We start from the raw sequence: 128,243 nt of genomic DNA, 5'->3' as shown, positions 1-128,243 counted from the left end.
TCCTTATAGTACAATTTTGGGCACACACTTTTATTGATTTTATGGATTTATAAACCTGTTCCCCTGATCTGAGGAGCCCGAGGGGACACTTTGTAGTGGAAATCTCTTTTTCATAAGGACGTTAAGTGCTTTTGTGATATTCATCACCTGCCCAGCATAATTACACTGTATTCTGAGTCAGATGAAAACCAGTGAATCACGGCTGCCTGGGAGCCCAAGGGAAACATTTCCTCCTCCTTTGCTGAAACATACACAGCTTCTCCTCCCAGAAAATATGAATCAAGAGGCTCCAGAAACAAAGCGGCACCACCGGAGTGACATCAACATTGACGTCACTGCTCATGTGTGTCCAGGCGTGTCTTTTGGGTCTCCTGGGAGCCCTGGGACTCATGTGCTGGGGGCAAAGGCTGTGTATGTCTGCCTGACACGGGACACCTGGCCACTTTCCTCTGATAACACCTTCTGACAATCACTTGACTTTTCCCTGGGACACCGGCCCTGCCGGAATGGCCATCCAAGGTAGAGCGGACCCCTGTCGCTGGGGTACCTCAGGTTCGACCGACCGGAGAGAAAATAACTTACAGGTGAGCTTTGCTGGCCAGTGAGCGTTAGCTCTGGGGGCTTGGCTGCAGGCATAGGGTAAGAGGCACCGTCTGTCCGCGATGATCGTTAAACGGGTAAGAAACACACTGTGCGCCGCTGCTGGCAACGCGTCTTCAGATCTTGCCCAAGAATGGAGAGAAAACTGAACCCAGCGTTGGGAAGGCTGGAGGAGGAGAGAGAGTGAGAGCGAGAGCGAGAACGTGGCGTTGCTCTGGCCAAGTGGTTCCTACTCCTCTATCCTGAAGTCCTCTTCCAAACTCCCCAGTTCCCTGACTCAGTGAGGGCCTTTTACCCTGCGGGCGCGAGCGTACTTCCCCTGTGTTCCAACGGCCCTGACTCAGCAAGCACTGCGGTCTCCATCCAGCAGGGGAAGGGCCCGGAGCCCGGGCAATGATGCCTATGGTCTAAGTTCTCCCCTGCTGGAGAGTGGCGGGGCAGGGGTGGTGCATGTGACCTCATTCTCCCCGTGAGCCTGGCCTACCCATGTGTGTCCTGCAGGGAAATGCCGGCCGCCTACTCCCCCCGCGTACCGGTGCAAGGCGATTTTTGGTTTGGAACAGAGGCGGTGCACGGAAGCCGAGGGCCCAGTTACGTACTGCGGCCTGAGCGGGCGCTCCCAGGGGCGGTGGCTGGAGACGGCGGTTACCCAGCTGGCACCTGTCCGTTCTGGGCGGGGCTCGGTGGGACGGGCCCAGCTCTGCCCGCCGACAGGGCACGGCCGGAGCACCCGCCTCCCAGGGGCCGCACAAGGCCGGGGAGCTTCTCGGCTGGGCCTCTCGGAGCCGCGGGTCGGCGTTCGCTCCCTCAGCGCGGCGAGGCCCGTCACGCAGGGCGCCGGACGGCGTCTTCCACAACGTCAGGCGAGCGGGGCGCGGGGGACGCCGCCGCCCCGACCCGGTGCGCGCCGCAGGGGCACGAAGCGCGGAGACGCCCGCGCGCGACGGCCGCAGAGTAAAATCACCACGTGTTCACCCGCGGAGGAGCGGGTCAGAAGGACGACGGCGTCTCCGCACGCAAGTACCGGGTCCCAAGAGCGGACGCGGTGGCAGCACTCGGGCCGGGTGGCATCCGCCGGGAGACAGCCCGGGCCGTCCGTGGGGCCGAGCAGAGCCCGGGGCAGACGCGGGCGCGCAGCCGGCGCGTCGGGGACAGCGGCAGCGGACGTCCACGAGCGCGGCCGACTCGTGGGCACCGCGGGGCGGTCCCGGACGCACCTCACGCCCGGACCACGTTCCGCCGAGTGAAAGGGGCGGGCCGAGGGGCGTGGCGGGTAAGGGGTGCCCTGCCTTTGGGGAGGATGCGACGGCTCTGGAAAGAGTTAATGGGTGAGGCAAACAGCGGGGTGTGCCCGATGCCGCTGCGCGGTACGTTTGGTGGTTGACGCGGCCGGTCTACGAGACGTGTACTGAAGCACGGTGCAAAAAAGGAGGGGTGGGGAAAGCGGTCAGGCAGGTTGGGCCACGTGTAGACACAGCAGTGGGTCATTCCGTGACTTAGGCAAAGGCACAGCACTGGCACCTACGGGCCAGGCGGTAGCGGTGCTGTTAACGCTTTCTCAGTGGCACCCAAGTCCCCGGCATACATGCGACACAACCTGCAAAGTACAGTCTACTGTCCCACTTTCCGGATGACACTGGGGGCCCGCAGGTCAGCTTACCGGTCCGGAGCCACACAGAGGAGCGGGAGTGGGATGCACATCGGGCAGAGCTCAAAAGCGCGAGAACGCACAGGTGACTTTGGTGAGGTCTTACTGTCCCATTTCCCAGGGGGCAGGGGGAAAACTGAGGCACAGGACGTTCTGGTGGCTTTCCCAGATGCACAGGACGTCACAGCCGTGCAGCAGCAATGAACCAGAGCCCTCATCTCTCAAAACCTTCTTAAAAAAATACTCATTTTCCAGCTTTATTGAGGTACGATGGACAAACCCCAGGACGATTTTATACACGTCTACACCGTGGAAGCGTTATCACGGGTACATCAGCAACTCCAGCTGCGGACCCAGTTAGCGTGGTTGTGGTGCCGAGTACCCGAGGTCTTAGAAACTCTCCAAGACACAATGCAGCCCCGTCAGCTGTGGTCCCCACGCTGGACCTCAGGTCCCCGAACGCATTCACCTTCAAACTGGAAGTCTCCACGCTGTGACCCAAAGATCCCCATTCCCCCACCCGCCGGGCCCCGCTAACCACCGCTCTACTCTCTGCTTCTCTGAGTTTGACTTTTCTAGATTCTACGTATAAGGGATACCATGCAGTCTGCCTGGCATACTTCATTCAGCGTGAGGCCCTCCGGGTTTGTCCACGTTGTCACAAACGGCAGGACGTCCTTCCTTCTCGTGGCTGAATGATATTCCATTTTTTATCTACGTCACAGCTTCATCCATCCATCCATCGGTCGGGGGAGACTTAGCCCATTTCCATGTCTTTCTGCTGAGAGGGACATGGCAGCATTCAGACATCTGTTTTTGTCTCATTTGGACATTTACCCAGAAGGGGCTGCGAGCTCAGAGTGTCGTTCTTAGTTTCCTGAGGGCCCTGCGGACCCTACATTCCCACCAACAGTGCATGAGGCTTCTTCTCTCCCACCTTCAATGACGCTTGTCATCAACTGGCTTTCGATGCCAGCCATTTTAAGAGGCGGGACATGATAACTTACTGGAGGTTTGATTTGAATTTTCCTGATGACCAGTGATGTTTCACGTACCCGTATGTCTTCTTTGGAAAAACGTCCACTCAGGTCCTCTGTCCATTTTAAAATCTCTATTTGCTCTTGAGTTGTACGAGCTTCTTCTCTACACCGAGTATTAACTGATTATCAAATGTGTGGCAGGTAAACATTTTCTCCCCTTCCTTAGAACGTCTCTTCGGTGTGCCATGCAAAAGCTTTTTGGTCGGTTGTAGCTTGTTTTGGATAGTATGGACCATTTAACAATATTCATTCTTCTGACCCACAAACGCGGGATATCTTCCCATTTCTGTGTGTGTCCTCTTCAGTTTCTCCCACCGGCGTCCTGTCGTTTTCAGTGTACAGATCTTTCACGTCCTTGGTTAAACTTTCTTAACTACTTTGCCATCTTGATGCTATTGTAAACGGGACTGTTTTCTTCTTCTTCAGGTCATTCTTTGTTAGCACATAGATTCTTGCATGCTGTTTGTAAGGGGACAGTTTTTTTGGCGGGGTCTTCAGGGTTGTCTATGTGTAAGATCATGTTATTTGCAGAGACAATTAACTTCTTCCTTTCTGATTTGGAGGACTCATACTTCTTTTCCTTCCTAACTTCCCAGGCTAGGACTTCTAGGACTCTGTGGAATGGGCCCCCTGGTCTTGTTTTCAGCCTCAGAGTTCAAGCTTTCAACCTCTCACCGTGGGGTCTGATGTCAGCTCTGGGCTTGTCATACAGGACCCTCATCGCGTTGAGTTTTTATCAAAAAGTATGTTGAATTTTGTCAAATGGTGTTTCTGCCCCTATTGAGATGATATGGTTTTCACTTTATTAACGTGGCGGATCACATTATGGGCGGGTGTATTTCCCTCTGTGTTCCTGGGTGGACTGTTTCTGTACCAGTTACAAGTGGCTGGAGCTGGGTCTCAGGGCTGTTTCAGGAGGCTTCAGCCACGGATGGCTCATCAATGTTTGCCGCTGAGGGGGTGCGATGGGGAACCTCCTATTCTACCACATTGCTGACGGGCTTCCTGGTCCTTAAATCTCCTGGTGGACCGGAATATGTGGCTGTGGGGCGATCCATGCTGGTAGGAGATGAAGCTATGATGGGAGCCGAGTGCTGCTTCTTTCCATTTCCCCTGAATTGTCTACAGGCTCTATTACCAGGACTCCATTTCATCCCCTAACCTGATGTCTTGCCAGCAGATGCTTGTGTGTGAAGCAGAAAACGGTGTCCTGGAGCAGGAATTACAGAACGTAAAGAAACACTGTTCAGGGCTGTCACCACAGCCACGGGTGGTAGCCAGTGGCTGGTGGTGCCGAGTTCCCCATCTCAGGGAATGGTACTTCCATCATCTGATTTTCCATATTTGCAGGCCCAGGTGGTGTCCCAGATGCCCCTCTCCCTTACCCGTGCCCCCAGGACTGGGTTTATGGTCAAGTCCTGTTGACGTCATCCCATGAGACCTCTTGGCGCTGTCCACTTCTCCACATCGGTCTCCACTATGAGCGCCCTAGTTCAGGCCTTCATCATCTCTTGCCAGGACCCCTCCCAGAGCCTCCTCCAAATCCACTTAGCAATCTTCCTCCCCACCCCCAGTTCATTTGTCAACACTGTAGCTAGAGTGACTTTGGAAAATGCAAACTGGACCAGGGCTGCCCTTGTCCCAAACCTTATAAAGACATTCCGTTATTTCAGGATCAAAACAAAACCCGTACCTCGGCCAACAAGGACCTGCACGGCCCACATCTCAACTACCTCTCCTACCACATCTGCAGTCTTTCTCTTGCAGGCCTTGGCGCCGCTCCTGCGCGACCCTGGATGTGCTTAACCTTTGTGAACTTCACGTTCTTCCGCAAGAGCAGGCACGATTCTATGTGCCGAGCTCATGGCATGGCAACGTAACATACGGTCATAGGGTCATTTCTGGAGTCGGACCCTCTGCTAAACCCTTTACGAAGTCTGCTTCAGTGAATCCTCCTAGGCTCCCCACGTGCCGTGAGGTTAAAAGGCCGGTTTCCAGAGGGGGTGGTCCAGGCTCACGAGGCCTCAACAGTGTAATTTGCACACGGGAGAGCTTGGATTCCAAGCCCAGGTCAGGCCAGCTCCGTGTCCCTGCTCTTGTAGATGGCAGAACTGCTTTCTAGGCTCTTCTCAGGTGACTGGGAGTTTCATGAAGGATGGACTTCCCTCCACCCCAGCGACATCTTCAGGAACAGGGCCCTTCTGCAGAATCCCAGGATTTGCTTGAAGTGGGCAATACACGGTTTTGGAGAAGGGGCCTTTGAGATTTTTGCAAATGCCCAGGGCATACAGATGGAAGGGGTCCCCCATTTCTGGTGCCATTCAGGCCAGAGTGCAGCTCCCTGTCTTCTCATCAAGCCCCCACTGACATGGCGCCAGCCTCCTTAACTCCAGAACCTGAACTGGAAGAGGATGATGATGATTTCATATATATATGAAATTATTATTATTTTTTGTGAGAGAGACAGAGACAGAGAAAGAGACAGACAGAAGGGGCAGAGGCAGAGAGAGAATCTTACGCAGGCTCCACGCCCACATGGAGCCTGATGCGGGGCTGTTACGCAACCCTGAGGTCATGACCCAGCAATAGACTGAAATCAATAGTCAGACGCTTAACCCACCGAGCCGCCCAGAGCCCCCACACCCGACTCTTGCAGGAAGTGCCTGGCAAGGAGCGTCCCCCGCAGTAGGGAAGCAGCTCCCCCTCCGTGCACGGCTGTCCTCGCCGACGTCCAGCTGCTCCACTGTTCTCAGAACCACGGTGCATCAGCCGGTGTCGGTCCGGGCAGCACCGGCCTCTCCCTGACCCTCCTGGGCAGCGCGGTGAAGAGTTAACGCGCCAAGTCATCCACACAGAAGCCAGAACCGCGACTGTGGCACCAGCGCCGCGACCGTCTTCCCGGCGCGATCCGGGTGAAGACTCGGCTGGAGCCCGCGGGGCGCAGGGGCAGGGCCGGGAGGGAGCCGGGACCCGCGCCGCGCCGGCCGCCGAGAGGACAGGGCGGCGTCCGGGAATGCGACGGGGTCCGCTGCGGTCACACGTCCGCGCGTCCGCGTCGAGGGCCCTGGGGTCAGCGCGGGGACTGGCCGCGGCCGAGGCGGAGCCGGACGTAGGCGGCGCGGTGGGCGGCCCGGCCCTGCCCCCCTCCGGGGTTTGTGCGGCTCCGCCCCGCCCCCAGCTCGGCAGCCACCCGACCGCGTCCCGCACCGCGAACCCGTCTCGTCTTTTTCCGGCGGCGCGACCTTGCCGAGCTGCGACCCTCCCGGGGCGGCGTCGCCTCGGAGCCACGTGTCCTCCCCCGCCCCGGACTCCCGCCCGGGTCTCCCGCGGCCGCCGTCCGGAGCGTCCTCGGGACACCCTTCCCGCACAGCTAACCCGGGGACGACCCGGCCCGCCGGCTCCCCGAGGTCACTTCTGAAAGGAAGCGTCCCCGGCAAGGTCGCCCGAGGTCACACGGCCCGTCACCGGCCGGAGTACGGTCTCACCGCGGCGACGGGGGCCGGGGGCGGGGAAGCCCGAGGAGCAGGACCGCGTGTCCCGCCCGCACGAGGCGGCCGGCAGGTGTCCGCGCGACCGGCCGAGGCAGCTCGGGGACACAGCGGCCCGAACCATAAAACCAGACGGCGGGGCGGGCGGCGCGGGGCCAGGACGCAGGAGCAGGGCCTCCGGGGACCGCGCGCCGCTGTGAGCGCCGTCGGACGGCCACCGCGACCGCAGGGGACGGCCGGGCACACACGCCTGCGCGCGGCAGCGCCGGGCCGTGCGGACGGCCGCCGGGGACCCCGCGCGCCAGCCATGCCCCCCCCCACCCCCCCGCACCCCGACCCCGACCCCGGAACTGCGGCCCTTCCCTCCCAACTACAAGTCCCAGGAGCTGCGCGCGCGGGCGCCGACGGGAGCACGGAGTATGGAGAGACTACAAGTACCGGCAGGCTCGGCGACCGCTCAGGGACTACGATTCCCAGAAAGCCCCGCTCGCAGCTCGCGCAGGGCCCTCCGGGATATGTAGTCGTCGCGGGGAGGTAATTCCCTAGTCATCCAGCCTCAGAAGAAATGGTACATTCCTCTCCCGCTGCGCCGACGCGACTTCTGACTGGGTAACGAGAAGACGGAGCTCACGCCGGGGAAGGGACGATCCTGAGAGGTCCCGACCGTGGCGCGGCGGGAGGTCGCGTGCGCATGCTCGGCATTCGCCGGCGCGGGCGAAGGCGCGCGCTGGAGGCCCGCGGCGGCAGGCCCCGCCCCCTCGCCGCGTCCCGGAGCCCGGCGCGCCCTGCTCGGAGAGCCTGCGCAGACGAGGCGGGGCGGCGGGCCGCGGGGAGGGACTCCCGGCGCCTGCGCAGAGCGGCGGCTTCTCTCGCGAGGACGGACGCCATTATCGCATCTCCCCGACAAACACCACGAGAATTCCGCAGCCCACACGGTAATTGCAGCTCCCGCAGCCGGTCGCGTCTCCACCTCCCCCTTCCCGCGGGGCGAGAGCGAGAGCGAGAGCGAGATCTCCCCTCCTCCCTCCTCCCTGCGCCCTCCTCCGGCCGCCGCGCCCGCGCCCGCCGCCCCCGCCCGGACGCCCTGCGCGGCCGGCCAACGGCCCGCCGCCCTCGGCCTCGGTCCCGCCGGCGCGCCCGGCCCCCGCGCCCCCTCCCCGCTCCCTGCGGCTCCCCGCGCCCCCGCCCGGCCCCCTTCCCCGCGGCCCGGCCCTCCCTCCGCCCCCGGCGGCCCCCAACTCCGCTCCGGGCCGTGGGCCGCGCGCCAGCCTCACTCCCCGGGGGCCGGGCGGGGGCCGGGCCAGGCGGCTGCGCGCGGCGGCGGGCGCCCCTGTCACCTGTCGGGGCGCGGGGACAGCGCCCTGCGAGCGAGGCCCGCGCCGGGGGTTCCCGCTGGGCCGCCCTCCGCCGCGCGTGTGCCCGGGGAGCCGGCGGGCAGGAGCGCACCCCGTGGGCCGAGCGCTGCGGGGGAAGCAGGGCCTGGTGCCGGCTGGGGAGGGCCCCGGGCCGCCGGGGACGAGGTCGGGCGCAGGCTGCGGAAGTGCGGCCTCGGGGTTTGCCGCGGGCGCCGCCCTGGCCCGGTGCAGGCCCGTGTCGCCTGCACCGTCCTAGCGCTTGCGAGGCTGCCCGCGTGGGGCGCGGCGCTGCCCGGAGACCGGGCGCTCCCGAGCTGCTGCCGCGTGCGGGCGTGCGGGGCCGGTGCACGTGGGCGGGCTGGGGGCTCGCGGTCCGCCCTGCGCCGCCCCGCCCGGAGCGCACCCCGCGGCCGCCGGAGGTGTCGTGGAGGAGCCCGGGGAGTCCGCCGGCGGGGGGTGCAGTGGTCCTCCCCGAGCGAGGGGCGGGCAGCGCAGCCGACGGCCCCAGCGCTTCAGCTTTCCGCTGTAGGGTCCGGGGGTGCCGGTGTTGGCGGGGAGCCGCCGGACAGCCCGCCGGGTTAGCCCTCCTGCCGGCCCCCGGGCCTGTGCCTGCAGTGGAAGCAAGTGTCCGCCGGGGACGTGGGGTTGTGTCCACGTCACTCGGCTGTGGGTTTCTAACCGGTTCAGTGCAGCGGCCGGGACGGCTGGTCACCCCAGTGTTGTCATCCCAGGGACCCCGGGTCGCGCAGACTGCCCCGCGTCATAGATGAGGTCAGTGGGACCCGCGCAGGTGAGGACACTCGTCCAGGACACACACGGCGGAGGGCTGGAGCTCAGCCGGTGTGCGGTCTGTTTTCTGAGAAACACAGGCACGCGAGGGGAGCTTACCCGGAGCGGCCGTGCGGGCAGCGCCAGGGAGAGCCTGGGCAGGGCAGCAGCTCGGCCGCAAGGACGGTCTTTCTGCGTGGCGAGCCCGGACCAGGGCAGGGGCACTGTCAGATTGCCGGGGCGGTGACGCCGCTGCTGCAGGACGACTTCCTTCTTCCCGTCCCCGCTCCCTGACCCACCCTGTCCGGGACTGCCATTGTTCCAAGACCCGGCAAGTGCCGCTTGCTTCACCGCGGGGGAAGGTCTTTTCTGCCCCGTCCGGGCCTGGGCTGTCTCTGCGTGGTGCTCCCCGGGACTCGACACCTGGTTTTACGTTCTCAGGGGTACTGTCCCGGCTCTCCCGCCTCCGCTCTTCTCCCCAGTCCTCTTTGTCTAGTCGGCATTGATGGCTCCGTCGGCCAGCCCAGGTTTGCGCGCACTTTCCTTTCCTGTGCGTCCGAGTCCGTTCAGGACTCCGTGTCCCAGTCCTGGCTTTGTCCGTCGTTTCCAGTTTCAGTGCTTCAGTCCTTTGCAGTGACCTCAGGACCCCGCTTGCTGTGAGGGCGTTCTCAGAGTGCCCTGGGTGTGGGGTCCCACTGCACGTGCTCTGAGGGCTCACCCCGAAGCCCCACGACATTCTCTTGCATCCGTTGAGGAATTTCTTCTGGATTTATTCTTTCTGTCATTCTGATGTTGGACGTCTCGGACTGACCCAGTGAATCTTTTGTTTTTATCCTCTTCGGTCACATCATTCTCATTTTGGGGAGAGGGCTTCGTTTATCTCCAGTGCTGTTCTAAGCTTTTCCTTTCCACAGTTGAAGACCACCGGGAGCTTATTTTGTCTGTTTTGTTGTCCTCGGTATCTGCTTGTGTCATGAATGCGCGATCTTCTTGACTTTGAGGATACCAAAAGGGTTTTTTCATTTCTTTTGTTCCTTGAATTCTTATATCTCTAGTGTCATTGTCGCCATCTTCTTAAAAGTGTTGGCTTCGTACTTCATATGGCAAAGATTCCTTAAAAATTGGTAATTATTGTTTAAGGCAAGAGGAAGTAGGCAGAGAGCTCCGAGTCTGTGGGGCTGGTTGCGAAAACGTGTGGGTCTCCCCTCTGGTGACCAGGAGCTTGTTACTGTGGGATGTCAGGACCCGGGTTGCAGAGCCTTTTCCTCTGGGTCTTACGGCTTAAGAAAGACCCCTCTGATTTGGGGCTGGTCTGCCTGGTCCAGGGAGGCTTCTCGCACAGCTCTTCTGTGCCCGCGTCCAACTTGTGGGAGCAGGCGCAGCCCACGCTCTGCGGAGTGCCCTGGCCTGTGTCAGGCTTTGAGCCCACCTTCGGCTGCACCACTCCTGTGTGCTCCACACTGTGGTTTCCTTGGCCCTCATGAGCGCCTTCGAGTCTCCCAGAAATTTGCAAAGTATCTTGTGTCTTATTTTCTTTCTTGTGGGTTTGTTATTATGCAGTTATCTTAGTGGAATGAGTAGAGGTCAACTTGGTGCCCATTCGCTCTTGGGAGCAGGAATTCCTGAGCCCATTCTCGGCATTCTTCTCGTCATTCTGCTCTCCTGCCGCCCTGCGGCCTTGGTAATGGATGCCTTCCGCCGGGGAATGGGTGGCCTGACCACTGTCCCCGTGGCCGCCTCTGCGTTGCAGTGTGGGTGGATGTCCTGCGTTCCTGCTGGCGGTTCTGGCTCCGCAGCCTTGGAGCAGGGCCAGCTCAGCCCCAGAAGGCCAGCCGTGGGCACAAGTCACAAAGGTAGATTCAGACTCCAGGTCGCCTTGGCACACCAGCTTCTCGTACCATGTCATGTGGGGATAGCACTTCAGTGTGCCAGACTTAGGGGTCGCTTCTAGTTAAGCAGGAATTACACTTGAAGTGTAGTCTTGGTGCATTTTAGTCAATTATCCTTTGAAAATTGTGCACAGTGAAGTACGTGCCCGCATCTGTCAGGGCCTAGCAAGGCCCACACAGTGACCTCGCCATCGCTGGGTGTTTCAAGGAAAAGGCAAGCTCTCAGGCCCCCACCAGACATACGGAATCAGAATCTGCAGCTTCGTAAACTTTTCCTTTTGCAGTAATTTTAGATTCACAGAAAAGTTGCAGAAATAGTTTAGAAAACTTCCCTGTTCCCGTCACCCACTTCCGGTAGTGCTGAGTTCTTACATAACCAGACAGCCTAAAAATCAGAAAGTTAACGTCGGCACAGTACTGTTAACTGAACTGCAGACAAACTGAATTTCGTAAGTTTTCCATTAATACCCTTTTTGTGTTTCAGGATTTAATCCAGGATCCCACTCCGCACTTAATTGTCATGTCTCCTGAAGTCTCCTCCAATCTCTCATACTTACATAGCCCCAGAGTATCTCTCCCAGATATTTGTAAATTACAAAGGGAAAAATGGTAACTTCACAGTGGAAAAATCACCTCCTTAACATCACCAGTAATAGCACCTATGATGTCACGTACCCCAGCTGATGACCCGAGACACAAGTGCAAGCCCATAGTCCAGTCCCGAGAGAACCCGAATGGAGGGTTGTTCACCAAAATGTTAATGGGTGTCCCTTAAAAGTATCCCTGTCTTGCAAGACTGAGAAACACCCAGAATTTGCGTTTAGAAAGATGGCCCGGTGTGGTGTATGCACTTTGATGCTGAAGAAGTACTTCCTGTGCGAGACCGTCGCCAAGGAGGTGGGCTAGACAACCACAGTCTGGCGGACTGGAAGATGGGTGCTTCAGGTACGGGGTCTGGGCGAGCTTGGGATGGCGTAGCTGGATAGCCGGCATCTCTCCTTAAGGATCTGGTACACCGCGTGGGTCCCCACAGCTGAGCTGGTAAATACGTGACCCACAAGACGGACCTGGAAAGGTGCACTTTAGAACTTGACCGGTTCGGCCGTTTAGATCTGGGAAAGGAAACGTTTTTCTTTTTTTGAAGAAGCTCCTGGAGGAAAATACACGTTAAGGTTTTCAATAAGATTGACTCAGATAAAAGCTTTAGAAAGTCCTCGTATGACCGGTAAACGAACACCGTTGTGTTCTCTGACGTCACGTATAGGACGGTCAGAAAAACAAGGTCACACGATGGCGTGTTCACGCGAGTACTCTGAACTGCTCTGAAACGTTCATTTTTCTGGGGTGTGGGGGAGGGCTAGGGAGCTGGAGAGCAGGCAGTGAGTGGGATCACGTGAAACACCACTTGTTTCCTGGTCCAGTGCCTAGAGCTCGCTTAGCCGGTCCCTGAGTTAGAGTCTGGAGCGACCCCTGCTTTGCAGGGTGGTGCTGAAATACCTCACCCTTAGGTTGCCCAGTTTCTCCTCGTGCAGGCTGTGACACCAGTAAAAATCAGAGCTTTAGCTAATAGCTCATGCTGTCCTCGCTCTTGCTTTCTGGCTCTGGTCATTCCTTGTCCGGGACTGTGGCTGGACGGTCCCCCCTGCCCCCCTGCCCAGAGGAAGTTCTTGACTCCGCATCCCCCAGTGCAGCGGCGAGGGCCGCAGCCCCTCGTTCATCTCTTTCAGGGGAAGCGGAGCGCAGGTCAGGCCCTGGAGCCCCCCGTGGCTTGAGACGTGTGGCCGTTCTTGATTTAACGTGAGATGGGAACGTTAACTTCTCCAGCCACAAGCAGATCGTAGGCCCCAAATTCTGTAACATCACATGAGATGAAATTCTGAATTAATTTTTCTGCACTTTTTCTTTTTTTTTTTTTTTTTAAGATTTTATTTATTTGACAGAGACAGAGATCACAAGCAGGCAAAGAAGCAGGCAGAGAGAGAGAGGAGGAAGCAGGTTCCCTGTTGAGCAGAGAGCCCAATGTGGGGCTCAGTCCCAGGACCCTGGGATCATGACCTGAGCCGAAGGCAGAGGCTTAACCCACTGAGCCACCCAGGTGCCCCTGCACCTTTTACTTCTGCCCATGGCCAAGAACTGCACGATTTGGTTAAATGTTTCGACCCTCTATATCTGTACTGGGGCGGCCAGTCAGAGTCGCTTTATGACTAAGCGTCACAGTGGAAGGGAGAGGCGGTGGTGGTCAGTAGTAACCTGCGGGGTCAGATTGCTTACGGCGTGGGAGCGATGGACGAAGGACGTCGGGCAAGCAGAAGGCAGAGCTGAGCGCGCTTTAATTCAGCCACGTGCAAAGTAGGTAGGTGGAGGGGGTGTTCGTGGGGAAACGGACGCCGTTGCCTTGCCCAGGTGATTCCGTACGAGCGCTTAGGAGAGGAGCATCTGAGGAGCACGGCGAGCGACGGCAGGTTGGACAGGAGGGCCCCGGGGGGACGGCGGCCCGGCGAGCAGCTGGGCGTGCTGTTGGGAACGCGGGCCTGCGGCGAGCCCGTCGGGCTGGGGCCTGAGCACCTTGGGCAGAACCTGTACTGACCAACTGTTCAGTAATAAAGACTGACTTTCTCTGCTTCAAAACATGCTGCTTGTGGTCTGTACTGATTTTTCCTCGTTTCACAAGGTAGAAAATCATGAAATAACCAGAAGGGGGTTTGAGTGAAACTGCCCGTGAAAACTTGGTGATGTGCGCTGCTGCACTCCCGGGGGTCCGCAGTGCGTCCCTGGGTGTGGCCAGAGCCCTGGGCGTCTTCGCTTCACAGAGCAGGGACACACAGACACGGGGTGCTGTCACCTGTGGTGCCGCCGGCAGGTGGATGGCGGGGAAGCACCTGTCTGCCGCCGCCCCATGCTGTATGGGGTGAGCTCTCGTCGCAGGAGCCTAGCGCTGCGCCAGGCTGCCCCGAAGATGCCCACCGTGATTCATTCCCCACGGTTCCTCAGACTGAATTGGTCAGAGAAGGCCGAGTGTCCTGTTTCCAGCTAAAAGTTGCCGCAGCTGTTGGTAGTGACTTGGCCTTCTCCTTTTGCAATTCAACATTTTATGGATTTTTACGATTTGTGACATTCAACTGATTTTCACATTTTTTGCCAAGTGAGGGTTTAATGTGTTATTTTAGATTTGTGTCATTCAAATTGATGTAAAATGCAATCACGCTGTGTTAGGAAGGAGAAAGGGAGACAGAAGGGGCGACCGGCGTACGATGACAGCAGGCACAGGCTCCTTGTATGGAGTGCTGGGAGGCGGGCTTCTGGAGTCCTCCTGGGGATTGTTTGGGAACTCCGCAAGCGTGCGTTACCTGGTTGGGATTTCCGAGGACCCGCCATGGTAGGAATCCGAAGTCTGTCCATCCAGTGAGCAAGGCGGAAGAGGAGCCGGCGGAGGCCCGGAGGCATGTCCCAGTCCTGTCACAGTGCAGGCACGTCTTTTGGGAGCCCAGTATGACCCTTCCACAGAAATGGGTCCAAGTTTCTTGATCCCTCGGCCTCGGGGCAGTTTCAAGGTCTGAAGATGCCACAAAGGTCACTCAACGCTTGGGAGTTCTAGGGCAGAAGTGCATAAACCTTTTCTGTAAAGGGCAGGATAAGGGAATATTTTTGGCGTTGGCGTCTCTGTCCCAGCTGCCCAGCTCTGCCCTCGGAGGGCGGGAACCAGGATGCGTGCATCCGTCCTGCAGCACGGTGACTCCAGAAGGCGCGAGGTTGGGCTCCTGGGCTGTGGTTGGTGCACCCCACGCCCAGACCCTGAATGCTCGTGCAGGTTGGAGAACTCCGAGATGGGGGCTCGGTGACCGCGACATGGGGGGGGCACTAGAGCTGGTGCCAGGCTGCTCACGGGGCTGTCCTCTGTCCCCGGCACCGCCGTGCTCCTGACCTGCACTGAGACTGGGCTGTCCTGGGGGAGGTCCGCGGGGACCGCCTCGCCAGCTGCAGAAGGCACGAGGTGCGTGGGGCAGAAACCTCGAGTCCGTTTTCGGGAAATCTGCTCGGAAAGGAAGTGTCCCGTGGCGGCGTCTCAGAAGTGGAAGTGGGCGTGTTGGAGGCCCCTTCGGATGAGAAAGCTTCCCTCCGTCCCCAGCGCCGTTCTGTGGAGAAAACCCTCTTCTCTCCGCAGGACCTGGGTGTTTTCAGGCTTTGAATTTGCAGGCACGGTACAGAGTTGTGATAGCCCTCTCCGTTCTCACATGTTATGTTTTATACTTGATTTATTTCCTCTCGTCTCTGTAACTGTTGATGTGTGTATTTTTTTCCCCCCTGAACAGTGTAATATGTGATGCCCCTTTACTCCTAAGTCCTTAAGTAGTGGTTTCCTATAAACAGGGATATTCTTTTGTGTAACCACAACACAATTACTGAAATTGGAAATTTATCATTCATAGAGCTCTGTCATCTGAGCAGCGGAGCTAACTCGGATTTTACTTCTTGTCCCGACAACGTCCTTACGGTAAAAGAAAAATGGACTCTTCTACACTTGGATGAATCTGTTTTTTCCCCCAGAATATTTGCCCTGGCCCATATAATCAGAAATTAGGCCTATACTCATTATAAATGACACGTTTTAGTAAAATCAAATGTGCGAATTTATTGTTGACAAAAACCACGTTGAATAACCATTTCCTTCTGCGCTTCTGTTTAGAAATGGGAAGACGGTCAGTGGGGACAATGCTCGCTCTTTCCAGAGTCTCAGACCATCAGTCGCAAGTGTGCGTGTGGTGTGTGGAGAGTGTGCTAGAATTGGGGTCAGAAGTGAATATGACCTCATGTAGCGTCATCTGCTAGATTTATTTTTTAAAAGGTATTTTTTTAAACCTTTTTTAATTTAAAATTTACGAAGGTTGTCCTCAAGTGTACATAACCCTGTTGGGCTAGGTAAGTTATTTTCCAAGGGTACCTACTCAGTGCTGGACCTGGACCTGTTTTTGTTGTTGTTTTGTTTGTTTTTCATCAGAGTCTAAAGGTTTAGGGTTTCTGAATTGAAAACACTCTTGAAAGGTTGTTATGGGGCTAAGGTGAAAACATCTCTGAGACCCAAGTAAGTTATGTCGTGTGTTTTTTTGTTTGTTTTGTTTTGTTTTTAGATTTTATTTGAGAGAGACAGAGAGAGAGCAGGGGGAGGGGCAGAGGGGGAGGGAGGAGTGGGGGGCTCCTTCCCAGGACCCTGCTATCATGACCTGAGCCAAAGGCAAACGCTTAACAGACTGAGCCACCCAGGCGCCCCATGTCCTGTGTCTTTTTTTTTTTTTTTTTTTTAAGATTTTGTTTATTTGACAGACAGATCACACGTAGGCAGAGAGGCAGGCAGAGAGAGAGGGGGAAGCTGGCTCCCCGCTGAGCAGAGCGTCCGATGTGGGGCTCGATCCCAGGACCCTGGCACCATGACCTGGGCCGAAGGCAGAGGCTTTAACCCACTGAGCCACCCAGGCGCCCCTGTCCTGTGTCTTTAACCAAAGTAAATTTTTTTGGTTAGCAAATAGATTTTCTTAAAATTTAACAGTACGTTTCATCTGGAAATTACCTTCGCTCCCCTAGCAAACCATTTCAGGCCCCTGCGTTGCCTTCCTTGTCTGAATTCGCGCCTGGAGTCTGGCTTGCTCAGTGTGTGGCTCCGACTCGAGCGTGGGCTCCGGGCTCCTGTTCCGCGCTCCGGCCGTGGGTCCTCACACTTCTCTGTTCAGGTGGACTCATCCTCTCTCAGACGCGCCACAGCTCTGTCGCCGATAGGACTGTCTTACATGGCGCGGCGCGGGCTGGTTTCGAGGAGGGGAGTGTTGGGGTCTGAGACCCAGAGCACCTTGTTCTGGCTCTTTGGCTCAGGGCAGACCCTTCAGCGTCCCCTCCAGGGTAGGGCAGCCCGAGCCCCACTGGTGGGGCTGTAGGGGGGCGTGCAGAGGGGCAATTTGGGAGGCCGGTAGCTCAGCGTTCACTGGGCTTCTCTCCTTCGTGCCCTCTGCAGCCTGGACCCCTGAGTCCCCATACCAGTTCACACAGGCTTCCTGGTGTTCTGGAGCTAAGAGGAAGGCCAGCTAGTTGGATGAGGACGTTGGATGGCCACGTGGCTGTACAGAATCACACTAGATGCTGTACATGGACGTGTGGGCTGCGTGGACCCTCTTTCAGTCTTAGACCTGATCCAGCTAATTTGGGGTCCCACGTGCAGCTTATTTCTTTGTGTTGTTTTCCATGACTAAGTTCTGACTATATATCGAGAACCATGACCTTGAGTAAAGCAGGGCCAGGATGCTGTATCTAGTTCTGAGACCGTAAACTGAGATCCCCGGGCCCCCACCGTGATAGGGGCATGGGCTGCGTCTGCCACCAGCGAGCCCGTGTGAGGGCTGTGCCCGGGTCAGCCAGTGTCCCTGACATGACCTTTGCCAGTCTTCCTGGACTTTGTTTTCTGTTCTGGATCATATTAACGAGTTCTCGTTGGTTGTCAGCCCTGCCTCTGAGAGGTTGCACTTGCTTGACACGTGGTGGGGATCAGAAACTTCTAGAATTGTCCCAGCATCTGCCACCTGTCACTGTCACTTAATTTAATGACTGCTCAAGTTGGGAGTTAATCTTCTTTTGTTTTTATGTTGCCTGGTTAGGATCCCAAACTGCCTTAACATCTTGGCACCCGCTAGTGGTTTGTTTGGTTTCTGTGAAGTTGCAAGGTGGGAGAAGGAGGTTAGTACACTGTGGCGTCCTTATCCTTAGACCAATGACTGTTCTCCTCCCCAGGCTTCACAGTACGTGGCATTATGCAGGAGAAGCAGATGGGCGATGAAAGGATTTCAGTTTCTGGAGGGAGCCAAAAAAGATGGACAGTTGCGCAGGCGCAGACACCAGGGAGGAAGATGGACACCGTGTCGGCGCAGTTAGCAGGACAGGGTCGTGGGGAGCGAGCTCTGCTAACTCCCCGTCCCCACCCCGTGTCTTCAGGGCACTCTGGTCATATTTCCACATCCCGGAGTCTTGGATTTTAGAACTGGCCGGGAACTTGGAGGCATTTTAAATTCGTAATCTCGCTAGGAAGAAGCTTGCCCATATTTGGGAGGGACACATTTATTTGAAGTGCAGGGATCCACGATGACGTCTGTGTCTCTGCTGGGGGGAACTGGCCAGCGTGCGCTCCACAGGCCACTGTCCCTGCAGCTGTCCTGGACAGGCGTTAGCTCTCAGACACTCTTGCTCTCTCCAGGGAAGGGCCCTCTCTTGCATTTTCATTGTACCTTGTGAGTGTGCTGTTGCTCCGCGGTGCTGTCACTTGTGTGTGTCACGAAAGAGGGGTGTGCAAGGGCAGTCGGGGGTTGCTGCCGGGCTCTTCTCTGTGCCCCCGGAGAGCAGCTCCAGTCTGACAGTGGGTTTGGAGACCATACTGTGTGTCTGGGATTCGGAGGGAGAGGGAAGACATGCCATTTCTGAACGGTTTGGGGGAGAGTTCCAGAACGCGCTTGAGGAGTCAGGCGCAGGAGGGATGTGGTGGTAGCGGGGAGGGGGACAACCCAGTGGATTGGCGGGTTTTATTATTTTTGTTTTTTTCTAAACATTTCCTTATTTTAGGGCCTTTTACCGGCGGTGCTGCAGAGTAGAGTGCGTTGTTCTTCTGTGCCTGGTTCCCCCACTGTCAGCAGCGCATGCCACCATGGTGTGGGGCACCGGCCGCCGGCAGGGAGCCCTCCAGCTGCTGCTTGGCCCCTCGGGACAAGTGGCTTCTGTGGGGTCCGTGGTTCTGTGCCGCCTCTCCTCCCCTTAGTCTAGAGGAGAGTTGCTGGCGGAGAGCAGTGAGTTCACGGGTGTGGGGCCTCCATCTCCGCCCGCAGAGGGCTGGTGTCACGGGGCGCTGCCGCCTCGGCGTGTCCGGGCACACCTCGGAGATGCTGGGGTCTGGTCGCAGACCTCTTCAGCGAAGCGAGGGCTGCAGTAACGTGCGTCCTGCGAGTCCCCGGGTGTCCCAGCGGGCCCGGCACGTGCAGGGGTTTGCACAGCACTGCTGACCGGCCGCCGGAGCAGTGCGCGGACGAGACCCCGCACGTGCCTGATCCCAGAGCTGCTTCATCGCTGACACGTGCTGCTCATCTCGCTGCCTTCAGTGAATCGTAATCACTGATCACAGGTTGGCACAATAGTAATAATGAAAAAGCTGAAATACTGTGAGAACTACACATTTTGGTAGTTTTTGGTAAACTGTGTTTTTTTTCAGCTTTTCAAAGTAAGTTGCAGAGCTCGCCGTATTTCACCGCTAAGTGCTTGAGTGCTCATGTCCTGAGAGCAGGAGCGTCCTTTCACATAACCATGCCTAAAAAAAGAGTAATAGTGCCACCGAGGATACTGCCCATGTTTAAGTGTCCCCGAAATCATTTATGGCTGATGGTCCTGCCACCCTCCCCACCGCCCCCTGCTGGGACCTTGTGGCATCAGGCAGGGCTCCTTAGGCTTGGATCACTGAGAGCAGACCTGCTAGTTGGTTTGTTTTTTTTTTTTTTTAAGATTTTATTTATTTATTTGACAGAGACACAGGGAGAGAGGGAAAGTCAGCAGGGGGAGAGGGAGAAGCAGGCTCCCTGCTGAGCAGGGACCCTGATGCAGGGCTCGATCCCAGGACCCTGGGATCATGGCCTGAGTCGAAGGCAGAGGCTTAACCGACTGAGCCCCCCAGGCGCCCCAAGCTTCTGCTAGCTTTATGCCATGGGCTTTTCAAGGGCCCTGCCTGGGAGACCTGAACCTCTAACACCTTCGTTCTTGCCTCTGTCCTCTGCCGACTCCCCCAGATCTCCAGCAGCCTCGGTCAGTGGTCCCCAAGCTAGGCCTCTTCTCCACTCCGGCCAAGCGGTAGATCCCGCTCGTCCCTCGCACGCGCCATGCTAGGAAGCACCTTCAGGGCGGGTGACGCTCTCCTCCCTCATGGTGATGGTTGACCGCAGCACCCAGCAGCTACTTTGGAAGGGCGCAAGAAGGTCACTTAATGTGTGAAAGTTCACAGAGGCTTCTAGAAACTCCTCCCAGAGCTAAGACGTCAGGCTGAGGCCTTGAAGCCTGCAGTCGGGTGCACAGTACTGTGCTCCTGCCTCTTGGGGGCAGGTGGTGGTTTCTGTTGTCGGGGGAGATGCTTACCATGTGAGCAACAACGCACCGCTGACTCGGGGCCTTGCGGTCGGGGCTGTGGCGGTGAGCACCCGGGCTCCTCCCCGCAGGCTTCTCGGGCACATTCACGTTTGTCTTTGGCAGTTGGTAAATCAAGTGAGAGTTGCTTGTAATTGCATTGATGGTTTGCATTTCGTAGCAGAAGTTACCCGAAATTCACTTCCAGTCACGCAGGAGATGGGACACCGAGAGCAGCGACTGTCAGTGGGGTCTGAGGAGCCCGCGCATGGTCTTGAGAACTTGCCTGGGGGCCTCTGAGGCTGGTTTTCCTAACGATCAGTAGAGGCCACTTGCCTCTTTCGTGTGCCGGTACTTGCACTGATGGTGTGGGGTTGATGTGGAGAAGCTGTGGCCGTCGGGCCACACCTGAGGCCAAGGCTCCAGACTGCAGTTGGGTCCTTATAAAAAAAGCCATTTTCATTTAAGAATGTCCCTGACGCAGCAGTAAAAATCTATTTCATTGAGTCTCAACCTGCGAGTACACGTCCTTTTAACACTCAGTGTGACCAGCGGGAAGTTCGTGGAAAGCAGGCGTCTGGCTTTCTGAGTGGTGCGTGGCCTCAAGGACAAGCCCTCCTGCCCCTCTGGTGCTCGCTCAGCAAAGCGTCTCTTTTCACGGGCCCGCGGGAGAGAGTAATCGACAAACTGCGGATGTTTCTTGCTCAGTGAACAGAGTTAGCCACCAGCGCTCTCGCCAGTGATCAGATTGGGGCCTCCAAGTGGGATTGGAATTTCGGAAAGTGTGTCTCTGCCGTGGGGACCCCGACAGCTTCTCGGTACTTACAGATGTTTCTGCTACTAGCGTTACTGTAAATGAACGTCATGCTTTGATGAGACCTAATAAACTGCGTTTGGAAAACCCTCATCACTCAGTGACCCAGTGTTTTCCAGATGAGCAGTGCACGACGTTATGCACTGGCCCTCTCGGAGATCCGTGGACAGCGCCAGACGGACCGGTGGATTTCAGAGTCAGAAAGTGAAACGGTCACTGATGAGGTTTCACATTCCGCACCGCAGCGAGACTTTGGGGGAGAATAAGACACCTGTGGAGTTCTGGCGCACAGCGCCAGGGAACAGCCACAGCCACCTAAAGCGGTGCTGAAGCAGTGTCCCAGTCGCGCTTCTGTGGGACGGTGGCTTGCCTTCGTGTGTGTCAGCCAGCATGGTTCCGAGCGCAAGACTGAAAGTTGCCGCAGATCTGGAAATCCGGTTATTTTCCTGTGAAGTCTGACCTCGAGATTCTGCTGCTGCTGTTGCTTCGGGATCTGTGGTTATTTTTCATAAAAGATGTTTGGTACGTTAACATGTGATGCGTTGATTTTTTTATAATTTGATTTCTCTAATTTTTTTAAATGAATAAAGAGATGGTCAAGCATTTTCTGCTCTAATTTCAGATCTGGTAACTGCTAGGTACACCCCTACAAGCACGAGCTTTTTGGGGGTCTCACTGGCTTTAGGGTGGTCTGGGGGGTCCTGAGCTCGGCACGTGTGTGACGAGGGCAGTGGGGGCTATGGGACCAGCTTCAGTCCAGCTCTTTCCTCCGTCATGGGTCGTGTTTGAGGAGGTGTGTAGTTTTTGGAAAAGATGAAGAAATGTGGCAAATTTAATCAAATATATTAGCCGGCTCTCTGAAGACCAGCTCTCTCGTTAGGCCGTTCTCTGATTTTAAATGTAAACACGTTTAAGGGGGCTGTCTTAACCAAGGCATGGTGTGACTAGGTTTTCCTAGGAAGAAGTGGAAACCACAGGAAGATGGATTTCCTGCTTCCCAGTTTTCTGCCCTCCCCCTGACCCCCACTGATTTGGGAGAAAAAAATCAAGCAAGCTGAGTTTTTTTTCACATGCCTTAGTTTAAATAATATCGATGTCTTTGCTTACTGCATACTGGCTTTTAATTATGTCATTACTATACTTATATCCCAAAGGATTTGACTAAATGGAATGATTTTTTAGTTTCTTGGAGGTTTCCCCCACATTCCGAGCGTCTGTCCCTGGTAGTAGTGCTCCGAGACTCTTGGATGCATGCTGGGCCACTCCTGACCAGCAAGGTCGTACCTTCAGTTCCCGTCTTCGTCACGTGTGACGTGAAGTTAGACTAGCACTAGACTTAAGGCCCTTTCGAGGTGGGGCGTGCCCAGCCTTTCTGGCTCTGTCTCGCTGGCTGTCCACTCTGGGTCTTGTCTGACGGCGAGGAAGTCGTTGCAGTAGCGTGGAGTCGGTCGCTGTCCTCGGGCTGATGCTGAGGTAGCCTCTTCCCAGCCAGGGTCAGTTCAAGGGTTGTTGTAAGAGCTCTGTGCAGAATTTCTGCCCTAAAAAAACTGATGGGAAAGAAAATCCTATACGTGTGACATCCCTAATGAGACAAACGACGTGGTGGTGTTCTTGCAGGGACAGAAAATCCCAGTGTCAACACAGGGAGGCTTTGTTCGCTTGTTTTTTTCTTGCCGCCTTTTTTGTAACGAGGGCTGACAGTCCAGAGCATTTCCTTTTTTTAAGCCTTTACTGCTAAGGCAAAGTCGTATGCTCAATTACAGTAGCTTTTCTTTATTCCTATTTTAATGGCCTTGCGGTTTTATTTTATGGGTGTTCAAAATATTTAAAAATTAGCAAAATTAAAAATAAATTTGCAGTTCTGTATTTCCGCTGATGAGCAGTGGCGGGGGTCTGCGGCTGACAAGTGAGGAGCCGCTTGTTACATTGTTAACTCCATTCACAGGAGTCCAAGGTCATAAACGAAACTGACTCGGGACTTAGTTTCAGGTTGGTCCTTACTGAAATGGAAACACAGACCCAGTATGTTGCAGACTTTCTGCACGTTCTTAACTAGGAGTGCTGACCGTCCTGGTTCTGCACTGGTGTGGAAGCCCGCAGTGGGTTCTTGCACAAGACATACCATGCGTGTCGTTCCTGTGTCCCAGCCGGTGCCAGGCCCGGTGCTGGGCAAGAGAGCAAAGTGACGGAAGTCCCTGCCCGAAGGAGTTTATCTCCTGGTAGGAGAGACAGGTGCTAAAGGAGTGTATGCAGTGAGTGAGGCTGTCAGTGCTTTGTGCTAAAGCAGGAGGGGAGCAGGGAGGCAGGCAGGCGCGGCTGGTGGGTTTCAGATGGATGTGATTCGGTGTCTCTGGGAAGAGGGCTGGAGCGCCAGGGCTCTGAGCTGAACGTGTCCCTGCCGAGTGGAGAGGCCACCTTGGCTGGGTCCAGGGAGCGCGGGGAGAGCCTGAGGGGCACGGGAGGGTGTCGGTAGGTACACAGCTGGCTTCAGAGTGCCAGGAAGCCCATAAGTTGGCAAGAAGCCTTTGGTGGCTTTGAACAGAGGAGTGACGCAGTCTGACACGATCCAAGTGGCTTTTGAACTCGGTATTGGGAATAATGCAAAGACGGAGCAGGGAGACTACGGGGAGGCAGATCCAGACGTGAGAAGATGAGGCCAGAGCGTGTCAAGTGAGAGCTTGGCTCACGGATGGATGTAAGAGGGACAAGGGCCAAGGACTGAAGGTTTTGACATGGCAAGTCTGCGGGGAGCAGGGTGGTGGTGGGGTGGGTGCTGAGTGCGCTGTGGGCATGTGGAGATTGGGACGACCCTGGGAGGTGACCAGGATCTGGCTGCCGCGTGGATGTGCAGTTCACCCGAGAGGTCTGAGTCGAGGGGGAGCCCGTGTCATCGGCTCGTAGCTGGTTGTCCCACGTGACTGAGAAGAGGTCCTGCCCCCAGCCCAGACATTCGGCCACGTCCGGGAGGTGAGGACCCCCACAGAGGGAAGGGAAGGCGAGAGAGGCAGGTGCATGAGGCGGGAGTGAGCCTGCCTGGGACCCACCTGGGCGGTCTGATGTGTGGAAGGATGTCTGATTGGGCAAGCAAGGTCCTAGAGGGAAGCGAGGCAGCAAGTCTGGGCAGTAGTTTGGGGAGTTTTGCTCTGAAGGGCAGCAGAGCAACAGAGATGGAGGGCCGCTGGGGACATAATGTGACTTCCGTTGGGAATGACCCCAGAGCCCAAGGGAGCGCCCACAACAGCCACAGGGGCCAGGGGAGTTCTTGGGAAGCACTGGTGGGGGATGGGGAGAGCCAGCTGGCCAGCTGATTCCTGGAGGGAGGGGCTGGGATGCGGAAGGTGGAGGAGAAAGGGTGCGCCCCAGACATGGGGGCGGGTGCAGGGGTGCCGGGGGTGCAGGGCAGCGGCCTCCCTGAGCAGGGCTGTGTGGATTTGCGCACAGGCAGGGCTGAGGCCGTTGCCTGGTGTTTGTCGGGGTTTGACACGGTTGGCCTAGTCTGAATTCCCGCCGGTCTTAGGGAAGCAGTTTCCCAGGGACGGTTACAGCTGCTGCTAGGAGACCCCACACCCTGGGAAGGATACGGGATGAGCGTTGTCTGCGTTGTCTGTGTTCTTCCTCCCTCCCGGGTACCAGGAAGTTCACCGTGGTCACTCCAGACCCTCTTGTGAGCGTTTACACACGCACACGGACGTGTGACTGCACATAAGTGCGTTATTAGCCAACAGGACTGGGGTCAAGCACATACAGTCCTACAGGTTTCCTGTTACGTCCCTCTCTGCTCGTGTGAGATTCCGGACATCTTCCCATCTTGTTCGATCGTTAAACCCGCCTCACTCACAGTGACGAGGGCGCTGTTTCAGGGCGTGCTGTGCCGTCGCTCGTCCGTCATCCCCCCAATATCAAACACTTGGGCCGTTGATGTTGCTTGGTGGGTTCTGGACTTCCTGTGTGCCGGGGAGGACGCCCCCTTCGCAGGCGTGCTAGGGGCCAGCTCCTCGTTGCTGTCAGAGACGTTACTGAGCGTTAATCTCAGCCCAGCTGCTTCATTGTGTTAGGACTGGATTGTCTCCAGGACTTCTGAGAAATGGTAGATCTAATTTGCCAAAATGGCAACCGCATGTTCCGCTCTGCTCCAGTTTTCTTGGGCTTGTTGCCCTAGTTTTTTCTGTTCAAACCTTCACTGTTAGCAGAATTTTAAATGACTCTATCCTGGCAACAGAACCGTCTTGAGTAAACAACTTGGATAGCGTGTGGCGTCCTCATTTGGAAGAGCTCAGGGCTGGGGATTTTATGGTGCACTTGGAGTATTTTCTCAAGCTGCTTGCAGAATTTGGAAGACCGGGAAGAGGCTTGAACTGGGCGTCTGAAAACTTTTCATTAGCCCTTGGTGAGCGAGCTGTTTGGCCTGGGACCTGTGGCCCCGGGGCCGTCATGAACAGGCGTCCCGGCGCCACACCTGGGTTAAGCCTGGCAGCATGCGGCAGCTTCTGGAACTCGCTGTTGTAGAGCAGGTGGCTTGTGAGTTTCCCTTCCGGTGGGGGAAGTCTGAGGCTACCAGTGCAGGGACATGTGGCAGCTCCTGTCCTGCTCTCTGCTCCAGCCTTCTAGTCCTCTCCGTCCCATCCTCATGCCTGGAGTCTGGCAGCCGGAGGGCAGGGAGGAGGGCTGTGGCCCCATGCCAGCTGCCCTTTCACGAGGTGTCCCGGAATCTGCCCTGTGCCACGTCTGCGCTTACACCCCGTCAGAGGGACCCGGATCCTCGGCCGAGGTGTGCTGCTGGAGTGGCTGCGGGGGAGGGCAGTCGGCCTGAGGCCACGTGTCCTTGTAAACTGTGGCTCTTACACTGAGCACCAGTGGAGCAGCTACTGAGATAGGCCGTTGCCGTTGGTGTTTGTGAAGCTCTGAAATTTGGCAGAATTTTGTCTCTGTGTTTTTTTCCTGGAAAACGGTTCATAGGATTTTTTTGTTTTGTTTTTTTGTTTTTTTAGATTTTGAAAACGGTCAGTGACCTGAAAACGTTTTAAACCCACCAATTCAAAGGCTGGTTGTTGAGTGGTACTCTCTCCCTGAGGTCTGCCGCCTTCGTCAACCCGTTCACCGTATCCTTCACTAATCTTTGCTTGGGTTCTCGATTTGGGCAAAAGAAGACCGAGTTTATGGCATGACTAGCTCTGACCTTCGTTCTAACCGCCAGTTAATCTGTACTTAGAGGTCGTCTTCAGAGGACACAGAGGTGGCACGACACCTGTTTCCAGACCCGTCCAGTCTGATAGGCCCTCGTGCTTCCGCCGGTGTCTGCCCGGACAACCAGGTCTCGGAGGGGTGAGCACCAGTGCTGGGAGAGCCTATGCTCCAGCAGGGGCTGGGATGGTGGAGTTCCCCGGCCAGTTATGCCTGTGTGTTTAGGTGACTGACTTTTCTTCTTTTTCTTCTTCTTTTTCTTAAGTAGGCCTGGTACCCCACGTAGGGCTTGAACTCACGACCCTGAGATCAAGACCTGAGCAGAGGTCAAGAGTCAGACACGTAACTGACCAAGCCGCCCAGCTGCCCCTAGTTGACCATTTTTAAAAAGTGCTTTTTCTTTTTGAAAAGATGATAGATGCACAGGGTAAAAATGCACATATTGTAAAAGGATAAACAGGGGAAAATAATTTCCTTTCCTTCTTACGTCCCAGAGGTAGTCGGTGTGTGTCTAGCATAGCTCTTGAAGACAAGAACACACGCTATACACTTTGCTCCGTCTACACTCGTGTAATTCAGCATCTTGGGAGCTGGTTCTTAGAGCGATCCGGCCTGTGTTTTCATGTGGCTGTTTCGGTGTGTCCCGTTGTGTGGCTGTGAGTGTCCCGTAGGAACTCCTGTCACTGTACGTGTCGGCTGCGTCCCTTCCTTTGCTTCCCGAGCAGCACCTTAGTTGGTCTGGGTTTTTGTGGCTGTAGATCTTCGCACATACATGTGAATATGGGCGCTGGACGGATTCCCGAAGGGTGTGCGCAGGGTCCGGGCCGTGGCCAGCCGCGTTCTGACCGCTCTCGCCTGCTGCTCTTGACGGAGTCCTGCTGGCCTCCGCTCCCACCGACGCCCCGCGGAGCCCGCCGCGGACGCCTGGAGCACACCGAGTGACTGAGGGTTGCCGGTCTGGCGGGTGCAAGGTGGTGTCTCATTTGGAATTTGCAGTGTAAAAATTACGTGAAAGGTTGAAGTCTTCTCAGGTTTAAAGGCCTTGTGACTTCTTTTTTTTTTTTTTCTGTGAATTCACCCTCATTTTGTATGCTCATTTTTTATCGGGGTTATTGGTCTTAGGCCTGTCGCTGTGCACGAAGGAAGTTAGCTGTTTGGCGTACGTGTAGCTAATACTGTTTTCAAGTTGCTTTGACTTTTACCTTTAGAAATCCTTATTAAATATGCTGCAAATTTAGAAAACTGTAGTTCTGTCCACTCTGTTGTTCTCTCCTTTAATTTATAGGGACCCTCTTTGTCGCCCCCCCGACCTGGGGTTCCCTCATATGCCTTTTGGTTTGCTGTGTGCGTTTCGGTGGCGCCCGTGGCATGTTCCGCGACATCTCTGTGTGCCAGGCGTCGGGAGCAGTAGGGTTCTGGAGATGGCTTTGTGTGTCTGGCGGCGGGCCTGCCTCGGGGGTGGCGTGCTCGTCATTAAAGCGGGAGAGTCGTGTTTGGTGTTCTTGGCGTTGGCGGCTCAAGCGCCACATTCTCGATTCATCAGGGTCGCAAAGTTGCATCTTCGCAGTATCACTTCTGCACTCTTTGTGCCGTGGAACGTCTCCAGTGGGCCATTTCAGGTGGAGAGGCAGGATGAGTGTTTGATTTCTTTTTATCACCATTTTTAAAAAATTAAAGACTTCATTCCCTGGCACCTTCTGAGGGTGACTTTTGTTGTTGGTATCATGATGTCATGAACTTAAAAGTACTTTCTTAAGTCCATTGACGTAGTTATCCTTGTTGATGTTCGGTCTTTTGTCCATCTTTGCCCGAGGAGGAGCTCTTCGTGTTGGCTGTGAGTCCACTGATAGAGCCCTAATGTCCGTCGTACCTTCCTTCCCTCTGGCCTGGCTCGCTGTCCTGGGCTCATTCTGCGTATCCCCTGTCTCAGTTCTGGAGTCCACGGTTCCTCTGGGAGGCCCCGCTCTCCTCGGGTGGGACGTGTCACTGCAGCATCACAGCGCGGGCTCTAGGGACGCCCGTCGCCACCGGTCTGACCACGGTCTCTTCACCTTTCTTCGCGGGAGAGAGTTAGAGTGTGCACACAGACACATGGCACACTCGAGTTCACACTTGCCGCCCACTCGCAGCCCCAGGGGTCTGCCTGACCTCGGTTCCTCGTCCTGGTCCTCAAGGACACGGAGAGTGATGGGGTTGGAATGTCCCGGAAGTGCTCATCTGAACACAGAACATTCTGGAAGGGAATTCCGACGCTGCCGGTCGACGTGACCACGGACGATTCTTGGCCCTTGTTCTCCGCACCTTCCTCCAGTTCTCCTCCCCATCGGAAGGCCGGTTACTTGTCCCTCCGAGCCCCGAGCGTGCAGCCGTCGTGGGGTGCTGCTCCGTTGTGTTCCTCACTGGCTTCTGCTTGCGAATACAGCGTGCTCGCCGCTCGCCGGTGCTCACCGGTCTCTTCAGCTGCTTTTGCTTTTCCGGTTTGTTTTCTAGCGGTTTCTCAGGGAGGGCTCATGGGAGCGCACTCCTCTAGCGCTAGGTGGCGGGAAATGTTTGCCGCCCTTACACTTGGAAGTCCCTTTGTCTGCATATAAAATGCTCGGCCCATGTTCCTTTCTTTGAGCATCTTAGACCTGCTCGTCAGTTTTTTCTCTGTTGGAGTTGGGTAATCTCTTTTCCATTTTAAGTCACCTGGTCTTTTTGCCTGGATGTGTAAAGGAATTCCTCTTTTTCTTTCACTAATATTTTTACTCGAATGTGTCTTGGGGTTGGGGGTCTGTTTTCCGCCCCCTCTCTCTGGGTTTGTGGTGTGTCTTTTTGGTAAGTTGTTTCAGACGACTCCTTTCCGGAGAGTCGTCTTGACTCACACTTCTGGGCACTCCCTTTCCCCGGGTTTGGCCTTGGTTTTCCTCTTGAGAGTGCCTCTCCCCGTGCCGGCGGGCCTCGGCTGCCGCCTGGGCTCCTCCTTCTCGAACTCTTCTCCTTCATCTCTTTCTCTTTCTTAAAAATCTCCTTCTTTTCTCCTTTTGTTTCTTAGGCGCGGTTTCCCAGTGTTTACGGCTCCCGGGCGTCTCGCTTGTTCCTGTCTGAGCTCTCCGGACCCCCGTCCCTGCCCGTCTGCACCTTCTGATGCCGCCCTGGGGCTCCCCGTAAGCCCTGTCCTTGGAGCACTTCAGGGGGGAGGGTTTTGCCTCTCTTCAGCGCTTGTCTTCAAGTGGGCTGTCGTGGTCTGTGGCGTGGCGTTGCTTTTTCCTTATTCTCTTAGATCACGTTATCTTTGCATGAGATGGGACTTCAGTATCTGCCGTTGTTCCTTTTCACGTAGAATTAATTTTCCTGAATGTTTAGAAGGGAGGCATGGTTTAGAATAGATTTTCTAATTTCGGTGTCTAGGGTCCTTTATGCCATCGGCGTTAGAAAGTGTTAAAAGGCACAGCAGCTTATTTTGTGAGCTCTCCTGGCTCTGCTTTTCTCCCCCACCTTTTTTTTTTTTTTTTTTAAGTACGCTCTGTGCCCTGAGTGGGGCTTGAACTCACAACCCCGTGATCGAGTCTCCTGTCCCGCCAACGGAGCCAGCCAGGCTCCCTCTCTCTCCCACCTTCAGTCAGACTCCATTTCCCTGTCTCTCTCTCTTCCTGTCCTGACTGGATATTCTGTCCCCAGTCATTTCGTTTTAGTGGACGTGGCCTGAGGGGAGCTTTGGATAGTTAGATAATTAGCTCTGAGAGTTCCTGGGGTCTGGACTGTGCTAGGCCTTCTGGACACTTCTGCAAGCCCGTCGCCATCCTCTGCCCTTGGGTGGTGCTTGGTCCTGGCTCCGGCGCCGCGGCTCTCTGCTTCCTGCTTCTGTCTGCTTCCCCCCCGCCACCGGCGACCTGTAGCTTCCCTCCCGGTGACCTTGTCGCTGTCAGGCCTTTGTCCCCCTGTGCTGGTATTTTGGGGCTCGTAAGGAAAGCCTCATCACACCATCTCGTTACGGGTGTTGACCTGGACGCGGGTCTTGCTAGTCTAGCTGCTCACGTAGTTTTATGGGGGGAGGCGGGGGTTCAAAACCTCTGTCATCACCATCTTTCCGCTGTGGGTCCTACCAGGTTCTGTGCTGCCTGCAAGGCCTCCTCCCGCCTCGCCCCCACAGTGTGTCATCAGTCTCCTTTGCTGTGGACAGTTGGTGCTTGGGCCTCTCGTTCAGCATCCTGTCAGGTGTGTCTGTGGAGAGTAAAAGTGCCTTTGCGATTTCGAGAACGCGTTCATGTAAAACTGTTGCCCATACTCTCTAAAGGACGAGGTGAGGCAGGAGCTTGGTTCCTTCTTTTACAAATTTGCCTCTAAAGTTCTGTAGAGTTAGAATCTGGATGAGAGAGAAGAGGAAGCACATTTTCTCCGAGGATGTAAGCACACGTGGGACACCTGCAGGTTTGCTCTTGCGCCTGCTGGAACCGACTCATTAAAAGGAGGTGTCCTTAGACACCTAGGTGAAGCCAGGTGATCTGAAATTTTGACTGGACTCCTCCTGCCCCACGGGAGCAGGGACTCGGGACTGTGAGACGTCCTGGTGACGAGGGCCAGGCCAGAGAGTTCAGGGTGTGCTTCCTGTCCCCGGAGAGCATGTACTCTAGTTGGCAGAGTACATGCCAGAGCAAGAAATAATGTGTATTAAAAACTTGTAGACACAAATAACTGAAGATAAATATGCAAAAACATTATGGCGGCATTGACCCCGGAGGTCTCCAGGACATCCCATTCTTAAGTAGTATGGTTCGGTCCGGCTGTCGACAGGCCACGTCTGACATCCTATGACCTCGTTTTTGTTTTGGAAGAGAAGGTCCTTCTTGGCCTAATCAAAGTGTTTCAAGAGCAAGAAGAAAGGAACTGACTATTCCGGAGATGGTTTTTGGCTCGGGGGTGGCAGCTCAAACCCCTGCTCCTGAGGGCACGTGGGGGATGGGATGCTCCCGGGGCCATGGTCCTGGGGTGGTGCCATGGTTTGGGTCTGCCCTGGAAGCCAGAGGGCAGCGAGCAGAGGTGCTTAGTGGGAGGGCGGTCTGGGTAGCAGAAAGGGAACGTGGGCACTGCCTTGAGGGTGGCAGGGTCCATGGAGGGACGATCCAGGAGGTGGGCAGCGTGTTATTGGAGACCGGCAGTGGGCATGTGACAGTTCTCCAGTAATTCTCCAGGTTGTGGTGTGTGTAGCAGGAAGGGCAGAACAGTACTGTGGGGGAGGTAGGAGACCCCTGAGACTCTTGGCTTGGGGACGGCACAGTCAGGCCATCACAGGCAGCTGACTTGGGAGGTGGTGTGAGGAGGAGTGGGCTGGGGAAGCGGGAGGCTGTCAGGTAAGGGCTGATCTAGTGGTTAAGGATGGAGGCCCTGAGCCGTGTTTGTGAACTGCTTCTCGCCTCTCAGAGAATACTGCCGTTCGGGGGTCTGAAGCGAGGAGAACCCCATATCCAATGGTGCCTAGCACCTGACGTGCTCTGGGACACACACAGTTGGCAGTTGGCCTCATGTCACAGGTCACACTTATGATCTCCCTTTCCCTGTCTGTCTCGGTTTCTTAGGTGGCAGAAACCCGGTCTTGCGTGAGTTTGGTTCCTGCCCACTGCCCGGCCACTCTACTCTCCCTCTGGATGATGTCAGAACAGGACCTGGCGGACGTGGTGCAGATTGCCGTGGAAGACCTGAGTCCCGGTCACCCAGGTACGGCGCTGAGGGCCTCTGGGTGGTGTCTTCATCTCTCCTCCCCAGAAGTCCAGGAGCACTGACAGGAGTGGTCTTTCCTTTAAAAACAGAGCAAGAAAGTGATGTGTGTGCGGTTGGTGGAAAATGGAGGCCTCGGCCCCACATCCGTCCTTCCTAAGGGGCAGCCCCCAGTCCCCACAGTCTCTTCCCCCCATCCCTCCCCCACCTGTGGCCGTCCCCTGACACTTGGGGTTCCACCACTGTCCTCCTCATGACCTCCGCTTCTTAGAATTCGTTAGTGCAGGTGCTTTGTTGGGTGTACCAGTCTGCCTCAGGCACCCAACTGACGGACCTCTTCCCTGTCGGTGTCATCTGCGGTAAAGGGCCTTGTTTCCGTCTCTTAGCAAATAGTTTTGCAGGGTAAGTTCCCGGAAGTAGAGTTTCCGTGTGTGTTCAGAGTTTCGATAAGAAGTGACAGATTTTCCAGAAATGTTTATTAAGTCATTCTTTCATTGACTGGGAGAACTTTTTATTCTATACTTTCATTAAGACGGGTAGTTTTTCTTAATGATGCTAAAAGCACATATCTCCTTTGAAAGTTTTTAAATATTTGTTTTGAGAAGATTCTTTATAAAAGAAACCCTAAGTTTCAGGGATTTCACCTATGAAAAAACTTTGTCCGCACATTTATTTTAGAATATTTCTTTGTAAATTTCTTTTCCTTTCTTTTCTTTTTTATGGTTTGAAGTGAGAAGTGCACATAACAGAACCACTGAGTGTATTAGTTGCCTGGTTATGGTTTTTGGAATCATAGAATTGAAATGCTGACCTTTTTTTTTCCCCACAGAAAAGAGAATTTTCGGAAATCTCCTAAGAGAGTACCATAATGTCTGTCTTTTATGAGCTATTTGATATGTTAATTGAAAAAACCTTCACTGGGGGAAAAAGAAAAAAAACCTATGTGGAGCTTAGTTGTGCCCTGGGAGGGAGAGCTGTGTAAATGATGTTACAAGGGGAGGACCAGTCACGAAGAAGTAGAGGCGCTCTTCATGGGGTGCTGTGCTTTTCCTCTGATTTTGCCTCTAATTTGTTTGTAAGAACCACTGTCACCTGGTGGCTGGTCAGATCAAGAGTCTGTCAGGTCACGAACAGGGTCAGCGCGTGGAATGGAGCCGTGTGGGCGCGGCTTCCCTGTGGCAGCCGGCCGGGCTGTGTAGAGCCAGAGCTTGTAGCCGGGCCGCCTCAGCACCACGCCTCCGGTGCCACCGAGCACAAAAGACAAAAAAAGCAAAAAAGTAAAAAGGTGGAAACACTATCACTGTCCATAAAAATTTGAAAAATAACTTCATATTTTGGTAGGTGAATGACTGTGTTTTTACAAAACACACACTGTGATGTTATGCGAGAAACTTGTTCCAGTTACGTAGATTTTAAACTTTGTTAGAATTCTTAAAGGTCTGTGTAGTTTACTACCCGAGTAAATTCTTTCTTTGTAGATTATGGTTCAAAGAAGGCTTAGAGAAACCGTGTCTGACCTTGGTTTTGTCCAGTCTCCGTTCCCAGAGTGACCAGGATCATAGTTGGCTGTTTGGTGAGACCGCTGTGCGCCGGGCTCTCTGAAGCCCGCGTAGACAGACAGCTTCCGATCTCTGGCCCGGAGAACTCGCACGCACCCGGCGTGTCCCACGGGGCACACACGCTGGCCTCCAGAGTGGGCTTGAGAGGGAGATGATTTTTTTCCTTCATCTCTGTAGTATGAACTTTGTTGAATTTAGAGGTGGTTAAGCAAGTGGAAGAAATAAAAATGTCCCGTGATCCTCGCAGTAGAACTGCTTATGGGCGTGAGCGTCTGTCTCCTTTCTGATGCTCCCGTCTCTCTGAACCTGCACGTCCTCCCCATGTGGCCGCCCCTCCAAGCTCTCTGGTGTGGACACAGACTGCATCCTCCATCGGGCCTGGCCTTTAGCTGATTGTCACGGCTTTAACATGAACACTGAGTTCTTCTACCTGATTCCAAAAATAACGTGTGCAAAATTATACAAAGCAGTGCCGGTCGTTTGTGCAAGTGTAGCACAGGACAGCTGCCCTGGCAGAGCTAGCCGTGCTGGAATGGCCGGCGTTTCCACCTTTGTTGTTGGCCGTGGGCCCACGTCCTTTCGTGGGGCTGCTTTGCTGCCCTTTGCTCAAAGCCTCGAGGTGTTCTCGCTGCTGCGGGGCGTCTCCTCTCCCGTTACGGGAACGAGCTGTGTGGCCCTGGATGAATCACTTACCCTCACTGGACTTGCTTCCTCTGCAGCAGATGAAAGGAGTAGCGTCGTGACTGCCAGGATCGCTCTGTCTTCCAGTCCTGGTACAATTCACCAGTTTCCAGGGGGAACAAACAGACTAAGGTTTTGAGAACCTGTACTTTGCTAACCACAAACACTTGTGGTGGCCTGGATTTTCCCTTTTTTTACTTAATTAAATGAGAGTTCATTCCCCCACATTTCCGCAGAGGCGGTTGAAGCCTTCCCTGCTGCGCGGGATCCACAGGGTACAGCGCACAGCCCTTCGGGCAGCGGGAAGCTGCTTGTTCTTGCTGGCCCTTGGCTGGTTTCTGCAAGGTGCAGCTCTGGACAATTTCCCTCTAGGTAAATCCTTGCCTAGAACCCACGAAAGGCTTGTGTTTGAGCCTCGGGACTGTTTATCATTACATTTTGGTTTCTTGTTGGGTCATCTGGTATGTACAGGCTTAAAGGCATTGACACTTACAAAACTGAGATGTGATTTGGAACCTCGGAGCCTCCTGTCCAAGCGACATGCTTAGGTGGTGGTGAGGCCCGGCACCTGGCTTTCCCCCAGCCCTCCCTCAGCACATGAGGACTCGCAGGTCCACGTGTGTGGGCGACTTTGTGCAGAGGGGGCAGGGGAGCTCTCTGCTCGGGGGATGGGCCCTTTGTCCCAGCTGGTAGCAGGTGAGAGCGGGCTTGAGTTCCAGCCTCCGCGCGGGGCTGCGGGGACGGCGGCTCCGTTTCCGTGAGTGGAGGTGATTGGGCGTGGGTCGTCCTGGGAGGGCCGGGGAGAGGAGCGCCGTCAGAACAAGGCAGACGAGGGTGCCTGTCACGGTGAGTCTGTCCTGCTTGACTGGAGTGTGAGGTGCACATGGAGGGTGGACAGATGATACCCCAAAGCGTGTGTGCACTCGTGTATGCTTACAGGCGCACACTTACACCCCGTTGTACTGTGTGTTCTACGCGTACTCCGGTGTGTTCTCACGTACCAGTCATCATTCTGGGCTGGGGTCCCCGACTGCTTCACCGTGAGAAAGTCGGTTGAAGCCGCAGAGCAGGCGGGTGTCTCTGCTCTCTGTCTGCGACCACGTGTGGCCACGCAGGAAGGAGGAGGAGAAACACACAGGCCGGGCGCTCTGGGGACTGCGGGCAGGGAGAGGATGAGGAGAAACGCTGCAGTGAGACGGAAGGGGCTTCGTGGTGTGAACTGGAGACAGGTGGCGAACCTGGAGTTCTGTGTGCCGCTGCAAGTCCGCCTGTGTTTTGAGGTTGACCGGGTCTGGGGCCATGGCTCAGGGATGGAGGGACATGTGCCTCAGGAGGGGATCTGGTTGTGGCCCGTTGTGGGGTTTGATTGTGTGTTGATCTTCAGTGTTGAGTTTGTAGTGACCTTGGGATGGAGGGAAGGCGGTCGGCACTGACTGGGCAGAGCTGCTGGTCCCCCACGCAGGGGCTGGGTGGCCGGCTGCACAGGGTCAGGGAGGCTGTGGGTGCGTGCGACTGTGTCGTGTCTGCGTAGGAAGGCGGCGTATGCACCCAGGGGTTTGATTTCCGGATGAGGTCGCCACTGACAGGGCTTTGACGTGGACAGAAGTCCTTACTGTCCTTGGGTGTCATGAAGCTGGGAGTCAGGTGGGGGAGCTGCACAGAGCCCCGGGAGCGGCGTGCGGCTCTTTGGTCCGTGAGAGCTAGGACAGACGCTGTGCACGCCTGAGGCCGGGCACCAGCGGTCACAGCACTCACCCCTGCCGTGTCTGCATCGGTTTGCAGTCGTGCTGGAGAACCATGTGGTGGCGGATGACGACGAGCCGGCCCTGAAGCGCCAGCGCCTAGAGATTAACTGCCAGGACCCCTCCATCAAGGTGAGCTCCTCCCTGTGCGTCCTGTCCTGCCAGGGTTTCCCGCACCCCTGCACTGCCCCAGGGGCCCCCCCTGCCCGGGAGGGGCTCCCCCCACGGCCTCGCTGGCTGCTCGCTGCGGCTGGAGCTCGAAGCTCTGTGGTGGCCCAGGGTGTGTGGCGTCTGCAGGGCCCGCCAGGCTCTCCGCACTTCCCACCGTGGTCACGATGACCCGCGAGCTTGTGCCGTGCAGTGACAGCCCCCAGTCCTCCTGCAGGATGCGAGGCAGCCTTCCCTGCGCCTGGCAGCCGCGTGGTGAAGACTCGTCTCGGGGAGGGGCTGCTGTGATCACTGTGGGGCTGCCCTACTCAGCGGGCCGGGCCGTCAGCCAAGCCTATGGATTCTCGAGAAGCCTCGTGTGCTACCCGTGCACCGCAGCCCTGCTCCCTGTGCCCTGGTCCCCGCAGCCCCGCGCCCTTTCTGCCCCACCCCCCATCTCGGGGGCAGGAGAGGAGAGCGCCAGCGAGTTCCCGGTTGCCGAGCATTGCCTGGGCTGCAGGGACCAGCGTGGGTGCTCGTGGGTGCAGATGCGGGGGTACGCGCAGTGTCTCCGCCCCAGGGGCTGGTGGCGGGGAAGCCAGGGGCTCTCCTGGCCCAGGGTGGGCTGGCGGCAGGGCCTGGGGCCTTGCCAGTGGGAGGCAGCCGCAGCGCTGCAGCTGGAGGTGCCAGGCCGGCCACTGGGTGGCAGGCTTGCTGTGCACAAGTGCTCGGCTGTGGCCGCTCGGTGTGCCGCCTCCCCAGCTAGATGGCCCGGCCTGCTTGTGCGTGTGCCCGCCTGTCGCCCGGAGCCTGTCGCCCGGAGCCTGTTGCCCAGAGCACACCCTGCACACTGCCACTGCTCCTGCCATGGACTGGGCTCACCCGAGGGGGCGGCGCGTGGCCCCTGTTCTGCGCACCTGTTGCCCCCGGAAACAAAAGAGCCCAGGGGCAGGGGCCGTTCTGCTGGAGCGGACACTGTTGGGATCAGGGCCTCTAGAGCGGGGTCTGTGCTGCTGTCCCCTGTGGCTGCGACACCCCTTCTGAGTGGTTTCTCCTTTCCTCTTGCAGTCATTCCTGTACTCCATTAACCAGACGATCTGCTTACGGCTGGACAGCATTGAGGCCAAGCTGCAGGCTCTGGAGGCCACGTGCAAGTCGTTAGAAGAGAAGCTGGACCTGGTCACCAACAAGCAGCACAGCCCCATCCAGGTCCCCATGGTGGCGGGCTCCCCTCTCGGCGCGACCCAGACGTGCAACAAAGTGCGATGGTAAGAGCCCAGCGGAGGGTGGGCCGCCTGCTCCCTGGCCCCCCAGCCCCCGGGCTCCCTGGTCCCCTGGCTCCCCGGCCCCCTGGCCCTCCAGCCCGGCTGTCCACGTCGCCTTGCGCGTGGCTGGGCGACTCGTTTCATCACAGCCACAAGCCGCACCTGGGTTGCCCAGCCCGGTGCCTTGAGGTCCTTCCCCCGGTCTCTGTCGGACAGAAGCCGCGCTGTGCATCCTCTCTCTTGGCTGGGGCCACTGGGTCCTCGAAGATGTGCGTTCCTCCCCTTCCTCTCGGCTCTACCTGGCCCGTGGGCACCCGGTCGTGCTTATCCATTTCACTTGAGTCACCCGATTTTCCCTTCATATCGGTAGTTGTTCCTGTGCCTTTTTCTTCTTTTTAATATTTGGAATCTAAAGTCAGCGATGTGTGTGGTCCTTCAGGCACTGTTTGAGTTGGAACTTCGTAAAGGATTTGCTTAGACGGGAAAGGTGCCTTGCAATGTTTGGCCTGTTCATGGGTGTCCGTCCTCGGCGCCCGCGAGATGCCGGAGCCCCTGCGAGGAGCTGAGGCTCAGTCTGGCACCTGTGCTTGTCCCCGCAGCTGGCTCCAAGGACGTCCAGTGTGTGGCGGTGGCAGAATTAATCCTTGTAGCTGACGAGCGCTTGAAGCGTGTTTGCGGGGGCCTTGCTGCCAGTGTTTGCTGGGCTCCCCTGTCCACGTGCCCTGGGGACAGGAGCCCCAGGAGGACCTTGGTGCACTTTTTCCGGGGAATGTGGGGTTGGGGAGGGGTTCCTAGTGTGGTTTGGGGGTGCCCACGACGAGGCTTCACCTTGAAGGCGGCCCCTGTCCTGCATTGTCCGGGACAGCTGTGGATGACCCCTGCCTTGTGGGTTTAATGGATAGTGTCCTCCTGTGTTGGGATCACTGTGTGGCCTCACACCCGATCTCTGTCCCTGAGGGGGATGGTTGTGGTATTCTCTGAGACAGGTCTCCTGCCCGCGTCTGTGTGTCCTCCCCCAGTGGACACTTGTTGAGCGTATGCTCTGCAGGCAGGGACACTCAGCCCCAGCCTTTGGTTCAGAATAGTCTTCCTGTCATGCCTTTGTACCCTCAAAAGTAATGTTGAGAAAGTAGAGTTTATAATGGAGAAGGGAGTATAACGTCTTAATTGTAACATGAGGAGAAATAAAAGGGTAGACGGTATAATAAACTAGCGTGTGTTCTGGGTTGTAAATGGTTGGAGGAAACACCCAAGGAGGCGGTGAGCAGGCCATTTGCCCAAACCCCGTGTGCCGAGTCCCAGCGACGGGGAGGGCTGTCACACTCGGCCACACCGCCTGGGGACTCAGGTACCAGTCGTCATGGAATCTTACAAGATGAGCGGTTTTTGATGAGGTTTCAAATAAAGCAAAATGTAGTTTTTTTCTAGACTTGAACCACAGTTGAATTCCTAGAAGATTGGTTGTAGTAAAACTATCCAAAAATACCTTGGGTGGAAACGCAGGGTAGCGCGAGATTTCAGGCTTGGGCCGTTGTTAGAATCCTGTGTTCCCTCACGTGAGTGCTGGGGACTTTTGAAGGCAAGAGCCTCACGTACCGACCATGTCTTAGCCTTTCTTCGCGGCGGACACGCCCCCGCGGCGGACACGCCCCTCGTGGCGGACACGCCCCTCGTGCCGGACACGCCCCTCGTGGCGGACACGCCCCAGCGGCGGACACGCCCCCCTCGGCCGTGTCTCCTGAGGTGACGACCCGCCGTACCCCACTGGGTTTCAGCGCTTCGCCCGCTCACCCCACCCCGGGACCTCCATTGGGAACCGCTGCTCCGAGGGGCAGGAGGAGATGAAGGTCAGACGCCGGTCTGCGCGGAGGGCGGTCCTCCCGAGCCTGCCGCTTTCTCCGCCGTGTCTGGAAGAGCCGACCTCCGTGCTCGGGGAGGGTCCGTTCGGATCCTTTGCCACGGACTCCTTGTGACGGTCCCGGCGGGGCAGCACCAGCCGGGGGCTGAGGAGGGCACCTGTGACGGCTTGTCTCGGGACTCCTCTCTCCAGAGCGGTGTGCGCGGCGGGGAGCGCAGGCCTCTGCGTGCCACAGGCTGCCTCGGGCTGAGCTGGGCCAGATCACGGAGTCGTATCAACTGTCCCCATCTTGCAAACAGGACAAGACGACGGTGACCTAGGCATGCCTGAGGAGCCCCTTGGCATTTCCCATAGTTTCAACGATGAAGCTGGCAGGTGGGGAGGAGGGCGGCGGTGCCCCCAGACCGGGGTGCCACGGGCGGTCTGATGGCGGAGGGGCTGCTTGGATAAAGAAAGGCACTGCCGGGCTGCAGGAAGCCCCCAGCATTTCTGACCCCCCTCAGCGTTTTCGTGATTTCAGGCTCGTGGGGAGACCCCATCAGCTCTTCCCTGAGTGGGAGTGCTGTGATCTGGTGTGACCTGACCTGCTGTGGTTTTCTCCACGTGTATTGACAAGTGGCAGAGCGAAAGGCAAGTTTTCTGGCTTGGACGCAAATGTTTAACCTAGTCTGTCCAAATCACTCAGGTTTCCTGGCTTTAAAGATGCAGGTACAGGTGACCTAGAATGAAATCATTCTAGAACACGCACGTGCTGGGCTTCAGCACAAGGTGCGTTAATACTGTTAGTAAAACCGTTAGATGCAGACACTGACGGAAGAGGGATAGAAGGGACGGTCCTTTCTCTGTTCCCTCCTAGGCATGGTTTTAAATAGTGTCTTTTTTTTTTAAGATTTTATTTATTTGTCAGAGAGACAGAGGGAGCGAGCACACACGCAAGCAGAGGGAGCGGCAGGCAGACGGAGAAGCAGACTCTCCCCCCACCAGGTGAGGAGCCCGATGTGGGGCTCGATCCCAGGACCCCAGGATCATGACCAGAGCCGAAGGCAGACACTTAACGACTGAGCCACCAGGCACCCTTGCACAAGTGATTTTTAAAGAAATAGGACAATAGTTGAAAACGACTCAGATGAAATTTTGGGGAGAAGTAAAGAATAAGAATTTGGGACGCCTGGGTGGCTCAGTTGGTTGGACGACTGCCTTCGGCTCAGGTCATGATCCCTGAGTCCCGGGATCGAGTCCCGCATCGGGCTCCCAGCTCCATGGGGAGTCTGCTTCTCCCTCTGACCTTCTCCTTGCTCATGCTCTCTCTCACTGTCTCTCTCTCAAATAAATAAAATCTTAAAAAAAAAAAAAAAGAATAAGAATTTGATCCCAGTTCATCAGTGAAAAAAATATAGTTTAATTTGCAAGTTACGAATATGTAGACATGTAAGTAATTAAAAACTGTAAGTGTCAAGTGTGGGCAGTGAGTGAACGTAGAAGAGGGAAAGTCTCCAAAACAAACTAGAAGTGGGTTAACACCAAGTCACAAAGTCCTTTCACCAGTTATCTGTTTTGGGCCTCAGGTATTGAAGATAAAAGTTGGATTATTTTATATGCAACCCGTATGCTTTTAAGAAGAACGTAGGATTGCTGGGGCCCGTCTGCGTTTGTTGTGGGTGGTTCGTGGTGAGGTCTGAGTGTCACTGGGCCTGATGGATGCAGGCACCGTAAAGGTCTTTTCAGTTAAGGAGGATCCCGGGTGGTGCCTGAGGAACCGTCCCCGCAACCACTCGCGCTTGCATTTGGAGAGGCCCCCCGTGGCCCAGAGCCAGCCGTGACCCCCAAAGCAGGGCCCAGTCCCTCCGCACTCGGAGAGCCACTGCCCCGTCGGCTGCTTCTGATGACAGCCGGCCTACGCGAGCGCGCTCGGGGCTCGGAGAATCCGTCACCGGTCCGTGTCCTCCGGGCGCGCGGAGCGGGCGTGTGGCGTCCAGTGGCCAGCGTTCACACCCGAGTGCGATTGTCTGAGCAAATCAAGGAAAGGCAGTGACGGAAGCTGTTTTTCTGTGGTGCTAACGCTTGATCGTTGTCATAAGAGTGTCTGTGAGGGTCTTTGGAGGGGTTCTGCCCCGTGGCGGCGCTCTCCTTGGGAACGGGAAGGTGGGCTGCGCTGACTGCAGGCAGGTGCTTTTCGTCCTTGAAAGTGCACCGCAGCTTCGGATTTTGCTTAATTGTGATTCTGGGTGTTGCGACTTGAGTCTTCTGAAGCTGCTTTCCCCGGTGGCGGAAGGGGCAGGCGACTGGAGTGCTCCGGGATGGGCCATGCCGGTCCCCGTACCGCGGGCTCGTCCTTCCAGGCGCTGCTGGGGGGACCGGGTGCACAGACAGGGACACTTCCCCAGGTCGGCTCAGAAGTTCCTCCTTGGCCCTTCTTTGAAGCCAGACACAGAGCCCTTTGAGGAGGGCACAGGGAGCAGGACGTGGCCGAGCGCGGCGTAGCCCCAGTGGACAGCCGCCGGGCAGAGTGGAGCCGGGATCAGGGGACAGAGGACCCACTTGTGCAGCAGGGTCTTCTGTGTATTTGATTTTTAAAAGATTTTATTTATTTGAGAGAGAGAGAGACATGGAGAGCACAGGGGGAGAAGCAGGCTCTCCGCCGAGTAGGGAGCCTGACGCGGGACTCGATCCCAGGGCCCTGAGATCATGATCTGAGCCGAAGACCCCGTGTCACTGACTGAGGCCCCCAGGCGCCCTGTGTGGCGGGGTCTTCTAGGGCCGGACTCCTGGGTGAGTCAGAGGGCAACTCAGACGTGGGTGTTCCGTGTTTGTTTTCATTAATGGGATGTCCTAATTAGAAAAATGCTTGTTTCTTACTGTTAAAAGCATATGTTTTTTGTTTTTTTAAGGCACAAATGGTTTATTTTTATTGAAATACAATTGTCCTACAACAGATTTTTATTTTTTAAGCTTAAATCTTTTTTTTTTTTAAAGGCCTTTGTGTGTTTCTACAATTTTGAAACAGCTGTGGTAACCCAGTGGCCTCTTTATTATACTCAGACATAAAAGTGATTTCTTTTCAAAATCCTGTCCTTCAGAGAGCTGTGTCACACCAGACACACAGAGGAGGGACGTCGGGTTATTTTCCGGGAAGCTGCTTATTTACCCACGGAGACCTGAGACACTCATCAGCAAATTACTGCAGGTCCATCTGCCACTGGTTGCTGAGTCATTGCTCTGTTTCTCACAGGCCTTCTGTCGGAATCGTGGTGGGTGTTCGGGGAAGGCTGCTCTGCGAGCCCCGTGGCTTCCGGGTGGAGAGAGGTCCCCTTCCGAGCATCTGTGCCGGCCTCGGAGCGCTGGCCGGTGCTGAGAGCGGCTCCCCTCAGGGCCGTGGGCCGTCTCAGTCGGGAGTGGAGCTGTGCGCGGCTGCTCCGGGCAGGGCTGTTTGAATCGCGGACAGATGGTTTGGTCTCAGCCATGATGGGCTCGAGTACAAATTTTGAGTTTTTGATGTTTCCACTTACTTTTGTAGACGTAGGATTTCTCTTCGGGACTGAGGCACACTGCGTGGGACAGCTGCCCACTCTTAGTGCCCTAATCACGACGCCCAAACGAGGGAAGCACACACCCCATGCACGTACGATCTGGGAACCGTGAACCCGCTCTCACGACTCACATGTAATCTGACACCCGAAGCAGGTGCCCCGGTGGCCAGTGTTTGCAGAGGTCGTGCGCTTCCTCGTGATTCGGAGCGCGTCTCTGGTGGTGGGGTAGCTCGAACCTCCATTCGGAGAGAACCGGCGTCGTAACACCATCGGTCTTTTCCCTTACGCAGCTCTCTAACTCCTGGTTTTCAGCTGCTGTTGTTAATGCTCTTGTGTTTTAAATTCCAGTTTGCCGTTGTTTACGAGCCGCTGCGACGAGGGTTCTTCTGACCCCGCGCGTTGAGGGTCGCAGGCTGGCGCACTCTGTTTCTGAGAACGTGGCTCTCTCCTGTTTACGTCCCCCCGAGCACCTGTCCAGGGCGCTCTTTGCTTGCGAGAGGGTCTGGGAGTGGAGCCTGGCTGCGTCGCGGCTCCCGGGGCAGGCCCGCCATATGAGGAGGGCGCAGGGGTTCATGGTGGACACGAGCCCGCTGCCCCCCGGACATGAGGACCTCGGGTTGTCGCCCCCCTGCTGCCGCACCCGCCTCGTGTGCGCTGTTGAGGCCTGAGACCGGCGAGCGGTGTTTTAAGTCGGTCACGCTGCACGCGCGGTTTCACGACGAGCCGCGTTCCTGCGTGCCGGTCCTGGGACAGCCGTGACGGCGGCGAGGGACATAGGCTTTTGGGGCAGGCCTGTTGTGGAGTTTCAGAAGAATCTGCAAGTGCGTTTTCTTCGAATAGAAAGTGGGATTACTCGAGATCTTTGCTAGCTCTCTTGCACTGGCTGAGATTGCTTCCTTTGGAAAATGTGTGTCGTGTCGGATTTACCCAGCTGAACCTTGCAAATGGTTCCTTCGGATCGGGAAGGGACCAGCTGTCAGCGGAATAGGGTCCACGGGAGGCTTCACTGCGGGTGGGAGGGAGACAGAAATGTTCCCAAATATTTTTCGAACGTTCCGGCGGGACTCCTCCTCCCGCAGCCACAGAGCACGGAGCCGTTCCTCCGGTGGCCCAGACGCTGTGTGGGGCTGCTTGCTTCACTCGGGTGGGCCGAGGGAGGCTCCGTGAAGGGGCCGTCGCCCTGTGAGGTTGTGGTCTTGCCTCCCGCTTGACGGCAAGGTCCCTGCCCGGCTCGGGTTGGTGCGAGCGATAGACTGAGAGCGCCGGGGCAGGAGGGTGGGTGTCTCTTCGGTGCCCAGGGCACGGCTCTCGCTGAGCTCTCAGGACTTTTTCCGGGAAGGAGGCAGCAGGGGACTCTCTTTTGGGCATTTCGAGTCATTCAACCTTGTCTTTGGAAGGTTAGTTTCTCCTAGGATGGTCGTGCCCCCGCACCCGCCAGTGTAAGGGGAGGTTTCCGCACAGAATGTGGTTGTGACCTCCCTTCTCTGTCTTGCGGTGGCGTGAGGCCTGGTCCCTGCGTCCCCCCAGCCACGGATGCTGCTTCCGTGAACATCCACGGGCCTGTCACTGCTGGGATTAACCCAGCTGGCCGGCCGCTGGCTTCTTCTCTCCTAGATGAGCGTTAGTGTGCGGTGAACGCCGACGGTGCTGGTGGATGGTCTCCTTGGTAACTGGGAGCGACCACCCACGCTGCTCGTTATAAACCTGACCTTCCGGCTGTGCCTGTGCCATAAGGGAGCTCCAGGGGTGTTCTGGGGTAACTCCAGTGTACTGAGATTCCCCACCCCCCCGTTCCTGTGGCGGACGGGCTAGCTGGTGGCCGCTCGTCCCCTCCGAGCTCGCTGCAGCCGCAAACCCGGAGCAGCCTGCTGTTCGGTTGGAGCTGGGCCCCGAGCTCCCTCCTGCCGTCCTCGTTGAAGGGGTTCTCTCCGTGAGGACGCAGCCTGGCTCTGGTGTGTCTGCGTGTGCAAGTGTCCGTTCAGGATCGGTGATACGCCCCTGAGATCTGTGTGAGGTTGGAGCCGGTTCACAGAGCTGTGTCGCGTTCTCTCGGCTTGCACGGAGCTGACATCAGGCTCTTCTAGAGAATCGTTGGAAACTCTGGGTCCCCTGACTTGGCGTGATTTTGGCTTCTCTTTGCCCGAGGTCTGCGTGCGTTTGTTGCTGGGCCGTGTGCATGTCACATGCTGAACTCCTCTCCAGTGTTGGCCGGGCTGGATCCTGGGCACCCCTGCCCCACCTCCCGGTGTCCCCACCTGCATCCACCATGGTGTGGGTCCTTAAGCCTTATGGCTCAAACAAGCTTCTTTTCTGTTTTCCTTCTGTAATAAAAAGTGGAAAACACCAACTTGTGAGAAATAGTTTAAATCCTGCATTTTTCAGGAAGATTTTCTGTTTAAGTCTTTTATTTTTGTGGTTTGTTGATTTTTTAGACTTCGACAGAGCCCCTTGGCATATATTCAGATGACAGTCCCATTCTGTGTGAGTGACGAGCAGAGGGGACAGAAATGTTAATGCCTAAATTCTGGTACAGAGAATTCTAACATGGTCACAAAGCGGTTTCCTGCCACAGAAGAGACGTGGAAGGCCCATTTGTGAGTTAGCTTGGAAGACGTTTGCATGATCCCTCTGAAAGCTGAAGACGTTCTGTTTGAAATCCATCAGAATAAAACCGTGAAACCCACACTGAAAGGGTAGCGCAGTGTAGCAGTAAGTGCCATCGGGCCGTTCCTGGGCTGGGCTCACAAGGGGCTGAGAGCGTGAGAGGCACTTGGTTTTGAGTACGAGCTCTGTCACCCGTACGTGGGGAGACCGTGGGCACGTCCGTACCCTCTGCAAGCACCCGTCCCTCCTCTGTGCGCGGACAGTGAAGCTGCCCGTGAGGTCATGCGTGCGAGCGCGGCGTTCCTTCTCTCCAACCCCCGTGAGGCTGCGAAGACGGATCATATAAGAGTTCTTGTTCGCCGAGGGTCTAGCGTCAGCCCGGCCTCGTGTCCTGTGCTGGGCCCTGAAGCCCACAGAGTTCCAGGACCCTCCGTGGGTGACCGCGCCCTCGGTGGTCCTTTGCGTGTCTTCTCGTGAGGTTTCTGTTCTAGCCCATGATCCTTAGTCTCTTTCGGCACGTGGACCAACAGCTTGAGACCAGGGAATCTGGAGGCCAGAGCCAAAGGCCTGAGCTCAGTCACCGGGCTTAGTGTGGAAGTCATTCCCCCGTGAAACACGCAGGCTTGCGTTCTGGGCACTCACCGGGGCGGCAGGTGGACAGAGAGAGCCTGTGCACGGTGCGGGGGCCGGGGAGTGCCGCGTGACGAGCTGAGTGCAGCACGTGGGAAACAGCGAGCGGGGCACACCTGTGCCTCTGACGTGGGTGAACACGTGTGCGATTTTGTCGTTGGTGTAGTGGCACCAGCAGAATCCCGGAAGAAATGGTTAGAAAAAACACAAAACCGCTGGGCTCACTGGGGCTGGTCTCTAGACCTCCCAGAAAATTCTGATGTTGAAACAGTAGTGGCTTGTGAACTGTTGCTCATTGGTTTCGGTTTGACTGTCCCTGGAGAAGTCTGGGACAGTGTCACGTGGCCGTGTGGCCTTGGGCGGGCGACCGTATCACCTGGTCTGCACGGGGAAGGCAGTGCGGTGCCCCTCGTGTCTCGAGAGTGTGTCCTTCCACGTGGGGTCCTCGGGGCGGTGCTGCCCACCGTGACTGCTCCTGGGGGCGTCGCTGGGGGCCCTGGACTCAGTCGCTGTCCACAAGGGGGAGTGGTCCTTGTGCCCCTGGTCACAGGTCACTGTGTATCTTTTACTTCTGAACAAAGCCATTTTGAGGTAAGCGTATCCCACTTGGGTAATTAGCATAATCTTAGGCTTGTAACCAGCGTAATCTTAGAATTACAACAGGCGGCACAGTCTGAGTGTCATTTTCCTCCTTTTCTTTTATTTTTTTTTTAAGATTTTGTCTATTAGGGTCACGTGGGTGGCATAGTCGGTCAAGTGTCTGGCTTCAGCTCAGGTCCTGGGATGGGGCTCCCTGCGTGGTGGGGAGTCTGCTTCTCCCTTTCTCCCCGCCTCCTGTGCTCTCTCCCGCTCTGTCTCCTCAAATAAGTAAAATCTTTTATTTGATAGAGAGTGAGCGCACAAGCAGGGGGAGCAGCAGAGGGAGAGGGAGAAGCAGGTCCCCACTGAGCAGGGAGCTGGATGTGGGGCTCAGTCCCAGGACCCTGAGACCATGACCTGAGTGGAAGGCAGACACTTTGCTGACGGAGTTCCCCAGGTGCCCCAGTATTTTCGTTTTTATTTAAAGAACCAAAACGACAAGCATATAGGTAAAGATATAGAAAATGACTTAAGGTTGTCAACGAATGAATTGGGCACATAGTTTTTAGAAAACAAAATGAGGGAGGGAGAGAGCAGTCGGTGGGTGGAACATAGCAGAGAGCCTAGAAATAGGCCCGCGGAGCGTCGACAGAGGCGCAAAGACCCGTCAGTGGGGGAAGGGCAGCCTTTTAACTCATGCAGTCCGGACACGGGACACCTGCAGGCAGAATGAGAGGCAGGAGCCTGGGGTCACATCACCCCGGAACAAAGATTAATTTCCAGTGGAGCCCAGGTATCAGTGTAGAGCCGAGACTGCAGAGGAAGCTGTAGGGGAAACTCTTTGAGACCCAGGACCTGGCTCGGACCTCTTAGACGTGGTATGAAAGCAGCGTCCGTGAGGACAGTGAGGAGTTGGACGTGGTGAAATGACAAGCTTGGGCTCCTCGAGGAGGGGAGATGCGGGACGTACCGTGCGGCCCAGCAGTCCCGTTCCTGGGCACTTGGCCTGGAGAAGTGAGAGCATGTGTCCACAAGCACCACGCGCATGTCTGTGGCAGCCTTGTCTGTAGTGACCCAAACCAGCCGGTCTCCCGCTGCCCAGGTGGGGGTACAGGGTAGAGGGCAGGCTGCCCACAAGTGACGCCCTGTGCTGCGGGGATGTCCTCAGCCGCCCCGAGGGAATGGACCTCGGGGGTTCCGCCCGGCCCAGAAAGCCGGGCTCAAAGGCCAGTGTGTGTTTTGTGTTGCCAAGTGTGAGAACCGCACAGGTGGAGAGCAGGTTAGCGGTTGCTGGGGCAGGGATGAGGCTGGGAGGGCAGACATGTCTCAAGGGGCAGCGTCGGCCCAGGAGCACGGGTGTGCGTGTGGGGTCGGTCCTCCCAGAACCACACACGCGGACACACGCGCACGCATAGCCGGGAAGTCTGAGGAAGGACTAGAGGCTCGTTCCCAGAAGTGTTCCCAGAAGGGTTCCAGGGTGAGTTTCGGGCTTTCCCTACGGTACTGAGCTACATGCTTTATAGGGTGTCACCACGGGGGCACGGGACTCTGCATACTTTACCACCTCTAATTATTTCAAAGCAGAACCAGTAGGCGACACCATCGTGTGTGTGGCTGAGAGAGGAAGCGTGATAGAGCGAGAGAGGGACTGTACAGCTGTAAGGGTTTGTGTTGGCGTTGGCCAGCACACTTGTGGGGGCAGCCAAGCTCGTTGGACATCTAGAGCAGGTCGGCAGGAGGGGGAGGTCAGGATCACCTGGCGGGGGGCGCTTGGCACCTCCAAGACCAGGAAAGAAGGCCTCGACCCCCCACCTGATCTGGCCAGGCCCAGCCGGGATCATCTCTCTTTGGTTAATTTGGAGTCAGCCAGTGAGAGGACTTTCAATCACATCTGCAGAATTGCTTCATAGCACATGCAGGTCAGTGTGATTGAATAATTAGGGAGTGTAGCTCAGCCCAGGCAGGACATGCACATTATGGTGGCAATTTTCCATATCAACCCTTCGACGACAGTTTCATTCTTACTAGTGTGATATAGATGTTCCTTAATTTTTGAAAAATGAGATATTCTTTTGTACACCTTGAGGCTGATAAACTGCATCGCGTTAGTTGAAAGTGTAAAATTTCTGGCGTGTTGTAACACTGATTTGCTTTCTCAGATGTTTGCATTATAATCTAATACCATCGTCTGTTTAAAAACACCCCACGAATGTGCTTTCCCCAGTTGAATTTCACCGTATTCCTTTGCCTTTTTTTTTTTCTAAGATTTTATTTGTTTGGCAGAGATCACAAGTAGGCAGAGAGGCAGGCAGAGAGAGAGAGGAGGAAGCAGGCTCCCTGCTGAGCAGAGAGCCCGATGCGGGCTCGATCCCAGGACCCTGAGATCATGACCTGAGCCGAAGGCAGAGGCTTTAATCCACTGAGCCACCCAGGCGCCCCATTCCTTTGCTTTTTTGAAAGTTCGTTCCCATCTCCTCTCCCTGGCATTTGCTGGGTCCATCGGCCGACGTACTTCCGTGCAGCAGGGGCAGAGAGAGAGGCTGAAGCTGAAGAAAGTGTTTCTTGTAGCTGTGAGGCCACAGGTGTTGAAAGCTTTTCGGACGGATCTCCTGACAGCGTTCGTACCCAGTCGAACAAAACCACGTCCGTGTGTTAGCCTAGAACGAACTCGTAATAGTCCAGGATTCCGACTGCGTCCCTGAGATGGACGGGGCTTTCGTGTTGACTAGTCCTCGAATCCGTGCATGAGTATGACTTACCGCTTAAAGGGAGACGAGGGTCAGCCCTGGTCCTACTTCCAGTGCTAGTTTTCAAAGTTTCAAGTGCTGAGAAGCTTCGTTCTGGGAGGAGAGACGCCTCTCAGCTCCTCGGGCCGTGTCTAAGGGCCTTGTACGCGGTCGTTTGGGGATGACTTTTGATGATCTCTGGGCTCAAGAGGTAACTAGGTCGTCTGTCAGGTTTGCCAAAAGCCGAGAGCAGGGTGCTGGTATCGCGCCGGGGCCGCCGTGGCGGTCAGCAGCGGATCGGCTTTCTCACACCCAGCCTGGTGCCTCCCCGGGGCCCCGCGTTCCGCTGGGGGGCTGACCCCGGACGGACGGCGCGCGTCTGTGTAGCTGCAGGGACGGCTCCTTTCCCTTTAAGGTGGGAAAGGGGCTTTGTGAGAGAGAACGGACACGTTGCCCGTGGTGCGCGCTCGAAGCAAAAACGGTTTTAGAGTTTGTTCTGCAAGGCGAGGAAGTGGACGTGGCGTTGCTGAGAGCGGCCCCCGTCAAGGAGCCCCGGGACGTCGTGGGTGCCCCTTCGGGCTACTTGTTCACCTTGACGCTGGCTGCTTCCGGACATTGCTTCCTTGCCCTCGACAAGAGCTGTTAGGGAGGAAAGGTCTGTTTGTCCAACAGCGTTGCCAGTCGGTGCCACGAGTACATTTTAATCTGTTCCCTTCCAGACCTCGAGAGCTTTCGTGTCCTGCTGCCCATGGTGAGTTCCCTTTAGCGCACTGCTAGCCCGCAGAGCCGTCCTCGTGAGCGGCTCGTGGGAGGAGACGGCTGGGGAGGCCTGTGTGTAGGATCCCGCAGGAGAGCGGGGCTCCATGGAATTTGCTGCAGGGAGATAGCAAATGCCCAAGAACCAGGAATCGCCAGTCTCGACATAGGAGACTCGTAAATCTGGAAAGCCCGCTGTACCCGTGGTACCGAGTCGAGGGTCACGGCCCGGGTTACTGTGATGCCTGCCCTGTGGCTGGGCTGTAAGGATTGGCTTCCTTTAGGTCCTTGTCCGAGGAAAGTAGAATCGCCGAAAAATAATAATATAAAATAAATATATAAAATAAAATTAAAAAAAAATAATAATTGTGAATGAAATGCCGTTGATTCAGCTTTTATCTTAGAAAAACACCTCATGGTCCTGTGGTTTCCACGGGCATGAAACGGCGCTGTCTGTGCCCCTGATTTGGGGAGAGGGGGTTTAGCAGCCGTGTGGCTGTGACCCTGGGTTGCATTTTCATACACGCTTTGGGTTACGTGAAACTTCTCATGTGAAAGCATCGTCTCCCCCCGAGTGGTAGAATTTCAGAATGACCTCTTCCCACGTGGTGCTGCTGTGCGTTTCCAGTGCGGCCCCGCCCCCTCCCCGCAAAGCACGCCCCGGCTTCCTGGGACCACAGCTCCAGTCGCCGGACGCTCAGTGACCCAGTGGTCCGGGAGTCCGCGGTGAGATGTGCTGTCGGCCGCCGCTTGTTGAAACTCATAGGCCGCCTCCCAGAGGGTGTCCGGGCAGGGTGCTGCCTCTCCGAGGGGACTAGGGCCTCTGTTCTGTTGTCTAATCCTTTTCCTTTGGGGGGAAGAGCCCAGGCTCTGTGTTGCGGTTCCCACAGTCCCCTGGTAGCAGCCGGAGGGGACACCGTTGCGTGGTTTTGCCCCTTTCCTAGCAGACCTAACCCTGGGGTGGTGTTGGCAAGCGTCGTGCTGAGGAAAGCCTCGATTTGTCATGGAGGAAATCTCTGGGACGCACTGAGTATGGATAGCAAGCTGTGTTTATGCCGACGCAGTCCTTCAGAGACCTTAACTGCCCAACACCCCGTGAGCTCTCGCTCCTTTCTGTGTCAATATTCCTACTCGACTCCACTGAGAACACCGGCCGTGAGGGAAGGTAAACTCTCTCCTCAAAAGAAAAAAAGTAAAAAACAAAAAGAAAAAGGGAAACACCTCTGGTTTATTCTTCGTCCAGTGTGGACCGTCCCTTACCTTGACCCGTGACTTCCGCTTGGGGCCACCTCCCCGCCCTTAGTGCAGGTCATGGGGAGCTGACTGTATTGAATGACTCTTATGTACGCTGAAAATGAATGTTGTTGTTTTAAGGTCTTCTTTTTCTTTGTGATTCTTTTGTTCCCTAGCGTCGTCCCCCAGACTACAGTAATACTCAACAATGATCGGCAGAACGCCATTGTAGCCAAGATGGACGACCCCTTGAGCGGCAGGGCACCGGATTCCCTGGAAAATGTCATTAGCAAGTCAGTAGCCACAACAGCAGCCCCACCTTTCACTGCCACTGCCACCGAGATGAGTCCCCTGGAGAACCAGCCAACGTTCCGAGCCGGGCACAGCCGGCCGCAGTTCTCCGTGGTAGGGGAGGGCCGAGCCGTGCTGCGGGCCCGCGTCCTGACGTGCTAGCTGGAGGAGCGGACGCGTCCAGGGGAGAGGCACTTGGAGCTGCCGTGTCCAGTGCTCTCGTGCTGTAGGGGACCACAGCAGCCGCTGGAGCTTGTGTCCCCTCCCTGACCGCCCCGCACTCACGTCTGTCTGTCTGTCTGTCTCTGTAGCAGCATGTCAGGTCAACAGACAGCCTTTTTTCACGTTTGCTGAGTGAGGAAGGCATGTCCAGGTGATGTTTCTCTCTGGAGACCCGGTGGATGTAACCTTGGTCAGAGATAGGAGAGCTTGATGGCAGCGTGTGACGGTGAGGTCACTGCGGGCGGCCTTGCCTGGCCGTCTGGGCTCCGCTTTTCCTGGGAACGTGCCCGAGAGGCCTCTTTGGCCTGTGGTTTCCATCAGTGTGTCCACAGGGTTCTGTCTGGCCTTTGCTCTCCATCTTCCCCCAGCTGCGTCCTGCTTCCTTATTGTCCTAGCCCGGTCTCGAGGGGCCCCGCCGGGCCGCGGCCTGCTGTGTCGGGTGGGCAAGGCCGCTCGAGGAGACCCGGCCAGTGGAGTGGGGCAGGGTCAGGCGGGCCTCAGCTGTCAGACTTGGAGCATTCAGGAGCAGGGTCAGCTGGGGCAGGTTGCGGTGGATCCGGTTCCGCAGGTGTGGCCCTCCCCTCAGCTCGGCCAGGGTGGGAAGCGTGTTTTGTCTCTGTAAACAGGGAAAGTGCGTTTCCTCCCCTTTCCCCTGCCTGCCAGGCCCCGTGAAGGGATGTTGAGAAGGTCCTCAAGTCCCAGGGAGCATGTTTCCAGGTAATAGGACACAGAGATGTTTCGAGCCCTTCTCGGAGCTGGCGGCTTGTGTCTTGTTTTTCGGGCAGCAGCTCATTGCTCCATTTCAGGATCCCTTAGGGTGGTGAGAGGATCCCCCAGGACGTTCTTGGCTGGCTTTTTAGACTCACGTGAGTGGTTCTTGTCGGCGGGAAGAGGCGGGAGTGGTCGCTGCCCTTAGCAAAGCCCAGTTGCTTCCAGAAGGTGTAAGAGTGCAGAGTGCACTGGGTCAGTGGGAGCCTCCAGGCTCACTTCCTCCTAATCCGGCCTTTCTTTGACGTTGTCTCCAAAGTGACGCACGTGTCTGATTTGCGGGGTCACCTCTGTGATCAGAGAGCTGCAGTCTGGGCCTGGAGTGACAGTGGGTTGTGATTTTCCTTCTTTTGCGATATAAACATGTTTGCACGCTTTTAAATTTCATACGGTTTCTTCCAACCCCAGACTATTTTGTGCTGTTGAGTTGCTGTCCGTCTCAGTAGGGAGAGCTGGATGGGAGGCCTCCTGAGCGGCTGCCCCGTGCGCGGTTAGAGTCTCTGATAAACGGAGGACAGAAGAACATGGCAGTGCCTGAGCGCTCGTGTCTGCCTGTGGGTCGTGGCGCTCTCACAACATTGGCTGGTGTTTTTGTCTCCCGCTCAGCGCGGTGCCCGGGCGACGGCAGAACACCATTGTGGTGAAGGTGCCGGGTCAAGAGGACAGCCACAACGAGGACGGGGAGAGCGGGTCCGAGGCCAGCGACTCCATTTCCAACTGTGGACAGTCAGGAAGTCAGAACATTGGCAACAACGTCACCCTCATCACCCTGAACTCGGAAGGTGCGCCTGCAAAGCTTCTTTCTTTTCCTTGAACGGCAGTAGGTACCGTTTTGTGTTGTGTCTTGTTTTTCTGCTTCTTAGGAAAGCGAGACGGGCCTCCGCCTCCTGAAGGTTCAGCTTCACGGTTTGTCAACTTTGTCAACACGGTTTGGAGGTGCCAAACTGACCCACACTCGGTCGAGACGTAATTCGCATTTTGCATCTGAGTCTCTTCCCCGGGCTGGTGGTGCGGGGCAGGGCTCTCCGTCCCCCGATGATTGTGCGGTCAGCAGCCACCCCGCCACCGCCACGGAGCACCCAGACATGGCCGTCCTCGTGGTCGCTTTTAGCGCAGGATTCAGACGTTCCCCGAGCTGTCGCCCACGGTATTGTGTGTGTCACATGATTTTGTCCCCCCAGAGGCTAATGTGGATGTTCTGAGCACGTCTAGGCTGGGCCGGGCTCGTGTGTGATGCTCGGTGGCTTAGGGGCATGACGTGAGTTTTTGACCTCGCGTTTCCCAAGCTCTGATAGGTTTCTCGGGACATCGCCCCTGCTCAGTGGGGAGGATGTGCAGACGTTTACTGTTTTGCGGGAGAGAAGACCGTGAGAACAGCGTGAATTTCATGTCCAGAGGTCGCTGCCAGTCCTGCTTGCTTTTCTTGTGGGAACACGCGCACTGTGTGATTTTGGGGCTCTCCTCCTCCCCTGCAGCACGGGGGCCTTCCACGGTGTGCACATCAGTTGGGCTCTGCACACTCTCTGATGACAGGCTCTTGTGCTTTTTGTAGCCGGCAGCTGGTCACTGCCTTTGACCAGGGCTCTGTCCGCGTCTCTGCCAAGAGCCAGACATAGGTGCTTGGGGGAGGTCGTGTTCTTCCTCCCCCTCCCGCCCCGAGGGGCAGAGCGGCTCCTGGACGTGAGCCTGTTTCACCCACACCTGGCTTCCTGTCCCCCTGCGTCTCCTGCCGAGGTCGGACGTCTGCCCGCGCCTGGCCCGCCCTGTGCAGCCAGCCTCACGTGCCTCGCAGCGGACCTCTGCTGTCTGGCGCGCCTGTCCTGCCTTTTTGGGCCAACTTAGGCTTCCCACACAGCTTTTTACAGCAGGGGCGGGTGGGGGACAGATGTGTTTGGTGCTGTGCTGCTGACTTTGAAAGCCTGGGTTTCATTTTCTAGTGTACTTGGGAGGTTTTCTGGTTTTAGGTCCGAGTTGTTGATTTTTACTTCAGGAGCTATGTGAATTCCTTAAGACAATGATGCAGATTTAGTGAGCGAAGGTTTTCCTGTTACACTGGTTACCATAGCTGAAACAGTGAAAACAGTATTTTTCTCCAAGTTTTGGTCATGTCTGACATAAATTGCTAGGATGGGGACAGTAGGGCAGGAGTGGGGAGAGAATGAGAGCTTAGGGACAGCCTTTCTATACACCTGAGATTTAATTTAAATTCTGTAAGGTCGACCATCGTGATGCATACCATTCAGTGGTGTTTTGTATGTTTGCCTAGTGTGCAGCCATGATCCAATCTGATTCTAGAACATCTGTCACCCTAGAAAGGAGCCCTGCCACAGTCCCTGCCCGTTGGCCCTGGGAGCCACCTGGAATGACCTGTTGTAGGCACTTCCCACGTGGGGTGGGGGCGGGGGCGGTGGAGGGGGTCGGGGGCGGAGAGAGCGCCAGCCCTTCACCCCGTCCGTGGCTGGGTCATGCTCTGTCGTGTGGATGGATCATGGTCATCTGTTGGCGGACACTCGGGGCACTTCCAGTTTCTAACTGTGATGACTGCACGTGCCCAGGGGTTGGCGAGAGCGTATGTTTTCGTTTCTCTTGGTAGGCACCTGGGAGTGGAGTCGCCTTGTTGTTTTGCACATTAGATTTGAGGACGAGAGGGATGCCCCGACCTCAGCTGGTGGGTATTAACCTCCGTGGTGGAGAGGGCGCTGGCAGCAGCCGCAGGCTCTGTCTGTCCATGGGGACTCCGGGTCACTGTCCGCGCGGACTCCGGGTCACTGTCCGCGGGGACTCCGGGTCACTATCCACCACTCGAGGCCCGACGTTTGCTTGGTTTCAGCTGCATCTGCTGAGGCGCTCGGTGCTTGGTAATTCTGGAAGTTTCTCGGGTTATCTTAAAAAGAGAATGTTTTACCTTTTTAAGTATCTTACTTTGATGTGGTTAATGTGAAAAATACTTCATTTGGGGAATCTACAGCATGCTGCTAAACGAACACAGAGAAATGTTCAAACTCTGAGCTTAGTGACATCTCGGAGAAAAAGTACAGATCTTCTTTGTCTCTGAGTCTGAGTTCTTGTCGAGCTGACGCGTTTGCGGGAACCATGATCCGCCATCCAGGGGGTTGTGTCCACTGGACACGTCTGAGGGACAGGACCTGTTGTTAGGATTGGGGCAAACGAGGGGAGCCTGGGTGGCTCCGGTCCCCGTCTGCGGGTGCTGGGATTGAGCCCCATGCCGGACTTCCTGCCCTGTGCGGATCCTGCTTCTCCCTCGGCCCCTGCTCATGTGTGCGTGTGCTCTGTCTTTTTCTCAAATAAATAAATAAATAAAATGTTACAAAACGAACAAAAAAAAGGATTGAGGCAAACTAGAGGAATTTTTCTGATATTCGAAGAAGTGATCCTAATTCAGGATTCCGCTTGATCGCGGCATCAGGAGTAAGCTCTCTGGGATGTGTGCCTTCTGCGGCCTCTGCCCTGGGAACGTCTCCCCCGCAGTTGGACGTCTGGGAGGAGGCCCCGCTGTGCTGCCCCGGCTGGAACCGTGGTGGGTGCCCGAGGGCCTGGAGGCTGCCAGGCACGCACGTGCTGTGGCACAGGCCCACCATTAGTGCCCGTCAGAGTCACCTTCGGCCTGTCGTGGCATCGTGTGTGAAAACCTTCTCTGAGATGCATGAGTGCTGTCCCTCCCACGTCCTCCCCAAGACCAGCTCAGCTGGCCCAGCCGGAGAGGGTCGGGCCAGCTAGTTTCTATTAAGCTCTGGTAACACGCAGAGCTCTGCAGGGCCCTGGGCTTGGCGTTGTGTGGCGTCCTTGAGTTCCTGATTAATAGCCCAGAGCTGCGCAGGGACACACCGCTCTTAGAAAATTATTTAAGTGTCTGCAGTGTTAAAAACCACAGGTTCCAAAATGGTTATTTCTTAAGAATTCCAAATGGTTTGCATGAACTGATGTGCTGTTTTATATCAGTGTGGAGTCCATTACTTACTGCAAGGCACCGTATCTGTGTTTTGTATTTATTGTATTTCATTTTTTTTTTTTATAAACATATATTTATTTTTTCCCCAGGGGTACAGGTCTGTGAATCTCCAGGTTTACACACTTCACAGCACTCACCATAGCACATACCCTCCCCAATGTCCATAACCCCACCCCCCCTCTCCCAACCCCCCTCCCCCCAGCAACCCTCAGTTTGTTTTGTGAGATTAAGAGTCACTTATGGTTTGTCTCCCTCCCAATCCCAACTTGTTTCATTTACTCTTCTCCTACCCCATTAACCCCCCATGTTGCATCTCCTCTCCCTCATATCAGGGAGATCATATGATAGTTGTCTTTCTCCGATTGACTTATTTCGCTAAGCATGATACTCTCTAGTTCCATCCACGTCGTCGCAAATGGCAAGATTTCATTTCTTTTGATGGCTGCATAGTATTCCATTGTGTATATATACCACATCTTCTTTATCCATTCGTCTGTTGATGGACATCTAGGTTCTTTCCATAGTTTGGCTATTGTAGACATTGCTGCTATAAACATTCGGGTGCACGTGCCCCTTCTGATCACTACGTTTGTATCTTTAGGGTAAATACCCAGCAGTGCAATTGCTGGGTCATGGGGTAGTTCTATTTTCAACATTTTGAGGAACCTCCATGCTGTAGTGGTTGCACCAGCTTGCATTCCCACCAACAGTGTAGGAGGGTTCCCCTTTCTCCGCATCCTCGCCAGCATCTGTCATTTCCGGACTTGTTAATTTTAGCCATTCTGACTGGTGTGAGGTGGTATCTCATTGTGGTTTTGATTTGTATTTCCCTGATGCCGAGTGATATGGAGCACTTTTTCATGTGTCTGTTGGCCATCTGGATGTCTTCTTTGCAGAAATGTCTGTTCATGTCCTCTGCCCATTTCTTGATTGGATTATTTGTTCTTTGGGTGTTGAGTTTGCTAAGTTCTTTATAGATTCTGGACACTAGCCCTTTATCTGATATGTCGTTTGCAAATATCTTCTCCCATTCTGTCAGTTGTCTTTTGGTTTTGTTAACTGTTTCCTTTGCTGTGCAAAAGCTTTTGATCTTGATAAAATCCCAATAGTTCATTTTTGCCCTTGCTTCCCATATTGTATTTCATTTTTTAAAGAGCGAGCGAGTGAGCATGTGGGTGGGGAGGGGAGGGCAGAGGGAGAGAGGATTTCACGTGACCTCCCTGCTGAGCTTGGAGCCCAGCGCAGGGCTCCATCCCGACATCGTGAACTGAGCTAAGATCAAGAATCAGGTGCTTCACTAACTGTACCCCCAGGTGCATCCTGAAAACATTTCTTGAGAATTTATTTTCATAAACTTTTTTTTTTTTTTTGAAGTAGGCTCCATGCCCAGCGCAGAGCCCAACATGGGGCTTGAACTCGTGACCCTGAGATTGAGACGAGAGCTGAGACGAAGCATCACAGGCTTAACCCGCTGGCCACCCAGACGCCCCTATGTGAACTTATTTTTTTTAACATAAATTCTTTATTTTTATTTTTATTTCTTTTTAAGATTTCTCATTTATTTGAGAGAGGGAGAGAGCGCGCGTGCACGCACTCACATAAGCAGAGACACAGAGGGAGAAGCAGGCTTCTGCGGAGCAGGGAGCCTCACGTGGGACTCGACCCCAGGACCCTGGGGTCATGACCTGAGCGAAGGCAGATCCTTTACTGTCTGAGACACCCAGGCGCCCCTGACATAAATTCTTTATGTTGCCATAACATTAAAAACTTTTTTTTTTTTTTTTTAAGATTTTATTTATTTGACAGACGGAGATCATAAGTAGGCAGAGAGTCAGGCGGCGGGGGGAGGGGAAGCAGGCTCCTGGCCAAGCAGAGAGCCTGATGTGGGGCTCGATCCCAGGACCCTGGGATCATGACTTGAGCTGAAGGCAGAGGCTTTAACCCACTGAGCCACCCAGGTGCCCAAACATTGAGAACTTTTTATTGGCAGTCATAAGTGGGCTCCTGAGAAGGGTGGGATTACAGACAGGTTAGTGCCCGGTGAAGATGGCGTTGATGAATGAAGCCAGAATGGCGGAAGGACCCGACAGGTCAGGGGAGAGGGCTGTGGGGGGATGCCGGTTCTGGAGTTAGGAGTTCTGGCTCCTCCCGTGGGGTTCCAGAAGGGACGGCACGTGACGCTGATGGGGGATACCCTGTCCGTGTCCCGTGATTCCCGCTCGTTCCTGCCAAGGAGGATGTCCTTGGCCTCTTGCTGTAGTCCCAGCTGAGGTCGTGATGACTCGTGCTTAGTAGGGCAGCCTGGCCTGAGTCGGTGGCCTTGCCCCTCGGTTGCTGGTGCACTCGTGGTTTCTGTGGAATGTGCTTAGAGTTGGGGGAAAGGTCTTGGCTGCAGTACCAAAGACCATTTGTTTTTTTTTTCCCCTTTTTCTTGTGATTCTATGTGTGACTCAGCCCTCTTGAGTTGCCCATTTAAAAACCCCAAATTATCAATCTGTTTATAGCGTACAGATGTCCCGTCACTCCCAGAGAAGCATGGTGGTTTGGGCTGCGGGTACACAGTGCACTGTGTCTAAACCCAGAGAGGTGGCCTGTCTGGTTTCTTAGGTCGGTCTAAGGGTCGAGCGTTGTCCACGCTCCCTTCAGGTGACACACGTGACTAAGGGGAGCGGTCAGGAATGTGCCGGGTTGTAAGAGTCCTGTGTGATCCGGGGCTCGGGGCTACCCCAGCAGAGCCTGTCTTGGAAAGCCGTGGTCAGCTTGTTCCCAGGGCTGTCCTCCATGAGCATGGCCAGAGCCTCTGGTCCTGCAGCCCGTGGGTCCCCGTGTCCTCGCCACCCCCACTCAGCAGGCCATAGAAAAGGCCACACTTTCTTACCGGCCTTAGCCTTTGACTCCAGAAGCTAACGATGTTTGCTCCTGGAATGGTCTGGTTTAGGAGGGGACGCGGGGAGCTGGATGCCCCAGGGCGTGAGGCCAAGAGGACGGTTGTGAATGCTGGGCCCTTGGAGCCACTGGAGGGGGGCTCGCGCTCCAGTTATGAAAGCCTCCAGGTGATGTCGGAGCTGGGCAGCGTGGTCCAGCAGTGGGCCTGGACATGGGTCGAACGGATTCCTGCTGACCCCACACCTTTCCTAAAGTGGCTCCTGTGACTGAGCAGGCCCAGCCTCTGGAAGCAAGAGCGCTTGACGGTCCTGGGACTTTGGAGCCCGGGGTGCGATCGCGTGGGGGTCTCGGGCACATCGGCATCCGTGTGTGAGTGGTGGGGGCACAGGACACTGGTGGCCCTGCTCTCTGTCCCGCGGGTGTGCGTGACAGCATGGCTGGGGCTGCCGTCTGGCTGCTCTCCGCTGCTCCGTCATCTTCCCGGGGCTGAAACAGAGCCTCAGGACAGAGTGTTAGTTGTACGGAAGTGTTTTCGGGGGAGGAAAATTCGAGTTAGTCCTGAAGGGCTTTCTTTAGGTCTTTCAGAAGTGCTAGTTCATTCCGTCGACAGTCAGAGTAATTGGAATGGGAGGTTAGTTTATTTTTCTGACGATCTGGTAGTTTTTCAGTAAGGCCGGTAGAGTCTGCTTCAGATGCCCAGCGTGAACAGGCTGTTTTAGTAAAATAAATACACGCTTTCCGAAGGGTCAGAAGGGGAATTTCTCAAATATTTATGTGGGAAGGTGTTTCATCTTGTTTCTCATTTAAAAGACATGATTCATCATCACTGCTGAGAAGCTGGAGTCCAGCCTGCGTTCTTGCCTCCGAGTCGGAAGTGAGTTGGGGCTGAGTCTTTCCCAGGGGAGCAGGCCTGAGCCAGTGGGTCAGCCAGCACGACCCTGGGAAGGACGGGCTCCTGAGTGTCCCTGGCGGTCCCGTCCTCTTGCCTCAGGGCTCACGGAGATGCAGCACGTCTCCCACAGGACTGCGACGGCAATGGTGGTGTCCTGGTCCCCTCTCCCACTGGTCCCTGGCTTCCATGACAGTCACCTTTCATCTCGTCGTTGGTCAGGGTCACTGAGGCCGCTGTCCTTGTCCTAGCTCGACTTCCTGCTCTGGCAAGGAGCACACACCTGTCATTTCCAGGGCATCTGGTGACATTCGGGATGAGTCAGTCGTAAACAGGTCAGAAAATTCCTTGTAAAATGTTGAGATGTTGGATCGGAATAAAATTTCCAGGTAATTTTCCATGTTACCAGAGATATTTAAACCATTCTATTTGGGAGTGGTAAGGAGGTGGGAGATAAGGAAAGTTAATCTTGAGACTAATGTCTTTTTTGGAGGGGAACAGCATCTCCTGAAATAGTACTTACCATAGGAGTTTGAACTGACACCTTTCATCCTTCAGAATATTCTGGTAACGTTTCCAGAGCCATGTGCTCGGCACCAAGGGACAGGCTCTTTTTGTCTGCAGACAGGCGGCGGCACGGAGCGGGGCCCCCACCGGATGTGGAACCCAGCTTTCTCTGTTGGCTTGGTGCGGGGCTGGCCCTCTCGCGTCCAGGGGCGGTTTCCCTGCTTCTGTTGGAGCGCCGTCGGCGGAGGAGGGGCGCCCGGCTTGGCTCACGTAGGGCCTGCCGCAGTCAGCACCCCAGCGGAGACCAGTCGGGGGATACAGACCCATCTTACTGATGATTATTTTTGACATGAAGGAAATGGGGTTTAATGGTTATTTGTCAATTTTTTTCACTTATTTAGCATCATATTTTGCTCTTACATAGGTGAAATCACTTTGAAAAAACTCGCATTTACACTTTTGGCTACTGCAGCCACGAAAGTGGACTGTCCCGTTGTTGCTGTGCTGGTGTTTTCCTTTGTGTCTGGAATGGCGAGGCTCTCCGGTGGGGGACATTTGGAAGAGTGGCCTTTTTCCTTGTACATTACTGTGTCAGCTCCAGGGGCCAAGTGCGGGGTTTGGACGAGGTGACGTGCTCTCGGCACAGGTATGTGGCTGTCAGGAGCCTCCGTGCTGAAGCGGGTTTGGTTCATGGGCAGTGGAGCCAGCAGGAGACCTCACAGCGTGGACAGTGCGGCTTTGGTGGAGGGAGACATGTCCCCGAGGGGGCCGTGGGGCAGTCTGGGTGGCCAGCTGGTTTGTCGGGGCATCGGTGGGGCCGGGCTGTGGCCCATCCCTGGCTGAGTCACGCCCTGGCTGCAGGCCCCTCTTCTCAGTACTGGTTTGAGAAGACGTCGACTCCGACTCCCTGTCTGAACTCCTGTCCGCTGCGGACGCTGCTTTAGAAACACCGCGTCACTGGGGAGCTCGCCGGCACAATCCCATCACTTCTTACTCCTGAGAAAGACTGCCGCGGTCTTCGGCAGTTAACCCTTGCGCTGGCCGTGGGTCGTGTCCGTGGCGGTCGGGGAGGCAGGTGCCGTGGCGGCCTGCGCCCCTCCTGGCTCAGGGTGCTGCCGCCCTTCCCCGTGGGCTCGCAGGATCCTCCTTCAATACTTAGGTCTGGAGAAGGTCCGTAGACCGCGCCTTGGGTCTGACTGCGCATGTTCACAGTGAAACCAGCGGCGCGTGGGAAGGGAGTGTGGGAAGGTTTCAGCGCCGTAGGTCCTGCTGCTTCTTGGACTGCTGAGTAGCCCATCAGCGGCCGTGTGTGTCCGCTGTCACCCCCCAACACACATGTTCCCTGCCCCTCCGTTGTCAGCACAGATGGGGTCACTCCCCATCCTTTCCTCTCCCCTGCTCGCTCTGTGGCTTGACTGCGGCAGGTAGGGAAGTCTTTCCACTCTGCGTGCTGTCATGAAGCCTGGGTTCCCTGACGGCTTCGACCGGAGCACGAGACCCAGTGCCGGGCGCAGAGTTGCCCAGTAAGTATCTGTAGATGAAGCGGTAAATACCCTGGAAGTTGGAGCTTTTCTGACATTCCAGATACGACCTGGAGACAGCCCCCGCCAGGCCCCCTCCTGCTCAGATCGCTGGGCCGGGCTGGTTTCTGCGCGTAGGCCGAACGTAGCAGGAGCTGGTTGGTGTTCAGAAGCACGTGTCTGCTGAGCGTGCGCCCGGGGCGCCGTCTCTCCCAGAGCCCTGGTGTTCTCAGAAACGAGCCTGCCTCCCCATGGCTCATTCACAGTTGCCATAATCAGGTTTGTGATTGGTTTTCTGTCCTCAGCTAAAGCCAGGCGCCTGGCCTCAAACCCGCTAAGCAGTTCTTCCAGCCGCCGGCTGGTCCCCGTGGGCAACGTGGTCACCTAGATGGGGTTGCCAAGCCTTGCCAGATGCTCTTGCAGATCTCGTGATGCAGGAGCTCAGCCGGGAGAGGCTCCCTGCGAGGGGGGTGGGGCGTGTGAGTCACGGATGGGCGACCACGTGCTCCGCTCCAGCCTTTGGCAGAGCGTGGCTGGCTGCTCCTGGTGGGACCTCTTCCTGCCCTGGGCGATGGGAATGCCGGCATCACGACATTTCGGAATCAAGCTCGTGAGAGATCTGAAGCTGGGCCGGCCTGGCCGTGGCGTGACCTAGCAGCCCACTTGATGGAAAGCGGGTGTCCCTCTCACACCCCAGCCACCCAGGAGGAGACCTCCCCTTGCTTAGTGCTTCACGCAGGTGTGCTCTCCCACCTGCCCCGGCTGCGGAGTCCGGCTCAGAAGAGATTGCTGGGGAAGCCGCCAGTTTCCTGATGGAACTGATGGGTCCCCGAGTTTGGGATCTTAAGTGGAGCTTTCTTCTGCCAAAGGTTGAGGCTCCCTTGGGTTGGTGTTACGCTTGACGAACCCGGAGCCCTTTTGCTCGCACCCTGGGCCACTCCGACGGCTAGTGGCTGTTTGCAGTGATGGAATCTGTGGTCCTCCGTGGTCGGGCAAAGCCAGACCCCTTGCTGGAGGCTTTGCTCAGGAGCCAGGGATGGCTGCGAGGCTGGTCTCCGCCTCACAGTGTCCCCTGCTTCTCCCACAGGGAGCTGGCGAGGTGCCCGTGGGCCGGGGGGGCACCCCAGGTAGAGAGGTTTCTCCCGTCCCACTGCCCGCCCACTTCTCTCTCCGTGTCAGCTCCGTGTCTGTGTCATGATCATCTCTGTGGCCTTGTTGAAGGCAGAGGGGTCCCTCCCCGACCTGAACGCGGAGCTCTGGGTGTGTGCGTTGGACTCCCCGGCTGCAGACCGGCCTGCACGCAGGGCGCGCTGCCTCCTGTCTGCTTGTATGTGAGTTAGTGGGGCAGGACTTGGCCCGCGGAAGCCTGTCGGGAAGGCAGGAGAGGGTTTCCGTCTGGCCGGCCCCGTCTGTCTCTCTGCGATGGGTCGGTGGACACCAAGGTGGCCCTTGTGGGAATGATGGGTGGGTTTCCATTCATCACGTGTCCTTGGTGACCCCAGGGGTCGCCCCCTTGCTCCCGGGGAGCGCTTCTCCAGCGGCCTCCCCGGAGCATGTCTGTGCCGAGCCCGGGGCCCTCCGGCTCGGGAGCTGACGCGAACCCGCCTCCTCTCTCTCTCGCAGAGGACTACCCCAACGGCACGTGGCTGGGCGACGAGAACAACCCCGAGATGCGCGTGCGCTGCGCCATCATCCCCTCGGACATGCTGCACATTAGCACCAACTGTCGCACTGCCGAGAAGATGGCCCTGACACTGCTGGACTACCTGTTCCACCGCGAGGTGCAGGCCGTGTCCAACCTGTCGGGCCAGGGCAAGCACGGCAAGAAGCAGCTCGACCCCCTCACCATCTACGGCATCCGCTGTAAGTGCGGCGTCCTCGTTCCCACCTTCGCGGCCTGCCGTAGTGCGGGGTCGGGGGTCCTACGAGGCAGCGTCCTGGGCGAGTCAGGACCGGGCCCTGGGGTCGGGGAGGGTGCCGGGCTTGCCCTCGTCCCGGAGTCTGTGGGTGGAGCGTGTCTGGTAAATGTCGCGGCTGCCTGCCGTGGGAGAGACATGGGAGATGCAGGCCTCTCAGACCCCGGCTTCCCTGGTCCCCAGGTGGCTTTGGGGCTCGGGGAGGAGCAGAGCCGGAGCCAACCTCTGCCCCCCGCTGAGCACGGCCTTCCCTGGGCTTCCCAGTGGCACGAGCGGGGTTTCGCCCGCCTCCTGCCCTTCAGGGGGGCTGTGTCATTACAGGCCCACCTCCCTGACCGTGGCCGGCAGATCTCATGACACTGGTCCTGATGTCCCTCCAGTCTTTGTGGTTTTCCTCCTTTTCGAAGAGCACCCCACATTCAAATCAGTCGTCCCTGTGTCCTGTTGGTGACATCTCAGGGGTGCAGGAGGCCTGTGACCTCCTCAGCAGCACTCGCAAGCCTCTCACCCGCCCCGGGCTTGTCTGCTCCATGGAGCCTGCTGGACCCCGGGAGTGAAATGAAACAGACTGTCCAGCCGTGCACCCTATGCACGTGTGCCAGCTGGGCTGGACCCCTGGCAGGGGACCCCCACAGGTGCTGCAGTCCCCCTAGGAGGCCTCTGGTCGTGAGCTGCTGTGGGATGGACGTGCGCCCGTGTCTGCGCCCACAGTGACTGGACCCCCCACCCCCACCCCCATGGGTAGTGCTGGTTTTGATACCGAGCTCTGGGGAGGGAGGGTCTTGGGCAGGCTGAGCTCCAGGGGGACTGAAGAAGGACAGGCAGTGTCTTAGCAGGGCTGTGTTGGGAGACTGATGTGGCGTCCAGCCCGGGTCTGCTGCGTGAAGCAGGGGACACAGATAGAGCCCAGGGTTCTGGAAACTGGCGCATGGCTTGACTGAACAGGAACTCTGGAGGTCAGCATTAGCACTGCGTGCTGTGGGGGAGCGCCCACCTTCTCTGTAGCAGAGGACGCCTTTACCATCATCGGCTTCTGAGTTCTAGGCAGAATGGTTGTGTTTGCGTTGGAGCCAAGTGCTGGCGCCCTGAGCGTGTGTTGGCAGGAGCCTGGGCCGCCTGCGTGTTCTCGTGGGGGCCCAGGGAGGGCAGGAGGGTTCTGGGGTGGCAGGCTGTCGGGGGGCTGGCTTTCCAGACAGCTGCTTCGCGTAAGCACCGAACCTGGTCCCGTCTCTTTCCCACTCAAGGGAAGCCCTGTGGGTCCTCAGAGTGGAGGAGTTCCTGACCTAGAATGCGCACGTTGGCTTTCTCGTGTGCAGTTTGCAAAGAATGAAGACGTATCTTTTAAAAAGGAAATCCCTGGAATTGAGGGAGTGTTGCCCCAGGAAGTGGGGCCCACCCTCACGGAGCTTCCGTCCCTCCAGGAAGGCCCCCGTTGAGAGAGCAGGCCAGGTGTGGTAGCGGCCCGTGTCCTGGAAGGAGCCGTCTGCCTGACTGCCGCTCCGGGCTTGCGGCCTGTGTGTGCGGCCCGGCAGGAGGAGCGCAGGCTGTGGGGTGGGGGCCCGCCACACTCGTGAGGGGATGCCTGCAGGTCATGCTGTGCAGCTCTACTGGAGACCGGTTGCCCGTCTGCGACCACAGGGGCTGTCAGGACGTGGCCTTCAGAGGAGGTGGTGTCTGGCATCTTGGCTGGGAAGCAGGGAGCGGCCGTCGGTGGCCCCGGTGGGAGAGCCCCCATCTGGTGGCCCACACCTATGCCTGCAGCCTCTCTGAAGCCCCGCGCAGCTCGGTCCTGGGGTGCAGAAGTGCAGGCAGGAGCCGGTTTGAGCCACGACTTGGGACCCTGGGCCGGTCCCCCCCGCCCTCCTCCCAGCGTGGAGAGTGGCCTTGCAGAGCCGCAGGGTAACACCGGGGGCCTGTGCCGCCTGCACAGAGTGGCCCCCGCGGATGTCGTCTCCACCGCTCTGTCCTGGTCTTACTGGGGAAAACATGAGCACTTTCGAGGCGTACAGTAGGCTGTTTCCAAGAACTGCCTTTCTCGTGCGGGAGCGAGGGTCTTCTGAGAGGGAGAGACAGGGCGGAAGCTCCTCCCCGAAGAGCACATGTGCTTCCCAGGGTGTGCGCGTCTCGGGGCTCCTGAGAACTCCCGGGCTCCCCCAGGTTCGGGTAACCCGACCTTACAGAGTGTGTCCGAAGCATGAGTAGCACATTCCAGTGACCTCCCCGGCTGGGGCCGGCGTCTGAGTAATGGCCCCGAGAACGCCAGGGCCGGCACGCTCCCCGTCGAGCCGAGCACAGAGCCTTTGCTCTCGGGCTCGCGCTGGCGGGGCCGGCACCTCTGCGCAGGCCGTGAGCTGCCGCGAGCACGCCCCCGGGGGGCTGCTGGAAAGGCAAGGAAAGCGCGTGTCGCTCGGACGGCCCCGTCTCGGAAGGCGTCTGGGAAGCCTGCAGACGTGGAGGAGAGATCCCCAGGAGGCCACCGAGCACTTGACCGGGACTCGGGTCCTGTTTTCACAGGGGACTGTGGTCGGCCCGTTCTGCCCCGGCATCCGCCCCGACAGGAGGTCGTGTTTCGTGAGGGCACCCAGAGGCTGGGCGGCTCGTGCCTGTGTGTGTCCTGGTGCTGCTGTGGGTGCTGGGGTGCAGGAACGTCTCAGGGCGCCTGCATCCAGGCATAGCCCCCTGCGGTGCTAACTGCAGCAGCATTTGGCTCTCCGTCCGCCCCAGAGGCTGGAAGTCTGACATCACGGTGTCTGAAGGGCCAGGGTGAGTCTTGGCCCCCTCCGGCTTCTGCTGGTGCCTGGGGGTTTGTGCCCACACAGCTCCCATCCCCGCCGGTGTTGACACTCGCCCGTCTCCTCCCTGTGGGGATGTCTCTCCTCTCTCCTTATAAGGACACCCGTCATGGTGGATTTAGAGCCTAGTGCACTCCTCGTCTGACCCCATCTTAATTAATCCCATCTGCAGCGACCCTGCTTCCGAGGGAGGTCACGGTCTGAGGTCCTGGGAAGTACATGCATTTTGGGGGACACTTCCTAGTGCCTGGGGCCTGGGTTCTTTGGAATAGCCATAGTGTGTTACACAGTTGCCCCAGGGGTACCCAGCAGGTGGGTTTGGGGACCCTGAGGGGCCACCGTGAGCCTGGGGCTGGGAGGCAAGTGTGGTCAGCACGCGTGAAAGACAGTTGGAGCCCTTGCTTATGGGGCGCCTGGATGCAAGACCATGGGGGGGGCCTCAGGCCCTTCCCATTGTGCTTCTCTGCTGTTGGGGAGCTTCTCACTGCTCAGGGAGCCGGGGCTCCTTCGGCTCTGAGCCCAGGACACCAGACACACACAGTACGTGGAGACACACCGGCTGCTCCCCTCACTCGGACTAAAGATTTCTCTTGTTTTTCTGGGTCAGTCCTTATCGAGGTTCCTTTTGGGACATAAACTCCTGGCACTCCGTTTTCTGCTTTTCTTTGTCCTTCAACGTGAGATTACTTGAGCAGTGATACTGTTTCTCATTTCTCTTTCTGATAAGCCCATGCCACCCACCACGGACGGGAGATGGCCAGCTCTGTTCCTTTTTCCCACAGTGAGTCTCAGCCCCCGTGGGGCTCCGTGTTGCGCAGCTGGGCGTCTGGACTTACAGTTCACATAGTTCCCAGTTCCCGGGCGCTCCGGGAAGGGGCAAGGCGGTGAACGCCGGTGGAGCTTTGGATCTTGGGGGGTAGCCGGACAGCTTGCCCGGGAAGCCGCGGGAGCAGGCTGGGGAGGCGGTGTTTTGGGGGCAGCTGAGCATTCTCCTCCAAGGCGGTGAGGTGACAAGCGGCTTGCCTTGTGGATGACCCAGACCCCGCAGCTTCCTGGGGACCCCGTGTGCTGGGGCAGAGCCCTGGGAGCAGCCTTCCGGTTGCCGTGTCTCTTGTCCGGGCGCCGTGGTGGCGGCCTTGTGGAGGGAGGTGGGGAGAACAGACGCACGGGGCCTCCTGGGCGCGCTGGTCGGGCGGTGCCGTGCGGGGCAGAGGGGCCGGAGCTGGGGTTTCTGTGGCCACTGCTGCTCTGCTTGGGTGGGTGCCCGGAGGCCTGGATTTCAGGATCGTGTCTCACTCCCGACTGATACTTGGACGGGAGCTGAAGCTGGGGGCCTGGCATTCTTAGCTCATGAGGTTTTCTTGGAAGCATCAGATAACACAAGAGAGAAGATGCTTCAGCAGTGTGAAGAGGCAGTTAAAGTGAGTTTTCTGTCCCTCATTACCGAGGTTTCTCCTCCAGCGCTTGTGAAGTGGGGCTGCTCGGTGCCGGCAGAAAAGACGAGGCGAGAACGCAGCTGTCTCGGGGGCGCGCAGGGTCTCAGGCCCCCAGGCCGCCGCCCTGACAAGCTCAGGAAGGCCGAGCTGAAGCCCGGGTGGCGTGCACCGTGGGGGGCGCCTTCCTCCCGCTGGGCTGTCCCCGCGGGCGCGTGCAGTGGGGGGCCGTGCTGCGGGCGCGTCGTGTGGGGGTGGCAGGCGGCGTTGCTGTTGGAAGGAATGGGTAACGTGAGGCCGTGGGAGGATTGAGAGACGGACGGCTTGTAACGCATGAGTGCGTGTTCTTTCTTCAAAGGGTGGAAGCCAGGTCTTGAACGGCTGGCTGGTTTTTACAGAGCCGAATGAAATGGTAACGTTCTTGCTCGTTGCTCGTGTACCTGTGTGTGTTGCAGGTGGTCATTTCTGTTCGGGACGCGCTTTTTAAATTTCACAGCATGTCATTAACCCCTAGAGGCCTCGGGAAGGTTTCTCCCTGGGAGTGGGGGTCTGAGGGCAAGAAGACGGGCTAGAATGTTCTTCCTCATTTTGGCGCATGCCTGGGGGCCCTTCTGAGGCCCGTGATTGCCTTTTCTTCTCTCTTCTCGGAGAGCACCGCTGCCCTCAGCCCCTGTCCGACTGCAGCCGGGAGCTGGGCTTCTGTCACCGGTGTTGGCACCTCGCCCGGACTTTCTCAGTCCGCCCCTGCACTTGAGGCCATATGGGGCACGTGGCGGCCACGCGGTAAATACTGATTCTGGTCTGTGGCTCTTTGAGAGGCGACCCGAACACCAGAAAGCAAAGAAGGGGCCACTCCGCGTGTGTATTTCCTCTTGCGCACGAGGGTCACAAGAGCTGCTGGAGCGACTGGGTCACTTTTCTTTTCATAAATGTTGCTCATCCGGGTCCCTGTCGATGTAGGTCACGGGACTTTGGGTTGTTGTGTTTAGATCTGGTCTTAGCACATGCTCGTAAAGCCAAGGAGTCTTTCCAAGACAGAAGAAACTCTGTACTGCGTAGGAGATGGGAAAACCAGCTCTGCTTCTGGTGGTTCTCCGAGCGGCGGGCTCGCGGGAGGAGGTTTTGGGGAGCGGGTGCCAGTTAAGCTCTCAGCGGACGGTGTAAACACGGTCCTCCCAGCAGTCAAATCGGTGTTGTTCACCTCCGTTTTTTTAGTCTTCAACTTTTGGGTTCTGTCCATTTATTTTCCCGTTAACCAGTGAAGTTTCACGAGCCGGCTCAAGAGGAGGTCACCGTGTAGACGAGGGTGTCTTCCCGTTCCCGTGCTCGTGACGGTGACTTGGCCCAGAGAAGGGGTGAAGCATCCAGGGAGGGTCTCTGTCTGCCGCCTGCTCCTTGGTGGTCTCCCTGATGCCCGGTTTCCTTGTTGATGATGGCAGGGGTCTCTGGTGCCGGGTGGCGTGTGCCGAGAGGGCTCTGTTGTGGAAGTGAACACACGTGGGCGCCAGTAAGATGCTCCACGGTGAGGAGTGGGCCCTCCGGCGGGCAGCAGAGTGGAGGAGATGCCCTCCGCCGGGGTGTGCAGGGCCCTCGGGCATGAAGAGTAATGTGCCCTTTGGGAGTTTTCCTCCGGACCGAGTCCTAGAGGCCAGTGTCACACTCGGGCAGTGACAGAAGAATGTCTTTGGATGAATTGTGACGTCAGTTAGTCTGCTGGTGCGGGAGCGTGTGCCGCGTGCCCAGGGTCTGGGCTCTTAGCACGCCGAACAGTAAATACATCAGTTCTCGGAGACGCTCGAGAGCCGGCTGGCGGTGCAAGTGGGAGGGACGTGGGGTCCCTCGGGCTGGTTAGGAGCAGGGTCACTGAGGTCATGTATGAGCGGAGACTTGGGGGAGAGCTGCAGGCACAGGGGCCCAGGAGAAGGCGAGCTGGTGCTTGGGAGTGGGGCTCCAACGGGGTCGCGGACCCCAGTTCTGTTCTCGGCGTTGAGGGGGTAACACCCCCACGTGAAGCGGGAGCAGACAGAGTCGAGTGTGGGTGTCTTGGAGGCTCCGGGTACCCAGCACCCCGCTCGTCACTGCGTGGACCTGTCGGCTGCCTATAGCGCAAGCGAGTGGAATGCGTCGAGAGCCCCGCGGGGGCGTCTGCAGGGGCGGTGCTCGGGCCGTGCTGCTCCCGCGCGGGGTGCTCGCAGGCCCGCCCCTCCTGGTGCCGCAGCCCGGCTGTGTTTACAGGTCACCTGTTCTACAAGTTCGGAATCACGGAGTCCGACTGGTACCGGATCAAGCAGAGCATCGACTCCAAGTGTCGGACGGCCTGGCGGCGGAAGCAGCGAGGCCAGAGCCTGGCCGTCAAGAGCTTCTCCCGGAGAACGCCGTCCTCGTCTTCGTACAGCGCCTCAGGTAGGCTCTGTCCGGTCCCGGGGGCCCTGGGGCCCGGGGGGCGGGGTCGTGGTGTCCACGTGGAGCCCCGTGACCAGAGGCCCCATCTGTGTGCGCCTGCGGGCGGGTTCCTGTGGGCCACTGCCGGGGGGCCCTCCTGGAAGTGCTCTGGACCGAGGCCTGGAGAGCAGGGCCTGGCCGTCGTCCTCATCCCGCTTGCGTTCGAGGCGGCAGGAGGAGCTCGGTCAGGATGGTGGCAGCTGCGGCGGTGAGCCGCTGTGTCATGTCCTGCAGCCGAGGTCCCGAGCAGAGCCCTGGGGTCCATATGGGGACAGCAGGTGAGGGGGAGGGGTCCGCGTGGAACGTGGTGCTCGTTACTACTGTCCTCAGTGTAGTGCCTCAGTTCCACTTGTGCACAAGGAAACGGACCTTCTAGACTCTTCTTTCAGGCATGATGGGAGGACTGGCTTTCCTCGGGAACATCTCCCTGGGAACGGGTGTGGTTTCAGTATTGCTTTCACCCAGCCCGTCTCCGAGCAGCTTAACAGGAACATCGAAAACAAAGTCTCCCCAGAAGCTCCCTTGGCGACGGCTCTTAGAACCTGAGGCCGTGGCTGGGGCCGGGTCCCGGTCCCCGGGGCAGCATGGGCGGGGCCGGCCAGAACCTGTTCTGAAGCACGGTGGCGACCGGGTCGTTGGACATTCTTGCAGGGTTTTGTCCTTCTGGGGCGACCTCAGGAAGCGGCTTTTCTCCCGTCGTTCTAGAAGTCACTTGCCAGCAGTTCCCAAAGATGGGAGGTGGCCACACACGTTGTGCCCCAAAGCCCTGCCTTTGTGAGCGGCCGCCCTGAAGAACCTCCTAGTGGGGAGTCCAGACCTTTCTGTTGCGCTGAGCCTGTCTGTCCTGGGGACTCGGAGGCAGCCGCTGGGGCACGCGCGGAAGCTGTCTCTGCTTGAGGAAGTCAACTGTCCTGTGGGTCTGGAGAGTTCAGGGAGGTGGGCTTTGTCCTCCTCACCCTGGGGTCCAGGTGGCGGAGCACAGAGCTGGGCGTGCAGTTGCCGTCCGTGCGTGTCCCGAAGGCCCGAGGAGGAATGGCAGGATGGAGCTTTCTCTGTAGACGCCGTGTGCGCCCGTCTCTGGAGGTGCTGGCGAGGCAGAGCGGCCCCGGGAATCACGTTCTGTCCCCGTTGTCGTTCAGTCCGCTCAAACCCGCAAGTCCGTGTTTCCAGCAAGTAGCAGTGGAGCCCGCAGGCCGGCCCACAGCGGGCTGTGAGAGCATCGCGTCCCATCAGTGGTGCGGTGGTGGGGCCGGACAACCCTGACCCTGCTTCTCAGCCCCATTGGAGACCCGGGTGGCTTTACATCTCACGCAGGTTTGAGTTCTGTTGTGCGGGTGATTTTATGACATTTTGTGCTTGTGTATTTGGAATCGTTCATTCTCTTCTGGTTATTAGTGTTTCTTTTAACTGACAGTACTTCGTTGATCAAGAGTTGAGTTACTTTGGTTGTTTATTTACACGTATTTCGGTATTGAGTAACTCTCCGGTGCTGTTGGCCTCTTGGGGGTGGTGAGCAGCCACCGTGTGAGCGCATGTCCCGTGCCCATATCCCCTGGGCAGACTTGACACGTGGAGACAAAAGTCGGAGGTCCTAGGACGTGTTGTTTGGAATAGACCGTGTCCGCTGACAAACAACAGGACATGCAGTGCTTCTCGTGGCCCGCCCGTGTCCTCGGGAAGGAGTCACACCTGTGCCCAGGTGTCCTTGTCCCACAAGAGGACCTGGCCGTCTCCGCCAAGGCCTCCGTGCTCGGTGTCTGTGTAGAGAGGCCTGAGACGCTGCATCCAGTCTCTCACCCCTATTCTCCAGTCACAACAAGGGCTGCTTCCTGTGTGGTCTGCTCACGGCTGTAGGCTTCCTGCTGAGTGTTGGAATCGAGTTTGCAAGAGAAACACAAAACATGTATTTTTCTTCTGTCAAACTTTTTAAAAAAATACATGGCTTTTTTTGTTTGTTTGTTTTAAATGATTTATTTATTTATTTGAGAGAGCAAGCATGCGAGAGCGGGGGTGAGGGGGACAGGGAGATGGAGAGAGAAACATAAGCAGATCCCATGCTGAGTGTAGAGCCTGGTGCGGGGCTTGACCCCTCGACCCTGACATCGGGACCCTGAAATCGTGACCTAAGCCAAAAACAGAGTTGGCTGCTTAGCCAGCTGTGCCCCCCAGACACCCCTGAAAAGTCCATGGCTTTGTAAATTTCTGTTGGTGTCATTGTTTCTGATTTTGTTGTGCTGCACACCCGACTAAAATCACATAAAGTGAAGTAGCTGGTGCTCGGGGGTCTCTGGTGGTCTGTCCTTGCCCTGTTTGCTCCCTCCCAGCCTCCTAAGGCAAGTCTGAGATGGTGACAGAAATAATCCAGGAAAATTCCTGGATTCCTGGCTCACTTTGGAATTGCTAGTGATTCCATCTGGGTCTGCCTTGTTTACTCTTGGATTATCAGCAGCCAGAAAAAAGAACTTCCAAATACGTGTTACAAAGGAAATTCTGAGCCCAGGCTCCTCTGTTTAAAGCTGATTTCGTGCTGTCCCTGTGAGCACAGACTAAAATTACTAGTGTCCTTGGATGTTTACAAAATCAGTGTATTAAAACATTGGTAGTGCGCTCTCCTGTCTGGCCGCAGTGTGTGAGCTCTTGCACGTGCTCGAGGGAGAGACGGCTGCATTTCACTGTTGGTCGGTGCCACTCTGTGCCCGCCCTGCGGGCCTCATCAGGGAGTTGAAGCCTCACAGGGTGTCTGTGCGGTGTCCAGTAGTTGAGGCTTGCAGAGAATTAGCCCGTCTGTGTGTGCAGCTGCCTTTCCTCTGGATGTGGAGAAGAGCCAGGCTGGCAGGGAGGTGGGGGAGGCCCTCCGAGTGGCCCGCCTTCCTGGCGCTCGCTCTTGACAGCGGGCACTGCGGTCTGAAACCTTCACAGAGTCACGCTGTCGGCTCGATCACAGACAAGGATCCAGCACAGCTTCTTGCCTGGACTTTGATGTCAGCACAGATTGTGAGATGTGGACTGAAACTGTTCTTTATGTAGAATGACTGTGGGGAGCTCTTGATTCTCTGGTAGACTCAGTAATTTGAATCTTAGGCTTGGAAACCATTGACCTCATATCCTCATGGCCTGTCTTCTGCAGTGTCTTTACAGCCTCGGGGACTCATTCTTCCTTTATTGGAGCCAATAGAGAACTGGCAAGATCGGTGACTTTTTATTTTAAGATTTTATTTATTTATTTGACAGAGACAGAGATCACAAGAAGGCAGAGAGGCAGGCAGAGAGAGAGGGAGAAGCAGGCTCCCTGCTGAGCAGAGAGCCCGATGCGGGGCTCGATCCCAGGACCCTGAGATCATGACCTGAGCCGAAGGCAGAGGCTTGACCCACTGAGCCACCCAGGCGCCCCTAGATCAGTGAATTTTTATTAATGCTAGAGCAGAATGATTTGGGAATCTATTCAGTTATGTAATTCTTATTAACTCGCCCAGTGAACTTTAAATGTTTTGGTCAAATACCCTCTTTAAGAGGTTAGAAAATGTGTATTCTTCCTTGCATATTTTTAACTTGACGTTTTAAAATGTTGACAGCTAGAAGTTTTCATTATACTTTGAAATCATTGAAAAGGTTGTCATTTTTGAGATAATGCAAGGGTTAACATTTCGCATGCAGACACATTCAGTGGAATGTATGTTTTATGTCCATGTAATGCCCACCATTAAGCTGTTAAAAAACGAAAAGCTTCCGTTGGGTAAGCAGACATTTTACACCTTTTTTCTCCTTCCATTCACTTCTCACTGAGTCTCACCCTGCCGTGATGCGTGTTTACATTTTTTACTATCCGTCTGCCATAATTCTCTGCAGAAAATTGTACACACAAAATCAGAATGTTTTTCGGAGGCTTTAATGTTCTAAGTGTTTAAGAAAGTTCTGTTAAGATAAGGTTGCAGGTTGCAGCTGAAATTAACACACAACACGTCGACACAATGTATTGTTTTTGATTAAACAAAGGGAGTGAGGTTTTTTTGGAAATGTATCTTTAAAGAAGTGGTTGGGGATTTACCCCCCCACCCCAGTGAGTTTAATTGTCCGTGAACAAGTATTATTTACTGCTGGCGTAAAGCAGACTATTACCAACTTTATTCCTTTTCATTTTTGTTGATGAATCCGGAGCCACTTCATTTAACAAACGGATGAGAATCGTCTGTCCAAGCAGTCAGTCCTTCAGACCCCTTGTGTCCACAGGTCGGAAACTTCCACTCCCTGGCACTTAGAACTAACGGTCTCTAGCCAATGCCGTGGGTCCTCCCTTGGGACCTGTCGACTGGACTCGGGACGAGCAATTCCCTTTCCTCTCTGTGGGGATGTGGGGCTGGGGAGGGAAGGAAGCCCAGAGGCTTGCATGGGGCTGGGGCCGCCCGTCTCCAGCTAGTGCCTGAGGCCTTCTGTACTTTTCCACAGAGACCGTGATGAGCACCCCGCCCCCCGCCAGTGAGATGCCGCAGCCCCCGCCACAGGCCCTGCACTACGCCCTGGCCAACGCCCAGCAGGTCCAGATCCACCAGATCGGAGAGGACGGACAGGTCCAAGTAGTATGTACCCTCCTCGTTAGTCTGCCTCCGGAAGGGATGCGGGGAGGGGGCTGGGGCCGGGGCAGGGCCACGGCCACGGCCAGTGGGGAGGGCCACGCCTCATGGCCCCTTTGTCTCCCTTGCACGTGCTACCCTGGAGGCTGCCGTCTGCTCCGAGGGTCTGGGTCTTCAACTGTCCCTATTTTGGCCTGTCCTCCTGTCTACTGTAGGTGCCCTGTTGATATTTTCTCAGTTCAGAAACAGGGGCACCTTTCCACTGAGGGAAGAAAAAGTCATCTCCTTCTGGCATCCGGAGAGAAAGGGAGTGGCCTTCAGTCCTGCGTAGCCCTTCCTCTGGGTAGTGTGACGTGCGCTGAGCTCGTGGAGGCTGTGAGCGTCGCAGTCTGCTTTGCATGGCCCGTCCCGGGGAAGAAAGTCCTCCTGATCCTTGCTGGGTCCTGTGGCCGAGGAGAGTAGGGGGTGTCTCTAGGGAGCTGCCCCTGTTCAGTGTGCCCCTGGGCTCCTGCGGACGTCCTCGTCCCACCCAGCTGCGCTCTCCTGCAAGTCGCAGGGGGCCCCAGTCTGACCTTGCACTTGGCGTGCTGCCTTGGAAAGGTGGGCTTCCGGAAAGCTGCTAACCAGTGCTTTTGAGGAGTTTTCTTCACCTTCCAGAGGAGGATGCTGAGTCCTCTGTGTGACTGACCGTCACCAAAGCCATTACTCCCGTCTTAGCGTCAGAGTCTTTGAGGATTGCTTCGATCCAGTTTGCACGGTCGGAGTAGAACCAGCGCAGCAGCAAGTTCCCAGTGGCGCTGAGTCCTGTTGGCATTTGTGGCGGGTGGGGTCCTGCCTGCCCCCACAGCCCTAAGGGCGTATTAGCCGGGTTCTTGGTGGCGACCGACCTGTTTAAGTAGTTTTGTGTTTCTTTGATTTAAACACCTTGCCTGACCCACGTTCAGTGTAGACGCCCGTGCAGCCCCTCCCACCGACCCCGTACTGCAGTGTGGCCTTCTCACCCCAGACCGCGAGGAGACCACCTGCTGCTTCCGGGAGCTTTCTGGTCCCTCCAAGTTGACAGGATGGCAGAAAAAAAAGTTCTTCTCATTTTCTGGGAAATTTCTGTTTCCCGTCTTCTCTTAATGCTCTTTCCATTATTAAATTTGCCTGTGCGGTACCATTTGAAGATGGAACAGATTGTTCCTGGGCCCCATTGCTTCTTTAAGAACTATTGCGGTGCCGTGTGCGTTACAGACCAGAACTTTGGCGGTTTCGGGAGGCTGTTTGACAGTGCGCCCCCCCGTCCGCATGTTCTCTTACGCTGTTCAGGGTTTAGTGGTCTGGGATTGCCAGCAGCCAATCCAGAGCAAGAGCTTCAGAACGTGTTGCTCGTTTCCCGTGGCTCTGGGTTTCTTCTGATGCTTCTTGGTGTCTTCTCTTGCTGCGGATTCCACAGGGCCATCTCCACATTGCGCAGGTGCCGCAGGGCGAGCAGGTGCAGATCACGCAGGACAGCGAGGTGAGTCGCAGCCCCCAGCGCCGCCCTGGGCCTGCTCTGTGTCCCTGTGCTCTTGCGCGCCAGTCGTGGTCCACCAGGGGGGACGGCTGGGAGTCCCCAACTGACACAGCGTCCCGCAGTGACCACCTGACTCCCGTTTCCTCAGGAGGTCACTGGGGTCGGGGGAGGGGCTGTGGGGAGAGGGACCCAGGACACGCTGGGACGGAGGTGCCTGTCAGCAGGCCGCATCCAGAGGGAAGTGGCACAGAGGTGCTCGGGGCAGGGGCGGGGGGGTAAGGACCTGCTCCCGAGCGAGCGCTGGCCAGGTCCTGTGAGGGGGTACCCCGGCAGGAGGACAGCCAGCTTGTGGAGTGGCCACAGCGCTGGGTGGGGAAGGAGAGCCAACGGTGCGGTTGGAGGAGGTCGTAGGCACCGGGTTCCCTTGAGGCGGGGGGAGCTCCCTGGTAGGGGCGCAGAGCGGTGCGAGGCCCAGCTAGTGGCCCCAGACGCCTGCCAGGATAGGGGATCCTTCACTACGCCCTGGAACTTACGGCAGCCTCCTGAAGGGAAGTCATTATACATTTGTATTCATACTCTTTCTGCCCAAAAAGTCATTAGAATATTCTTGGATTTCATGAATTTGCCCCTTTTTTCACATCTCATAAGCGCGTCCCTCCTGTCCATGTAATCCAGCATTTGTTTCCATTAGGAATTGAATGCGCCGAGTCAGAAGAACTCGCTGATGCCATTAATGATTACTTTGTCCTACGTTACAGCCGCGATTGGTCCCCACACGTAAAACACTTGTTCGTTGAACAAATATTTTGTCAAAGCGAAGCTACCTATACAGACAGTTTTAGCAGAGCCTCTTAGAGCTGTAACAGTCATTTTTTCCTAAACAAATGAAAATGCATTTCCACCTGGTCAGACCCCAGTGGGCCTGTGATCTGGTCAGTTGTGTTGTGTCCTGTCTGCTTCCTGGTTGGGGCACTGCCCCTGGGTGCCTCAGGTGTCCCCATCAGGGCCCTGGGTGACAGGTACACGGGACCGTGCTGTGTAACAACTTCTTGTTCTCCTCGGCCTAAAGTTGTTTCAAAATTGAATTTGGGGGAAAACATGACAGTTCCATTTGGGGTCAGGACTGGGGGGTGAGTACAATGTTTTTTTTCAGCTTGTTTTTCTAAGAGAAAATAGACTGTAAACTCAGTTTTTGTTTCATTTTGGGTGTTTCATTGTTACAGGGGTGACTTTTTGTAGAACTGGTATGCATAGTTTTGCTGTTTATTCACAGATGGCATGGTTGCCCCTGCCTCTGTCTCATTGTGTCTGGAAGTTTTTCTGGTCCTTGATCTCTGCCTTTTGCACCCATTCTGCAGGGCAATCTCCAGATCCACCATGTGGGCCAGGATGGGCAGGTAAGTGCTCACGTGCGCTCCCTTAATGCCAGCTTGCCGAGGGTGTCGCCAGATCTGGCATTGCTGTGGGGAGAGGTGGGGAGCCGGACGCTGGTGCGGCATCAGCCTCGGGGACAGGCCATTGCTAGCCCTGCCAGCCACGGACGTCTTGGAGCATGTGGACATGTGCACGGGTGGGGCTCTGGGCTCCATGTGTGGCTTCGTGGGGTGTGACGTAGCTTTTTGCTTTGTAGCGGAACATCCGTCGTCCCTTTAGCGTCATCTGTGAGCTTACACGTGGGCTGCTGGCGGCCGTGTTCGTGCAGTAGTTATATACTAGAGTACGGTGGGTTTTTCGTGGAGGTTACTGGAAATGCCAGTCACCAGCCTTTTAAAAAATCTTTGACAAAAAGCGTAACAGACAGTCGTTGAACACCCGGGACATGAACTGTGTTTACAAGGCGGGGTGCTCCGGGGGAAGATATTGCTGGGGACTTGGAGCATTGACCTTTCCATGCCCTTTGGGAGTTTCCGTTACAGAGATGTTCGTGATGTTTGCAAATGATGAAAGAGAGTCTGGAGAATCTTCCTGATGCCACGTGACCTGGAGCCATGAGAGCTCATTTGCTGTCACGACAATAATACTTCTTGTTCTCGAGACCAGCTGGGCTGCCTGCTTCGACACGGCCGTGTGCGTCCCTGTTGCCGTTGGTGGGGCCTGGTGTTGGCCGTGCGTGGGGCACGGAGCATGGGTGTGCCTGCACTCAGAGACGAGAGCACAATGGCACCCCGTGTGTTGCATTTGGAACCTCTGAATGCCCCGGGAGAAGCACAGCGGACCTGAAGTCACTTCTTTACGTTGGAGTTTCTCTGTTTCTAGTTTCATCTTGAACACAGCCATGAGGCGTTTTTTTTTTTTTTTTATTGTTATTAATATACAGTGTATTAATTTGCCCCACGGGCACAGGTCTGTGAATTGTCAGGCTTACACATTTCACAGCACTCACCATAGGCCATACCCTCCCCAATGTCCATAACCCAACCTCCTTCTCCCTCCCCACTCCCACCAGCAACCCCCAGTTTGCTTCGTGAGATTAAGAGTCTCTTATGGTTTGTCTCCCTCCCGATCCCATCGTTTCATTTTTTACGTCCCTTCCCCCATGACCCCCCACTTTGCCTCTCAGCTTCCTCATATCAGAGAGATCACATGATAATTGTTTTTCTCTAATTGACTTATTTTGCTCAGCATAATACCCTCTAGTTCCATCCACGTCGTCGCAAATGGCAAGATTTCATTTCTTTTGATGGCTGCATAGTATTCCATTGTGTATATATACCACATCTTCTCTATCCATTCATCTGTTGTGGACATCTAGGTTCTTTCCATAGTTTGGCTATTGTGGACATTGCTGCTATAAACATTCGGGTGCACGTGCCCCTTTGGATCACTACGTTTGTATCTTTAGGGTAAATACCCAGTAGTGCAATTGCTGGGTCGCAGGGTAGCTCTATTGTCAGCTTTTTGAGGAACCTCCATGCTGTTTTCCAGAGTGGCTGCACCAGCTTGCATTCCCACCAACAGTGTAGGAGGGTTCCCCTTTCTCCGCATCCTCGCCAGCATCTGTCATTTCCTGACTTGTTAATTTTATCCTTTCTGACTGGTGTGAGGTGGCATCTCGTTGTGGTTTTGATTTGTATTTCCCTGATGCCGAGTGATGTGGAGCACTTTTTCATGTGTCTGTTGGCCATCTGGATGTCTTCTTTGCAGAAATGTCTGTTCATGTCTTCTGCCCATTTCTTGATTAGATTATTTGTTCTTTGGGTGTTGAGTTTGCTAAGTTCTTTATAGATTTTGGATACTAGCCCTTTATCTGATATGTCGTTTGCAAACCTCTTCTCCCATTTTGTCAGTTGTCCTTTGATTTTGTTGACTGTTTCCTTTGCTGTGCAAAAGCTTTTGATCTCGATGAAGTCCCAATAGTTCATTTTTGCCCTTGCTTCCCTTGCCTTTGGTGATGTTTCTAGGAAGAAGCTGCTGCAGCTGAGGTCGAAGAGGTTGCTGCCTGTGTTCTCCTCAAGGATTTTGATGGATTCCTGTCTCATGTTGAGGTCTTTCATCCATCTAGAGTCTATTTTTGTGTGTGGTGTAAGGAAATGGTCCAGTTTCATTTTTCTGCATGTGGCTGTCCAATTTTCCCAACACCATTTGTCGAAGAGACTCTTTTTTTCCATTGGACATTTTTTCTTGCTTTGTTGAAGATTAGTTAACCATAGAGTTGAGGGTTTATTTCTGGGCTCTCTATTCCGTTCCATTGATCTGTGTGTCTGTTTTTGTGCCAGTACCATGCTGTCTTGATGATGACAGCTTTGTAATAGACCTTGAAGTCTGCAGTTGTGATGCCACCAACTTTGGCTTTGTTTTTCAACATTCCTCTGACTATTCAGGTCTTTTCTGGTTCCATGTAAATTTTAGTATTATTTGTTCCATTTCTTTGAAAAAATTGATGGTATATTGATAGGGATTGCATTAAATGTGTAGATTGCTTTAGATAGCATAGACATTTTCACAATATTTGTTTTTCCAGTCCATGAGCATGGAACGTTTTTCCATTTCTTTGTGTCTTTCTCAATTTCTTTCATGAGTACTTTCATGAGTAGAGATTTCTGAGTACAGATTCTTGGCCTCTTTGGTTAGGTTTACTCCTAGGTATCTTATGGTTTTTGGTGCAGTTGTAAATGGGATTGACTCCTTAATTTCTCTTTCTTCTGTCGTGTTGTTGGTGTACAGAAATGCAACTGATTTCTGTGTATTGATTTTATATCCTGACACTTTACTGAATTCCTGTATGAGTTCTAGCAGTTCTGGAATGGAGTCTTTTGGGATTTCCACATAAAGTATCATACCATCTGCAAAGAGTGAGAGTTTGACGACGACTTTGCTGATTCGGATGCCTTTAGTTTCTTTTTGTTGTCTGATTGCTGAGAGGCTAGGACTTCTAGTACTATGTTGAATAGCAGTGGTGATAGTGGAAATAGTGGAAATCCCTGCCATGTTCCTGACCTTAGGGGAAAAGCTCTCAGTTTTTCCCCATTGAAAATGATTTGCACTGTGGGTTTTTCATAGATGGCTTTGGTGATATTGAGGTATGTACCCTCTATCCCTACACTTGAAAGAGTTTTGATCAAGAAAGGATGCCGTACTTTGTCAAATGCTTTTTAAGCATCTATCAAGAGTATCATACGGTTCTTATTCTTTCTTTTATTAATGTATTGTATCACATTGACTGATTTGTGGATGTTGAATCAACCTTGCAGCCCAGGAATAAATCGCTACTGGGTCGTGGTGAATAATACTTTTAATGGACTGTTGGATCCTATTAGCTAGTATTTTGGTGAGATTTTCGCATCTGTGTTCATTAAGGATATTGGTCTGTAATTCCCTTTTTTGATGGGGTCTTTGGGATCAAGGTAATGCTAGCCTCATAAAATGAATTTAGATGTTTTTCTTCCATTTCTGTTTTTTGGAACAGTTTCAGGAGAATGGGTATTAATTCTTCTTTAAATGTTTGGTAGAAATCCCCTGGGAAGCTGTCTGGCCCTGGGCTTTTGTTTGTTGGGAGATTTTTGATGACTGCTCCAGTCTCCTTACCGGTTATGGGTCTGTTCAGGTTTTATATTTCTTCTTGGTTCAGTTTTGGTAGTTTATACTCTAGGAATGCATCCATTTCTTCCAGATTGTCAAATTTGCTGGTGTATAGTTGCTCATAATATGTTTTTATAATTGTTTGTATTTCTTTGGTATTGTTTATGAGCTCTCTTCTTTCATTCATGATTTTATTAATTTGAGTCCTTTCTCTTTTCATTTTGGTAAGTCTGGCCAGTGGTTTATCAATCTTATTAATTCTTTCAAAGAACCAGCTCCTAGTTTCATTGATCTTTTCTCCTGTTTTTTTGGGTTTCTATTTCATTCATTTCTGCTCTGATCTTTATGATTTCTCTTCTCCTGCTGGGTTTAGGGTTTCTTTGCTGTTCTTTCTCCAGCTCCTTTTGGTGTAGGGCTAGGTTGTGAACTTGAGACCTTTCTTGTTTCTTGAGAAAGGCTTGTATTGCTCTAGACTTTCCTCTCAGGACCGCCTTTGCTGCATCCCAAAGATTTTGAACAGTTGTGTTTTCATTTTCATTTGTTTCCATGAATTTTTTCAGTTCTTCTTTAATTTCCTATTGACCCATTCATTCTTTAGTAGGATGTTCTTTAGCCCCTATGTATTTGAGTTCTTTCCAACTTTCTTCTTGTGATTGAGTTCTAGTTTCAGAGCATTGTGGTCTGAAAATACGCAGGGAATGATCCTCTTCTTTTAGTACTGGTTGAGACCTGCTTTGTGACCCAGGATGTGATCTATTCTGGAGAATGTTCCATGTGCACTAGAGAAGAATGTGTATTCTGCTGCTTTGGGATGGAATGTTCTGAATATATCTGTGATGTCCATCTGGCCCAGTGTGTCATTTAAGGCCTTTATTTCCTTGTCGGTCTCTTGCTTAGATGATCTGTCCCTTTCAGTAAGGGGAGGGTGTTAAAGTCCCCTACTATTATTATATTATTGTTGATGTGTTTCTTTGATTTTGTCATTAATTGGTTTATGTAATTGGCTGCTCCCATGTTAGGGGCATAGATATTTAAAACTGTTAGATCTTCTTGTTGGACAGACCCTTTAAATATGATTCAGCATCCTTCCTCATCTCTTATTATAGTCCGTGGCTTAAAATCTAGTGTATCTGATATAAGTGTTGCCATCCCAGCTTTCTTTTGATGTCCGTTAGCATGGTAAATGGTTTTCCACACCCTCACTTTAACTCTGGAGGTATCTTTGGGACTAAAATGAGTTTCTTGGGGACGGCGTATTGATGGGTCTTGGTTTTGTTTTTTTTTAATCCATTCTGATACCCTCTGTCTTTTGATTGGGGCATTTTGCCCGATTACAAGGGCAACTATCGAAAAATATTAATTTAGTGCCATTATATTGCCTGTAAGGTGACTGTTACTGTATATTGTCTCTGTTCCTTTCTGGTCTGTTACTTTTAGGCTCTCTCTTTGCTTATAGGACCCTTTCAATATTTCCTGTAGGGCTGGTTTGGTGTTTGCAAATTCTTTTAATTTTTGTTTGTCCTGGAAGCTTTTTATCTCTCTATTTTCAATGACAGCCTATCTGGATATAGTATTCTTGGCTGCATATTTTTCTCGTTTAGTGCTCTGAATATATCGTGCTAGTGCTCTCAGGCCTGCCAGGTCTCTGTGGATCGGTCCGCTGCCAGTCTAATATTTCTACTGTTGTAGGTTACAGACCTCTTGCCCCGAGCTGCTTTCAGGATTTTGTCTTTGTCACTAAGACTTGTAAGTTTTACTATTAGATGATGGGGTGTGGACTTATCTTTATTGATTTTGAGGTGGGTTCTCTGTGCCCCCTGGATTTTGATACTTGTTCCCTTTGCCATATTAGGTAAATTACCTACTATAGTTTGCTCCAATATGCTTTCTGCCTGTCTCTCTTGTTCTTCTTCTGGGATCCCAATTATTCTAATATTGTTTTGTCTTATGGTATTATCACTTATCTCTCGAATTCTCCCCTTGTGGTCCAGTAGTTGTCTCTCTTCTGCTCAGCTTCTTTATTCTCCATCATTTGGTCCTCTATATCACTAATTCTCTCTTCTGCTCATTTTTCCTAGCAGTAAGAGCCTCTATTCTTGATTGTACCTCATTAATAGCTTTTTTTATTTCAGCTTGGTTAGATTTTAGTTCTTTTGTTTCTCCAGAAAGGGATTCTCTAGTACCTTCCATGCTTTTGGGGAAAGCACAGCTAGTACTTTGAGAATCGTCATTCTGAACTCTAGTTCTGACATATTACCGATGTCCGTATTGATTAGGTCCCCAGCTGTAGGTACTGCTTCTTGTTCTTTTTTTTATGGTGAGTTTTTCTGCCTTGTCATTTTATCCAGATGAGAATAGATGAATGAGAGAACAAAATATTAAAAAGGTAGCAACAACCCCAGAAAAATACACAGTAACCAACTCAGAAGAGACCCGAAACCAGGGGAAGAAGACTGGGGGAAAGAAAGGAAGGAAGGAAGGAAGGAAGGAAGGAAAGAAGAAAAAATATATATATTTATCTTAGACTGGTGAATAGAACAGAGCCACATACTTGATTTTGAGTGTTTTGGGGTATATTTTGGTCTGTTAGAAGAAACTACCTCCCAAAATTTTAAAGAAAGAAAACTTACATATACACACAAAAATAAGGGTAAACACAATGAAGAGATGGAATATAGCTGTAATGATGAATATTTAAAAAGATTCTAAAAAAGGAAGTGATAAGAAGTTGGTGGAAAAAGAAAGAAGGAATGTGCTCAGGCTCGAGACTAGAACAAAGCCCTGTGCTCCATTTAGGGTATATTTTGATCTATTAGAAGAAATTGTATCCCAAAATTTTAAAGGAAAAAAAAATCTATATATAAAAAGGTTAAATGCAATGGAGGAATAAAATGTGACTAATGATGAAAATTTAAAAAGATTTTAAAAAATGTATTGATAAGATAAAATAGTTAAAAATGTTAAAATAGGAAAGAGGAAAAATTAAAATAGAAAAATTTTTTTTTTTAATTTAACTTCGCAAGACTAAGGGATCATGGGGGGAAAGCTGGGGATTCTACGGGTCGTTTCCCCTAGCTCTGAAGTTCTGCAGTTCTCGTTAACGGCTGAACTTGGCCACGGCTGGACGGTCTTGAGGGTCTTCTGGGGGAGGGGCCTGTTGCCGTGATTCTCAAACGTCTTTGCCCGAGGCGGGATCGCGCCGCCCTTGCCAGGGCTCGGGCTGAATCATCTGCTGGGGTCGCTCTCGGAGCGTTTGGTCCCCGAGCGCTTTCCGTAGAGCCCCGGAGGCGGGAATGAAGATGGCGGCCGCCCAGCCTCCGGCCGGAGGAGCCGAGAGCCCGGGCCGCCCTCAGTGCGCCTGCGGAGAAAAGCCGTGAGTCCGTCCCGTCTCCAGGGTCTCCGGCCGCGCTCCGAGCTCCCCGGCCTGTGACCGAGCGTCTCTGTCTCTGGCGCGGCCCCGTCTGGAGCCTCCAAAGCCAGCAGATTCCTGCTGCGCACTCCGGGCCTTTCCCCCGCAACCCAAGGGGAAGGAGGTGAGTCCCCCGGATCTGCCGCTTGTGGGGTCCCTGCTGGAAGAGCAGTGGCCCGACGGTGCCGTGGATCATGGTTTAAAGTGACCCCGAGCTGAGCGCCCCGTCCTCGGCTCCGGCTCTGCCGCCGGCTTCCCCGCTCCAATACCTGCGAGCTCTGCCGCACTCAGACACCCCCGGTCCTTCTGTGACCCCGTGGGACCCGAGACCACACTGTCCCCGCGTGGGCTTCTCCCCCATTAGCCTCTGGAGTGACGTCCTCCGTGGAGCAGACTTCTAGAAGTTCGGATTCTGTGGAACTCTGCGGCTCCACCGCTTGCCGGGAGCCGGCCGCTCCCCCCGCTGTCTCTCTTCCCGTCGCTTGGGACTCACGTCTCCGCGCGTCCCGCCGTCCCGACCGGGGTCGGTTTTCTGTTCTAGAGCTGCAGCTCTTCTCCTCCATCTCCTGGTGGGTTTGTAGGTGTTCGGATGGTTTGATGACTTTCCAGCCGAACTCCTGGGCCCTGATGATATCTTGGTCTCCTGCTCCGCCGCCATCCTGTTCGCCTCCGAGGGGGTTTCCATCACAGCCTGAAGCTCGGAAAAGCCGAGGCAATGCCAAGTGCGCCAGCAGCCCCCAGTGGTGTCCCCCAGCCACGTCTGAAGAGAAGGTCGCTGGGCCAGGCAGGTGGAGGGCGGCTCTCGGCTGGCTTTCGCTGTGTGTTCCTCTGGGTGGGGAGAGAGCTCTCCCGTCTAGGATAGGAGAGGACAGGTCATTGCCCATCATCGATCTCTGGTTTTGACCACTTCGTGTTTGTATTTGTCCTCATTAGAGTATCCTACGTGATGTTGGATTCTTCTCGTTTTTGTCTCTATCCCTGAGCGGAAGGCCACTCGGGAGTTTTGAAAAGTAAAATAACGTGGATTTTATATGATGGCAGTACAGTGAGTGGCTGCAGACAGCGCATCTGGAGTCGGTCAGGAAGGCCGAGGTCCCAGCCTCTGTGGCCGAGATGGCAGGCCCGGCGTTTAGCCCCTGAGGGGCTCCGGGCATGTTGGAGGAGCCCCGCTCTGCGCATGGTACGACCCGAGTGTCCTGTGCGTGCTTTGCGGGTGCTGTGTGCCTCGCTGTGGCTGCAGGCCTGGGCCTGTGCTGTGGGAGCGGCGGCCTTCCCCAGACGCTCGACCTCCAGCACCCGTGCCTCTCGCCGCTGCCCGAGAAGGGCAGTGGGCCGCCGTCCTGCCCGCCGTCTCTGCCGTGCCGGTGCCGCTTTACTCGTCTGCTCACGTTCGCCCGTCCAAGCTCGTGCTGCCGTCCAGCTCTGCCCGGCGCTCACCGTCCATCCTGTCTGGGACGGCCGCTCAGAGACGGAGCTCAAGGACAGGCAGGACAACGCCGATGGCGGCCGGAGGATTTTTCCCAGCTGTCGCCTTCTGCTTTCCTAAGGGCAGCCTGGCTTTCTGACTTAAGCAAACCCTACGTGTTGCTCTAAAGCTGCATTTTTCTGGCCGGTCTGTCCAGGTCATCCTTTCCCGTTTTCCTTTGTGGAAAGTCCTTGTTGTTGTATCACTTGGCTGACTCTTGGTCCTATTAAGTTACTCGGCTTGAGACAGCTTCATTTTTAACGTTAACCAAAAATTTGCAAAACAGAATGATGTTTTGCAAGACAGAATACGCCACCCCACGTGGTGTCACTGATGGGGCAAGTGAGAAGTGCGGCCGTGCTGGAAGCTGGGGCGCCGTGAGGCCCTCCCCTGCCCTCACCCCTGCTCCTTCTCACCCCCGGCACCCCAGCCTCCCTCCCCTGGTCTCGCACACCCTCAGGAGGACGGTGCCGGGCGCTGCGGCTCTTTCCCCGTCACTCACACGGGGCCCCACGGTCTTAGAGCCGCTCCCCAGTTTCCACGCAGTGGGGCCGGGTGCCGGTCCTGGTGTCATTGTGGGTGTGTGGTTTCCGGAAGAGCCCCGCACCAGGCTTGTTCTGGTTTTAGGGAGCGGAGGTGCTGAATGGGGAGGACGATATCCTCCTGAGTTGCAGAAGTCCGTGAGGAAATTCTCATACTGCTGGTCTTGTACAGTGTGCGGACTCACCGACCGCTGGCTTCGTGTAAAGTCTCCCTGCAGCCTGCTGATGTGGCAGCCCTCCACATCCTTCCAGAGCAGCTCAGAGTCACGCGGGGGCGGTGGCCACACGCAGCCCTTGGCCTCTTCTCCCACTTGCTTCTTGACCCTGGGAGCCACCGCGGCCCCTCCCACTTCTCTCGGGCTCTGGTCCCGTGCATCATGGGTTGCTCATGGAGGTGACTTTCCGTGTCAGCGCCTGTTGTCTGGGAAAGCTCTGTGCCTTCGTGCCGGGGTGGGAGGGGGTAAGAGCCACGTGCACGGTCACCCTGGGCGGACTCTGTTTTCGGGAGAGGGAGAGCTGCTGTCTGCCGGTGCGTCCCTGCACGGATGCAGTTCCGCCTTGCGTCTCCGGAGCCCCCACGTGCTTCTCCTCCCTGGGCCGTGGCCCCTACCCGTGGCGGGTCTCTTGCAGGGGTACGTGAGTGTGGGCCTGGTGCGTTAGAGACACGGCAGTGTCTCGTGCTCCACAGATGTGGGAAGGAACGTTAAGGAGCGATAGCCGACGTGCACAGCGGGAGAGAGCTGGGGGTTTAGTTGGAAGCCTCCTTTCAAGGGAAAGTCACGGTGCCCGCCGGTGGCCCAGTTACATGTTTCCTGTTCTCTTCCCTCTGTTTCTGGCCACCTGTGTCTTCTCGCAGTGACCACTTCCTCGTCCTTCCTGATCTGTTTTTGGGGGAATCTAGACGGTCAGATTTACTGTGGCAAAGTTCACGTGCAGTCATGGATTCTGGGCTCTGGGCGAGGGCAGCGCCTGGGGGTGAGATGTGTGGGCTGAGGCTCTGTGGTCCTGCTCCCGATGGTTCTCGTTCAGAGGCATGTAACTGGGCCCGTTTGTGCCGCGCTGATTTCTTTTGTCGGCGGCCTGAGCATGGGTACCGGGGACACGGGTGATTTCTTCTACTGCCTCGTGCTGCTGTCTTCTCCGTCAGCCACGACTCTTTCAGGATCAGTCGTTTACTGTCGCGTGAACGGAGAGCACAGAGGCTTGTAAAGAACGTGGAGACTTAAAAGGGTTTGGGTGTTATTGCCCACGTGGTGACTCAGGGAATTGTGGAATCTGTTTGGGCACATGGACTTTGTGTAGTAAATGAGATCAGGAACAGGGAAATCTGGGGTTCTCAGGAGGAGCCTGAAGCTAACCCTGGCTGATAGTGAGGCCCAGAACACGAGTTGAGTGTGTAGATGTGTACTGAAGGTGCTAGGCATGGGAAGTGATCGCTTGTGTAAGGGAGTTCAGCGTTCCGAGTTAGCGGTCGGTGTAATAGAATTTTTTTTAGTGAGAGAGCTCCTGGGCGCTAGCCGGTGGCGGGCTGCGTGGGAACGGAGAGAGAATCTCAAGCAGGCTCCACGCCCAGCCCGGAGCCCGACACGGGGCTCAGTCTCCCAGCCCCGAGATCATGACCTGAGCTGAAGTCAAGAGTCAGACGCTCACTGATGGGAACCCCAGGTGTCCCCGTATAATAGCATTTTCAAATTTGGTGTGGATTTTCAGAGGATTCTGAAAAAGTGAAAACAGAAGGTTTTCAAATGTTAAGAGCCATAGAGATTGCAAATTGCAATGAGGTGGATGAAATGATTTTGAGATGCATTTTAAATGAGAAATGAGGAGGTCATGGGAACTTTTACATGGAGTCATGTGGCACTTATGTGGGCCCGGGGCCACCTCAGGGAGGGTGGGCGGACTGGGGAGCCTCTGCAGGGACTGCCCCTCGCTGCAGTCGCTTGGCCTACCAACTGGGCCTCGGCTGCAAGTCATCCTTGCTTCTTGAGCCCGTCCTCGCTCACTGTGGCCGCTGGGCCACCCTGCAGGTCTGGTTACGCTGCCGGTCGAATGATGGGTTTGTGCTGTGGGACCGGACTGTGTCAGGGTCCACAGTGTGAAGACAGGTGTTTGTTTCAGACTCTAGCACCCTCTCATACTCACGTGCACACGCGCAGCTGAATCAGGTTCCCAAAAGGGTTTCTACTTAACCTCTCTGCATGCTAGTTGCTCTAATACTTTTTACTCTGTTCTCTTTTTCTTCTTCTTTTTAAAAATCTCTTTTGAGTACTGGTTGTGACACATCAAATCCATTTCATGGCTCATGGTTTGAAAAGGTCTAGAACAGGTGACCAGTGATGTCGCTTTCTTTTCTTAGGAGCCTGTAGCTCTGTGATGTTGTCCTTAAGTAATTTTAAAAATTTATTATTTATTTTTTAAAAAAGATTTTACGTATTGATTTGACAGAGACACAGCAAGAGAGGGAACACAAGTATGGGGAGAGGGAGAAGCAGGCTTCCCGCGGAGCAGGGAGCCTGATGTGGGGCTTGATCCCAGGACTCTGAGATCATGACCTGAGCCACCCAGGCACCCGTTAAAGCAGTAGTTAATTAGGATATATTCCCTTTCTCGTTAAAATTAACACCATGAATGAGCCTTTTAAAGAAAGGTCTTCTGAGGGGCACCTGGGTGGCTCAGTGGGTTAAGCCTCTGCCTTCGGCTCAGGTCATGATCCCGGGTCCTGGGATCGAGCCCTGCATCGATCTTCCCGCTTCCCCCTCTCTCTCTCTGCCTGCCTCTCTGCCTACTTGTGATCTCTATCTGTCAAATAAATAAATAAAATCTTAAAAAAAAGAGAAAGAAAAGAAAGGTCCTTTGAGCCTAATCAGTGTAAAGCAACGTAGTTTAGAAATTTAGCTTATAAAAAAATGGCTTCACGTGTTTTGTTAAAGGGCCAGGCATGCGCACGTGTTGGTCATCTCGGGGAGCTGCTAACACATGGTGCTGGAAGGCCAGAGGCGTGTGAGTTCTAGAGAATCCCGAGTGGGGTGCACGGTGCTTCCGGGGGCTGGCCACTCACGGGCCTGTGATGTCACACAGGAGCTGGGGTGCCCATGGCCGGGAAGACGCCCAGGCCCAGCTCTTACCAGTTTTGCCTTGTGGAGCAAACATGTCAGTCAAGGCAGCCGCTTTGTCATTCCCGCGAGTCTTGCTTCTGTCGCTGTACCTGGAAAGCAGAATGTGGCGAGCATGGACGCTGCTCACCGAGGCCGAGGAGGGTAGTCCGGCTGGGGCGGGACCCAGCACTTGGCCAGCCTTGCCCCTTTATACACGGGATGGGGTCGTAAAGTTGTGGAGACCTTTTAACCTCGGCAAGATGTTTTCAAAACCATTTTAGATGAATAATACAGAATTAGAATTTGGCCCATTGTGTGCCTTAAGGTGCATTACTGAAGAGCGAGCCCGTTGGGGATGCTTGGGGAGTGACCCCCGAGTTCCAGTAGATGGGCCTTGGGTTTCGCAGCTTACGGTGCCTGTCCTTTCGCTGTGACTTTTCCTGGCACAGCCCCTACTTTCTTCCCTCTTCTGTCACCGAGCTGTTTGCGTCTCAGCGTCCAGCAGCCTCTCCCTCCCATGCTGTGTCGGCCCGACAGCTCTGTGCCTCGTGAGGCTGGCTGCTCCGTGGGACGCAGGGACGATGTGCGGGCTTGGGACTCGGGGCAGACGATGCTGTTCTGATGTCTGCCTTCGACAGCGGCGCCCTTCCTGTGAGCGGGCGTGCAGGCTGCTGGAGGGCCTGCGACGCCGGCCGAGCGCTGCCCGCTCTCCTGGCTTTGAGGCGGGCGTCCCAAGGCGCTTTGTGGATGTGGACTTCTCTCTCTTCTTCAGGAAGACGGGGTCTTTGCAACAAGAGGGTCTCTAAAACCTTTTCCACTTTGAAGATTTGAATGTGAGCCTCAAAAGGGGAGACTTCCCCACACAATCCCCACGAAGTGCAACATGTCAGTCCGCAGCCTTGGTCACCAGGACCCTGGCCCCCTGGGGGAGCTCACTGCGGTTCGCCAGCAGCGCTTTGTCCGGTGAGAAAGGGAGAAATCGGACGCGCTCCTCTCAGAGGACGGGTGCGGCTGCTCCGTCCCGCGCTGCTCCTGCCGCTCGCCGGAGGACCGGTCGGCCTGGCTCTGTGCGTCGTGGAGTCCGCTCAGGGGAGGCCTGGTGCGCCCACCCCTCTGTTCTTAGAACCCCGGTTAGGGCCCGGAGATAAGCACCCTCTGGCGTGAGTCAGAGTCCGGCCCTTGTGAGACACCGAGCACGTGCGTGTGGCTCTCTGGGCCGTTACCCCCAGTGGGGACAGTGGCGGTGCCTTCCTGCCTCTCCCAGACGCCCCGCTTCCCAGAGGAAATGCCCTCAGGTCAGTGTTCTGTCCACGGAGGAGTCGTGCTTTGTTCAGGCCCCGTGTCCCGATGATGGTGTGCTTGGTCATTGTCATGCTCTGACGTGGCGGGTGTCGGTCACATTTGGTCTTTACGTGGCTGTAACTCAGGACCGTCAGGCCAGGATTTCAAACCTGCTATCTAGATTTGACCCCAGTCACAGTGTCCCCAGGTGCTAGCAGAAGCAAACACTGGACTCAAGGGGGTGACCCTTAGGATGGCGGGGACAGCTAATGGGCGGCAGCGTGGGCAAGCTCAGATGAATCATGGCTCCAGCCTCTCAGAAATCACGTGCAGCAGCACAGTTGCGTGTGCGTTTGTTACAGCGGTTTTCAGTTTGCTGAATTTTGGATAAAAACCTTGCCGGGTCGTTGTAGGGAACATGTGGTCGCTCGGGGTTTAGACAGTGGGAGGGACAGTGCGTGCTTTGGTTCTGATTAATTTTATGTGATTGAAGGCTTGCCAGCTCACGATAATTTTTCAGATTTATCTAATCAGTTGGAAGAACAGCTGCATAATTAGCCTCAGTTTACGAGACTGTGAGGCCGTCGTAGAATTAAACGTGGAAGTACAGGCCTCCCCCCGAGCGGTTCGCGTGAGTTGTGGGGGGAGGAAGTGTCCAGAGAGGAAGGATGTTTGCTCTGAACGTCGTCTGTCGCACCAGCTTCCACAGAGCAAGTGGCGCCATGGAAGTGTGAGGTGTCAGAGTCCGTGTCCTCGTGACACGCGGGGAGACAGCGTGAACCCGCACAGTGTGCCCTGCTCTGCTGCGGGGACCGCGGGGGTCTGCGGGGAGACGAGCCTGGCTTTGGCACGACCGTGGAAGCAAGACTGCTCTGAGTTCACGCGCTCAAGACGTGGAGCTCCCAGCCACGAGCCTGCACATCAGGACCAGACGTCTCCTGTAACTCATTACGTTGCTAAAACAAAAAAGTTTTATTTGTTTCCTCTTCCCTTCTCTACGGATACTTGTCTTCTGGGGTTTAGATCGCATAAGCCCTGGGAACGGTGCTGTAGTAACTAGAGTTGCATCGTCGCTCTGCCCGAGTGTGCCACGGAGGAGAGAACGGGTCTGCACGGCCCCGCGGTCCCGTCAGGGCAGCCAGGATGCGGCCCTTGTCTGTGGCTTTGTGCGGTACTTAGGCAGGACCAGCGGGGAAGCGGCGGCTGCAGCCCGTCCTTTTGTGCCGCTGTGCTTGTGAGCCGTCCTCTCCCTGATGACTGCTGGGGCATTCGAGTGGCTGGTGGAACGGGTCACGTAAGCGCGAGGCGTGGTTGGACAGGAAGGGTCCGTATCCCTCAAAAGTGCCCCCCTGAATCAGCGCTGGCAGTCCGGGAGGGCTGGCTCTCGCTCTGCCTGGATTAGAACCAGTCACTAGTGAGTCGAGATTCAGTGTATGAAAGTTCAGATAAGCAGAAATCGACGAGTTTGGGTAACAGCGTGTGTGGATCCATTGTGTTCTGAACTATTTGACAGCAAGTTGCGTGTGCCAGAAATCTTAGAGTAGAGCTGTAGGCGCCGGGACGGGGGTGCTCGTCGAGCCGTGGTGCGGGGATGGGGATGCTAATAGAGCCGCGGGCGCGGGAACCAGGATGCCGGTCTAGCTGTGGGCGCAGGGACCTGGGCACAGGGACACTTGTCTGTGCAAGGAGTTGGACCATCTCTCTTGCTTTAGTTCCCTCTTGCTGTGCCACATGCCGCCCCAGAACAGGGCTGACGGCCACCAGTGGTCATTATGCCTCACGATCTGGTTTTCTTGGGTACAGCGGGTGGGAGTTCGGTGTGGAATGGCGTCACTGGGGTCATCTGGAGTCCGAGCAGGCTGCCCTGTCAGGCCGTAGCTGGGCTGGCCCGTGGCCTGGGACTCTGAGGCTGTCCTCCCAGGCCCTTCGGTCCTCCCCTGTGCAGGCTCCCCTCGTGGCCCTGGGCCTCACAGCACGGTGGCCGGCCTCCAAGAGGGGATGTAACCAGCGTTTGAGAACCGAGGCTGTGGGCCTGCCAAGTCTTGTGGTGACCTGGCTATCTTTGCCGGGAGGGCGCTGGGAGGGGTGAGGTCGAGGGTGCCTGCACGGAGGGTCCCGGCGTCTCGTGGCCTCCACTCTGCTCCCAGCATGGCTTGGCTGTGAGCTCCTGCAGGGCAGGGCCCGGGCTGTACCCAGGGAGGGGCTCTGCCCACACATGGCCGGCATGCAGGGACCAGGGCTGTGGGGCACCTGGTCATTCTAGGGCGGGGCACAGGGCCCGGGAGAGTGCCTGAGTGTGTGTACGGAGACGTCGACTGCGTGACTCAGGCAACACGTGCAGGCCCCAGCGGGGACTCTCCCGGATGTGGCGGCCGGCTGGGGGTGGGTTGTCAGCACCGGGGTTGTGACCTCAGGCAGGCAGCAGCCCACCCATGTGGCCCAGATCCACCCTGGGAAACTCTATGTGCATCACGGTGTGCTTTGTCGGGGCGGCCCCGCTGACGAAGCACGTCGGGTGCATCTCTGTAGTCACCTGCGGGGGCCGCAGCCGAACCACGGGAAGTCCTCAATCTTTCTGCTCTGCCTGTAGCGAGTTCAGGTTTCCACAGTCTACGTTTACACGGTTTCTGAAGTAGCTTTTTGTTCCATTCATGTCATTTTCTTGGGAGTTTAAGAAAACAAAGCAAAGGGCGCCTGGGTGGCTCAGTGGGTTAAGCCTCTGCCTTCAGCTCAGGTCATGATCTCAGGGTCCTGGGATCGAGCCCCACATCGGGCTCTCTGCTCAGCGGGGAGCCTGCATTCACCCCCCCGCCACCGCCTGCCTCTCTGCCTACTTGTGATCTGTCTGTCGAATAAATAAATAAAATCTTAAAAAAAAAAAAAAAAGAAAACAAAGCAAAGACCTAAACGTGTATTCATGTGACTGGAAACACTGGTCCAAAAGCAGTCTGTGTTTGGAGAGTTGGCCGCCGCCGCTGGCTGACCTCCGGTCCCCTTGGCTCACGATGGCCGCGGCTCCCCTCTGCTTACGGGGCTCCTCAGCACCAAGGACAGGCACCTGCTCCCTCATAGTTAATACCCGCTTGTTAGAGATCAGGACACAACCTGGAGTGAGAGCTTCAGGTCGCTTTAACCTTGAGCATCGTGCAGGAAGGTGCCCGTCCCGCGAAGATGCCCTCCAGAGAGCCGACGGCGCCTCGCCCTCCAACGCCCTGTGCGGAGCGGCGTTGGGCCTGCAGGCCCTCAGGCCCCCGTCCCCGGAGCTGGACCCGATCGTAGCCCCTCCTGTTGCCTTGCTGGGTGGGGGATGAGTTCCGGGAGCGGGTGCGTATTGGAGTCTGTGCACGTGGGCTTGGTTGGGGAGGGAAAGCCTGGGAGGGGTCTGCGCCTCGGGAAGCCACGTGCGGGCTCCGGTGTTCTAGACCACCCTCTCCACTGCTGTTGCCACCACCGTGGGGATCGAATGGGCTTGTTCACAGTCTTGCGCTGTGTTCGCGTCTGTCCCCTCTGCTCGCTGCCTTCTCTGTCCTTTCTGGGGCCCCTGGAATGGCAGTGCTTCCTCCGCGAGGCTCCTCCGCGCTTCTGCCAGGGGCCGGGGGTTCATGGAGACTCCAAGGGACTGAAGGGGCACTTGTGAGGGCTGTTTCCGGTCACGTGGTACGAGCGGTGGGCACAGGTGCGTGGGGCTGCTTGCTGACACAGCCAGTGCCCAGCGTGGGACCCAGATTCAGACTTTGGAGGATCGATTACGCGCTCTGTTCCAGACTCTCTTGCTGGGCAACATCCTGTCTCCGGAAAGAGTCCTACTGGGGTCCGTGACTTCTCTCCACGTGGCAGATTGTAGCCTCGCAGGCCCCTTTAAAGACCTGGGCTTTGCTTGTGCTTCGAGCATGAATCCTGGGATGGCTCGGGGTTGTTTCACATCTGCGTGTGTGGGGATGCGATCGTGTTTGATAGTGGGAGCTGATGTTCTGAGAGTGCGGGAGGGGAGTCCGCACGGCTCTGTGCCGGACGGTACCCGTTCATGCCAGCTCTTGGGGGCCGTGTGTGTTCGGGTTAGCCTGTCCCTGTCGCAGCGGGCACACCCGGCACACACGACGCACTTGTATGGAGCAGAGTTAGGCAGCACAGCTCTGAGTCCGGGCTGTGCTCATGGTGAATTTCCGGGGTAGCTCCGCCAACATCCCGCTAACAACAGCTTGGCGGTCTTTAAACTCTTAAATCTCTCTTGACCTCTTTGGCATTTCTCTTCCTCCTCATACTTGAAATTTCACTAGCTTTCAGAACTTTTCCCGTGAAATGGGGCCTTCTGAACGAGCTGGGGAAAAGATTAGAAGAGGCAGGAAGTAGCCGACATTTTATGTGCACGACTTCTTGTGGAGTGGCTGAGAAGAAGGGGGGTGTGTGTGCAGAAGAAAGTGTGTTGTGTGTACACGTAGGGGCCCTTATCTGTGGCAGTAAGAGCGTTGTGTTTCTGGGAGGGTGGCTGTCGGCTTTGGATGGTGGTTCACAGTAGACAACAGCCTTGGCCTCGCGCGCAGCATGCACTGGTCCCTTCGCTTCTAATAAGAACGTGCCGTTCACCAAAATACAGCTGTTGCGTGCCAGACAGAGACAGGAAACGTCGAGGACCTACAGGTAGTTCAGGGCATCCGTCCCTTATTGAAAAGCCTTCCCTGACCAGAGATGGTGGAAAGTAGAATTTAAGTCATAAATGCCAGAGCAGAATGAGTTTGGTGATAATGAGTTCCAAAAACATCCTAGAAAAGTCACAAAAATGAGTTTGCATCTCCTGTCGTCGGATGGAGGAACCCTGCCGCCTCTCCACGGCTTAGTGCCACGCCGTGGGTCCGGCAGCCTGCCTGGGGCGCCTGGCCCGGATGGGTCCGCGGGCCCACTGTGTTCCCGCCACTGGCTCCGGTTCTTCTGGAATCGTTTTGACCCCCAGCGGAGGCTTGTTACAGAAAGCCACACGGACTGGCTGCCGGTGGGGGGGGGGCAGTAGGGACGTGTCCTGGAGCATCCCGTCTCCGAGCCTGTTGACAGCGAGTTGGGGCTGCGGCTGTTTCCGCACGTCTGCCATGTTTCCCTGTGGGGGTCTCGGCTGGGCTGCTCTGTGCCAGGCTGTGGTTCGACGGGAAGGATATTATGCCGTGTTCTCGAGAGGGGTTGCATGAACCGATAACTTACATGTCTGTTCCAGAATTTGGCGTAGCTGAAATGACGCTGTCTTTGAGGGGCTCCCGTGTAGTTGAGGCTGGAGGAGCCTTGCGGTACCCTGGGTCCTCCCCGTCTGGACACACTCTGTGCTGGTCGTGTGCCTATGGCCCAGCCTGAGCCCCTGGGGTGGATCTCACATCCGGGTCCTGTGACTGCAGACGGTCGGCGGGGGGGCGGGGTGTGTGTCTTCAAATCAAGGGCAGACCTTAAAATCATTGTCAAGTGTGTTTAAGAGGTAAATTAAATCGTTTCAATACCCTTAGGTCCATAGATTTTATTATTTCTGTTCCTTGCAGCACCCAGTATCGGAGCACAGCCTCCATTCCTGGTGGTGACGTGTTGACGAGCGAGTGTGCTGATAACTGTTCCATTAGCTCTTAGTTGTAGGACGCGCAAGCACGAGGCGTTTTGAAACACTCCTGTTTCCGAGCAGTCCGCGGTGGAGCCGCACCTTCGCTGACGGCTGTCCTGTGGGTGACAGCCCGCACACGGCAGAAGGGCGCTCCCTTAGAACGCACAGCTCAGTAAGCTGGAAAACGGACGTCTGAGGAATTCCAGAATTTCTTTTTGGTGAGATCCAGGTTCAGGTTTTTCTGTGTAAGGGAGGTGTGCCGATCTCCCCGGGCTTTTCTGTCGCGGTCTCCCTGATGCGTCTGTGTGTGTGGTGAGCAGGCCTGCTGTGTCCTGGGTGGGGACGTCCCCTTGATGGGCTGGCGGCCGTGCCCGCGGGTCTGGTCGCTTGGCTGGGACGCAGAGCAGCTGAGGAGCCTGTGAAGGTTCTGGACACCCGAGGGTTCGCTTCCAGAAGCCATCCCAGCAGGTGGCATCTGCGGAGAGGAAACCGTCCCCACTGCGGTCCCAGGAATGGGATTTCTGAATCTCTAGGTTGTGCAGGGAGGGGGCACTCCCTGTCGCTGCGTGAAGGTTTCACTTTTTACTCGTCACAGAGGTGGGGAGTGAAAGAGGGACATGTGCTAGGGCGTTTCATCCCTACTCTGATCACGTGCAGCACTGCCTTATGCAAACTCAGGCGCTTTGATGGGCCCCCCTTGCCTGCAGCTCCAGCCTATTCCCTGCCCTCCCTGTGGACTCTGGGCTTACACGGGGGGAGGGGAGGGCAGCCAGGTGGCTCAGGGCCGGGAGGGCTGCCGGGGGCGTTCAGGGCCCGGAGGCCTCACACACACACGGTCGACCCTCGGGATGCTGAGCAGGGAGGAGGCAGGGCCATCGAGGACCCACCTGCTGGCCAGCGTGGTGGCAGGAGGCGCACCGTGGGCCGAATCCTGATGGATAAGAGCCGGGAGCCTGAGGGACGTCACACGGGGCCCTTGGGCTGTCACAGGACAGAACTGCTGCAGAAGAACACAGTCTTAAGCCCGGTATAACTTTCGCGTTTTCCACCGGCTTCGGGCGTGAACGGCTGAGTATTCGGTTCGTCGTGTGTCCGTGAGGAAGTGCGTCCGGAGATCCGAGGTCCGCTCTGAGCGGGGCTCCTGGTTAGCAAAGTCGGCTGCCGTTTGGTGGCGCGCTGAGTGGCTTGAGATCAGCAGCTGACCTTGGGAACCCAAAGGACAGAATGCAGGTCCCCCGCCCTCGCTGGGAGTCTTTGCTGGTGCGGTTTTCCCACCGGCACCGGGCACGGCCGACGGGGCCACCACGTCCAGGAGGGAAGCTCTGTTCCGGGCTCCATAAGGTCGAGGTTTAGAACTTCGTGCCGGTTCGTAGCAGAACCGCGCGAGTGACAGCACGTGGCGAGGGCGAGAGCAGAGGTCTGTTCTGACCCAGCAGCAGGTCACAGAACGGGGTGGTTTCCCCCGCGTTCTGAGCAGCCGGAAAGGGTCCTGGTTTCCGCTCTCACGGGTGGCGAGGAGACTGCTTGGAAACAGCGGGTGATGACGCTGTCGCCCGCAGATGCTGAGTGCGGGGCTGCCCGGGCTCGGGCTGGGGGGGCGCGGGCTCGGGGGAGGCGGGAGCACCTTGGACTGAGAGCTGCTGTGTGCACAACACACGTGACGGGCGGAAAATGACGTAGCGATTACTTCGACGTGTGAACAGTCACTTATGTTTAAAAACTCAGGTCGTGGGGCGCCTGGGTGGCTCTGTCGGTTGAGCGACTGCCTTCGGCTCAGGTCATGACCCCGGACTTCCAGGATCGAGCCCCGCATCGGGCTCCCAGCTCCTTGGGGAGTCTGCTTCTCCCTCTGACCTTCTCCTCTCTCATGCTCTCTCTCACTCATTCTCTCTCAAAGAAATAAAATCTTAAAAAAAACAAAAACAAAAACAACTCAGGTCGTTGTTTCACGTTGCCTCCCGGAGTGAAACAAACCAACAGCTCGTGAAGTGACCGGACTGATGGTTAACAGTCTGCTCGTTTGTCCCTCTGAGCCGCTGCCTTCGCCTCCAGCCACGGTTCTCACGTCACGTTTGTGTCATCGAGGTCCGCGCAGCACTCGATGCCGCGTGCGTGGAGTCAGGGCCAGGCTTGCGCCCAGCGCGGCCGCTTGGCCTGAGCTCCGAGTTCAGCCGGAGGACACTGCCTGTGTCGCGCACGCGGTTTGACGCCGGAGGCCTTGAGCCGAGTAACGACGTGGCCGGCAGGCCGCGATAGCCGCCCGGCCTGTCGGTGCACGTGTGCCCTCCCCAAGAGTGGGGCCGGCAGAGGCCCCTGGGCACCCCCTGGGCCATTCGCCCAGATGCAGACCGCCGGCTGCCGGCCGCTGGAGGGCCTGTCGTGTGCAGGTGTCCTGGTGGCGTTCTGTGAGGGTGCAGTGAGCGGGAGGTTTGCTCAAGTAGGGGCAGCCTGGCCTCCTCAGAAATAGGCCTTTGTGGCGTAGCCAGTGGATGAGTTGTTTTGAGAGAATTCTGCTCCATCTGGGATGATGCTTGGTTGGCACCCGAGGGAGGAGAGGTCGGCCACCAGCGGGAGTTCTGCCAGGAGGCGGTCGGCCCAAGGGAAGCCGAAGGCCTGGGGCTGTTTTCTCCTCGCTGCGAAGGCCGGGGTGGCGAGGGCTCTGCCTACGCAGTGTCCCTCAGTGTTGGGAGCCCCGTGGCTGGTGCGTGGTCGTCCTCGCTGGCCCTCGGCCGCTCACTCACACGGGATCCGCTCTGGCCCCGAGCTGGGAGGCAGCGGGGCCACAGTCGGCACAGCCGTGCTCAGAGCTGCTGCTGATTGCTCGCACTTTTGCTGGCCTGTGGTGCCCGCGCACAGTTAGCCCCCGAGGCCCCCTTCCTCCCTGGCAGCGTGGAGCTACTGGTAACAAACAGGATGACGTCTCTGCCAGATGCCCGGGGCTATGCGCGTGGGCTGAAGCCCCGGGATCCCAGCCAGTCCTGCTGCCCCCCGCAAGCTCCCTGCTCTGATGGTCCTGCTCCTGCGTTGGTGGAACGGCAGTCGACGAGCTCTGGGGATAGCTGAGACATCGCATATGGTCCTGATCTTGTAGCCGCTGGCAGCACTCTAGAGGGGACCCGCTGTGGCTGAGCGCGACAAGGACGGTCCCCCCAAAGCTCTGCCCTGTGAGCTCGCTGGCGGCCCCTTGTTTGCAGGACATGGAGGGCCGGTGGGGAGGGCTTCCTGTTGCCGGTCGGGCTGTGCTTTGTGGCTGGGCCGTGGGGATGGTCCCCTCTGGACCTGGAGAGTGATGTGCCGTCCTGGCCCCGGGGGGAGACGCCGTCCCTCATGAGGCCTTCTCCGGCCTGTGATTAGTCTAACCCAGCAGAGAACTGCGTTTCTGAACCTTCCCGGAGTAGAAGAAAGACGCTGTGGCCCCGCCGTGTGCGGAAGGCGCAGACGCCGTTAGCCAGCAGCTCACACGAGTATGTGGCTGTGTGCACCGCGGGCCCCTGTGTGTTTACAGCCTGGGGAACGGTCACGGTTACACACAGACTCAGGTGTTGACCTCGGGGTGCGCCCTGTGGCAAGAGGCACCTCTCCTGGTCTTTCCCTCGAGGCCTGGGGGCTGCTTGTCATTTTTACCAGCACATGGCGCTGTCCGTAGGGGAGAGCCTGAAGCCCACAGCCGCTCAGTGCAGCCTCCGCACCCCCCGGCTGGCATCTTAACCCCTACAGCAGGGCGCTCATGAACGCTTTCTGCTGAAGTGACCTCGAGGGAGAGGGCCTCGCCCCTTTCTGAAGCTCTTTCTTCCGCCACACGGCGAGCAGCACGAGAAGCAGTGAGTTTCCCACGTTAAAGCAGTGAGCAGGGCCGTGGGATCATGGTCATGGGACAGGGAGCCCAGGCTGCGTGCCCGCCCGTGACCGGCCCTTCAGCGGCTCCCCGTCGCCCGGTGTCGGCTGGCCGGCTGGGTGCCCCGGGCCGCCGGCCCCAAGTGGCTGAGACCCACTCCCACGGAGCCCATACGGACCTTTCGTGCCCTTCCTGTTCTCTCTCACCCGCTCCCCGCCCACCCCACGCGGCCCCTCTGGAACCCGTGGGAGAAACTGGAGGTCTTCCGATCTGACCTTGGCTGCGTTACTAACCCCGCCCCCCCGCGCCGCCGGAACGTTTTAAAACACGTGGTGGAGCTTTGTTCCCAGGAGTGCCGGCGTTTCTGGCGGGACGGGGAAGGAACCCCAGCCATCCCCGACTTTGTTCCCGCTTGACTGCGTTTTTTAGGTTTTGTGTTGCTTTCCCCAGATCGCGTTTGGGCGTTGTGCTCGATGCCGGAGCCGACGGCAGGAACCACGCTCGTCGCTGCTGGCCGCTTGGCGCGTTGGCGGGAGCGGGGTACGGCGGCGGCTCGCGGCACTGTCCCCGCGCGGCTGAGATGCGGCCCTGGAGCGGTGGCTTCTGCGTCTGCCCGGACGCCTTCTCTGCTGCGTTGGGACCGGGTTCTCACGGCGCCTGGGCTCAGGAAGGCGCTCACAGTGGCACCGAGCGAGCCCGGGACGTTCCCGTCAGAGGGCTTCGCGGCTTTGGAACAATGGCCCGTGTTTGCGTCTGCGGTGCCGTGCGGGAGGAGGGTTTGGGGCTGGGGGCCTCCGGCCGGGGGTGATTTAGGGCGTCCCTGGGACGGCCTTCCCTCTCTCGGGTCCTCCTTTTCTGGTCACGAGGAAGCTACTTCTTGAATTAACACCGAGATTTGAGGAGGAGGACTTCACTGAGGGCGTTCCCTCAGCGAGCTGGTTGCAGACGGGGTGACCAGCGAGTGCCCTTCTGTCCCAGGACCGCCGGAGGTCACGGTCTCGCCTCTGTTCCTGGCCGTGCACGTGCCTAAACTGCGTGGAGCGCGGGTCCTCCTGCCGCAGGAGGGGCCGGGCCGGCTGTCCTGTATGTGGTTCTCAGCTGAGGAGACTCTGGGCTGGAGTCCGGGTTCTGAGCCCAAACCCTACTGAGAAGCCCTTGGACTGCCCGCGCTTATTTGGGGTTATACCAGTTTTGCGTTATCTCACGTGGGTATTAGATCGTTTCAAGATGGGGGTGTGTGGGGGAAAACCAGACGCGTGCGGGACCCCTCAGTAGGCTTCACGCGCACACCCTCCGCCCTTTCTCCTCGTCCGGCCGGCGCGGCTCTGCTTCCGGCTGTGCCGCCAAGCCCTGTGAGCCGGGGTGGGGACCCGGCAGGTGCCTCTCGTGCCGCCTCTGAGTCTGGAGGCGGGAGGGCGGCGCACGCCCAGGTCAGTGCAGGCCGGCGGCTCCGGGAGGCCGTGCTGCTGGCTGCTGGCCTGGAGCCCGCCGCGTCCCTGTGAGGTCTTCTGTGTTCCAGAGCCTCGGGAAGAGGCTGCAGACCTGCGCGATGGGGAGGGAGCTGGAAGCTCATCACCGACGTCTCTGCGGCCTCTAGAGCAGGGGCAGGCGACATGCCGGCCTCGCGTCCTCCAGCAGAGCGAGGACAGGTCGTGTTCTTTCTGCGGGTTCCTCCGGGTGCCACCCTGACCCGTGGGGCCACAGGCGCTGTGTGCGCGCCTCTCAGCCGCGCGTCTGTGCCTCCCTGTCCCCCCTGGTCACTCACAGCGTCCGTGCGCCGGCCACTCGTCCTTTCTCGGTGGTGACTGTGGCTTTCCATGGCCTCCCGCCCCAAGCCTTGCCCTGGGGCTGTGGTTCGTTCTCTCCTTGTCTGAGGGTGATGGTGAAATGGAAGTTGCCCCACAGGCTTGACAGTGGGGCGTTTCCTGCTCGCCCCGCGGGGGTGCCTCGGCACACCAGCTCACGTCGGAGTTTCTCCCGAACTCAGCGGCGTAGGGTCCTCACCACCGGCCCTTAGCAAGTGCACACCGGTGATCGCGAGATCGTGGAGAAACCCGTGATCCGCAGCGTGGCTGCCGTCCTGTCTTGCCTCCTAGAACACCTCCTTCGCCGGTCGTCCCTTCCACGGGCTGAGCATGGACTCCACTGGCTGGGCCGTGCGACCCAGAGTCCTCCTCTGCCGGGTGCTTGGTGTCCTTGTTGTTTCCTGGACGGGGGAGAGACGGGCTGTGCTGTGATGGGTAAGGCCTGCGTTCCGACGAGCATCCCGCCTCCCTCATGAAGAGGCCCCTGATGGCAGAGCCGTCTGTCTGGCCCCTCCTGCCTGTGTTCCCTTCCTCCGCCGCTGTCATCTAGCGGAATGCGAATGTCACCTTCAGAGAGCTTCCCCCGGATTCGGAGGACGGCCTGAAAAGCGTCCCAACTGCTTTGTGTGCGGGCGCTGGGGCCCGGGCGTACCGCCTCTGCTGCTTGGGGTCTGCCTGCGGGGTGGGAAGTGCCCCTTGCGGGACTGAGGGCAGCGTGGGCTAAAGCCTGCATGTTGGGCCAGGCCGGGGTGGTGGCCCAACTTCCGGAGTTGGTGGCGGTGCCTTCCCCAGGGTGAGGCGGGCCCGGGAAGTGCCCTGAGACCCGTGTGTCGGCTGCTGAGCCTTCCCGACAGCCGGCCGGGCTCCCGAGGCTGCCGCTGCCCTCAGCTTGACTCCACTCGGGACGAGCTTTCTGTCCACCGTAGGGGAAGCCATTCTTCCCGTCGAGAAGCTTGTCTCCCTGCGGGGCCCTCGCCGTCCCCACTGGAGGACTGGTGCCCCGATCTGGTCACACGCCCAGCTCCTCCTGTGGAGGCCGCCGTGGGAGGGTTTTCTCCGCAGGGTCGGGGGTGTGAGGAAGGGCGGGGCGCTAACCGAGGCCTGGAAGGCCTTTCCTGCCAGCCCCGCGCCCATGTTGACTTTCTGACTTGTTCTCGAATCCCGTTGCCAAAAGCAAAAGTGCGGACACACTGAGGAGGTGTGGTGTTTGGGGTGAGATCTCAGGGAAAGCGTTTTCCGGTTTCTGTCTTCCCGGCAGCCGGGCCGGAGAAGTGGCGGACTTTAGATTAGCCCGGCTCGTTTAGATTCCGAACTTTCTGATGTTCTCGTTCTCAACGCCGTCAGCGGTGCGGGCCGAGGGCCGTGTCCCCTTCTGGGGGCGCCGACAGGAAGCAGCTCACCCTCGGGAAACCCTAACAAGCTCGGGTCCCGGGTGGTCGTGGCTCGCCGCCAGCACCAGACGAAGGCAGAGGCTTCTTGGAAAAAGGTTCCACGATGGTGTGGCTTTCGTTAACAGTGTTGATGGCGTGACCGTCAGTGCGTTGGGGGCCTTCTGTGGCACACGGTGGTGACAGAACCATGACCACGTTACCTAATGCCGTCGCACCCGTGTTCGCAGACGGTGCACGGTTTCTACGCTCAGTGCAGGACCGAGCTACGGTGTGCAACGTGAGCGCAGCCATGGGCACCGCTGGGCTGTTCCAGGCCCCCTTCCCTCGCTTCCCCATCTGGATCTTTCCTTGCTGCCTGGGCCCAGCTGCTCCCGCAGGGCACATCTCACCCCGCACCATGAACCTGCGCCCAGTGGGAGCGCCGTGTGCTTGATTCCACCAGGTTGACAGCAGGCTCTCCTGCTGCGGGGGGTGGCCCCTGCCCAGGGCTGCCATCCCACGGGACACGTGGGGGCTGGCAGCTTTCCTGTGAGCAGCGCTGGGGGTTATCGTGTGACCGTGAGAGGCCTGGGGGGTCCAGGGACTAATGCAGGAGACTTGGGGTGTCGGCAATTTTTCTAAACCTCTGTGTCGAGCACCCAGTGGTGATACAAGGAGCTGATGATGGAAAAGGAGCTGTGGTTGGGTCAGCCCTCGGGGAGCGAGAAGCCGGCTCCTTGGAAGGACGCAGCCCAGGAAGGGCCAGCGTGCTGTGTGCCTGTCCTGTGGCCGCGGCGGCGGGCAGCCACACACTCAGGCTCTGAAGTGCGAAGGTCCGCGTCCAGCGTGGGCGTCATAGGGCTGACGCCAGGCTGTCACCAGGCCGCTCCTCCAGCACACTCCAGGGCAGGGTCGCCTCCCGGCTTCCCCAGCCTCCAGACCTGCCCCACCTGTGGCTCCTGGCCCGTCTCCCCTCCTCCAAGCCACAGGGGACCAGAGGGCTCCCCTCACGTTGTGTCTCTGTTTCTCAAGGTGCCGTGGGACGCCGGGCCCCATACCCGAGGACACTCCCTGTCGTGGTAGCCTCACCTTAGTCCCAACTGCAAGGTGCCCATTGGGGACACACCCACAGGGCCTGGGGTGACGTTGTGCCCCTGTCCGGGGCCTTTGCCTTCCTAGCACAGCTAGCTGCTATCAGAACACGAGACCACGTGAGTGGTTTCTGAAGACACAAAAGAGAAAGTAATTAAGAACTTTCTAGCTTCCATTTTAGTAATTGAATTTGCCATTTGTTTTTCTCTACCGATGGGTGTGTTGTTAAAGAAATAGAACTTTCGTTCATCAGATGCCACAAAGCTGTCTCAAAACCACAGACTGCATTTTTGTACAGACTGTCGGTGAGCCGTACCTAAGCCCGCCTTTCCCGGAGTGGACAGCCCCCTGCTCCGTCTTCCTCAGTTCTGACCATTGCTGTGGGTGGCATTGGGCTGGTCAGGAAGCGTGAGCGTGGCGCTGCTGTGCACTGCTAGCAGGGATCTAGAGGGTGGCCCCGTGAACGTAGAATTTGAAAGGGGAGGGACACAACCCCCAGTATAAACCCGCACAGTTCGTGGCAACTCCTGATGAATACAGAGCCTTGGAGGCCCTCACGCCCACTCCCCATCTGGCCCGCGGGGCTGCAAGGTGCCCCCCTACGTGCCCAGCTCTTAGAGCACCAGGAGGGCTGGGTGCGAAGGGAGCCTGGGTGTTGGGGTGCTCAGGAGTCGGGAGGTCATCCAGAGCCTGTCCCCGGGGTCCTCATCTGCCCCCTCCTCTCGGTGTCTCCCATGCCCTGGGGGCTCCCCCTTGCTGCCTTCCCGATGGCAGCTTCTCACGCCGAGCTGTGACCTGTGGCACCTGGAGCCGCGGGTCCCTGATTCTGTAACCGCACGTGTCGGCGCTTGGAGGGCTCCATCTCCCGGCTTTCAGGCCTCCCGGACCCTCAGATGACGGTGATTTCCGGAAGGTCTTCGGAGCTTTGGTCTCCCCGCGTACCACCCCACCGTCTCTGTGCCAGCCTTCTCAGGCTCCCCTCGGCCACGTCCCCGGCTTTACTCTTCGAAAACTTGAGCTGGTTGGTGTTTTCCTGATCGGCTTGAAGGCCCGGCGTTCTGTCCGGCACGCGGCTGTTCGGGGCCGTCACTTGGGAACGAAGCAGAGCGGGTCTGTCACGCTGTGTGCGTTCGCCCGGTGGGCCCCGCGGTGCGGAGGGGCCCTGGGCCGCCTCCCTGGGTGTGTGTGGCCGCGGGAAGGGCGGTCGCCGCCGGCCTGGCGCGGCTGTCCCTGCTGGCCGTGCTGTCGTGCCGACCCCGTCTGCTCTGTCTCCGCAGGTGCTGCAGGGCGCCCAGCTGATCGCCGTGGCCTCTTCCGACCCCGCTGCTGCAGGCGTGGACGGCTCGTCCCTCCAGGGCAGTGACATCCAGGTCCAGTACGTGCAACTGGCTCCGGTGACTGAGCACCCCACTGCGGCTCAGGTGCGTGCGCCTGCTGGAGGCGGACGCCTGTCTGCGGACAGGTCCCGGGGCTCCAGCCGGCGGGGGCGCAGCTCGGGGCTTCTGCTGCCCCTGTCCCGTGAGGGGGGTGACGGGCACATGCTGTGCGTGGAGGCCCTGGTTTCTTGGGATGCCTGACGACGCGGAGGGGAAGAGCCCGGTCCCCGCCCGGGTGCCAGCGGGAAGCCAGTTCTGACACGTCCTGTGTCGCGTCTTCTCTGTAAACTCGGAGGCGGGAATTGAGTTGTGTCTGGGGGCTGCAGAGCGAGAGGGTCCGTTGACCTGAGACCCCACGGCCCCTCTGACAGCCGCAGGGCCCAGCCCGGGGGTCAGCACGTCTGCAGACAGCGTAGCCCCAGCCGTCAGCCTGGACCCTTTCTCCAGGGGTGGGGTGTGGGTCCTTGCCCCAGTGGGCTCCTCTCTGCTGGGGATGCACGATGGCCTGGGACAGCTGTAGCACGTCCCTGGGTCCTGAGGCCCTGTCGGGCCTGGGTCGCAACCTCCCGCCGCGCACCGCCCCTTTGGCAGCCTGAGGGCCTTGCTGGGCACAGCTCATGCGCGGGGCAGTCAGGAGGGGAAGCCCCAGCCACCCCCCACCCCCATAGCGCATGTTGTCTGGTTTGGCTGGGTGGTGGGGCTTGTCCCCGCTGCCTGTCCTCCGTGCTTTCCCCCGAGCGTGGGAGACACGTGCTCGCTGTCCAGACCCTCCTGATGTGCCCGATGTGGCTGCTGCCGCTTGGGGTCGATGATGCATTTGTGGAGCGGCCCCTCGCCGAGTGCCCTGGCCCAGCGAGACGTGTGGCCTCCCCTCTGGGTCCTCGGGGCCCCCCTGCTAGTGCGGGGGGCCAGCTGGAAGCTCCCATTAGGGGACAGGGTAGTTTTGGTGTTGTGGGCTGATTGGAGAACAGCGGGGCCCGTGTGTCTGACAGTAACGATGGGTGGGTCCTGAGCGTGTGGGGGTCCGTCCTGGCACAGAGCACAGGCTGCAGGTGGCGGGAGCGACAGGTGTGCTCTTTCCCTGTGTTCTCGGAGCTTCTGGGCTTCTTGAAGTCGCCGGCCTTCCTGCTCAGGCCGGGCCGAGTGACGCACTGACGCTGGGGCTCCCGGCTGCTCCAACCGTGGCTGGCCAGCTCCTGCCTGCTTCCTCGCACGCTCTGCCGTCCTCCGGGCCACTCCCCACCCCCTCCCCCCGCCTCCGGTACCAAGGAGCCACATGTGTCTCGATCCCCCAGCTTCTGATGCTCAGAACTGAAGCTCCAGATCTCCGTGCTCCCTCTGTGTCTGCTCAGGACCGGGCTGGGCGTTGTGTGTGCTCCTAGCCCTCGGGAGGAGAGGGACTTCTCCTTCGCCTCGCTTGCTGGTGAGGAGGCTGCCGGGGACGGGAGCTCGGTGCAGCCAGACGGGGACCCGGGACCTGACAGCCAGCTGGCTGAGCTCAGCACTCCCCTGCGGGCTTAAATTCTTCATCTCCAATCCGTGGCGATGCCCCAGTGGGCAAGCGTGTTTCCTGGAGAAGGTGCCGCTCCTCTGTTCCCCTTAGACTTTAGCCCCTCCCACGTGAGTGGCCACGGTAGCCTGGGACCTTCTATGTGGCTTTTGTGTGGTGGTGACAGAGGCCCACTCCACCGTGGCATGAGCCGAAAGGGGTTGAGTAAGACCCGGAGCCAACGGTGTTGGGGGACGAGTTGGACCTCTCTCCGGTGTAAGCACGAGTCTGTCCTGGAAGCCAGAGCCTCCGCAGGCCTCCTCCTGCCCACGCCAGGTGGCTTGCGTCTGGTGCCCCGCGTGGTTCTAGGTGGGCCCTGCACTCGGGCAGTTTCCTTCCCCGCCGCCCGGCAGGCATGGAAGGGTCCCCAGTGTGCTTCGGACCTGGGGTGCGGTGCGGCTGGCCGCCTTCCTGGACCTGCGTTCGTGGTCCTGCTGCGGGTTGCAGAATTGAGGAAGGCTGTGTCCGCTCAGCTCTTGGCCTCCTTGGCTTCCTGTCTGTGTTCTTTGTCTCGATTCCTACCTGGCACGTTCTTGGGACCGACTTAGCGAGTCTGTGTAGGAATAGGCCAGGGAATGAGATCTGCGCCCACGGGGGTGTTTTCCCTGTCACAGACCCCGTTCGGCTTGGACTCGGTCCGTCAGCAGGTGACACAGGAACGGGTGGCCCTGGGCGTGGCCCACTATGCGTGGCACTGGGGCGTGCTCTGCCCATCTCATCCTTGGGGGCTCGCTCTCCTGTGGCCCCCCGGCGCCTCCCGTAGACGGGCCCGTGTCTGCAGGGGGAAGGGGTCCCTGACTGTCAGCATGAAGGTCCTGCTCTTGCTGGATGTACATTGAGTCTGCCGGTCAGGACAGGGTCAGGGACATGACCTCCTTCTTGGAGAAGACGGCGTGCAGCTGAGGAGAATAACGCAGGAGCCGCCATGGGGCTGGAGGAGGGTCTGGCTTTTCTTGGGCAGGACACCAGGGAGCTGGCCCGTGTGATGGGCCCTGCCCCTGGGACCCTGTGCAGGCCGATGCCCGAGTTCTGATCTCCGGGGCTGCCCGGAGCTGCCGGCTGTCTTTGGTTCTTTCCAACGTCTGGAACTTTCTGTGTCATCTGTTTGGAATCCTTTCTCTCCATTTCCTGCCCGAGACACAGGTCTGGCTGCTGCATTTTGAGGACAAAAGAGAAAGGAGGGGGTCCTCATCAGGGCTGGGATTCCCCCAAGTCCCCCAGGTAGGCGTCCCCTCATCTGTGATCCACTTCCTGTGGGCCAAGTCGGAAGCTGCCTTTCCAGGTGATCAAGGGGAGTCACTCTGAGTCCCGGGGGCGCCTCTGTACCCCTCCTGCAGCCCCCCTGCTCCCTCTGCCTGCAGCTGCCACCTGCCTGGATCTGCTTTCTCTCGCCTGGATATGTGCGGGGGCCTCCCATGTCGTCCCGGCTCCATCCTCCCTCCTTACTCCTGCCTGGGCTGCTGTCCCCGGCTCTGCAGGTGGTGCGGGCGATGCCCGTGCTCAGGGTGTAACCCACAGGGCCTCTCCCTCTGCTCAGGAAGCCCTGTGTGCGGTATCCTCTGCTGCCTGAGTCCCAGCGGCACAGCCTCTAGAGTAGTGGGAGCCGCAGCCCAGCCGCACGCCTCGGGGCTCCTGCCTGCCCATGTCCCCGGCTCTCAGCCTCTACCGCCTTCACTGCCTCATGCCCGGCCTCTCTTACCACGGCTCCTTTGGGGCAGCCGGACGCCCACCTCTGAGGGCCCCATCTTTGTGACCTTGCCTTTGATGGGCAGCTTGGGGGAGCCGAAGGAAAACCGTCTGCTGGTGTGTTTGGGGGCTCATTCTGGTCAGTGCGCTGATGGTTGCTGCTTGTTCTTCCTGGTCGTTTGCCGTTTCTCTCCAGCCTCTGAGTACAATTGGAATCAACCCCGGAGCTCCTTGGTTAGAACTTCTTTCATTAGGGAAGAAAGGATAACTGCCCCTACGATGGTTTTTGGGGGGACAGTGGAACAGTTTTTGTAAGAAGGCAAAATGGTGACCGAAGTTCTAGGGACAGGACGGTTTAAGCACTCGGAAGACGTTCCCCAGTGATGGGCGGGGTGGGACTGGGAGACAGGCCCCAGCGAGCCACAGAGCGTGTGCAGCAGGGTCGGTGGGTGGCGTGGGCAAACAGAAGGTTCTGAAAAGAGGGACGTTGGCGCCTTCCAGCTCTGCTGTGTGTGTTTCTTCCAAGCCCGAAAGCCGCTGGTGTTCTGTGACCGGCGAGGGGCCTGGCCTCGCGTGGTGGGTACTTGCATAGAAAGCCCTCCTCTCTCCCCTCTTGCAGACGGCTGAGACCCTGCAGCCCAGCCTGCAGTCCGAAATGCAGCTCGAGCACGGAGCCATCCAGATCCAGTAGGCGGGACAGGCCGCCCACCCACCACAGGACCTAAGATGTAGCTGCGGCCGTGCTCTGCGCCGGCTCCAGCCTCCCGCCCCGTCCTGCGCGCCCCGGCCCCACGGCTTTGCACGGTGGGGACTGCACGTGTTCTGTTCGAGTGCGTCGGAAAGCCTCACCCGCGCGGACGGGGGGTGTCCCGGCCAACACGGGTGACAGTAACAGCCACCGCCCCTGCCGGAAGACCCTTCCTTTTGAGTCCCACTGTTGGTGTCCAGAGAGAGAGTGGGGAGGCACAGCGTGGATTGCGTTAAGTACGTGCGGAAAATCAAGAACTACGATATTTTTCTCTGTTCAAACAGCTTTTTTTAATTTGCTATGGTGTTTATAACAAAAGAGAAAATTGAAAAAAAAAAAGTGGAGTAGCAGAAGCCTTTTGCTGTGTGCTCTGTTCCGTGTAATGAAAATAGGTATTTGCAAAAGACAACTAACGATTTTGATGGAAATATTGCTTACCTACTTTTCTAGGGGGAAATGCTCTCAACACTGTTAATTATGCATTTCTAATGAAATAAAATGTATTTATGACCACAGCAGCTTTGTGTCTTTTCGCGTGAAGAGCTGGTTCGCCCTGAGCCCGGCCTCCTTCCTGGTGGCTGCGTGGGAGTCACGCCGTGGGCCCTCTCAGCTAGACAGGAGTTGTGGGGTCCTTTCCAAAGGAAGGCTGTGGCTGTTTCTTCCGGTCCCATGGAACAGGCCCTGGAAATGGCTCCCCGGGTCGCCGAGTGCTGTACCACGGCATGCCCCCTCGGACTCAGGCCTTGTCACGGTGTTGCAGGAGCCCCGCAGGGAGACCCTGAGTCACATGGGCCTTTCCCGGCTCTATAGTCCCAGCTTGGGGGGTCCCCAGGGCAAGTCACATCCAAAGAAGTACGGCGTCTCCTATAAAACTATAAAAAGAGAGGTGGTTCCACACTGACGTCCTGGAGGTGGTTTGCGAGACGGGCGCCCGGCGGTGCCTGGTCTCCCTGTCCGCTCCGTCTGGCACTTACCTTGTGGGGTCTGCGGCCTCCCCAACACAAAACCGCATTCACTGACTCAGACCGTGACTGCTCAGTGCTTTTTCTGGAAAGGGTTCAAAGTTGCCGTCCCAAATCATTGCAGGTCTCCCAGGCTGTGCCGTAGGGGGTCAGCGGGCTGGGTGGTTTACACCGGGGCGGGCACGCCGAGGAGGGTACGGCGGGCTGGGGGAGCAGCTCCTGAGAGTGGGACGGCACCTCTGTGTCCCCTGCCTCCAACTACCGCCAAGGGGTATGGTCCGTTCTCCCGTAGACGGAAATGTCTGGAATCCCGGAAAGAGAGAAGAGAAGGAAGATCACGTTTAAGGGACGCCAGAAACAGAACGGATCCTAGGCAGAAGCAAAAATAAAATCACACCTGAACCCCCACGCAGCGTTCAGGGCAAGGCTAATTCTGAAAGCGGGTGGAGAGAGAGGACAAGCCCCGTGCGGGGGAGGGACCAGGGCAGAAGCACGGCCAATTTCTCCGCAACCTCTGAAGTCAGGAGCATCGGCCTGTGCCATCAGGGCTCCGAGACAAGCACCGTTGCAGCTCCTGCTTGAATGCTGAGGAAAACTGGGTGTTGTTTGGGAATATTTGGGACACTTAGAGTCCGACCCAGCATTTCCATCCTGTGTGCAAGGTGTACACGCGACGACACTGAAAGCACGTGTCCACGCATAAACTTGTACACAAGCGGGCACCGTGGCGTTATTTGTATTAGCCCCAAAGTGGAAACAACCAGGTCTGTCCGCAGATGAACAGTAAGCGAGATGGGATCTTGCCATCTACACGTGGAATATTACTCTGCCACGAAAAGGAGTGAACTTCCAACACCGGCATCGTGCCGACCGGGAGGGGCTGTATGTCCTACAGTCCCGTTTCCAGGAAGTGCTCGGAACAGGCCAGTCCGCAGCGGAAGCGAGGAGAAGCGGGGAGCGACAGCTCTTGGGGCAGGCTTTCATGTGAGGAGGCCAGAATGTTCTGGAATTAAATGATGACATTGGCCCAGCTCTGTAAACACACTGAAAGTCGCTGAAGTAGACACTTCTTATGAGGGCGAGTTTTTCAGCATGTGACTTGACGTTACTAAAAATAAAGGATGACACTTCAAAAATATTTTACGGACAAAACGGGGTGTCACCTGCAGATGATTCCTCCTACAAAGGAAGTTGCAAGGAATTTCCTTCAAGAACAGGAGTTCAGACCCGGGAAGAGGTTTTGAGGGAAGAAGAATGGGTGAACAAATGAAATAAGTATGTCTAAGGGCTGGGTTTAAAACTGTCCATGTTGAAATTTTCAAGTATAATATTTTCAAATATGATAATACACTAATAAGACACTGGAAAAAATGACTTCGTCTGTTCAGACCAGCAGGAAGGAGCTAAATCGTTTCAAAGCCCCTTTTGATTGCCCTGGAGAAAAGGGATTGAGATAGTGCCCAATGTCAAGACCTGGGGTTTACTATCCTTGACAAGCGTTTAAGAAATGCAGTAAGTGGAAATGGTTAAGGTGGCGGACGTGTGACCAAGGAGCTGGGTCTCGCTGGCATGCAGAAGGCCACGTCCAGCAGCCACGGAGTAAAGTCTTCCCATGTGCTCTCCGGAACATTTTCAAGGTTGGCCTCATGCCTGATCGTAAAGGAGGTCCCCACACACATCAGAGGACCGAGATCCTACAGACCGTGCTCTTTAACCAAGTGGGACGAAGTTAAAAGCTAATGAGAAAAAATGAGTACGTTTGCAAATGTTTGCAGATTAAGTAGTGTCCTTTTAAAATAACCCATGGGTCAAGTAAAATATCAAAATGGAAAGGTGGCTTTACCAGTTAAATGTGACAGATCAAAGTATCAAAACTCGTGGAATACATTGGACGTTGTGCTTGGAAAATACTTGTTTCCTTTGGATATAGTCCCAGAAGTGGGACTCATGGGTCTTTTGATATTTAATTTTTAATTTTTTGAGGATCCTCCATATTTTCCTTGGTGGCTGCACCAGTTTGGAATCCCACCAGCAGTGCACAAGGGCTCCCTTTTTTTCCATGTCCTCAAACCAAGAGTCAGACGCTTAACCGGCTGAGCCCCCCGGGCACCTTTCATTGTGGTTTCAATTTGATTTCTGCCGTATGATACCCAGGATAGGAAACCGCATAAATCCTAAGAGTTCTCATCCCAAGAAGAAATTCTGCCCCTTTTTCCTTCTTCCCTTTCATTTTCTTACATTTACATAAGAAGGTGGGTGTTCGCTGAACCTGCTGTGGTAATTCTTCCACAATGTGTAAATCAAGCCATCATGCTCTCTGCCTTATACAGTAATGTATATTGGTTATTTTTTAGTAAAACTGGAAAAAAGAAGAGTGGGCATCTTTGTCTTGTTCCTGATTTTAGAGAATAAGCTTTTACCCTTTCACTGTTGAGGTGATATTAGCTATGGGCTTCTCACATACAGTCTTTATTAAGCTGAAGTAGGTCTCTTCTGTACCCTATTTGTTGAGACTTTTTATCATGAGAGGATGTTGTAGTTTGCCAGATGCTTTTTTGGCGCCTATAGGGATGATCCTATGATTTTTATTCTACACTTTATTAACATGGTAGATCATGCTTATTGATCTGTGTGTATTGAATCATCTTCACGTCCCTTGGGTCCTCACACTTGATCATGGTGTATGGTTTGCTGGTCTTCCATCGAGAATTTTCACATCTACGGTCATCTGGGATATCAGCTGGCAGTTTTCCTCTCTGGTGGTGTCTTCATCTGGCTTTGATATCAGGGTAATACTGGCCTTGTAAAATGAGTTTGGGAGTGTCCTCTCAAGTTTTTTGGAAGAGCTTGAGAAGGATTGGCATTAATTCTTCAAGTGTTTGGAAGAATTCATCAGTGAAGCCATCTGGCTTGGGCTTCTCTGCGTTGGAGGTTCTGATGACTGTTTAATGTCCTTGTTACTGGTCTGTTCACATTTTATTTCTTCGTGATTTCATGGGGTAGGTTGTGTTTTCTAGGAACTTGTTCCTTCTAGGTTGTCTAGTTGGTTGGCACATGAATGCTCACAGTAATCGCATAGGATCCTTCTGCATTTCTGTGGTGTCAGTAGTAATGTCTCCTCTTTCATTTCCCATTATATTTGAGTCTCTCCTCAGTCTGGCTAAAGATTTGTCAATTTTGCTTATCTTTTCAAAAAACAGCACTCCCCACTGTGTATATACATTTGTTGTTGCCGTATCCCTTCAGTGTATTGGTGAATTAATCCCTTTACCATTATACATTGACCTTCTTTGTCTCATTACAGTTTTTGACTTAAGATCTATTTTTTTTTTAATGTAAGTGTAGCAGCCCCTGTTGGGTTTTGTTTTCCATTGGCCTGGAATATCTTTTCTACCCATTCACTTGGAGTCTCTGTGTGTCCTTAAAGCTGAAAGGGGGTCTCTTTCTAGACAGCTTGTGGTTGAGTCTTGGTTTTGATCCATTCAACTCCTCTGTGCCTTTTGATTGGATAATTTAATCCATTTATATTTAAAGTAATTAGAATTACTAATGCTTCTCTTAATTGTTTCCTTCCTGTTTTGTAGTTCTCTTGTCCCTGTGTTCTTCCCTCCATCCAATGATGGTTGTCTGAGGTGATGCTCTTTGATGCCATTTCCTTTGTAAGGTTTTGCTTTGCTGTTACCATGAAGCTAACTTAACATCTTTTTAAAGTTGATAACAACTTCAGTCACATGAAAAACTACTTTTTACCCTTGCCCCATTTTATGCTTTTGATGTCACAGTTTATATCTTTTTACATTGTGTATTTATTGACGAATTATTATGTTTTTTTTTTTTTAAGTTTTTATTTTTCAAGTAAACTACACCCAGCATGAGGCTTGAACTCATCCACCCTGAGAGCAAGAGTCCTGTGCTCTTCAAACTGAGCCAGCTGGGTGGCACCCCCGGACAGTTATTTTTAATGTTTCTCTCCTTTACCTTTGGTGCTAGAGTCAGTGATGAGCACGTCAGCACATGTGGCGGGGTGTTCTGAGTTCGTGCCCTCACCTGCCTCGGTGTGTCCTGTATTTCTGTCTGTCTTGTGTTACTAATTAGCGTCTGCCCGTCTCCACCTGCAGAACTCCTTTCAGCACCTCTCCTAAGGCAGGCTCGTGGTAATGACCTCCCTCCGCTTGAGTTCGTCCTGGAATGACTTTCTGTCCTTCGTTTCTGGTGGACACCTCTGCTGGCCGTTCTGGTTGGCAGCTTTTTCCTTTCAGCGCTCTGCGTGTATCCCCCTCTAGCCTCTGGCCCACATCGCTTCTGCGGAGAACTCCACCGAGAGCCCGTGTGGGTTCCCTGGTACACGAGTTGTTGGCTCATGGCTGCTTGCAAAGCTTATCTTCCCTGTGGTTTTAGAGTTTTATTATAATCTGTCCTGGAGAAGATAATTGGGGTTGGGGTCTGGGGGGCCGTCGTGGAGCTTTGTGAACTGGTATTCCTTGAACTCAGGTCCTGGCACCCGTCTGCCTCTCTCGTCTTGGGAGTCCAGCCATGTGCTCATGGCTTCTCCGGAAGTTCTCCTGGAGCTCCCGTTGGGGTTTCTTCCCCTTGCCTTGTTCTCTGTGCTGGGTGAGTCTGGGGACGTGTCTCCTGGCCCCGTCACTGCCCCTTCTGCCGGACCCGTCTGACCGTGAAGCTCTCTGCCGAGGGCTCGTCTCACTGTATTCTTCAAGGTCAGGGTTTCTGATTTTAGAAAAATGTTCTCTCTCTTTGCGAACTTCTTCATCCTGTAGTTTGTGTGTTTCCCGAATTCCATTTAATCGTGTGTGTTCTCTTACTGTCACTGAATTTCTTTGAGAAGGTCATTCTGCCTTCTCTCCAGACTCTCTATGGCCCTTCCTTTTTTAGGGTCAGTTGTTCTGTCGGTTTTCTTTGGAGATGTCATGTCTCCATTGCTGTGACCCTTATGGCCTTCTGTTGGCGTCTGGACTCCAGTCTGCATGGACAGGCGCTGGCAGGGATGCCTTTCACAGTCTGCCTGTCCAGAAACCTGGGTGAGCCGTCTGGCCGTGTGCTGGGGGCTTGTTGCTGGAGTCCTTGGGCAGGTGGCCTGGTGCCCGCGTCTGCAGGGTTGAGTCTGGACCCTGTGTTCCCTGCGGGCCAGCACTGGAGTCTCTGGGCCACTCAGGCGCGTACCTGAGCCCCCCACCCCTGCCCATGCGGAACGTGTCTGTCTCGGTGCAAAACTGTCTTTCCTTGGCTCTCCACCACCAGGGCGCTGGGATCCCCACCCGCACTCCTCAGCCGTTGGAAGGCATCCTCCTGTGGCATAGGCGTTCAGACTGACTTTCCAGGAGGGGACGAGCGCCAGAAGCCGTTGTGCTGCCCTCTTGCTGACGCGGCTCTCACTAGCTCCCATCTTCACGAAGCCTCCCTGAACTTACAGCGCTCTTGCAGGAGAACTCCAGGCACAGACGACTTCACTGCTCAGTGCTCAGGCGCGTTCGGGGAAGAGCAGCGTGTTGTAGGCCCTCCCCGGAGCGGCCGCGACAACGAGGAAGCCTCCTGTCCGTCTTGTTTCACGAGGCAGCATGACCTTGACGCCCAGACCTGACAAGGGTGTTTCAGAGAAAGCAAGGAGGGAGAGCGAGCGTGACTGAGCAGGCTCCCTTGAAAATCCCAAACAATCCGAAATAGCACGAGCCGGGCTTGGTAGTGTTGAGTGGTGAGAGAGGACGAGCAGGTCGGGTCGGGCTCAGGAGTGCAGGCGTGTGTCCGAAAAGCCAGTATAACTCACATTCATGAAGAGATAAACTGTGTGGTCTTGACAAACAGAAAAATCATTTGTACAGTTCAACACCCTTTTGTGAGTAAGGGGCTCTTTTAGCAAACTAGGGGCAGAAAGGAACCTCCTTAGTCAACCGAGAGCTCGGACAAGCACCCTGCCTCGTGGGGCGGCATCGGCCGCTCTGTCCCCGAGGCCGCTCCAGCCCGAGGTGGAGATAGGCCTGTGGCCATCTTGGCACGTCTGCTGTCCTCACGCCAGAGCCTGGCCAGAAAAGGAGATTTAAAGATGTACACCTTGAAAATCCAGAAAGGAAACTGTCGTTATTTGCAGAGAAACGGTTACACATGAAGAAAATCAAGAGAAATCCACAAGCAAGCTATCAGAAGCAGTGAGTAGAGTTTGCAAGGTTGCTGGTCACATGCTCACCGTGCGAGACCGGATTCTAATTACCAGGAAAAATCAGTATGGAGTAGCACAGCCTTTCAGACACTAGAGTTACGTAGCGATTAACAGACGGTTCCTGGGACAGAGAGCTATGGCGCGCTGTCAATGGACACCCAAGAAATGGAGGCGTCCGGCACGTGGGCGGGCCGGAAGCTTCGGAGGGTCCGTCCTTTACTGGATGGGTATCCCGTGCGCTGCGGCTGAAATCCCTGCAGGGAGTTTTGGTGGAAGTCGACAAGCTTGTTCCAGAACATATTTGGAAATGCAAAGGGCCAAGAACAGCAGAGACTGTCTTGAAGACCTTGAACAATTTTGGAGGACACTGTGGACGCAGGGCCTCGGGGGATGGGACGCCCGCAGGTGGACCCGCTCGTGCGGGGAGTCTCGTCGAGCCATGGACGGTGCAGCGCAGGGAGGAAGGCGCTGTGGTCTGTGGTGGTCCTGGGTTGGTTAGATACGCCCAGGGGAGCAACTGTGAACCCTGTCCACGACTTGTCCCAAACTCAGCGGGGCAGCACGTGCAGGAGACACCACAAAACTCCTGGGAGGAGTTCTCGCCATGAGCTCGGCGTTCCAGAGGTTTCTCAGCTGGATACGGAAGTACGAGTGGAAGGAGACGCCCGGTGGTGGAGGCTCCGGTTCACGAAGGGGCAGGAGGGCAGAGCAGGGTAGGCATTCGCCATCCTTTCGGCCGCAGACAGGTCCCCAGCATCAGTGAGGTGGTGAGGCTCCCTAGTTCCCGTAAGGTAAACACTCAGCGTCATGTTTAAATGGACCAGAGGGGTCGGGGAGGGAAGCCGTTCTGATCATTTCTAGAAACGAGGGTTGGAAATGTCATCCTCACTGACGGATTACGTAACAAGTAACGAGTACTGGTCCCGGGAGCCCACGGACAGGCACGTGACCAGCGAAGACCTACAGATGGCCCGTGAACATCTGGACGGGTGATCCTCTCACCGGGCAGATCCACGCCGCCGCGAGATGCCGCAGCCGGGAAGTTGTACAACACGCTCGGTGTGCAGGGTGTGAGCTGCCGTGTGTGCAGGCGGGAGTCCGTGCGTGCCTCGCACCCAAGCCAGCACACGCACCCCAGCGGCCCAGCAGCCCGTGTGAGCCCCGCCCAGGCAGGATGGTGACTGCAGAGACCAGGCCACCTTGTGCCACGGGAACAAGGGAGTGGCTGCCTCTGCAGTGAGGCCAGCGGTCCACGCGTGTGGTGTGGGAAGGAGGAGGACACCTGCGACCCCGCTGATGCTGTTCCAAGACCAGGCAGGATGGCCACTGGTGTTAGCAGCCCCCAGCGGGGCAGAGGCCCTAGTGACCCTGAAGCCTGGCATCACAGGTGCGGCGCTACGTGCTTTTCTCTGTCACCCTCCAGTTTAAAAGGTTGTGCTTTTTTTTAATTTTGAAGATTTTATTCATTTGTTAATGAGCGAGAGAGAGAGAGAGAGACCCCAGGTGGAGGGGAGCAGGGGAAGAAACCGCAGGCTCCTCGCCGAGCAGGGAGGCCAATGCGGGACTCGGTCCCAGGACGCCAGGATTATGACCTAAGCCGAAGGCAGACACTTCACCGACCAAGCCACCCAGGCATCCCTAAGAGGTTGTCTTTAAACAAAACAAAAAACGGAATTTTGCCACCAGTAGACCCACACTGAAAGGAGTTTCAAAGACTGTCCTCTGGGCAAAGGGAGAGTGAGCCCGGCCGGAGGATCCTGAGGTACGGGGGTCGCGCGGATATGTGGGTGGTCCCAGAAACTGGGCTTGGACAGCCGCGGGGTGAGCGTGTCGTGGAGGAGGGGTCAAGGCGCGCGGGAGACTCTGCCGTTTGTGGGCTGGGGTCTCGCAAGCTGTGGTTCCTTATCCACGGCCGGCCTAGAAACCCTGTAGAGCGTCCAAATGAGCAGTGGGGTGGGGGGTCGCGACCCGAAGAGCCCCGGTCTGTGCAGAAGAGGGGAGGGAAGCGGGGGGTGAGCCGACGTGAGCATGCGGCGAGTGTGCGGGGAGCTCCGGGGGGGAGGCCTCCCTGACCGCGGTCCAGGCACGAGTGCTCTTGGGCTGCGGGGCCCCTGGGACGGCCGTGATCCAGCACCCGCAGCTGAGCCGCCACCCCGTGTTCAGGAGGGAGGGCCCCGCAGACCCCTCACAGGGGTGGGGACCCCGAGGGCTGTTTAGGTCATGAGCACAGCCTGGTGTGACCTTAGAATAAGAGAAAATGGCAGCTCCTCAGCAGAGGCAGAAACAGCCTTTGATAAACGTCATCCCTCCGGAATGTTGGGAAAGGAGAAGACATTCTGGAAACAAGGAACCTCCGTGACTTGGTCAGGGGCTTCCACAAACACAGGACAGCTCACGACCTGCTGCACACGTCCCCAGGACGGCCCGGGTTCCCGTCACCACCTGGGGACAGGTAGTGGGAAGGGGGAGACACATCGCAAGGATGCAACTGTGTTCTAGAACGTTCCAAATAATTTCCGAAGGTAAGATCTAAAATAATTGCCAAGGGTAAGTTGTTGGAGCCGTTAAGAGACCTCAGCAGTGTTTGGGGTATCAAAGTCGACGCACGAAACGCTGCATTTCTGTAGACCGGCAGCAAGCACTTACCGAAACGCTGACAAGCCGTCACCTGTCTAGGCTCACGGTGTCTTACGGCCTCTGAAATACCGGCTTCTGAACCCAATTCAAGACACACGCGGTGTTCTCAGGGGAGGCCTGTCCCGCATCAGCGGGGTACTGTGCCATTGGTCCCCGGCCCGTCCTTCTTCTGTGCCGTTGGCCCCCCCCTTAAATCCTGACCCCGCGGGGCAGGGGGACCTGTGCACGCCACGTCGGGACCGCCCCCCAACCCGGACTCTGTGAGCCGGCCCTGCCTTGGCTCCCCTGGGCGCCCTCTACTGCCGCCTGCATCCGCTTCCTATCACTCGCCTTGGCAAAACCCCGAACTTGGAAAACGTGAATTTTTGCCTGCCCCCGCAGCTGCGCCTGGTGAGCTGGGCGAGAGGCCCCCGGCTGCGTGGTGGCACGTTCCCTGGGAGACCCGCCCTCCCCGGTGGACGCTTCATTGTGCCTGGTGCTTCCATCCTTCCTCCGCCCGTGGCCACCGGCCTGCTGCGTCTCCCCGTCTTCACCCCCTCGGAATGCTCCCTGACGTCATCTGCGAAGCCGTCAGGAGGGAGGTTCTGCCTTGCCGCCCCCTGACTCTGCCTCCCGCCGTTGCCGTGAAGGAACCACCATGCACCCTGGTAAGGCCAGCCCCCCTGGCCCCCTCCCGTTCCCCGCGCACCGACAGGCCCTGGGGAGACGGACGGGGGTGAGCTCTGGGTGCTCATGGGCCGAGGCAGTGGACACAGGAATATGTGGGATCTGTGGGCCTCGTGTGGGCGAGGGTGGGCGGCAGCCAGCAAGGTGGGGAGGGCAGCGTGGCCTGGGGCCGCGGCCGATTTCCTGCTCTGGTCCCTGGGATGGAGCCAGGCCTTCCCGCATCTCACCCCCACAGTGGTCAGACGGACGGCGGGTTTTGTCTGAGGCCATCAGAGTCCAACAGCAAAGCCACTATGGACGTTCACAACTCGGCCACCAGCGCTGACTGAGGCCAGTGTTACCCGAGAAGGAGGAGGACACCTTCAGAGAAGGCCAAGCTTGCCTGCACAGTGGGGACAGCCCCGTCCTGGTCTTGTGCCACGGCACCCTGGAAGGGGGAGGGCGACAAGCCCTGCATAAGGAGTGGCCTCTCCCTTGGCGGTGGCCCTGGAGAACCGGAGCTCGGGGCGCGTTGTCCTTCCGGCAGAGTGCACGGTGCTGTCTGCTCCTGGGTGGTGGTCCCCAGGGCACGGCTTCCTGCTTAACGTGGCGCGAGAGGTACAGGCTGGAGGTGGCGGCAGGAGAGGACAGAGGCCAGGTGCATATTTCCTGTCTCCCACACCCCATCCCAGCATTCGTCCTGCTGGGGGCCCTGGGTTCTGCTCCCCGCTCCCTGCCCTCGCTGGCCCTGGGCTTGGGGACCATCCACACCTCCTGATTGAGGAGATGTGCATTTGACCTTGAATTCGAGTCCCAACCCCGAGGCTCCATTGTGCTCGTCCCCCACGATCCCTGCGTGGACCTCCCTCCGGTGACCCCGCTCTGTCTCTTCTGCCCGGGGCAAATGGGCTTTTCCGGAGCTCCAGACCCCGCGGATGAAGCTCGGGGCGGAGGTCCCAGCCAGGCACAGATCGGAGCAAACCAGAAACCCACGCGTGTTTGTGGACCGCATGGGGTGTGGGGCTTTGCCCCAAATTGTCATCTGCTCTGTTGACGAAGCCTCAGAGCGGGGCTCTGCCTGCGTGGTCTCCCGGAAGCCCGCCTGTGGCCCCGGGAGCCAGGGCCGAGTTAGTCGCCTCGTGCGCCCAAGCACCTTAGCATCTCGGCCTCCCGCCGGCTCTGCGCCCTCCCAGTGTGAGCCCGCCAGTGGGTCCCGCTCTCCCGGCTCCCCGGAGGGGTCTGCGCGCGGTCTGGTCTCAGCGTGCCCGGAGGGCGTATGGCTCGGTGGGAGCGCTGCCGGCTTGGTCCTCCCTGAGGACGTTTTCCCTCTCCCACCCCCCCACGAAGATGCTGGGAACTTCTGAGGCTGGTGCCCACCCTGGGTGGGGTGGACTCGGCTCAGACACCCCTGCCCCCCACATTTTCACTTTCAGAAGGGCCTGTCCCCACGTCCCCAAGGCACATCCATTTGAAGTCACTGGTGAGTGACCCTGGTCTGGATTCTGTTTTCTGGACTGCGCTGGGCAGAGGGTGGAAACGCCCAGCGCAAGGAGCTGGAGGGAACTTTCTTCCACTGCATCCTTGGTGGCCACCCCATGGGCTTGCTTCCGCCAGGACTGTGCTCCCATGGCTGTGCTCCCTTGGTGGCCGTGCTCCCGTGGCCGTAAGCGTCCGTGAGGTCGGCCTCGTGAGGTTTCCTAAGTGCATCGGCTGTGGCCGCCGTCAGTGCACGCCCCCACCCTGCCGCTACTGGTGCTGGCGCTGCGGCGATGCCCACACGTCCAGCCGACGGTCAGCGTTTGGGTCTGGAAGGGGCGTATGTGCCTTGCTGTCTCTTCTAGTGGAATCACGCTGCTGCTTGCTGTCCTGGGTGTGGATGCAGTGCCCAGGGAGGTTCTGGCTGCCCCAGGGCTCAGGCCCCCAGGGACAGGCAGTGACCCCGCTGGCACCGAGCCGCCAGGCAGAGCGGGAGCGATGAGCACTCACCACCGAGGCCTGTCTAGGATCCCGGACGTGGTGATTGCTCTTCTTGAACAGGCCCCACAAAAACCGGGTTTGCCCGTCACCTCGTCCGCAGCTCCCAGATTTCTTGGACCAAGCGGAAAGGGCTCCAGTCACAGGCCCAGAATGTGGGTGGTGGGTCTGATTTTCAGCTCATTTCCTGTGCCCTGTCCCTTGGACCCTCGCAGTTACCACCTGTCCCTAATAAGCCATCCCAAGGTCTGCACACAGCCTGGGCTGAGCTGAAACCCCCAGAGCTGGGGGTGTTTCCTCGTGGGGGACAGACACCGGCCTCTCTCCTGGGCAGGAGCCTGCTTCCCTCTGGGCCCTGCCTGTCACGGGAAGGGGACCAAGGAGACCCTCTCCAGACCCCTGCCCACAGGCCTGATCTGGTTTAAACGTCCCTTCAGGCCACTCTGTTCGACTGTGTCCCGCCTAGCCCTCCTCAGGGCAGCCCGGCTGTCAGGACGAGGGGAGCTGTGGGTCCCGGGCCCTCACCCCTGGCTGCCAGCTCTGTTCCCTGCAGGGACCTCCGGGTGTGACCACGCAAGAGCCCCTGGCCGGCGGCCAGGCCGAGTGGGTGTGCGGCAGGCCTCTCCATGGATCCCAGGCCCAGGCATACCTCAGTGAAGATCTCATGCTGGCTGGCGAGCCTGGGGCGGCTCCAAGAACCCCTGGAGCCAGACCTGGCTTCTCAGGGCGACGCAGCTCCCTCCTCTCTGCGTCTGTGGCTGCCAGCTTTTTGAGAAGGATCTCAGGGCCGAGGGTGTTGCCGACTCGGGCCCGTGGCTGCTGATGACAGGGACAGCCTGCGTGTGCTCTTTGTGGCTGCTGGCCCCAGACCTTGCAGATGGATCTCGTGTGTCTTCGGCAGAATTTGCTTTACTCTCGTGCTTCTCTCTCTAGCCAGGACCGGGCCTCCAGAGGCCCCAGGGACGGCCCGAGTGCTCCTGCGCCAGCCTCAGCCCTCCCTCCTCCCGCTCAGTGGTGAGGCCAGGGGCGTCGTGTCACCAGTAAGCTGGGGGTGCCAGGGCCTGGCAGCTTAAGTGGGTACAGAGGTGGGTCATAGAGGACCCCGTGGTTCTCAGCCAGTGGAAATTCTGACCCCGCGGGACATTGGCCAACATCTGAAGATGTTTTTGGTTGTTAGAACTGGGGAAGGGGGTGGAGGCAGGATCCAGGACCTGGCGTGAGGAGGGAGGGGAGAGGGAGTGGGAGAAGCCGGGGGAGGGAGAAGATACCTCTAGTGAGGCCAGGTGTCTCAGAGCAGCCACCTTCTCATCTGCACGGCATCCGTTCCTCGCCTTGGCCAGGACTGAGGGTGGGCAGTGGGAGAAGGGATGCCCTGGCCCAAGGGGTCTCCCACCCCGATGTCTGCAGCCGGTGGCCACTGGAAAAGTGGGCCTGGATGGACTTTCCATGGAGGCTCAGGGTGCCAGGGGCATGCCTGTCCCTCGAGGCCTTGCTCGAGCCCATGCCCTGGGCTCCTCCTTACCAACCACCCCTCCGGGCCGAGGCCCTGGGCAGCAGAGTACATGGTGGACGGTGGGGGTTCAGCTTGGATCAAGAGAGGCTGAGGGGCAGTCCAGCAAGAACTGCAGATGTGGATAGGTCTGCCCCACACGCAGGGGTTAACGCCCGTCAGGGAGACAGAGGAAGCCATGTGGGCCTGCCACAGATGACACAGCAGGGCCGCACCAAGGTGAGGGGGTGCCCACAGCGCCAGATAGGGCTACGGCGTCGGACTGGCCCTGCCCCGCCCTGCCCAGCACCTGGGTGTGTGGGCTCAGCCTTGTGCTATCCGAGTGCAAAGCAACACCCTCCTAGTCCGTGGGAGCCCCGTCCCCGCTAGGCCAGAGAGCAAACAGGGTCTGCTGTCCGTCTGTGCTCTGCCGCGGGCTGTCTGTCCCACTCCGCCCACTTTAGTCCATGCAAGTTCTTCGTCTCTTCTTGGTCTCGGCGCTCATCTGTCCTGTGAGATGTCTGGTGTCTCCCGGGGATGAGACTCCTGTGGGGCAGGGGCAGCGGGAACTGGGGCCGGGCCTCCGGGATGGCCACTGGGGAAGGGGCCAGACTTTGGTTCATCCATTCCTGCTCCTGGGAGTAGTGACTGTTTGGTGTGGTGTTTGCCAGGTCCCCTCCGCTGCACATTACTCTTTTTTTCTCTATCATAAGAAGGATTTGTGGAAAAATACTTTAAAACTCTATGAACACTTCACGCTTCCTCAAACTTCCACGTATTTATCCGTTTGTCTGAGTTTGGACTCAGGAACTAGTTGGTTTTTTTTTTTTCTTTTTTTTTTTCATGCTCAGCGAGCCCCATGAGCTGGGTCCCGAGTGTTCTGACAGCCCCCGGGCTCCTGGCTGGCTTCCTGGCCACCGGTGTGTCAACCTTCCAGAAGCACCTGATGCTTCCTGGCTGGATGGAAATCTTCCAGGGGTCCTGCTCACTGTTCGTGGAAGATGGTGTTTAGAAACCAAGATCTGGAGGCTAGGAGTGCTCGGGACCCTTGCCCTGGGGTGTCCCTGCTCCCGGGGTGCGTGTGTGTGCACACGTGTGGCGTGCGTGTGTGTGTGCACGTGTGCGTGCCTGTGTCCGCACAGACACACCCGCTTGCTCACACGCCTGTATGTACGTTATCTGCTGCTGAGTTTCCCTGGCGCGAGTTCCCCCCTCCCCTTGTCGAGTGGGCCACGTTTTCAGTTCTTTGATGCACAGAACCCCTCTCTTGATCCCGGCTAGTGTTCCGTGGCCCTTTGGGAGTCTGGGCTGATGGCAGAACTGGTTGGGGGGGCTCTCTGACCAGGTCTCTGGAAGGGTGCCCGGAGTCCCTGTGGTAACGAGCAAGAGGCTGAAAAGCCCTCTCTGGGTCCAGAATGCTTCCATGAACCCCGGCTTGGGCATCTGCTGCAGACTTCTAGATCCCTGGCTGAAGGTCAGGGGCCGAGGGGAATGGTGGGGGTTCTCCAGGCCCAAGTGCGTGGAGGTGAGACGAGCAAGTGTTTTAACAAACCAGCTGGGATCTGGCTCCGGGGCCATGGAGCAGAGGAGACAGCGCTCCAGACCGCGTCTGGGGCTGGCTGGGACTTCCGGCTTTCTGGAGTTGTGAGGAGTCCCCAGCTCTCCACTGCACAAGACAGCACCGTCCCATTCCCTTGCTCGTGGGCCAGCAGGGCTTTCTGCTCGTTGGACTTGCCATGGAGCAAGGAAAGGGGCAGGGAGGGAAGCGCGTCCCGTCTGAACAGCCGGCAATCCGGGGCTTGTGTGCCCTCTCTCCCTCTGCCGCTGGAGGGCGCTCTGTCTCCTCCACCCGGGCGTGGTTCGTCAGAAGGGAAGTCCTGCCCACCTGTGGCCCCTTTCCTTTGTCAGGGCACTGCCCCCCCCCAGCCAGGCCAAGCCTGCCCCTGCCCCCCGGAGGTGTGGCCACAGTTTGCTTATCTGACTGCTGGTGCCCTGACCTGGAACTGGAGAACATGGGTGGGGGCACATTGGGCGTGAAGCAGGGGGCTTGGGGTTCGGGAAGGGGCTTCTCCCTGTGGCGCTGAGGCCGTCAGCCGTCATTCATTCCAGGCTTCCTGCGCCGGGGTTCAGCCCTCAGGCGTCCAGACGTCTCTTCCCGTTGCGGTCCTTCCTCAACCCGAACTCCGTGGTTCCTCGTGCCTCCTGGGCTAATAGCTTCTGCCGCGTTGACTGGCATTTCCTTCTGTGGCCTGAAAATACCCTCTCAAGGGCCCAGAGGACCCCGTGTTCTCTGGCGGGGGTGGTGGACTGAAATCCAGTGAAACGCGCAGTGTGTGAATTCGATCACCGGCAAAGCTGTCTTCTCCGCACCAGCACGGGCTTGAACTCACGGCCCTGAGATCCAGGCCTGAGCTCGGCTCAAGAGTCCGACGCCCAACCAACTGAGCCACCCGGGCGCCCCGAGCTGTGGGTTTTTTTTAAAGGGGCCTCGTCAGGTTTGATCACGATTAAGAGCTAATGCCAACTGTGTCACCCCTGGGCACTTCACGGCTCTTTCTCTTGCTGCTTTGGTCTTCAGATGCGTGAGTGTAGGGGGCGGTCGGCGCTATCCGTCGTCTCAGCTGATGAGGAGGTTGTGTGACGGTCCTGCCTCGGGCAGGGCGGTGTGCTCACCTCTGCTGACCTCGGATGCTGTCCCGCAGCTCACCAGCCTGGTTAACCTGGTCATTTTCAGGTCCCTTGGTCTGCGTCCCTTGACCTTCTCGTTGCTCTTTTCTGCACCTCTTCCCTATGGGCCTCTCTTTAGGACGGCGCTGCGGTGGACAGCCTCTCCGATGACCTCATTGACCCATGCATCTTGGTTTTGTCACCTTCCCACCTTGCATCAGGTCCAGTTCAAGTGGCCAGTGGAATATGGCGGCGCTGGCGGCGCTGACTGCTGAGGCCGAGCAAGCTTCGTGTTGGTCCCTTGGGTCGTGCGCCGTGAAGGACGCCCGTCATTGCCGGGACGCTCGGGCAGCCCCGTGGAGAGGCCGCTCAGAGAGGCGCTGAGCTCCGTGGCCGAGAGCCCCCCGATCCTGCTGGCCCGGCCGTACCTCTAGACGAGACTGCAGACCCAGCCGACGTGAGCCCACGGCCGCACACGCGGTCGCAAGCGATGCTGCCCCCCGTCAAGCCCTTTCTGGAGAAAAGGGGTCCGGGTCCCAGTCACAGCTGAGCAGCGCTGTCGCCTGCCACAACATGGAAAATAAACCTGCACTACTGGGCTGAGTGACAGAGAGAGATTTGTGGGGGGAGCTCGGAGGGCGGCTTCTCCCAGTGGCTCCTAAGGGGAGGCATGGGGGGGAGAGGAGCTCCCACAGAGGGATGTTAGAGACCAGGGAGACACGCTTCCGTGTCCGAAAACATCTTTCTCATTCACGGGGGCCGTGGGAGCGACGTGGACGCTTTGGGGAATCAGGATAGATGGGGGGGGGTCTCCAAGGTGCTGTCAGTGCTGGTGTTGTGTCTGCCCCTCGCACCCCGAACCTGGGCTGGGCCTGCCCCTCGCACCCCAAACCGGGCTGGGCCTGCCCCTCGCACCCCGAACCCAGGCTGGGCCTGCCCCTCGCACCCCGAACCCGGGCTGGGCCTGCCCCTCGCACCCCAAACCGGGCTGGACCTGCACGCACAGTGTCAGGCGGCAGGAGCGATGGCGTGGGGCTTCTCCTCCATGGTAGATTCTAGAAGCCCTGCAGCTCGTCCCCACTCCAACCGTCGGGGAAGCCAGCCACCGTGCTGTGGGGACCCTTGGGCAGGCATGTGGGGAGGAACTGAGGTCCCCAGCCAAAGCCAACGAGCCTGCCAGCCGGCGAGGAGCCCCAGTCCGGCCTTCAGATGAGACCGCCGGGCGTCACCCCAGAGGA

General features: G+C 56.6%; 1 protein-coding gene across 4 annotated transcripts; it reads left to right on the top strand.

Moving 5' to 3' along the window:
* Positions 1 to 7,616: 7,616 nt before the first annotated feature.
* BANP (BTG3 associated nuclear protein) lies at positions 7,617 to 110,977 on the top strand. 4 transcript variants are annotated; one of them, XM_032853788.1, is made up of 13 exons: positions 7,617 to 7,711; positions 31,471 to 31,609; positions 35,632 to 35,723; positions 36,807 to 37,006; positions 51,093 to 51,209; positions 52,804 to 52,979; positions 63,593 to 63,832; positions 70,346 to 70,513; positions 74,996 to 75,126; positions 76,559 to 76,621; positions 77,977 to 78,015; positions 106,381 to 106,524; positions 110,334 to 110,977. In XM_032853788.1, exons 2-13 carry the CDS (start codon positions 31,540 to 31,542, stop codon positions 110,403 to 110,405), a joined length of 1,512 nt encoding a protein of 503 aa, XP_032709679.1. In that variant the 5' UTR covers positions 7,617 to 7,711; positions 31,471 to 31,539; the 3' UTR covers positions 110,406 to 110,977. The 4 variants fall into 4 exon arrangements, with proteins under 4 accessions (XP_032709679.1, XP_032709678.1, XP_032709681.1 ...); XM_032853787.1 differs by having other exon boundaries at positions 76,550 to 76,621; XM_032853790.1 differs by lacking the exon at positions 51,093 to 51,209.
* The last annotated feature ends 17,266 nt before the right edge of the window (positions 110,978 to 128,243 follow it).

The sequence above is a fragment of the Lontra canadensis genome, unplaced genomic scaffold (genome assembly GCF_010015895.1).
Source record: "Lontra canadensis isolate GAN:19392208 unplaced genomic scaffold, GSC_riverotter_1.0 scaffold8, whole genome shotgun sequence".
NCBI classification, from domain to species: Eukaryota; Metazoa; Chordata; class Mammalia; order Carnivora; family Mustelidae; genus Lontra; species Lontra canadensis.
This window is presented reverse-complemented; position numbering and strand designations above follow the sequence as displayed.

Excerpts from the sequence above, each read along its gene's own strand:
- BANP (XM_032853787.1), top strand. The coding sequence starts at position 31,540 with ATGATGTCAGAACAGGACCTGGCGGACGTGGTGCAGATTGCCGTGGAA. Across the intron at positions 52,980-63,592 it reads CATCACCCTGAACTCGGAAG|AGGACTACCCCAACGGCACG; the intron begins GTGCGCCTGCAA and ends TCTCTCTCGCAG. Across the intron at positions 75,127-76,549 it reads AGGACGGACAGGTCCAAGTA|ATTCCACAGGGCCATCTCCA; the intron begins GTATGTACCCTC and ends CTCTTGCTGCGG.